This window comes from Diceros bicornis, chromosome 7, assembly GCF_020826845.1.
Source record: "Diceros bicornis minor isolate mBicDic1 chromosome 7, mDicBic1.mat.cur, whole genome shotgun sequence".
NCBI lineage: Eukaryota > Metazoa > Chordata > Mammalia > Perissodactyla > Rhinocerotidae > Diceros > Diceros bicornis.
The window spans coordinates 40,359,780-40,503,958 of NC_080746.1; the positions used below are offsets into that span (position 1 = coordinate 40,359,780).

A 144,179-nucleotide genomic window follows, 5' to 3' on the forward strand; every position below is an offset into this window, starting at 1 on the left:
ATAGTATTTGCTTAGAATTAGAGGTATCGGTATAAAATTGTGAGTTTTAAAAATTTAAAAAATAATATATGTGAACGTATATATATTTCCTACCTCTGTCTGCTGAAAGTGCCTTGAAGTAATGCTACCCCAGTAGCAATGAACACATCTAGCACCTAGACCTTGGTGTCTAAATATCATTCCCCACTTTAAAATAATAGCTAATTCTAAAGTACAAGACAAGAACATTTGTTGTTCCAGAAAATAAGGAAATGCTTTTTTTTAAAAAAACAAAAAGAGGGAGCATGTCAAAAAGACAGAGGAAGAAGCTTGAAGGGACTTCTACTGGCCAAATCACTGATAATTTGAGCAAAATAATAAGAAGAAAGAATAATGACAGTAACAGATTATGAAACATTTGGGGGAAAACACCAAGAATCCATGAGTTCTTAATGATATTAAAAAGAAGAAAAAGAAGCAAAGAAACAACTCATAAGGATGAAGGGAAATCTTTTCTTTAAACAGAATATCAATTAATAAATGCAGGAGAAATCGCAGAGTTAGAAAAATAACCATTTTTATACTATCATCATAATATTTGGTTTAGATAAGAATCGTCAAGGAATGCTAAAACCATTAGGTGAAAGTTTGTTGGGGATGAGCATGTTTACACAGTCTGAAAATTTCTCCTCACAGATTATTAACTACAAGAAGAAAAAGTACTTTTACAGCAGACAACACTGCAGCTAAGTGATCATCGATAAGGGGACAAATTGATATCACGTTTTCTGATAAGACACACTGAGAAGGATACATCATCACTTATGTAACATTCCCACCAAAAATGTATAACCTGAATTTAATCACAAGAAAACTATCAGCCAAACCCAAATTCAAGGACAAGCCACAAAGCAACTGGTCTGTGCTTTTCAAAAATATCAGTGTCAGAAGAGACAAAGAGAGGCTGGAGAATCGTTCCAGATTAAAGGCAGAAAGAGCTATGACAACTAAATGCAAGCCATGATTCTCTATTGGATGAATAATTAGGAAAAAAAAAAAACACGTTGCTATAAAGGACATTATTGGGGCAAGTGGTAAAATTTGTATATGAACTGCATGTTACATAATAGTGTTTTGTCATCGCTAAATTTTCTAGATAGTCATCACTCCATGTAAAAGAATGTCTCTGTTCTTAAAAGATAGATGCTGAAGTATTTAGGAGTGGGTAATCCTGATGGCTGCAACTTGCTCTCAAATGATTTATCCATAACAGTAACAGTATATGGAGAGAGATAAAGCAAATGTGGCAAAGTATTAGCAATTGGTGAATCTCAGTGAAGGATATATGTGGATTCATTGTTCTAATTTTGCAACTTTTCTATAAGTTTGAAACTTCTGCAAATTAAAAAGGTGAAACAAATTTTTGAAGTGTTTAGCTGAAGTTCTCTCCCCAACTAGATGACATAAAAATTTATTTACCCTTTAAACCCAAGGGTCTTCCACTAATTTTGTTATATTACATTTTTCTGTTGATAACTTTTACTTCCCTGGTTTGAGAAGCTGGTGGAGAGAAGGTGGTGGGTACAATTTTGGTTCAGTGCATTTAGAGTGGATTAGGGGAAAGCAAATGAGACAGGAACTCAGGGGAGAGGTCTAGGCTGAGACATGAAATTAAGGGTCAAGTGGTTTTACTCCCTTGAGAGTCCTCCTGGGGGGAGCTTGAAGAATAAGATTATCACCCATAAAGGAGACTAAGAAGTGGCACCCATGAAGGGAAGACCCGGGGGAGGCATGTCTCAGGAGCTGTGGAAGGAGAGAATTTCAGGATGGAGGCCATGGTCAACGGTGTGAAATGCCCCAAGGAGTAAAGCAGACATCTGAAAGTCTGCTGGATTTGGCAAGTAGGCAGTCCTTGGTGATCCGGGCAACAGCAATTTCCAGGGGGAGAAGAGTGGAATTGGTGTAGAAACCATGCTGTGGTGCATTAAAGGGTCATTATGGGAGGTGAAATGTGCTGAGTCTGCTCTTCCAATAATCCTATTTTGAAGAGTAGGGGAGCGATACCGCAGAATCCAGAGCTACAAGTGGGTGAAGGCAAATTTTTGTTTTTGATTTTTAAAGGTGGACGATATTTGTTTGCGGAGAGAGGGAAGTTGGAGAAGTGGAAAAGGGGGATTCTTAGATTAGCAAGAGCCCAGAGGAGTCACTGGGCAGGGATTCTGGTCATAGTGGTGGGGCCCGCCCTGAGCAGGAGGAAGAATATCTTTTTCAACCTGGTGGCCCCTGGGCCACAAGGCCTTGCCTTCTGTCCTGGGTGCCCTTTCCTCTCCTATAAGGTTCTCCTCTCCTCCCTCAAAAACAAACTGGAATGTTCTCTTCTTTCCTCCCTTGATGAGCTACCTGCAGGATCCTGCACAGCAGAGTACTGATGTGGGTAGAGCTCAGAATTTGGAGTCAGAAAACAGTTTTGATTTTTTTCTTGACTTCCTGACTGTGTTATCCTTCCTGAGCAGCAATGTCCTCATCTTCAAAATGGGAAAATGTACTCTATTTCATAGGTTTTCTGAGAATAAATTAAGATAATATAAAAACACTTTAAAAACTCTAAAGGGAAATGTGATTAAGTAGCTTCATTTTTCATTTTTTGTTGTGTGTGGGTTTGTTTGTTCTGGTCTGTTTGCAATAATTGTGGCAAAGATTTATCCAACAGTTATTCATCGAATGTGCCATACCCTCTGCTCTTATGATCTGGCAATGTTCCAGTGATCAAAAGACCTGGCAGTTGCCAAGAATGTTCTCTCCAGCCACTGGTTTCTGACTAGGCAGCTCACACAGGATCATGTGCTCTGCTGTTTTGGGAAAAAAAAAAAAAAAAAAAGAGGCACATCAAGACAGACGTAGACTCTGTCTGTGGTTTGGAATTGTGATGAAGTGTATAATGGAAGTCAATGGAAGCCAGTTGGAAATTATCACAATGAGGTTGTTACTGAAAACAGCCTATAATAATCTAATTTTCCACTAGGTGACAGTAGAGCCCATAGTATTATCTTAATCTTTATTCCTCTTGAACAAATAGTGTTTGAGAATCGTCGGAAAGAAGATCCTGCCATTCCAGAAAGAGTAATTACAGTACTGATAAAATATGAAATATGCCCTTGAGATGTCATTGTTGCTCTCCTGAGATAGCTAAACTCCAGATTTTTAAAATGGACTTTAGGTTTTGACATTCTATGTCACTTGACTGTATAGAAACAACTACAGCAATAATAAAAAGAGCTAACATTTATTAAGTATTTGCTAAGTTCCAGGCACTGTTATAGCGTGCAGGGCCCCTGAGACTACCCTACTTCTGGGAGGTCTCACAGGAACCGAAAGTCCTCCTCCTTTAATGAAGAGCTAACCTTTCCCCAGGCCGGCTCCTGTAACCATAACACTAATGACATAAATACATGCTCACGGCTTAACTACCCTGCCTAGGAGAGGAGGAGTTTGGTTAAGCATAGTAATAGTTTAGTCAAGAGCCTTTTACAGGGTTTTATAAACAATTTCCAGTTATAATTGGTGTTTCTCAGAGCATTTATCTTCTTCTTTTTAGAACTATTTTCCTCAGACTCATGTCAACCCTTTGTTGGGTCCCCTGTTGGTGGTTCACTCATCTTGGGAATATCTGGTGAGTTTCTGGGTGACCCAGTGGGGTGTTTTTCAGTGGCTGAGCCTGAGAAGCCAGGCAGAATGAGTTTGGCTCCTCCTGGTACAAAGCCTTAACCATCAGGAGGAGGTGGGAATCAGAGTGAGTGGCTGGCATTGGACTCTGTCCCCAGGCCCCTGAATGCTTTCCTTGGTGCTGAGCAGAGTAAGGACTGAGAAGTAAAAAGTTCTGTTCTGGAACATGCTGATGCCCAAGCATCAGCATGTTTTTGTTTTTCCTGCTTTTGTTTTTCCTATCAGAATAAAACACAGAAATCAGAGAGCCATCCTAGCTGGCTCCTACACAGCGACCTACACAGCATTTTAAATTTTTTGATTATTTCTATCTCTGAAAGAATGCTATGAGTACACAGACAAAATTTCAAAAGACACAACAGGGCATACAGTTAAAAAACAAGTTTTCCCTCCCACACCTATTCCCCATGGGGACCCACTGTAACCACAGTTACCAGTTTCCAATGCAGCCCAGGTTTGGCACCCTGAGAGAACCGCTGTGCTTGACAGGGGTGCAGTAGAGATGCTGGCTCCTGACGTAGCAGCCAGGGGTAGCTCAGATAACGGAGTCTGTTAAGCACACATGACACCTCCTGATATTCTCAGGGGCTAGAGGATCACAGCATGTGGGAAAATGAGCCAGGGAAACTTGGGAATTAATGACAAGGTGGTCTTATTTGTACCCATAGACCAGTGTGGCCCGGGGAAAGTCAGTGTACTATTAGTATAGTAATGGCATATGCTCTCACATGAAAGGTTAAAAATACAGGTAAGTATATCTCCTTATGTAAGTGCATATATGTACATACATAAGTGCACATACATATTATATGTGCACTTACATATCTATATATATATGAATATGTGCACTTACATATCTATATATGAATATATATATGATGCGGTTCTGTTCTGTAATATGAAGCCCAAGCTCCAGTCTCCAAGTCTCATAGCAAGCCAAGAATTAGCAAACAATGTCTCCATGAGAGAGAAGCTGAGCCTCCTAAGGTCACCAGGAGTCTTCTTTCACAATGTCAGCTGGAACCACGAGAAGGAGCAGCCCATACAAAGTGGCAGCCAGCCTAGGCAAGCATACCCCAGCCCCTGGCACTGGCCCCATGTACATTCACAAGAGCAAGCACATGTACTGGTTGACCCAGGACAGTCTTAGTCGACACCTGGCTTCATTATTAAAAAAGTTCTATTCCAGCCTCAAAATATGTCCCAAGTTTCTCAATAAACTATATGATCACTCTAAATACAGTTCCTCTGTGCTTCTTCTCCCCCAGGGCAGCTCCTTCAGGGTGCTGGAAGAATTATGGACCTCTGAGCTAGGGTGGTTCAGGCGTCTAGCATCCTACTGACCCAAAGCTGCAACCACTTTATCTCCCGGGTGCCTCTTCCGGATCTAGCAGTCCCCCGTGTCCGGGGCCCTTGAACACAAAAGGGCCAATTCCACCCCAATCGAGACAACAGGACTCCCTGGCCTCTCTTCTCAGACTGGCTGCCCTATATCCCTATATTCCTTCTCTTCAAACAAGACCTGCACTCAGTAGCACGAACGTAAATTACCGCTGAGAAGGGTAATTCTTTTGGCCCGTCTCTAATCCCTAGCATGTCATCTGCACCACAACAAGAAGAAAACAAAACTCCCCCATAACCCAGACTAGAAATTCCCAGTGGTTAATGTGGTTAAAGCATATTCTTCTGGATATACATGTAAAGTCTTTTATTAGAGTTAGCAGTTTTTCATCTAATTTTCATAGCTTTTCCAGGTAGACAATCCAGGTTTTCAACTAATAATTATGTTGATACCTTTCCAATATTTATTTATTTAATATTTTAAATATTCTTCTTTTAGAGTCTAAAACTTCTAGGATGAAATTGAATAATCACAGTGATAGCAGTCTTGTCTTCTCCCCGACTTGACTAGAATGCCTCTAAGAATCTACCACAAAAAGGGATGTGTGCTATTGAGTTAGGATAGAAATTTGTGTGAAGGGAGCATCCTGCTATTCTAAGTTTAGCAAAATAATTGCTTTGGTTGTAATTTACAGAATAAATTATCAGTTTCTTGATTTTCACTTTCATCCAGATAAATGGCACTGGAACTAGACCTTTACTTTACTCAGACATTCAACCTTTTCATCTCTTTCTCTTCTTACCTAACATAAAATATTAACTGCATAAATCATCAAAAGCAGGGGCTTTGGAGTCAAACATACCAGAGTTTAAGCCTCGCTGTGGGACCTTGTTAACTGTTCTGAATTTCACTTTCTTTACCTGAAAATGGGAATAAGAATACTTATTTCACAGCATTGCTGCACTAACTTATCACATTGCCTAGAATGTAGCAATCATTCAATAAATGCATTATTCTAGCTGTTGTTAATGTTATCTTATCCTTCAATAAGATCAGAGAGTAGAAAATCTCCTTAGAAAAGACTTTTGAATGAATGAAAGTGTTAATTCTATAGCTATCTAATGATCATTCTAAGGTCACTGTGCTCTTTTCTTTAGAGGTGGTAGGGTGACCTATTGTCCCAGCTTGCCCAGGATTGAGGCGTTTCCAGGGATGAGGGATTTTCAGTGCTAAAAGCAGGAAAGTCTTGAGCAAATCAGGACAAGTTTGTCATCCTAGATTATGGTGCTATTTGTTTTCTTTTCTGTTTTCATCTGATCAGTCAGGCTTCTCCAGAAGACAAAAATAAGATTCAAAGAAAATCATTAACGACCTGCTAATTGAACAGACATCATCATCATCATCTTAATAATAATAACAATAATAATAAAAAAACATATTTAGAAGGGAAATAAATCTCTCTTTCTAAAGAACTTTCTAGCAAATAAAAAAAAAACACTACTGGGATGATTTTAACAGCAGAATTAGAGCACTAAGAATTAGCACTAGGAAGCTGGCTATTCCAATGGGGAAGGAGGTAGAAAGGAGAAGCTGAGATACTTCCATACTTCAGGTAGTGCAAATCTGGTGCTCCTGATCCCCAGAGGAGAGTGTGCAGGTGGTCAGCCCCACATGAGGTGTGGGAGCAACAGGAAGAGGTGCAAAAGTGAGGTATCTGATCGCCCTCTAGAGGGGTTGGGGCAAGCCTGGAGGGAATGTAGGTTTCATGGGCTGCAGGCAGGACAGTGGCTGCCCATCTGTGTCCCACCCTGGACCCAGATAAGTCAATGTCTGCCCTGATGGGTGGGAGTGACCACGGCTGAGGAGAATGAGAAAAATCAGGGTAAGATAAGACCTGGATCCGTGGGCTGTGGCACTGCAGGGGACAGAGGCTGAGGTGCCAAGATCTGCAGCATGGTGGGAAACAGAGGTCATAGCTGGGTAAACTCAAAGTGTTCAAGACATCGGCTGCGGATGTGGCCACGGTACCAGGAGCTTATTCCTACTGGGTGCTGGGCAGGTTGTGGCGGGATTCAGTGAGATAATAAAAGTTAATGTACAGCATTGTTCATGGCACATGGTTAAAACTTACTATCTGGTAGCTATTTTTAGTTTTTGCACCTCAAAAATTATCAACTAATTTCCCCTGGTATATAAGCAAGAGACTAAAAGTCGAGAAATGGATTTCTTTACCGTGATTAAGAGTTGTGGAAGTTGTATTTGTTCTACCAACATTTTTCATTGATCCAAACAGGCAGAAAAAAATATAAGCATTTGTGTTGACAGTGGCTGTTGTGGAGAACAAGCGTGATGACAAGGGCACATCTGCCAGGAGGCCATTAGCGATCTCTCACAGGCCTCCTGAGGTGGCCTCATGACCTCAATTTACCCATGCAGACCAGAAGCCTAATTCTGTCTGTTCATGGAGAGAAAACTTATCTCTAAGGATTAGTTCCATACATTAATCAAACTTACAAGAGTGATCTACAAACCAGTGTATCTTTTATTTGTTGTTTTAAATTTTTATTGTTTTTAGTTTTATTTGTCAATGGTGTGATAAAAATGAATAAATAAAAGAGAACCATGCATGGACCAATGGTGACAGTGTGTCTAAACTAAACAAGGATATTGGATAGGCAATTAGCAGTGTCTGCCCCAAAGAGGTGTCAAATGATTAATTTTCAATGAGAAATTACTATCAGAATACTGGAGTCCTTATGATCAGTGTCAAACTCCATGAGCTAGACCCCAGATGGGATGACGGCCTGGCTTTGTTCCCTTGGCCATAGCTGATTGTTCCAGGGAAAGAGATACGGACACAAGCTGGGCCAGTCAAATTCCCCTGTCCTGGGGTTTGGAGATTGGATTGAGAGGCACAGAATTCACTGGAGCAGAGCTGCATTAATAGCTGCACCACCTAGAGTGAGGGTTTGCGAGTTCCCAGAAGGCCCCCAGAGCTCCCTCGTTCCTATTCTCCTTGAGCCTTCCTTGCTCCGCTCTCCCAATGACTCTCTGTGAGCTGTTCCAGAATCCTTCTTCAGTCACTGGGCTTCACTTCTTTTTTCTGTTTAAGCTAGCCAGAATCCGATTCTGTTCTTTACATCCAAACACGGTTAGCCAGGTCACACTCTTACCTTCTTTACCCATTTAGAAGCATGGGACGCTGAAGAAACCCTTCCCTGCTGAAAATCTTTTTCTATGTGTCTGCTGCCTTTGCATTCTTGTGGCTTCTTCTCCTGCAGCATCTTCTTGGTCTCCACCATTACTCCTCTTCTTTCTCCTACCCCTTAACAGGCAGCTTCCTAAAATTTTACTCTTGGGAATCATTTTTACATTCTAATTTATTAAAAAAAAATGTGAATGAGCCAGAAACCCCATCACCTCAATTCAAATCACTCCAAATAGACATAGTCAAGCACTAACAAAACCTCCAAGTTCTAGACGTATATTTCTGATTGTCTGGTGCTCATCTCACCTGAGGTCACCTACTGTCATCTCAAATTCAGTAAATTTAAAACCAGAATCATCATTCTAACCTTCATATATGATCCTTCTTCTATCTTTCCTATCTTTACCAAGAACAGTGCCATCCTTCTAGCATGGGCTTAAATATCAGAGTCATCTCTAATTCCCTCCTCCCATCTGGCCAGTGCACAGACCCTGCTGATTCTAATTCTGTGGCATGTTCATCTCCGTAGAACATGCCCCGTGTCACCTCCCATCAGGCCTCCTTCCATTTCACTTGCTGTTGCAGGGGTTTGCTAACTCAGCACCCTTAAATCAGGCTGTGCCCCACCCAATTATCCTCTACATTGCTGCTTAAGTCTTCCTAAAACTCAGATCTAATCACAACAGTTCCCAGGAGAGAAACCTTTATATTAGTAGTTTCTCAACTGGGATGTCCACCAAAATTGCCCAGGAGTTTTGAAAAAGTGCAGATTCCTGGACTGCAAATAAGACTCACTAAATCAGTCTCTTGGAGTTGGGCATGGGCATGTGTATTTTGAGAAAGCTCCTCAACAGATTCTGATGTCACCCCATGGTTAAGAGTCTTTGCTGTAATGGAACCTCAATGCCTAGTGAATAAATCTCAGACTTCTCTTTAAGGCACCAACTGTTGCTTTGAGCCTTATCTCTCTCCATTCCTTACATATCCCAAAGTCTGGCCAAAATGGACCATGAAAGTTACTGTTTTCTGATTGTCTCCTGATGTAACACCTTTCATTAGGCTGTTCTTGCTACCAGGAATACCCTTTCTTCTCCATGTCTATTTCTCTCAATTATATCTTTTCTTTAAGAGCAAGCTTAAATGAGACTCATTTAGCTAAAAATACATTTAGAGCACTTAGAATAGCTCTTGAGTCATAATAAGCCTTCCATCAATACTAGTTTATGTTGTTAGGATGATGATGATAAATTAAAAAATCCTACCTCCGTGAATCCTCACCATCCCCTAAGTCAGAACTCCTCTATCTTTCCTCTGTGTTTCCATTGTACTTTGTTTCTATGCCTTTCAGGGGACTTGTCAGATTGCGCTTCACTTTACAGTTGTTTTTGCACCTGCCTTACCTCTCCTGCTGAAGTGCACTCTTGTTGGCGAACTCTGTGTTGGTCAAGGACTTCATCATATTCAAACTCTACATTCCCCACTTAGGCCTGCACACAGTTTATGCTCAACAAATTTTTACTCTTTTAAATTGGGTTCTAAATGATTTATGGTAACGGCCACCCCAGCGAGAACCAGATGTTCAGGGGCATTTCCAGCCTTCTTGCCCGGTATGTTTTGTCAGAGCTGAGCAGGAGAGAAGCCTGACTCAGAGCTCTTTATATTAAAAGTGTATTTGCATGGCAAGAGAATTTCCAGTTCGAGCTGGGGGAAGAAGCCGTTAACATTTGCTGAGTACATGCTGTCTGCCAAGATGCTATGGTCTGTTTGCCCTTGGAACAGCTGTGTAGCACGGGGCTGCTTCTGACCTATCCTGTATTCTTCCCTCCCATTGTTTGCTTAATGTAACATTTATGACTGATATTTGCTTAGCACACCTCTCCAGTTGTTTCTGAGCATTGTAAAGAGAAAACAGTTCACTGGGTCTCAACACCAGTCATTCAACTTTTCCTCTGAGCATTCAGGACCAGAGCTATAGAGCAGGGCAGAATTTGTGGCTGATGTGTTAGCAGTGCTCTTTGAAAGTATAACTTACTGTTAAAAGTCAAAATATTTGAATAACTTGCCATTATCATCAGCCAGGTGGCTGTTTAGATGGTTTTAGAAGGAGGATGAGTTTCAAAGAGCAGCGGCCTTACTCAAATCCATGCTCCTGGAGAGGTGAGGGTATTGGTCCATGGCATTATATCCCTGTGAACAGTACCAGAAATGGAGGTCTGCCTTGCTGGGATAAGGGACCAAAGTGGCTTTCTGTGCACATCTCCCATGTTGGAAGGAAACTAGTGCTATTCGTAGGGTGGCCGTATAACTTACTGTTCAAATTGGGACATTTGAAATAACAGAGTAAATTGCGACTATGCCAGGCAAACTGGGACCTTAGCTATCAGAGCATGCATCACCTCATTAGGAATGGAGTCAGCGACAGCCCTTTCTTTCAATTCAGATAAGTGGCAGAGAGAAGGTGTGAATCCTGAGAGCAAGTATAAAGATACTCTGGATGTGCCAGATTAATCCTAAAGTGACTGAACAAAGCTAAGGGACTGATTCAATAAATCCCCATCCTGTGACCTAACATAAGAGCAGGGTTCTCAGTAAAAAGGGCACACACGCTTAGGCGGCTAAGAAAAGTCAGGCCTCTCCTGTGAATACCACCCTGTGACAATGGGTAGGCATGGACTCTGCCTGAAGGCTGAAGCCGATACCTGAATTTGGGAGTCACACTGACTGCATCCAACGTTTTCTGAACTCTCCAACCAAGTGGTCAGCCCAGGGCCTCTCCAAATCCTGATGTTATCTTCAAGGCTCATTAAGAGGTGAATTCCTCTGTGAAGTATTCTCACTGTCCTCCAAATCCCTGTGCTTTCTCCTTCCTCAGAACCGCCATAGCCTTCTCCATTACAGATTTTGAGATTTAAGGGGAAATTCATTGCCAGCCCAACTAGAAGGTATCTACTTATTTTTAACCCTTGTGGCATTGAGAAGTTGTTGAACCCTGTCGGCCCTTGGCATACACAGCTGTGCCTTGGTAACTGTTCTTTTACATGGACTGTTTTGTCTTCCCAAATTGATTGGGCATAGAAACCATATATTATTGTATTTCCTCCATCCACATGACACAATTATCAATGAATACTTATTGATTTTGAAAAGATTATTTTGTTTGTAGAACCATCTTGGTTTTGTTCTGAATGGAAGAGCTATTTACTTTAGCAAAACTTACCTGGGCTTTCCCCTCATTTCTGAACATATTACCAAAAAAAACTCTAACCTAATCTGGAATTCACATCAGACTTCTTAGAGGTATAGGAGCATGGGGTCAATATTTCAGCCCACAGGGTAACACTAGAAGCCTAAATTTTGCAGTGGAAAGGTAGAATGAGTAGAAGCTTTGAAATCCATAAAATCAGATTGGGGTCCTGGGCCTGGTTCTTATTGACTATGGGGCTTTAGGATTCACTTCCTCTCTGAGCATCAGTTTGTTTATTTCTAAAATATTGATAACAACATCTATTTCACAGGGCTGGTATGAGCATTAAATGAGATAACATACAAGAAAGCACTTAGCATGATGCCTAGAACAGAGTACGTACTCAGTAAATGTTAGATAATTCTCAAGCTGAATAAGCCACTGATGTTGTTTCAGGGAACGCCTAATGCTGTAATCCTAGGACAGAAGCATGGGAGTGGTTGTGAGAAAAAGAGGAATAAAGAACCCCAGTGATTATACCTGAAGTCAGATGCCTGGAAAGGAGTATGGTAAAGAATAATAATCCTGAAGTTTGAATTGGCTTCTCTAGAACCTTTCATGTTAAATGCAACCAGTTATAAACTGTATACTCAGCCTGAAAATATTTCGGTGAATTTGGGAAACTACGGAAGAGCATTTCCCAAAGTTTGGTCCATGGAACACCAGTCCTAAGAGTTGATTCATGAAAAATAGTTCTGAAGTCAAGTGAGTTTATTAAATACTGCATTCTATATCACTCTCTTGGAGATAGCCATGTATATTAACATATTAAAAACTATGAAAAAACTCTGCATTAAATAAAACTGTTTAGTTTTGTTTAACCCAGTGTTTCTCAAACTTATTTGATCATGGAACCCTTTTCATATAACATCTGTTTACAGAGACTTTACTATTTCAAAAAGTAAATTTCAGGAAATACTGCTTTAAAACAGTGGCTCTCAAACTTTAGCACACATCAGAATCACCCTGGAGGGCTTGTTAAAATACAAATTGCTTGTACACATCCTCAGAGTTTCTGAGTCAGTAGGTCTCAGGTGGGGACCAAGAATTTGTATTTCTGACAAGTTTTCAGGTGATGCTGATGCTGCTGGTCTGGGGACCACACTTTGAGAACTACTGTTATAGAATATAGAAATTTCATCAAGCTCTTTCACGGTATCTTCTAGAACGATAACTTTCAAACTTGAATGTGCACGCCAAATATCTGGCATTCTTTTAAAAACAGGGACTCTGATTCATTAGATCTGGGGTAGGGCGTGAGATTCCACATTTTAAAGAGATGCAGATGCTGTTGGTCTGTGGACCCAACTTTGAGAAGTAAGTCAATAGAACATGATAGTGCCCAAGCTCTTTTGCTCTCCAAGTAATGAGGCATCCTTCCAGAAAAACTTCTGGTAAGGATATCTGTAAATTCTGAGTTAACTAGAAAAGTAAACTGATTTCCTTTGTCTATCTGGATAAGTACATACAAAATTTCACACAGGATTTGTGTGGAGGAAGTTTTCACTGACATTATCTATTAGGCTAACACAGAATTGAGTAAGAGTCTGTAATCCTTTCTTCACAGGATTTACCCTACCTCGTAGTCATCTGAATGAAAGCTTGTGTATGACAGAAACTCAAAATAACAATGACTTAAATAAGATTTCTCTTTCACATAAAAGTCCATGATGATATGACCAGCTCTACTCTAGGAAATCATCAAGGGCCCAGGCTCCTTCTCTTGTGTTGACTCACCGTCCCTAGAGTGTTACCTTTATTTGCATGGTGCAAGGGCAAGACTCATATGTTGCACATATTCTCTCTGCTCATATCTCATTGGTCAGTCTAGTCATATACCAGAGATGGCTAGGCTGCCACGTGAACAGTTAAAAATTGTATTTCAGTAAAAGAAGGGAAGGGACAATGAATAGTCTCTGTTATAACAACAATGCTAATAACAAATTGTGGAAGGAGTGGGAAAATGGGGGCATGGGAATAACAGTTTGCTTGAGGAATAATCACTTAAGGCATTAAGATATGTTTGTGTGTTACTGTAGACTTGGTGGAAAATTCTGTTGTAGAGCACACCATTTAAATGTTTCCTGGTTTATATTTTTTTCGCAACAGTAAAAGAAGATAGCTATAAAGATGGTAGATATTGCAGCAGCAAATCTTTATAAACACAGTTAAATGCATTTCAAAAGAGTCCTGCAAGGAACCAATCCCTGCGACTAGCAGCAGTTAACACTATGCGCTTCTGTTGATTTGGACTGCAGTGTACAGGAGAGCAGCCTGTTTTTTGGAATTCTTTGACCATTCAGTTGTGACAACCTGGAATTCAGCCCAATCTGGGCTAGAGGCTTCATTTATTCCAGGACACACCTAGAGAAATCAAGCTGTGGAACACGTATAGCAATTGAGGGGCACGATTTAGTACAGCGTGAGGCTGTAATTTATGGTCAACTTCAGGAGGCACTCTGTTAGGCATGGAAAATCTATACCCCCACGAATGGAAAGCCTACTCTGTTCCCATTCCTACCATACTAGTCCAAGTCCAGAAGGTATGAGGCCAGGCAAATTTTACCCATGGAGCTCTATATTTGAGAAACAAGTTTTGGTAATTGACATGAAAACAAAGATAAAATTAAGAGCTTTATTTTTAAAAACCTAAATGTCGTGGTATAAATAACTTTGGTTTTGATTTCCTTAAAGAGTCATATTTGAATGATCACCAATGAAGATAAGGTCAAACTTGTTAGATGGTAAAGAGTCTCTTGACACAACTAACGGAAGTACAAAGAGCTGACTAGAGGATGAATTAGGAAACTTCTGTATTACACAAAATGAACGATATTCCTTGGTCAACTTCTCACTTTTCTGACTTAATACAATGGCCTATCTTTAAGAAATCAATCACTGATCTAATTTATTATAAAATGGATACAGTCTATTGAGAAAATCAGGTTAAAGTGCTTAGCTGTTTTCATGAGGAAAAAAATCAGACAATGAATAATTATGTTTTTGTCACTGAAAAACAAAATTGACAGGAAGGGTATTATACAAATGGAGCCTAATGTGATTGGCTACCAGCCTGGTCTTAAAGGAAACAGGTTGGTGACATTTTCTTTTTAAAATAGTAGCTTTTTTTTACGGACTCCTTGTCTTAAAAACTTCTGAGGACATGAGCTGGAATGCAATCCTCTAACTAGAATGTCTCCTTCCTTCTGAATGGAAGCTTTATAACTTACATGCCACTACCTTTCATTACCAACAAGTGGGTTATGTGTTTGTGTCTATTTCTTGTAATGAGGTCTACTGGGGATCGGCATCTCTTAGGCAGATTTCCCTAGTGATGTATGGTTCTGTTCCTTCCCAATGTGGCTGGTATCACTCAACAATGTTACAAAGTTGTGAGCAAGCTCCTCGAAGTGCCATGGAAAGTGTTCCAGGTAGCAGGATTCCAGTATTCCTTACGCATGACATGAGTCTGGGGTGACCTACTTACCATAAGCAAGTCTTTCACACACTCCCTTTGAACTATGATGAAAAGTAGGCTACACAAAAGCTGACAGGTACAGCCTTTGAAATCAAATCCCAAGCCAAACTTTGATGCTAAAATCCTGAAACAGTAAGGACTTAGCAAATTAAATTTATATGTGAGGATCTTGAATTCTTAGTGCCCAGAGAAAACATAGACTTTTGTATTTGTCACCATAATAGTTTCATCAGAAGACAACACAAGTTAAATGATTTCCTTGTAGGTTATTGTTTAACCAATACATAATGCTTAAAATGGAAAGAAGCAAATTTTTGAAAGTACTCTTCCTTTTGAGCCTTTTGAAGTATACTTGGGATTTATTTAAGTACAAACTTTAAAGCCTTTTTACCATTTATGTTAAATACCAAGAGGAATAAATAACACGTAGGAAAATAAGTGTGTGCTTCCTACTACTTGCCATAGGTTGCTTTTTGTATTGCCCTTCAAAGAGTTGTATTTTCAGAGGACAATGTTGGATATGTTAATACTGACACGGCAGAGTTAAGCCCCAGCATTGAAGTCCAATTATTCGAGTTCATGATGATTTTCCTAATCTTTCATTAGCTATATGAGAATGGATAGACAGACGTGTATGATGCTCTAATGACTAAATCACCCCACTAACCAGTGATCAGCAGTGTGGAATGGCATCCCCAACCCACCAGCTCGGAGCTCAGGTTCTCATGTAGCTAGAGCACATGTCCTAGAGGTGCAATCAAACTTGGTTTCCAGCTGTGGGACTTTGGGCAAGTTGCTTAGTATGTCTAAGCCTCAGTTTTTTCAATTAAAAAATGGGGTAATACAACACATACCTCATAGAGTTTGTTGTGCAGGATAAACGAGGTAATGCTGAAATGCACTTAGCACAGGGCCTGGCTCAATGAAAGTTAGATTTCCTTGTTATTATATTTATTACTATTACTACTTTTAACAAAATTAACTAGACCATCATGATGTGAGAACTCATTTTCTTTTCGATATGACTAAGAGAAGAAAAGGTAAAGAGCAAGAATCTAGTTAAGGGGACTAAAGTAACCTTGCTCTTACCATTTTACCCCCTGTTTTTAACCCCCATCCCTAACCCCACTGCAGACAAACTGAGCCTCCATGGACCATTTTTCCAGGATAATTTACAATCTGATGGCCCAGCCCTAGGACAGTCTATCCTCAGTAGGACCCTCCTGGGACTGGACAGGAGGAAGGGAAGATGAGAGGAGGGGTTTGCAGAAACTTCTGTTCCCAATTTAACAGCCCTGAAGAAAGGGGAAGAGGCTGGAGATGACAGATGGATAGGCAGAGTGAGTGACATATGACAGGGGCCCTCACTTGGTACCCATGTACCACTCTATCCAGTATGCTTTATTTTTTTGGTCAGAGGCCTGGGTGTTTAGCCAAAATCACGGTAACAGCTGCTTCAGTAACTGCTGTCCTCTGACTTGACAATTATTGGCCTGTATCAATAACCATGCTCAACAGAGTTATTGAAGCGCTAATGAAAGCCCCTAGGATTCCAGATTTTTGAGAACTTTCTGGGATGTGATTTTCCATTGCCCGAATAAATGTTTCTAGAGACAGAACAGTTGAATTTTGGCTCTACTACTGGATTTTGAGCAAATTGCTTACCTTCTCCTAATCTCAGTTTCTTCATTTGTAAAATGGAGATAATACTTGAAGTTTTCTGGAGAAATAAATGAGATTATGCATGTGCATTCATAAGGGCCTCACTAGGAAAAAGATGGCACACACACTCACACAAACCGCTAGTTGAAGGTGGGCAGGTAGAGGAACTACTTACAATGGTATGGGCAGGTTTTTAGGAAAATCAACAGCGGAAGATGTAGTACTCTAGGGCAGGCAGTGGGCAGGAGGAACAGTCCCACTGCTAGGCCTGGACAGGCAACGGGAAGGGGAAGGAGTGTTTACAGGAATCCTGGAGAGGGCTGCCTGACAGAAGCTGTGGCTTTCATAGAGGAATGCAACCAGTCTGTAGTGACTCAGTAAGGAGGGCACCAGGGGAATGAATTCCTGACCTATTTCACCTCTGTCCCTTGATCACCTCCTTCCACCTCCAATTGTCAAACCTAACTGGAAGCCAGAGCTCAAGGGAGCTCACTGAAGCATTCTATATGGGCTAGCCTCTGGGAGTCCAGAGCAAGATGGAAAAGGAGGGAAAGCGGATCTGGAAGGAAAAATAGAAGACAACCGGAGAATGTTATCAGGTACATAGTATTTTGCCTGGCACATAAATAGCAGTTATAATTATTACAATAAAGAAAAGAATCCACAGACTAGTTTTCAAGTTCTCGCTCCACCTTTGGGGGGTCAGTGGCAGATAAATCAAGAATTGTTCCCTTCTCCACACTGTCATCCACATGGTTCCATTAGTACCTACCACAATATATGACTTTGTTCATCCTTCGCTTTGCCCAGTCTGGAGTGGAAACCCGATCCAAGGTGATTCAATCACGATTCTTCCCTGGGAAATTTTTAAACTGGAACTGAGAAAAAGACACCAGTATCTTTCTGGACACCTGAACTATAAAATATAGAAACTGAGAGTTTTGGGGAACCACGTTTCCTGCCAGGTGAAGCTGAGAAGCAGAGGAGTTCTGCAGTGAACAGCTGCACAGACGCATAAGCAGCGGCACACAGAAAAGCAAGGGCTGGCGGAGATCGAGTCTCAGAGGCATCAAAATCAGCTGTGCCCAACCCTGAGCACAAATTCTCCTTTTGGCATAAGCTAGTTTAAGTTGGCCTCTCTCTCTATTGCAATAAAAAATTCCTAACTAGTATGCTCAGTTTAATCGATGCTTTCTATGAACTAGGCAATGTACTAATGCTTTATATACTTTATCTCATTAAATCTTCACAACAACCTGTGAGGTTGGTAATATTGTTTTACACATGAAGAAACTTTAGAGATCTAACTACTGTATAATAGAGATCGCTATCTAGATGTTCCACATGTTAAATCAACATGTCTAATACACAACCATTTTTCCATCCATGAAATGGAGAAGGCTGTTCTCACTGCCTGAACTGCTCTTCTCCCTACATACACCTAGCCAATGCCTTCTGACCTTGAGGTGTCAGCTTAAATGTCCTCGGAGAAAACTGTCCTGCCTACCCAATCTAAAGTAGGTTCTCCGGTAGCTATTCTCCTATTATTTTCTTCACCAAAAACTGTAATTACATAGTTAGTATTTGGTTTAGTTCTTTTCTTTTGTATGCTCCTGTACTTGACTGTGAACTCCATGATGGCAGGGACTATACCAGTGTTGTTTGCTTACAGCCCTTGCATCTAGCACAGTCCCTGATACAGGGAAGGTGCTCTATAAATGTGTTCGGATAAATTAAAGATTTCTAAATATTTCCTTTAATGTATCCACAAGGCTATATTTAACAACTTTTAAGCCCTATTTATTGAGCAAATAGTACAGGCAGGGCACTCTGCTAGGCCCTGTTGAGACACAGACACAAAGATACAGCTTCTCTCCTGCAGGGGCTCACAGCATAGCATAAGACTCAGACAGGGAAATAATTATAAGACAAGGGGAGAAGTGTTATAACAGAGCTATGAACAAAGTGCCATGGTTACAAAGAAGGAAGTAATTGAGATATGATTCAGGAAGTTAAAGTGAGGAAAGGAATTGCCAGGGTTCAAACCGTCAGATTCCTTACAATGTCTCAATTCTGATACAGCTTTTCCCTATAGCCTCTTCCAATTTACATGACCTGCAGCAGAAGTTACAGTAAATGTCTTCTCAAGCAGTGATAGACGAAAACCATAATTTTCTTGAATCTTATGATTATCTCTATCATAGAGATTGGCTTATCTCTATCACTCTGCAAAGACACTGGGCCTGGCTGCCTACCTCAGGCCATGCTTCTCCAAAAAGAAGGTCAGGCCTTTTTTCCTTCCACACTACCAGATCTGCTTTTCCTGATGCTGACATTAGAGGACAAGGGCTTTTAACACTTAAAGGATAATGTTCCTCTTTCAAAACACTGTCCCAAGTGTTCTCATTACAATGGGTGGTTTTATGAACAATCACCTGTCTGATGCCTGTCTCCTCTCCCACTGATCTCTAACCAGGTGCCTCACCCCAACACGGGTTAGGGACCATTCCTCTACTTATGATCCAGCATAGAGTTCTTTTTTGTGTCTCCCCTGCATCTTTGTTACACGTCAGGAACATTTTAAATAAAACCTTCTTTGGGGTTTGCATGTGTATGTGTGTGAGTGATTGGGGTTGATCTAAGGGAAAACAAAGGGTTTTGGCAAACCATTATTATCATTAATGAAACCAACAAATGATGCAACAGGAGGAAAGATATAGATATTATGTAACTGTGTACCTTTTTAATCTTGGAATTTTAAATATTTAACACCATTATCATGTAGTCGTATCAGTGATCCTGGAAATTAGACATACCCCCCTCAAAAAAAAAGCAACTTTCCTAAGAAGACCCCACTGAAATGGAACGGACAAAAAGAAAAAGTGTTGTCTGGTGTCCCAACTTTAAAGAACTATGAAATGAAAAAAATGAAAGTAATTTCAAAATTAAAATATTTTCCTTTCTATCCAAAAGCTTGCTTCATCCATTAAGTCACCAAATATTTATTGGTTACCCACCTGAGAAGCCAGCTTTGCCTATTGTTGAGAGTCCCAGGTCTGGCTGCAGATGGAATTCCATCTTTGCATTTACTAGTTTACTGTCCTTGGACAAGTTACTTAGCATTGTGTGCTCTAGTTCCCTCATCTGTAAAATGGATATAAACATTAGAATTATCTCACAGGTTTGTCATCAGAATTAAATAAGACAATGCACGTATAGTGCTTAAGAATTTGACAACGCATCAGTATAATTACTCTCAACCTTAATTTTCTTTCAGCACTGCGGTTAACGTCAAATAACTTTGAAGGGCATCGATCCGTAAAGTGAAACTATTTAACTAAACTAAGTTCTACTTCAGTGCATCCTGAATATCTAAACAGGGGCAGTGGGAGACCCATAACCAAGGAGTAGCCAGAACTCCAACATGGGTGAGGCAAATCCCCTCCTACTTTGCATTCTCTAAGATGCCTTATGGATGTAGTAGATGGGCTCCTCAAATTTAAGTTCGTGGTTATCTTTGTAGATACCCCTCCATCCCCCTTCCTCCCCCGGGGAGCTATAGGCCTGGGTCTCTGCTAGCTCTAAGCGCCCATCTCTGGTGATCTCCAAAACGCCGCTGCTCTCCCATCATCCTGCCCTTCTCCAGCCTGGCCTCCCCTCACTCAGGTCCTCCACCTCTAGCGCCCCTCACCGCCAGCGCCCCGCCTCCACGCCCCGAGCCCCAGGCGGGCCCCCGGCGCCCCAGTGCCTCGGCGGGGCCCGGCACCCTCACTGCGCACGCGCCTCGCCGCGCGGGTGGGGCGCGCCGGCCCAGGAGGCGGGGGCCAGGAGGCGGGCGCCCGGCGCGGGTCCCGCTTGGCTGGGGAGGCCTGGGCTTAACGCCGGACACGCCGCCGCGGGAGAGCGCGCACCCGGGCGGCGCCGTCCTGGAGACCCCGGAGAGATGGAAACGGCGGCGCCGGCGGCCGAGGCGGCGGGGCGCGAGGAGCTAGGTGGGTGCTGCGTGCGGGCAGGGGCGCGGGCCGACGTGGCGCGGGGCTGCGCGGCCGCGGGATGCGCCGAGGCCCCGGGCCCGCGCTCGGCCCCGGCCCGGGAGGCCGGCTGCGGGCTCCGCGAACGCCGCGGACCCTGCCCCTCGCGCGTGGCCCGGCCGAATCGGGGTTCAGGTTGCTTGTCCATGGACAGGGAGAGACGTGGGATGGTTTTCTTGTTATTGGGTTGTTTTGGGGGGGCAGGGTCCAGGCTGTTGGGGTTGTGGGTCTGGCACGGGTTTGAATTTAAAACCCAGCCAAGCAAACCTCCCCGGGACTCTCGAGATGAGCTGAGGTTTGGGAGGTAACTGGCCTCGGGACCAGCCCCGGCACAGGAACCGGTTGTCTGACCAGAGAGCTGCGTCAGGCGAAAAGCCAGGGCCGATAAAGGGCGTCAAAATGGGCGTGGGTGTGTGTGTTTGGGTGGGTGTTTGTTTGGGTGTGTGTGTTGGGGGGTGGGGTGCGCAGTGTCCACAGGTCAGAGGCAAGCGAGAGCCTGCGCTGTGCCTCCCACGGTTTTTTCCACTGTTGCTTTAAGGAAGTTGTCATTGTTGGGCTTTTCAAACGCGGCAGCCCCACTCGGAGTTCCAGGTGAATCCTTCATTTACCCTCTGATGCCCCAGGAGTGGCCAGCAGGCCGTGCTGACCAGACTGGATACCTGTAGCTGCTCGCTTGGCAAAGTTTGTTTTCCTCTTTCCTCTGGCCTCTTCTCTTGTTCGCGACAGGGAATGTAAAACATTGTGATTTCCAGCTGTCAAAAGGAAAACTAGAGGAAGGATATGCATTATATTTAGGAATATTTTTAATTTGATGCTGAATGATTAAATGATGAGAAAAGAGATTGAGCTTTAAAGAAATACTTTATTATAGTAACTAATAGGTTGTCATTCCTGTAATAATGTGTAGGGCACTTTGCAATTGATTTCTTCCAAGTCATAATAACGGTAGAAATCAACTTAACATTTTATTGAATGTTTACTGTGTCAGGCAGTGTGCCAAGTACTTTATGTATGCATTGTCTCCTTTAATCCTCACAACAGTTGGGTGAGGTAGGTGCTTTTATCCCCATTTTATAGATACAGTAATTTTAAGCTCATTAAGGCCAGAACCCAAATTTATCTGATTGTTTTAAATTCATTAATAACCCGTCTTCGGATGTGGGGAAATGTGCATTCTCATGCATTGCTGGTAAGAGTAATATAATACATTTATCTTTAAAAATGCACATATCCTTTGACCCAGCAATTCTACTTCTAGAAATATTTCTCCCATTTCCCAAGGGAATGAGTAATGTAACAGAAACTTATGTGAAGAGATATCATTTATTTATAGTAGAGAAAAGCTGATAACTATCTAAATGTTCATAAAGGAAATTGTTTAGGTAAATTGTGATATAGCCATATAGTCATATATTGAATGGCCATTAAGAGTAATATGAGATGTTCACCATGTACATTTTTAACTGAAAAAAGATTCCAGATTATTTTAATTTTTTAAGAAAGTTATGTCTGTTCATTAATTCAACACATATTCATTGAGCTTCTCCTATGTGCCAGGACCTGTTTTAGGCACTTGAGATACATGCGTGAACAAAACAGACCAAAATTCCTGCTCTCATGGAGCTTATGTTTTAGTAAGAGGAAGCAGACGATAAACAGTAAAGACGATCAGTTAATTATATAGTGCGTTAGGTGAAAAGTGCTGTGGAGAAAAAGAGCACAGTAAGGGAAATCAGGAGCGAGGGTGGGGCTGGGCAGTTTATAGTGTTTTATAAAGTGGTCAGGATGGATCTTATTGAAAAGTGAGATTTGAGCAAAGACTTGGAAGAGGTGAGGGAATTAGTCTAGTGGATATCTGGGGAAAGACCATTCCAGGCAGAAGGAATGGTTAGAGTTAAGTCGGGAATAGCAAGGAGGCCAGGGTGGCTGAAGCAGAATGATAAAGGTGGTGATGAGACCAAATTCTGTAGGGTCTTGGGGGTCATATAAAGACTTTGGCTTTTATTCTGAGAGAATGGAGAGCCAATGTAAGGTTTCAGCAGAGGAGTGACATGATCTGACTTAAATCCTAAAAGGATTACCCTGGCTGCTGTGTGAAGAATAGACTGGATGGGGCAAATTTAGAAGCAGAAGAGTATTTCAGCAATTCAGCAAAGAGATGTGCATGTCTTTCACAGCAGTATGGTAGTAGCAGTGCGAGTGGAGAGAAGTGGTTAGACTCTGAATGTATTTTGAATGGAGAACCAGAATCATTTCCTAGCAGACTGGATGAGGGGCGAGAGTGAAACAGAGGCGACAAGGATGACTCCAGGGACCTGAGTATCTAGAAGAATGAAATTGCCATTATCTGAGATGTTATGGTGGTTTTATAATATGTCTACAAGTTCTTTGATGTTTCTCTCTTCAAGAGGAGGAACTTAATTTCCTTCCCTTTTGAGTGTGGACTGGATTTAGTAACTTGCTTCTAAAGAATAGATTATGGTGGAAGTGATGTGTGACTTCAAAGCTACGTGCTAAAAGGTATTGTGCCTTGCTCTCTTTTGTGGATCACTCACTTGTGGGAAAGCCAGCTGCCATGTTGTAACGATACACAAGCCTTAAAGAAGGGGCCACGCTGCATGGAACTGAGGCCTCCTGACAGCAGCTGTAGATTGTTATACAGCGATGATAAGCAGTACACATGGATAAAACCGCAGGAGGAGCAGGCTTGGTGGTGAAGATCAGGAGTTCAGTTGGAGATGTCTATTAGACATGAAAGTGCAGATGTCAAGTAGGCAATTGGATGTGAGAGGTCTGGTCTGGAAATATAAATTTGGAAGTCATCCCCGTATAGATAGTATTTAAAGCCATGGGACTGAATGAGAACGTATGGGAGTGAGTGTGTGTTTGTGTATACTCTGAAATGTTACCAGTGGTAATTTCTGGGTGGTAAGGTCATTTTAATTTAAAAAATGTTGCTTATCTATATATTTTCTGATTTTCTACAATAACCAAATATTATTTAATTTAAAAAGGAATTTTAAAAATTGGATGTCTATGTGAAAATCACTGGTAAAGACATTAAAATACAGGTTTTCTCTAAATAGCTCCAAGTCTGCCCTTTATTTCATAGGCAGTGGAGACCTCTGGAAGGTTTCTTGCCATGCATATTGTCTCCACCTCAGAAATGAATAAAATAGTCACTATTCTCATCTTATATCACAGTATTTTATAGATTTAGGTGGCAACATTATGTTATTTTAGAAACGATTTCTACTTTCTTTTAGTTTGTCCATTGATAGAATATGAGTGATTTCCTTTATTTTGCTGTTATTAAAGTAATGTAAGTTTATTACTTCCTTCTTATTTTTTACATTTTCCAGAGAATGACAGAAAAAGGTGCTCATGATCCCATCCCATTGTCCACCTATATTCTTGTTAACTTATTCACATTTTGATATATTTATTTCCTTTCTTTCATTTTTACCTAACTTTTAAAAACATCGTTGCATTCGTAGTATGATTATCCAACTTTTTCCCACTCAGCATATGATACATTTTTCCCTGTTTTACTTAAACTTCAAATCCATAATTAAATGTAATACTTTATGAAGTGGATGTGCTGTAGTTCATTTAGCAATTTCCTGATTGTTGATTTTAGGTTAGGAAATTGAGGTTGAGGCAACTGTCTGGGCAGTATAAGAGAGCATACAAGCACTGCCTAATTTAGGAATGTTCCAGTTGTATGCACCATCAGTGATTACATATGGTGTATAATGTGTAGTGTATAATATTGAATGAAGCTAGTGTTTCTTATTCATCTATAATTTTTCCATTTGTAAATAGAAGTAATTATGTCTATCTAGGTTGTTTGATATCCATTGCTTAAGAGTGTTTTATTTTATAAGGCATTGTTAATTTTTCCCTATAGTAATCACATAGCATTTTTCAGAGCTGCCCAATTCAGTACTTGGCCAAAAGTTACAGCAAGACATTGGCAAATAATAGACTTTATGTGTAATGTAAATTGGATTTTGTAATTTTTAATTACTTTGCATGAGTGTGCCAATTTTATTTCATATGTTCTTAACTGTTAAAGCTTTTGCTATGTTAGGTTTTTAAGTATTTGTCTACCTCCGCTAGTCTCTATTTTCTTCTGGCTGGCAGAGCATATTTTGCCTATCTTTCATACTCAGTGTTATAGCACAGTTTATAGCTCATAAATGCTCAGAATTACTAATTATTAGTAGTAAATTAATTTCTTATCAAAGATTTAACTTTAAAAATCCTATACAGCATAATTTGCTTCTAATCATTATGTAGGATGAGGAACAAAACTAGTATTTATTGATTACTTATTATGTGTCAAGGACTAGGCTCTATGCTTCATATACATTATCTCATTTCATTATTACAAAACTCTTGTGAGGTAGAAGTTATTACTCTCATTTTACACATGAAAAGATAGGCCCAGTGGAATCCTGGTTAAAACATGAATCATATTGTGTCGCTCCTCTGCACAAAACTCTACTGCTCTGTTGTCCAGTACAGTAACCTTTAGCCTTATGTGCATTTGAAATATTTGTCTGAATTAAAAGTGTAAAATACACACTGGATTTCCAAGACTTAGTGTGAAAAACAGAATGTAAAATATCGTGTTAATCATTTTTATATTGATTAAATGTTGAAATGATAATATTTTGGATATATTGAGTGAAATAAAATATGTTATTGAAATTAATTTCACTTGTTGCTTTTTTTTGTTAAATGTGGTTACTAGAAAATTTTAAATTATGTTTGTGGCTCACATTATATTTCTTCTTCTTCTTCTTCTTTTTTTTTTTTTGCTGAGGAAGATTTGCCCTGAGCTAACATCTGTGCGGGTCTTCCTCTATTTTAGATGTGGGTCGCTGCCACAGCATGGCTGACGAGTGGTACAGGTTCGTGCCTGGGATCCAAACCCGTGAACCTGGGTTGCCAAACCGGGTGCACTGAACTTAACCACTACGCCATGAGGCCAGCCCCTCACATTATATTTCTATTGTACAGAACTGCTTTAGTGGCTTTCATGTCACTCAGCATGGTCTACAAGGCCATATACCTCTGTCATCTGTTACCTCTCTCGTCTCCTCTCCTCTCCTGCCACTCTCCCCCTTGCTCACTCCTCTCTAGCTACTCTGGCCTCCCTTCTTTGTAAACACACCAGGCTCTCTACAACCTCAGGGCCTTTGCTTTTGTTGTTCCTGCGGCCTGATTGCTCTTCTCCCTGATGTCCGGATATCCGTATTATTCACTCTCATTCTTCCTTCATGTCTTTAAAATCCCACTTTCTCAGTGAGGCCTACTTTGGCTATCCATTTACGATAAAAACTCGCAACAAAGTGGCTATTGAGGGAATGTACCTCAACATAATAAAGGCCATGTATGACAAGCCCACAGCTAACATCATACTCAACGGTGACAAGCTGAAAGCTTTTCCTGAAAGATCAGGAACAAGACAAGGATACCCACTCTCCCCACTTTTATTCAACATAGTATTAGAAGTCCTAGCCAGAACAGTTAGGCAAGGAAAAGAAATAAAAGACATCCAAAATGGAAAGGAAGAAGTAAAACTGTCACTATTTGCAAACAACATGATTTTTATATATAGAAAACCCTAAAGGCTCCACCAAAAAACTTTTAGAACTAGTAGACAAATTCAGTAAAGTGCAGGATACAAAATCAATATACAAAAATCTATTGCATTTCTATACACTAATAATGAACTACCAGAAAGAGAAATTAAGAAAACAGTCCCACTCACAATTGCATCAAAAAGAATAAAAACCTAGGAATAAATTTAACCAAGAAGGTGAAAGCCCTGTACACTGAAAACTTTAAGACATTGATGAAAGAAATTGAAAAAGACACAAATAGATGGAAAGATATTCTGTACTCATGAATTGGAAAAATTAACACTGTTAAAATGTCCATGTTACCCAAAGCAATCTACAGATTCCATGCAATTGTTATGAAAATTCCAATGGCATTTTTCACAGAAATAGAACAATCTTAAAATTTGTATGGAACTACAAAAGATCCCAAATAGCCAAAGCAATCTTGAGAAGGAAGAACAAAGCTGGAGGCATCACACTCCCTGATTTCAAACTATATTACAAAGCTATGGTAATTAAAACAGTACGGTATTGTCATAGAACAGATGCGTAAATCAATAGAAGAGAATAGAGAGCCCGGAAATAAACCCACGCATATATGGTCAAGTAATTTACAACAAAGGAGCCAAGCATATACAATGGGGAAAGGACAGTCTCTTCAATAAATGGTGTTGGGAAAATTGAACAGCCACATGCAAAAGAATGAAATTAGACTACTATCTTATACCATACACAAAAATTAACTCAAAGTGGATTAAAGACTTGAATGTAAGACCTGAAACCATAAAATTCCTATCCTCTTTAAAATTACGGGCTCTCCCTCCTAATTCTGTTTTTCTCCTTAGCACTTAACACTAGCATACTCTCTATTTTGCTTATTTATTGTCTTTCCTCCACTAGAATTTGAGATCCATGAAGGCAAGAATTTTTGTTAGTTTCAGTAATTGCTTTTTTCCCAGTATCTGATAGTACCTGACACATACTAGGGCTCCATTAATGTTTGTGAAACTGAATTGAAAAAGATTGCAAACTCTCTTATTGCATCCATTCAATCAGGAGGTGTAGACCTTTTGTGATGAGGGGATATTGTCCATAGATACTGGTGACAGGTGATGACAGTCCATTAATAGAGGCTCTTAAGAAGGACCAGAAACCAGTAAAATTTGTGAGAGGACTTGTGCCTCTGTACCAGCTCCTGTATTGTGCTCTACCTGCAATGCTGATGTGCATAAGAGCCATCTTAGTCCTTGCCACCCTCCTCACTAGCAAATCAAAAGATAAGCCATCGGAATCTGTTGTGCTTATGCACCTTGGGCTGCTGTAACGAAATGCCATGAGTTAGGTGGCTTAAACAATAAACATTTATTTCTCACAGTTCTAAAGGTAGGGAAGTCTGAGATCAAATGCCAGCTGATTTAGTTCCTGGTGAGAGCCCTCTTCCTGGTTTGTAGATGGCCATCTTCTTGCTGTGTCCTCACATGGAGGAGAGAGAGAGCTCTATAGTCTTCCTCTTATAAGGACAATAATCCCATCATGGGGCTCCACCCTCATGACTTTATATAAACCTAATTACCTCCCAAAGGCCCCACCTCCCAATTCTATCACATTGGGGAGTAGGGTGACAGCCTACGAATTTGGGGGGGACACAAACATTCAGTCCATAACATCTGGCTAACCACTTCCATATATGTGTCTTTCTGCGAATCCCGCAGGAGGTTCCAGGAGAGAGAATGGACACTAATTCTTTACCCCATACTTCTCTGACAGGGAGTGAGTACTCAGAGGAGTGAGCAAGGGGAAGAGTAGTAGGAGATGAGACCAGAGAGGCAACAGTGACGTGACAGTGTGAAATAACCAAGGGGAGGATATGGTAGTGGTGATGGGTGCTGCCTTCCTGGAACCTGAGCTATAAACTGCTCACAGGAAAGGGATTGTGTTTCCTGACAAGACTGATTTGAAAACTTTAATCTTTTGCTTACAATTTTAGATGCCTGTTGCACCAAACTAATGGAGGCTTTGATCATTCCTTTTCAGTTACCTCTGCCAACTTTTTCCTTGAATTTAAAATGTTAGTGGATCCCTAGGATTCTGGCTTCGGCTCTGTTCTTCTCCATACAATCTCTGAGTGCCCTCCTCCTGCCTTTTGGCTCCAGTTACTTATTTCCTTCATTCTGATGTAGTTCTCAAATCTTTATCTTTAGCCCAGAATTCTCTCGTCTCCAGACTCCATTCCTACCTGCTCATTCACTACAATCTCAAGGTAAATGATTTAAAAATTGAACTCATACTTCCTCCTTAACATGCTGCTTTTTCTTTCATGAATTTATTTATTCATTTCTTGAGCATCTACTATGTTCCAAATGCTGAGGATACACTACTAGACAAGTCAGACGTCATTCCTGTCACTCAGTAGAGAATGCAGACAAGTAAAATGGGCCGTTACAGTGCAGTGTGTTAAGCACTATTATAGGGGGATTGTAGGGTGCTGTAGGAATACTTAGGGGAGAGACTTAAGCCAGACTGGGTTTAAAGAAGATACTGGGAAGAGGTGGTGTCTAAACTGAGCCTTGAAGAATGAGTAAGAAATATAATAGTTAGATAAAGTTGGAAGAAAAGAAGAGGGAATGGGAGAACAGAGTATGATTCAGAAGGCCAGAAGCAAGAGAAAACAAGGCCACCAAGGGAAGAGAAATAATTTCCCATGGCTGAACTGAAGTCATGAGACTAGGTTAGATTCCCAGAGCTACTCCAGGTAGATTGGCGTTCAACCTAGGCGTTTAAATTTGTGATCATGGGCTCTTGACCACACGACAGTGCCCCCCTGTGTTTCCTTTCTCAATGATATCACCACCATTCCTTTTTCTCCATGACAGTAACCTAGGAAGCATCCTCAACTCCTTTACCTTCCACGTGTAGTTAGTCAACGAGTCTTGTTGTTTCTATCCTCTAAGTAACCATTCTTTTCTCTTCAACTGAACTTAGTTCAAGCCCTCGCCATCTCTTGCCTGGACTGTTTTCTAATTGGTCTCTGACTCTGGTGCTGCACCTTTTCTAACTGATCCTTTACACTGCTGCTGGGATGGTACTGCTCAAATGCAGATCTGATCATTTAAACCTTAAGTCCTTCTCTGACTTCTCACAGCCTATAAGATTAAGTTCAAATTCCTTAGCACAGTTTGTAAAATCTTTTCAAGCTTTCCAGCTTAATCTTCTACTCTATAAATGCACCTTCTGTTTCAGCCACGTTAAACCACCCTAAAGTGTATCAACCAAGCATGTATTCTCAAGCCTAGAATGCCCCACTTGGTCTCGTGGCTGATGCCATTGCTGATACCTCTCCTAAAAATTAAAGAGTTAAATATAAGAAAACAATATTGTTGCGTTTCCCTATACTGTGTGCCTAACTTTGGAACAAAAATACAAGTTTGCATTTTGTATTTAGTATTACCTGGAGCTTCTAAAAGTTATAAATGACTAATTGACGCTATTTATTAATAAATCTGATCCTCAGAGATCTAGGCTTAAATGGGTTATTACCATTTAAAGATGCAACTCCTTGGGTATATAAGTATATCACTTTCCCAGATATTTGTAGTTAGGTATCTTTTAATTTATCCTTTAGACTCAGGAACTATTTTGTATCATTCAGACTAATATAATCAGCCCTAAAACCTGATTGTTTCACCTACTCTTGGTTTACTTAGTGTAACAAATACGTATTTCTTAGTATGTAATGTTACCTAAATAGTGTAGACTAAAACTGCAGAGGAAGTCTTAGTTCTTTCTTTTTGTTCTTTTTTGCTGGGTAAGATTTGCCCTGAGCTAACATCTGTTGCCAATCTTCCTCTATTTTTTTTCTTCCTCTCCAAAGCCCCAGTACATAGTTGTATTTTCTAATTGTAGGTCCTTCTAGTTCTCCTATGTGAGCCGCCACCACAGCATGGCTGCTGACAGATGAGTGGTGTGGTTCCACGCCCAGGAACCGAACTTGGGCTGCTGAAACAGAGTGCGCTGAACTTGAACCACTAGGCCATCAGCATTGGCTCAGTTCTTTCTTTTTTAATGTAGTTTTTAAAAATATATTTAGGGATATAGTTAGAATTTGGCTAATAATGTGTCACATTGCTTTAATGGTAGAATTGAAACAATATATAAAAATGTACTTTTTAAATTCCTAACATTGTTAAGAAGTATTTTTCTCTGAAATCGTTTCAAATTTTAAAAATTAACTCTTTTTAATCTCATTTCGAGAAGGTTAGTTAGAGAAACTTCTGGGAATAATTAACTTTTTGTTAAGGTTTTAAATGTGAGGGATGAGACAAATGTATTTAAAGCAAAGAAATATATGTGAAAAGCTATTTTTTCACAGTAAGTCATGTTTAATGTTTCCTAGACCACATAAAATTGAGAAATAATGAATTCAAGAATTAGGGAAGGGGCTGGCCCCATGGCTTAGTGGTTAAGTGAGCGCGCTCCGCCGCTGGCGGCCCGGGTTCGGATCCCGGGCGCACACCGACGCACTGCTTCTCCGGCCATGCTGAAGCCGCGTCCCACGTACAGCAACTAGAAGAATGTGCAGCTATGACATACAACTATCTACTGGGGCTTTGGGGGAAAAATAAATAAATAAATAAAATTAAAAAAAAAAAGAATTAGGGAAAAGTGTAAACCATAAGGCATTATGTTGTTGACCAAAATTAAATAAGACAGTTGCTGCACAATATAAATTTGTTAAGAGTATTGAGAGCCCCGTTAACTTTTACTTGGAATTTGAGTGCACATTGTAATACTATTTTAAAAACTTCATTCTGTGAATTATAGAGCTAGTATTTATAGATCATTTTAATAATTCCAGATATTCAGGTTTACCTAAAAAGATATTAAAAATAAATTCTCTTATGATGCCATTAAAAGTATACTTATCATTTAGAGCTCATATTTTTTAAAGTTATGAGAAAATTTACCTTTTTCCTGACTTTCCATTTCTGCTGTGATCTCTTGGGCAGTGTGCTTTATTTATTTATTTTTATTAATTTTTAAAATTTTATTGTGGCCACATTGGTTTATAACATTGTATAAATTTCAGGTGTACATCATTATACTTCTATTTTTGCATAGGTCATATCATGTTCACCATGCAAATACTAATTATAGTCCATCACCACACACATGTGCCTAATCATCCCTTTTGCCCTCCTCCCTCCCCCCTTTCCCTCGGGCAGTATGCTTTAAATAACAGATTGTTCAGTTTTTGAAATACTGGTAGTGATAGTTATCTTTATTGAGAACTTAATTAGTATACTTAGTACTACATGCTGTATAAAACATACTGTACAGCCCCTTGGCAGAAAGAAGAGAGTTCAAATAATTGACAATTTGGATAGCTGATAAATAAAAAATGCAAATAAACTCAAGAGTCAGCAAGAGCAGTGGAATAAATTTAGAAATGAAAATACTAACATGTTTCTTTCTGAAGCTGATGCAACTATTAATGATGGTTGGTATGGGTTAAATTCATGTGTTGAAGTAATAACACTCAATACCAAAGAATGTGACTTTATTTGGAAATGGGATCATTGTAGATGTAGTTAGTTAAGATGTGGCCATACTGGTGTAGGGTGGGCCACTAATCCAATATGGCTTGTGTCCTTATAAAAAGGGGAAATTTGGACACAGACAGGCATGCATAGAGAATGCCCTGTGAACTTGGAGGCAGCCATCTACAAGCCAAGGAGAGAAGCCTGGAACAGATCCTTTTCTCCTAGCCCTCAGAGGAACCAACCCTGCCAACACCTTGATTTCAGACTTCTAGCCTCCAGAACCGTGAGACAATAAATTTCTGTTGTTCAAGCCACCCATTTTGTAGTATTTTATTATGGCAGCCCTAGCAAACTAATACAATGATTTTACAAGGTGAAGTATCCATTTACTTTGTATGGAAAAGGATATAGGATCTGTTCAAGCAAAAGATGAACATAATTTATAATATTAATAGATATCTAGGGTAAATGTGAGGTAGTAGATATCCCAGTAGACCTAATACTGGGAAACACTTAATTTACTTAATTTTCACTGGGCACAGGTCTGGGTTGAGCCATTTTTGGTACTGGAGAAAGAGAAACAAGAAATTCCAACAAAATAATCTATAGAGAACGTCTCAAAGATTAAAGGGTTAGAAAAACCACCCAAAGACAAAAGTTGGGGACTTCGAATTATAGAAAATCCTCATTTATTTAAACTCCAGGAATTTGGAACTTTTGATAATTCAGTGGATTTTTCTTTACACATATCAGTAACATTATTAGAGGAATAATATTTAAATAACTTAAGAATAGACTAATTTCAAACATCTTCCAATATCTTGCTTTTTAAATTGTAGTATGAACACTTAACATGAGGTCTACTCTCTTAACAGACTTTCAAGTGTACAATACAATGTTTTTATCTATAGGCACAATGTTGTACATCAGATCTCTAGAACATATTTATCTTGTATAACTGAAATTTTATACATGTAAACTAACAACTCCCCATTTCCTCCTCCCACCAAGCCCTGGCAACCACCACTTTCTTCTTTGCTTCTATGAGTAGGACTGTTTTAGATACCTCTTATGGATAGAATTATGCCAGATTTGAATTTATGTGACTGGCTTATTTCATTTAGCATAGTGTCTTCAAGGTTCATCCATGTTGTTGCATATTGCAAAATTTCCTTTTATTTTAAGGCTAAATAATATTCAGCTGTATATATATATACCCTATTTTCTTTATCCATTTGTTTGTCTATGGACATTTATAGGTTGTTTCCACATCTTGGCTATTGTGAATAGCATTGCAGTGAACATGGGAGTGCTAATATTTCCTGAAGCTCCTGATTTCAGTTCTTTTGGATAAATATCCAGAAGTGGGATTGCTGGGTCGTATAGTAGTTCTGTTTTTCATTTTTTGAGGAATCTCCATACTGTTTTCCATAGCAGCTGCAACATTTTGCATTCCCATCAACTGTGTACAAGGATTCCAGTTTCTCCACATCCTTGCCAACCCTTGTTAACTGTTTGTTGTTTTGATAATGGCCGCCCTAACAGGTATGAAGTGATATCTCATTGTGGTTTTGATTTGCATTTCCTTAATGATTGGTGACATTGAGTATCTTTTCTTATACCTGTTGGCCATTTGTGTGTCTTCTTTGGAGAAATGTCTATTCAAATCTTTAGCCAATTTATTAATTGGATTATTAGTTTTTTTGCTCTTGAGTTGTAGGAGTGCCTTGTATATTTTGGAAATTACGCCTTATTAGATATACGGTTTGCAGATATATTCTCTCATTCTGTAGGCTGGCTTTTCACTCTGTTAATTATTTCCTTTGCTATACAGAAGCTTTTTAGTTTGATGTAGTCCCACTTGTCAATTTTTGCTTTTTTCGCCTCTGCTTTTGGTGTCATATCCATGAAATCATTGCCAAAACCAGTGTCTGGAGCTTTCTCCCTATGTTTTCTTGTAGGAGTTTTACAAGTTTCGATTTTACATTTAAGTGTTTAATCCATTTTGAGTTGATTTTTTGTGTATAGTATAAGATAAGGATTCAGTTTCATTCTTTTGCATGTAGCTATCCAGTTACCAGCACCGTTTGTTGAAGAGACTGTCTTTTCCCCATTGTGTGTTCTTGGCACCCTTGTCGAAAATCTGTTGACCATATATGCATAGATTTATTTCTGGGCTCTCTATTCTGTTCCATTGGTTTACATGTCTGTCTTTATGCCAATATCATACTGTTTTAGTTTTAAAAGACTCCAGGTAGCCAAGACAATCTTGAAAAAGAAGAACAAAGCTGATCACAATTCCTGATTTCAAAATATATTACAAAAAATATATGACAAAGCTAAAGCATCTTCCAATACCTTAAAGCATAACTTATGAAAAACTGTTGTGCTGAGTTCCAGTTAGCACTGGGATAATGTTGTTGTTAGTGCCGAAATTTGAATCCAACTCCTAGGGACGCTGTATGCAGCAGAGTGCAACCCTATCTGATCTTTTTGCACCATCGTCTCACCTTCCAGCGCTGTATCAGACAATGCTCCACTGCTATTCATAGGGTTTTCATAGCCAGTCTTTCAGAAGTGGAAGGCCAAATCCTTCTTCCTAGTTTGTCTTAGTCTGGAAGCTCTGCTAAAACCTATCCGCCATGGGCGACTCTGCTGGTATTTGAAATACCGGTGGCATAGCTTTCAGCATCCCAGCAACATGCAGCTGCCACAGTATGACAACCGACAGATGGGTGGTGTGGTTCCCTGACTGAGAAACGAACCCAGGCCGTGGTGGTGAGAGTGCTGAATCTTAACCACTAGACCACCAGGACTGGCTTTCTGGCATAATGATGGCTGCCTAAATCCTAATCTCTCCATATATTCTCCCCCAAAACCTGTTAATTCAACAAGGAGCACAACTGAACCTATTCGTGAAATTATTCTTTTAGCATTACTAGGAGACCAAGAATACCACAAACTTCAAATTATCTATAAATAGAAAAGTAAACAACATAGAGAGTGAGAGAGGGGTCTTAGAATCTCTTTTGAACAGAAGAGAGGGGAGCAGGAAGCTTGGAAGAAGCACAGTGAAAATCTCCCTCACAAAGAGAAATTATAAACTAAAATGTTAAAAGTCTAAACAGAGGTCCGGTCTGGGAGTTGGTGATTCACAGCACTGAGTACAGGAAAAGAATTTGAACATCAGCGGGAATAGAGGGGGCAACCTTGGCAAAACATTACTTCTAGAGGAGGAGGAGATAAAAAGAGCAGTGGAAATTCCCATCAGATACCTGGGAGTGAAGAGGAAGAAGGAAGTAGTGGGGAAAATTGAAGATCATGCAGAAATGAAAGAGAACCAGAAGACGAGCCAGTTTCTCCCTATCACCCCTAATGACTCACATCATCAAAATAAACCAAACTTCACTATGTTGACAGAAGGGAATACTCTCAAACTAGGATCCCTGTCCATGAAATGCCTAGCAATAGGGAAAATCATAAAGAATAAATTACAAGATGTCCAAGGGAGAATATATTGAAATGACAATTTAATGGACTCATTGAATTTCAAAGAAGAATTTAAATGAGGTAAAGAAGGACATCAATAGGGTCAAAGAGAAAGTGGTTGAAATGGGATACAGTCAAGGAAGATCCGACGTGTAATTGGGGTCTCTAAAGAAGAAAAACAAAATATTTGAACTAAAATATTTAAAGCTATAATCCAAGAAAATTTTTCAGAATAAGAGAAAACCTAAATCCACATATCAGCCGTGTCCCTGGGAAAATTGACTCAGAATGCTCAACGCCAAGACATATCACAGTAAAAGCATTAGACTTTAAAGACAAAGAAAAAGTCCTCAGGACCTCAAGCAAAAAGAATAGATTACATAATGGCTGAGAAAATTAGTCTGGCATCAGACTTCTCAAGAGTAGCATACAAAGCCAGGCGATTATGGAGCAGCATTTTCAAGAAACGCAAGCACAGAAAGTGTGAGCCAAGGATGTTATATCTAGCTGTCCTTCATATCAAGGCTATAGAAAAACAGTTTAAAACATGCAAAAACTCAGGGAATACTGTGCCCATGAGCCCTTCCTGAGGATTCTGCTAGAGCAGTGGTTCTCAAAGTGTGGTCCCCAGATCAGCAACATCAGAATCACCTGGGAACTTGTTAAAAATGCATATTCTCAGGCCCGTCCCAGACCTGCTGAATCAAAAGCATTGGGGTAAAGTACATCAATTTGTGTTTCAGCAAGCCCTACAGGTCATTCTAATGTACCTTCTACAACAGAGTGAACCTCCAGTCAAGGGATGATTGAGGAAACTTTGGCAGAGGACTGATGTCAAGCATTTAATATATTGATTAGAGATATAAGTCTAAGACATGGGTGGGGATATGATTGGAATAACAGTATATAAAGCATCATAAATATTGCCAAAGTAGAAAGAATACTACTAAAAAATGAGAGAATAAGAGAGAGAAAGGCAAAAGTAGAATAAGACCATTAATTGTTGTATAGGTAATCAGTGGAATTCAGAGGATACCATTGAAAACTAATAAACAAGATAGTAAAAGATTAAGAAAAAAAGGGGATTAAGGGCATCATAAAAGATATAATGGCAAAGGTAACCAGCAGAATAACTCAAGTAAAGGCAATACCTGATCCTGCACTGAAAAAAAGTTGCTAAGAGAACTTTATTGGTACAGTTGATGAAGTTGGAATATGGAATGTAGGTTAAATAAAAGTGTTGTATCGATATTAAACTACCTGAATTTGATAACTGTAATGTGAATATTCAAGAAAATATTCTTGTTCTTAGGGAATACGTGCTAATGGTAAGGAAAAGTGGCATGATATACGTAACCTACTCTCATATAGTTCATAAAAAGTGATACACATTTGAGAGAGAAAAAGCAAACGTGGCCAAGTGTTAAAAATTGGTGATTCTGTAAAGGATAACATAAGAGTTTTTTTGGTACTATTCTTGCAAATTTAATGTAAGTTTGAAATTATTCCAAAATAAAAAATTTTTAAAAGTTACATGTCAGTTAGTCATTCCCAACTAAAGCATTTAGGTTACTCTAGTTCCCTGTTACGTAGGTTTGTTTTATGTATTTGAATGGAACAAACTTTCATTTCTTTAAAATATCTTGTACTTCAGCCCTTACTGATGCTTGTCAGTCATCTAATAAATTTGAGTTAAGTGAATTTTGCTAGAACAAGACAGACAGTGATGTCTAGTGTTGTCTTTTTCCCTGAAAGGAGCAAAATCATGCCAGAAATTGTCAGATATAAGAGCAAATTTTGATGCTAAAATTGTAAAATTGGCATCGCTTTATAATTTTCATAAAGTATTTAAAAATATGATTGCTATTTATGTGTGCTGTATGATTTGAGCTAACATGAGATGAACATTCGATTATTTCTTCACATTTTTTCTCCCATAATTCTGTGATCATTTACTATAAGCCTCATGTAGACAAAGCAGAAAAATTTTGCATTGAACACTTATGCTTTCACTTTGCACTGCTTAGACCAAACAAAATATCCAGCAAGTAAGTCTAGTTGTTTCTTTCTTTTTTTGGTATGTAAGACTGGCCCTGAGCTAACATCTGTTGCCAATCTCCCTCTATCTGTTTGAGGAAGATTGCCACTGAGCTAACATTTGTGCCAATCTTTCCTCTATTTTTTTTCTGTGGGACACATCCACAGGATGGCTTGATGAGCGGTCTGTAGGTCTGCGCCCGGAATCCAAACCTGTGAACCCTGGGCTGCTGAAGTGGAGTGCGTGAACTTAACCACTACGCCACCAAGCTGGCCCCTAGTTGTTTCTTTTTAAATATAATAAAATTCAGGGTATTAATATGTATTAGCTTAGGGTGAAAATAGTAAAGGTGAGTACACGTGGTATGTCCTACTTTTAAAAAATTCATTTATACCAGCTTTAACCCAATTTTTTAAATGATAGTGAAACAATGACACTTTATTTTTCTTTTTAAAGATATGGATGTAATGAGGCCCTTAATAAATGAGCAGAATTTTGATGGGACATCAGATGAAGAACATGAGCAAGAGCTCCTGCCTGTTCAAAAGCATTACCAGCTTGACGATCAAGAGGGTATTTCGTAAGTGTTACGGTTTATATGACTCCTTTTCTTTTCATTCAGTACGTATTTTGTAATTGTCTTCTGTAGGCAAGGCACTTTACTAGATACTACAGAAGACAAGAAGATGAATAAGATGTAGTCCCCACCCCAAGGTGTTTATAGTCTATTTAGGAAAGAAGAAATATATCTAAATTACAGAGCAGCGTATAGGGGTTACTACAGTGATGATACATATCAGATGCTATGGATCTTGAAAGAAGAGAGATCTGATTGAGAGGAACAGAAATTTTACAAGAAGAGGCTTCTGAAATGGTTAGGAGTTAGACAGTGTGAGGTAGTAAACACTTCTTTATGTGGAGTGAATGGTATGAAACAAGTCATGGTGGTAGAAAAGCAGTGGAACCCTTTTTAAACCTTTTTTGTTTTTTTGTCATCGTTAATGATTTGAGTAAGTTCTTATTCTAATAGTAATTTAATGATTAAGCAAGGTAACATTTTAATTGATTAAAAGAATAGTGTAAACTAAAAAACGTTTTTAAGCAAGCATTTTTGTTTCATATGTTTAAAATTTGTGCTATTCTTCCTAGTTTAATTTATTTTTTCTTGGTTGAGAGACTTCCTTCAGGTGTCTCTTGGTAACTTTTCTTAGGTGCAATCCTTTAGGGAGTTCATGATCTCTAAAAGTTAATTAGTATTTATCTTACCTGATGATACATGTAGTTTTAAAACGTGTATGTTTTTTCTTTTAATTAACTTCCTGTAAGGTTTATAATTATAGATCAAATATCTTTAGTATCATGATTACATAGACAGTGTCAATAAATTGCTCTGTCTTACATAGCCTAGCCATATACATTCTTCACCATTGTTGTAAATATCATAGCAGCAAAGAATCTTATGAGAAAGTCACCTTTTCTATATTACTTTAATATGTACAAAAATACTTTCACGTAAATATCTCATTTAATCTCCATAATAACCCTCGATGTTTTACTTTTAAGTGGCAAGGATAGGACTTGAACCAAATAGGACTTCTGGCCCATTCAACTTCTGGTTGAATGAAATGTTATTTGGTTCCTTGCCTAGATTAATTTTCAGTTCCCTTCTAATGCTAAAACCATAATCATGTGATAGTAATACCTTTGTTCTAAAATGTTTGTCTTACAACTTTTACTTTTCAGATTTGTACAAACTCTTATGCATCTTCTTAAAGGAAATATTGGAACTGGCCTTTTAGGACTTCCCTTGGCAATAAAAAATGCAGGCATAGTGGTAAGACTTATCTTTGTAATCTCTAGTTAAGGTACAGTTATCAGTCTTTTTAAATTTATTTTTATTTTTTATTTTATTAAGGTCATATTGGTTTATAAAATTGTGATTTCTGGTGTACATTATTATATATCAGTTTCTGTATTGACTACATCGTGCTCACCTCAAATAGTCTAGTTTTTATCCATCACCATACTTATGTGCCCCTTTACCCCTTTCTCCCATCCTCCCCCACCCCCTTCCCCTCTGGTAACCACTAATCTGTTCTCTTTATCCATGCGTTTGTTTATCTTTCACATATGAGTGAAAAATATGGTGTTTGTCTCTCTCTGTCTAGTTTATTTCACTTAACATAATACCCTCAAGGTCTATCCATGTTGTGGTGAAGGGGACGATTTTGTCTTTTTTATGGCTGAGTAGTATTCTACTATACATGTATACCATGTCTTCTTTATCCATTCATCAGTTGATGGGCACTTCGGTTGTTTCCATGTCTTGGCTATTGTGAATAATGCTACAGTGAACATAGGAGTGCATAGATCTCTTTGTATTATTGATTTCATGTTCTTTAGATAAATACTCAGTAGTGGGATAACTGGATTGTATGGTTTTTCTATTTTTAATTTTTTGAGAAATCCCCACGCTGTTTTCCATAGTGGCTGCACCAATTTGCGTTCCCACAAGCAGTGTATGAGGGTTCCCTTTTCTCCACATCCTCTCCAACACTTGTTATTTCTTGCTTTGTTAATTATAGCCATTCCAATGGGTGTGAGGTGATATCTCATTGTAGTTTTAATTTGCATTTCCCTAATAATTAGTGATGTTGAACATCTTTTCATGTGCCTGTTGGCCATCTTTATATTTCTTTGGAAAAATGTCAGTTCATATCCTCTGCCGATTTTTTGATCAGGTTGTTTGTCTTTTTGTTGTTGAGTTGTATGAGTTCTTTATGCATTTTAGAAGTTAACCCCTTGTCAGATATACAATTTGCTAATATTTTCTCCCAGTTAGTGGGTTGTCTTTTGTTGATGGTTTCCTTTGCTGTGCAGAAGGTTTTAGTCTGATGTAGTCCCATTTGTTTGTTTTTTTCTTTTGTTTCCCTTGCCCGAGTGACATGGAATTCGAAAAGATGCTGCTAAGACCGATGTCAAAGAATGTACTGCCTATATTTTCTTCTAGGAGTTTTATGGTTTCAAGTCTTATATTCAAGTCTTTAATCCATTTTGAGTTAATTTTTGTGTATGGTATAAGAGTATGGTCTAGTTTCATTCTTTTGCATGTGGCTGTCCAGTTTTCCCAGCACCATTTATTGAAGAGACTTTCTTTCTCCATTGTATATTCTTGGTTCCTTTGTTGAATATTAACTGTCCATAGATGAGTTGTTTTGTTCCTGGGCTTTCACTACTGTTCCATTGATCTGTGTGTCATTTTTGTGCCAGTACTATGCTGTTTTGATTACTATAGCTTTGTAGTATATTTTGAAGTCAGGGATTGTGATGCCTCCAGCTGTGTTCTTTTTTTTCAGGATTGCTTTGGCTATTCTGCGTCTTTTGTTGTTCCATATAAATTTTAGGATTCTTTGTTCTATTTCCATGAAGAATGTCATTGGGATTCTGATTGGGATTGCACTGAATCTGTAGATTCTGTTAGGTTATATGGACATTTTGGCTATGTTTATTCTTCCAGTCCATGAGCATGGAATATCTTTACGTTTCTTTATGTCTTCTTCGATTTCTTTTGGTAATTTCTTAAGAATATGATCCCATTTGTAATCGCAACAAAAAGAATAAAGTGTTTAGGAATAAATTTAACCAAGGAGGTGAAAGACCTATACACTGAAAACTATCAGTCTTAATTTACAGCAGAAATTACCACAAGTTAACACCTGGCCTAGTCAAATATAACCTGGTCAGATGTCAATTAGATAATCATTTAGCCATTGTATTGATAAAGTTATGTGAACTATGATAATATCTAACAAAAAACAAGAATTAATTACTATTTTCATTTCTACTTAATTACTTATAATATCCTAAAACAGTATTTGGTTTTTCCAGGTATGGTTAAATCTTATTATTCTTTTGGATTTTCAGGGATTTAAGCAATGTACTCATATCAACAAATATATTTATAGAGAAGGTTATTTGTATTGGTGAAATTTTATAGTTTTTTAGATTTAGAACAAAATATGTATTTTTCAGATTTAAAGAATAATAGTTAAGAAAAGGCTTAACAATATCTTTTGAAGACACGTATTCAAGGTATGGTTAGAACCAGTTATTGCAATTACAGAGAATCTTGATGGGGAGAAAATTCACTTATGAAGTAATGAAATTATATTTACCTTTTTTTTTTTTTTTTGATGAGGAAGATCTGCCCTGAGCTAACATCTGATGCCAGTGCTCCCCTTTGCTGAGGAAGATCGTCCCTGGGCTAACATCCATGCCCATCTTCCTCCACTTTATATGGGACGCCACCACAGCATGGCTTGACAAGCGGTGCATTGGTACACGCCCGAGATCCAAACCTGCGAACCCTGGGCCGCCGCAGCAGAATGCGCGCACTTAACTGTTGCACCACCAGGCCGGCCCTTAACCTTTTTTTTTAACTGACCAGTTTTCTAGAAAACAGTTTTAATATCACCTTTCTCTGCATTTGACTTTGTCCATGCAGAGAAACTAATTTGGAGAAACTTAAAAATTTCTGATTATAAAAATGAACTTTGACAATATTTTGTCTGTGTCTCAGTAATCCAGGCATCAGTTTAATTTTAGAGTAAATACTTGAAATTTTTTATGTGCCACCTTTTCAAACAATTATTTTCCAGGCACAGTTCCTCACACATAGTAAGTGCTCAACAAGCAATCTGTAGAAGTGGATTGCCCACAATCCCAGATTGATATAGTGCTTTTTAGTCATTTAGGTAATGATTCATAGTTGCAAATAGTTATAATGGTGGAACACTGATAGTCTTAAACTTGCCATCTGATGTTAAATATGGTGTTGTATTCTATCGTACTTTGTTGCTAATCTATACTCTATATTTATAGATTTGGATAGCCAAGTTCATAAGATGGAATTATATGTGGTTGTCTTAAGTATTACTGAAAATCTTTCTGTGTCAAGTTTATTCCTTTTCCCTCATGCAAATGACTGTTTAATCATTTTGTCTAACAAATATTTATTCACTGCAAGTGAGTGTCCATTGTCTCATGGCTTATAAGACAACTTAATTTTTGTTAAACTCAAATATTTAAATTTTATAAAATTTTTTCCCCTACAGCTTGGACCAATCAGCCTTGTGTTTATAGGAATTATTTCTGTTCACTGTATGCACATTTTGGTACGTTGCAGTCACTTTCTATGTCAGAGGTAAATGTGGATTCGTTAAGTCTATTTAATTTATTTTAAAGCTATATATTTATTGAAAGCATCAGATGTCCTATATTTCTGCTGTGCTTTGCAACCAGCAGTTGTATTTCCTGTAATCTATTATATAGCCAAGTCTAAGATAGTGAATATGGAAAAAGGTAGCGTTTCATATGGTCGAAATCTGGTCAGAATGTACTTATTTCTCTTAAAATATAGCCTTATTAGTAAAACAGAATGGTTTCTTTTATTCAGTGTAAGTGAAAAAAATAGAGAAGGATATATGGGGGAAATGGAGGCAGCAGTGCTACGTGTAGTTATAACGTAATGGTCTTCAATTTGTTAGTAATTCAGTTTTGGATATAATGCCTTTGATGCTCTTTGCTGATATGCGGGTTGGTAGTCAATAAAGTAATATTCTTTTTTCTTTATTTTTGTATCATGAAATGATTCTACCGGACAATGGATCAACTTTTTGAAAATAAATATTTCATTTTCTAGTAAACTAATCTTCTAATCTTAACTCTTTTTTTTTGTTGTTAAATGTTCTTAAAACTTTGGGCAAGTCATTTTATGATCTTTAAATAACAATGTTTACTTGAAAAAAAAAAGTGGGAGAGAGAACATGGAGAAATACTACTTACCTCATGGGGCTATTTTGAGGCTTAAATAAGATAGTTTATGTGAAAATGTATCGAATATATCATAAAGCCCTATACAGATATATTAAATAATGCTATTCTAAGAATGGAATAATTTAGACATGAACAATGTAGTTGATGTTTTTAGGTAATTGAAATGTTTAAATCAGTGAAGCACAAGTATTACGTTATATGAATTCTACAATTATATAAACTTTAATAGTAGATAAAAACTTATATATTGGTAAAAAGGACAAATTTAAAATTTTAAAATTTCATGAGACGTGCTATAGGAGTATGTGGATCTTGAAATTTCGAAAACTGTCAGTTCATAGCCCTGCATTCATTAATTCCTATTTATTTGATGTTCTTTTCAAGGGATAGATTTATGGACCAACTTAAAATTTTTCCTTTTTGTATGCATGTATGTCATTAAATTACAGGTTTAAAAAGTCAACATTGGGTTATAGTGACACTGTGAGTTTTGCTATGGAAGTAAGTCCTTGGAATTGTCTTCAGAAGCAAGCAGCATGGGGACGGTAAGTACTTGCTATGTTATTAATATCTGGTTATCTAAATTACATTAATTTTAAGTATTTGACAAGATACATGAATAGAAGTATGATAAAGTTGAGGGAATAAACATAATCTTTAGAGTTAGACAAACTTGGGTTCAAATCTCAACTATACCATTTTTCAATTTTATCACCTGGGTCAAATTATTTATCATTTTGTTTTGGTTTTTTCACTTTCCAATGAGTTTTTAATACTTCACAGGATTATTATAGTAGTTTAAATAAAATGATATTTATAAAGCACCTGGCTAACCTATGACATAATCACATTCAATAATTTTTTAAGTAAAAGAAACAAGTTATGATCTCATTATTTCACATAAAATTGTGGTGTTTAGCTCCATGCTCATAAGACATCTGAACTATGTATTTTACCACCATCTGATTTTATTATCTTATTGTTTATGTAACTGTATCATTGATAGATATGGCTAATCAAAGTCGGATGAATACAGGACTAGAAAAATAGCCATAGGCAGTCAACAAAATGCTGACTATGGTACAAATGATATGTGTGGTGGAAATTAGAAGAAAAAGAACAGTGTTAGTAGAGTAGTTTATGGTTAAATAGGGCTTTTCTGGGGATTTTCGGGAAGTTAGGTTTGTTTATGAACTGCTGAGAGTCCGTGAGTTGCTGAGCAGGAAAAGGAAGAAAACAGGGCCTAATATCCTAGGATTTGCCCCCAGAACCTTATCTTCTTCCTTCTTCTGTCCCAGTCTAGAGGCAGCTCTGTCTGTTTTTTTCTGTCAAGAAGAATGGCTTTGAGATACAAGTGGCTGGAAAGGTTGTTGGCAGGATACTAAAATCAAAGGTGGATGAAGAGATCTTAAAGGAATAATTAAATGTAATTCATCAGAGAGAAGAAACTTAGATTCATTTTAGGGTACCAAGAATACTTACAAATGAGATCCCTGGGGTACCATGGAGAACTGTAGGGTTATGGCAAGAATGAAGATAGGCAAGGGCCCTTCCAGTTTCAAATGGGAGAAGGAGGGTCTATAGATTTGTAGACTAGATTTTTCGACAGTTTGACATTGATGGTCAAACAAGAGACTATAATGAATTAGTAAGTGCGTCCTATTGTAGTCACTCAGTGTTCCCAGAACAAAATGGAGAAGTATGGGCTGTTTATTAATAACATGTGGCAAATTTGTAACTTGATTAACCGCCATACCCAAATAATGCTAATTTGACTGGTAATATCCCTTCCCCACTCCCATACACTATTTTATACAGCTAGAATTTTCTAGAGTATTTCATTAAAAAATAAGAACAGAGCTAAGCTACTGGAGAAGTCTCTAGTGGTATGATTTATAGCCAAGCCACCAGTCCCTTCCCATTCTGTAGTCTTATTAATGATTTGGATAGTAGAGAGCATGCTCATCATATTTGTAAATGACATGAAACTGGGAGGGCTGGGAAATATGCTAGGTTAATCTGAAAAAGATCTTGAGCAGTAGGAGAGATGGGCTTAATCTGAAAGAGATCTTGAGCAGTAGGAGAGATGGGCTTAATCTAAAAGACGAAATTTTTAATGAAATCATTTTATAAGCAGATACTCTTAAACTAGTGAATTTCAGAAATAAACAGGAAAATTTTAGCCTTTTAACTTAATGGAACATCCTTTTGCTCAGTAATAATTCTAGTGACATACTGATTATAAATGTGTGATCTTTGTAGAAAATAAATAATTTAAGTCTGTTTCTTATTTTAAGGAAGCAAAAAGAATATACACTATTATAAAATGTTTTAAAATAGTTAGAAAGAGAAAATATGTATTGACATTTCAGCCACTCTTATTGATACTTATTTGTGGGTATCTCTTTTCAGGAGTGTGGTTGACTTTTTTCTGGTGATAACGCAGCTGGGATTCTGTAGTGTCTATATTGTCTTCTTAGCTGAAAATGTAAAACAAGTAAGTATTTTTCTCCAGTAATTGAAATAATTTTCTTCCAATGCCATAGTTATGGCATCATATTTCCTCTGAGTAAACCATGGTTGAATTGAAAATGTGTTCCTTTCATAACTCAAGTTCCTTTGTAGATTTTCCTTTAGTCTTCTTTTTTGCAAGTTGGATTTCTGCTATTATTGTTGATTTTACTTTTCTTGCCATTGTATCAATAATGCTTATTCTTTTTTCAGAATAGGACATAATTTGCTGATTCTTAGCTATTTGAAATTTAGATCTCAAAAGCAGATACGCAGATGTTTTGGGCATATTCTTCACATTGACGTTTTATAAAGGGATATATAAGGCTTTAGCCAGCAGTCTAAAAAGTGAAGTAAAAAAATGGGCGTTACTAAAATCCAATAATTATTGCCGTTGTCAAAAAAGATATTATGTCCAGAAATGTACAATGTTTATAGTTCTCTCCATGTTATAAACGTTTGCTTTAAGAGGGAGTGGTTTGCTGTACTGGTCACGAGTGACTGTCAGTTTGAACAAACATGCAAAGCACTGAAATAAAAAAGCTCCGCCATCAAAACCACCACAGCGTGCCTCTTGGTGTGCTTTGACGAGTACTCTGCCTTGTTATTCCTGCTTTACCCCCTTTTCTTCTTTATTATTTTAATCAGTAACATTTATCAATTACCCACATGTGCAGGGTGCAGTAGTCAGTATTATGCATAGTAATATGTAGTACTTGTCTTGTAGATATTTTAATGCAAAATGATGATGTGACTATGTTTTCTGAAGAACCTATATGTATATATATAAATATATATTTGACTCACTTTTCTGAGTGTAAATTATGCTTCATTTTATATTTAGACTAAAAATTGGCAAACTTTTTCTGTAAAGGGCCAGATGATAAGTATTTTCAGTTTTGCAGGCCTTGTGGTCTTTGGCTCAACTCAGCCATTGACAACAAGACATAAACAAATAGATATGGCTGTATTCCAATAACATTTTATTTGCAAAAATAAGTAGTAGGCCGGATTTGGTCTGTGGGCCATAGTTTGCTAAAGCCGCTAGCTTAGATTTTTAATGTTGGAAAGGCTCATTGAATCAAACCTCTTTTATAGATAAGAGAGTTGATGCTTTCGTTAGCATTACTCATTATAGATGATGTGCTTTTGATTTTACAAGTGTTTAATTCCACAAGTTGCATATTCCTAGGACTACTAACTCAGTTAAGAGGCTGTTTATTGTCAAGAACTGATAAGACGTATCATCTTACCAGTCATTTACATAGAAGACAATGGAAATGATGCTTTTCTAGGATTGTGCAGCATGGTGGTACTGTATCTTTTCTATTATCTCCTAAGAGAGCTACCAACAAGCTCGATTTTATGAATAATGCTAATAATGCCTTATAATCTTATATTTATAAGCTATGACATATCATTTAATCTTTACAGCTACTCTGTAATGTAAGTACTATGCTCGTTTTATGAATGAGGAAACTGAGTCTCACAAAGCATGAGCAGTGTGTGCTAAGTCATGTGAGTTAGGCTGAAACCTAGGTCTCTGACACAGCCGCCACCCAGTATGTTAATTGTTCAGCACTGAACAGGACATTGTCTGATTTTAGTTGTGTGTGTATCTGACATAAAGAGCATGTAAAGTGTTTGTGACGTGAAGAATATATGAAATGCATAAAATGAATGTCTGTAAGCTTAGGATTGGTTACTTTCTCCTGTGAAATATTATCAGTTGCTTCCAAAGTTGAATGGAAGAATTTAACTCATTTGCACATATCCTAAGAAGACACGGTAGAAAAAGTGACTCTCTGGAAGGTAAGGAGAATGCCTGCTGTAGACATAAAGATAAAAGTCCTTTTGAGGCATAAAGAGCGGCGTGGAAGAAAGAGGACATTCAGTCAGACTTGAGAGAAGTGGAAAGCAATGATAAACCCATCATCTCGGCAGAGCAGACAGGTGGGCACTGAAACAGCATCATCAGGGATTTTCACCCTTTCTACAGAGGTGCTCTCTCACATTCGATAGCACTCTCCAATAGCAGACACACCCGTTGATTAAACTTCACCAATTACCACTACTGTTACAGTTAGAAACTAAGATTATTACTGCCTTCATCTACATAAAACTGAAGGTGCAGTATTTCATCAAATCAAAGAGTTAGGGATTAGTTACCATACAGATGTGTGAATCTCCTGCTCTGTAGCTACTGCATGTCTGTTCTTGGTCCCATGAGGCCACTATAGAAAATTGACAGAGGAAAAAGAAGCGTAGTGCTTCCGATGACTCTAGTTCATCGTGGTTTTATAGTAGCTCCTCTCTGTTCTCACTCTAAGATACTGTAGAAAATTTCAGATAGATAAATTCTGCATGAAGGGAAGGAATATTAAGTAAGAGAAAGAAAATGGAGTAATGCCAAAGACTATAGTCTTGAGAGATCTAAATGGACAGAAGATCTGAATTCAAATCCCTGCTCTCTGCTTTAAGTCACACATTGGGCAAGACCCCCTTATCCCTGCTCAGACCTCAGTTTCCTTATTTGTATAATGGGAATAGTAACAAAATCTCTCCTCGTTACTCATAAACTTATTGTGAGGCTCAGGTGACAAAAGGTTTGTGAAAGCCTTTGTGAAATGTCAAGCATATACAAATGTAGGGTATTATGGCTTTAATTCTACATTTTAGCTTTGCTGAAGTACATAATCTGCCTTGGGAATTTTAACCATTAAATTACTGAAACATTGAAAAGTGAATAAGTAGTGGGTTTTCGTAAATTTGAGCTCTAACTGGAAACAACTGAAATTAGTAATTTTATTTTATAATATTTATTTCAGTGTTTTGCATTTTGGTAAACATGTGAGATCATAGGAAGTCCTATTAGATAGCCAATCTCTGTCTCTAGAGGGCACCAAGGGACTCAAATGTTTACCTGAATCTTGCTCTGGGTATGTATCTACATTTTCATTTTATTTTATTTTTTAATCCTGAGAATTTATATAACCATCTTTCTGCCAAAGAATACTAAATTATTATGAGAGATTTGTGATAGAATTAATTTAAAATTTTCAAACCCCTAACAATTCAAACAGCCGTTTTTTAGATTGGTTATTTACCTGCTTTTCTCTTGCCAGGTATCCTAGTTAGAGCTTGACTTTGATCATTACCTAATCTGATTATTGGAGGTACTTCCTTGATACAGAAGTATTTGACTCTAAATAATTTGGTTACTGAGAAAATTGAGCCAACAAATAAAATATGTCTTTAAAAGCCAAGTAATCTGAATTACCAGTTTTGCTTCTGTTTCAAGTTATAGAAAATAAAATGTAAAGTTTTGATGACCAAGTACAAGACAAATGCGATCTGTGCATTTCTTAAATGGTGCATGGTGTAACCTGAGAGTTTGTTAGTCCAGTACAAGTTATAAATTGCCTATATAACCTAAAACTAGCAGATATATTCCATGCAGTTTAACATGATGTGTATATTTGTAGTGACACTAAACATTGCTTATCGTGGATTATAAGTGTAAAATTAAAGGAAATATTTGAATTGTGAATCATATCAGAATTTTGTTCTAAACTCTGACTTGTTGGCCTCTTAGTACTTACTCTATTCAGAGAGAGATGTCCACCTGGAGGCTGGATGGCTACTTGGGCAGGGCCCTTTCAGAGTTGTGGTATTTGGTCAGGTTAACATGTAGCCGTCACAAGCTAGATTCTGGAGTCTCAGGCCTGGGTTTGAATCCTGGGACCACCACCTACTGATTTGATTTTATGTAATTTTTGTTTACCCTCCCTAAACCTCAGTTTCCTCAACTATAAATTGAAATTAATACTACCAGCCACCTCAGAGAGTTGTTTTGAGGATTCAGTGAGATCTGTATAACGTATTTAGTTCAGTACCTGACACACAGAAAGTACTCAAAAAATGCTTGCTATTATTACTATAGGGCCTAGTTCTTAAGAATTTGTGTATCCAGAGACTTGATAACATCATTGTGTTCAAAGGAGGGTACAGTGTTTGGGGCAAATAGATTCTCACTGGTATTTAAATTATGATATGCTCTACCTCTGCTGTGAGGTTTGTTATTTTTTTTGTGTGTGTGTGAGGAAGATCAGCCCTGAGCTAACATCCATGCCAGTCCTCCTCTTTTTGCTGAGGAAGACTGGCCCTGGGCTAACATCCGTGCCCATCTTCCTCCACTTTATGTGGGACGCGGCTACAGCATGGCCTGACAAGCGGTGCGTCGGTGCGCGCCCGGGATCTGAACCCCGGGCCGCCAGCAGCGGAGCAAATGCGCTTAACTGCTACACCGTGGGGTTGGCCCCCTGCTGTGAGTTTTAAAGATTTTTTTTAAAGTCCTCTATAATTTCATTTCTATTTTAGTAAATTGAGTTATGTGATTAATTGATCAGAGACAATTTTTAATATATAGAGCTATAAATCATTGTATCTCTTTTGAAAACTGAATATTGGTTTATAGAAGTGGCTGAATAAATTTTAAGGTAAAGTTGATTTATCCTGTAGAAATTTTTTGCTCTAGCAAAACTTTACTGTCTAGCATATGGCCATGCATGAGTGTAGTGGATTCATAATAAATATTTATTGATAGTGATGATAATTTAGAAAAAATTGCTTTACAAAACAGTTTGAAAATTAGGCTATGATTTCTAAATTTTATTTTGACTGCTGTACGCTTCTGAGAGGTACTTAGAGGTTGTTTCCTACCCTAAGAATGTAAGTTGGAGTAGAGTACCCAATGGCTGTTCTAGACAAGTGTGCTTCCACTTTTGATTATCTCAAAAGCAGATTGAGCCTTGGCAGGGATCATGAGCATTGTAGTTAGTCACAAAGCTTCAAAATAAATTAGGAAATCCATCCTCATAATTTTTTAGTGAACTTTCTTTTCACAATATGATAGACGTTATCTTGCAAAGATGATTATCCTATTTTAATTATCCTTAAATTTGACATATATATTTCTAGGAAGCTAGAGTATCTTGAAAAAATCTAAATTTTTTTTTATTGTAAAGGAATTTATCATAGAGTGTATAGACCATAATTTTTTTATATTTCTATTTTATAATTATAAATTAATGGAAGTTTTTTCCCCTTCTTTCTTATTCTCCTGCTAATCCTATATAGGTTCATGAAGGATTTCTGGAGAGCAAAGCGTTTGTTTTGAATAGTACCAATTCATCACATGCATGTGAGAGAAGAAGTATTGACCTAAGGATATATATGCTTTGCTTTCTTCCATTTATAATTCTTTTGGTCTTCATTCGTGAGCTAAAGAATCTATTTGTGCTTTCATTCCTTGCCAACGTTTCCATGGCTGTCAGTCTTGTGATAATTTATCAATATGTTGTTCGGGTAAGTATAACATGTTTTTAACTGAATGTCATGTTTCTTAATAAGTAAATTCTTTGTTGACTTTGGAGGTATAAGTAATGATATGTAAAGACCCCTACTTCGTAGGTGTCACACAGGAGACAATCAGTAAACTTTGGTTTCTTTTTGGGGGTTCTGCTTAGTGGGAACAGTATATGACATAGAGATCGAAAGCACTCTGATTGTTGTCAGATCTGGTTTTGATTCTTGAGGAATATGCTTCTAGGCTTTGTGACATTGCTTGTGAAGACGGTAATACCTACCTATTAGAATTGTGAGATTTAGGATCGCGCCTTAGTACACTGCCTGACACGAAACAAAAAACTCATTTGTGTTTTGTTTCTTACTTTATGATTTGAACCAATCGCAAGATATGGGAATATAGATGTAATTTTATAATTTTCTTTCACTTCTGAACCTTTATTTGCTGTCACCACTTCAGTCCCCTGTCACTATACTAGTCTCGAACCTCTTTGTCTGAGGTGTGCAATAACCTCAGCTGATTTGATTGCCCATAGTCTGGGGATTCTTAACCCAGTTTCCTTAAAGAATTTATTGGTGGGATTCAGGGGATCTGCAAATCCCTTAAAATTATTTGCAAGATTTAGTGTTTCTATGTGTATATATGCGTTTTTGTACTGAGCAGCTGTATAGCGTGCATCTCTCAAAGGGCCAATGACTCAAAAAAGGTCGAGAATCTCTGTTTTATTCTTTTCTGATCCAGTCCATCTTACATATTGCTGCCAAAGTAATTGTTCTAAACTCTCCATTAGCAATCCATTACAAACTCTCTTATGATGGGTCTGTGTTTCATTTCCCCCGCTGCCTGAATTCCGAAACCCGTAGACTCTTATAGCACATAAGAGTGGAAGGGGACAGGCAGGAAGATTTCATGAGGCTTTCTGGAGTTCATGACCCCTTAGCTGAACATGTAAGAGTTAGTGGAGCAGAAAAGGAGGTCCCTTAGGTAGAGGGAGCAGTGTGAGCCTTGAATAACAATTTAGTGTTATCGAATAATCCAAATACTTTAATACCCTTTTCATTCTGACCCTAGTTTATGTTTTTAGTCATGTGTCACCATTATATCACACAGTTCTACCTATGCTTCAGACATTCTAGACCTCTCTTGTCCCCAAATTATCTGTGTGCTTCACACTTCAGGTTCTTTGTTCATCCTCTTTCCTTAGCCTTGAATTCCACTTCTAATCAGGTAGGGCAGAGACCACAGGATGGTGAGGAGAGTAGGGACCAGACTTGGGTGGCTGGAAGAAGTGGCTATTGTGGAGCCAGAGATCTTGAAAAAGATATGCAGTTTGTGAGTTTCCAGAAAGTGAGAATTGGAACAAGGATATGAGTTAGGACGAAGTAGTCAAAGCCAGAGTCAGGGCGTGTGCACAATTAATAAGGGTCATGGCAACTGTCAGGTCAAAGAGTAAAGCACTGAAACCAGGAGGAGACCGTAGCAGGGAGCAGCACAGAGTTATGTGTTAGAAACCCAAAGTCAGGAACCAGGTATCTTAGAGAGTGAAAGAGCAGTGGAAGTAGAGTGGAGAACGAATTTCATTAGACACCATCAGCAGTGATTAATAACTGATTATATGGCTCTCAGCTCAGACGCTGAGTATGCTTATGTCTTCCTGTTGTGGCAGGAGCCATACCCAGTGTGAACAGCCTGGGACTTGCAGGTGGAAACAGGTAATCAGGAGCAATTAGCTCAGATGGAATGTGTGGGCATGAGGGAAACAATTGCTTTTGGCAGTGAAATCCTAACAGCTTGGCTACATTTAACGTAGGATGCTTAAAGTGTTTATTGGAAGAATTATTCACTTTTATAACACATATTTGCTGTTGTGAAGCTCAGAAGTGTATGATTTTGCTCTTTCATTTTAAATTCTTTAAAATAAGTAAAGATGTAACTTGTCTTATTTTTTTTTTCTTTCTCCAGAATATGCCAGATCCCCACAACCTTCCAATAGTGGCTGGTTGGAAAAAATACCCGCTCTTTTTTGGTACTGCTGTATTTGCTTTTGAAGGCATAGGAGTGGTAAGGATTTAGTTTTTCTTCTTCTTCTTATTTTTTTTAATTTTTTTTGGTGAAGAAGATTTTCACTGAGCTAACATCTGTGCCAATCTTCTTCTATTTTGTATGTGGGACGCCACCACAGCATGGCTTGATAAGCAGTGTGTAGGTCTGTGCCCATGATCCGAACCCGCGAACCCCAGGCTGCCAAAGTGGAGCGCATGAATTTAACCACTACGTCACTGGGCTGGCCCCTATTATTATTTTTTAAAATCTTAAGTCAACACAAAGATTTATGTAGTCAAGCTACATTAAAAAACGCATGTTTTTCTTTTTTGTTTCTATTTTCTTTATGCCTAGGACATGATTTGCAGTTTGGTATGATAGACTTGAATTATAGTTTAGTTGTTCCACTAACCAAGAGTTTAATCTTAGACATATTGCTTAAATTCTCTAATTCTCTTTTTCTTAATCTGTAAAATGGGGATGTTAGAATAAATGATTTTTAACATTTTATTATGGAAAATTTCAAACCTGTACAAAATTTAGAGAATAGTATGATGAACTCCTGTGTAAGCATCACCCAGCTTCAAAAACCATTAACTCATGGCCTATTTTGTTTTATCTATATTCCATCTACTCTACCAAGCCCAAGTTATATTCAGACAAATCCCAAACATCATATTTTATAGTCTCGATGATTTGACGTGAATTGAAATTGTTACAAAGTTAATATTATGTAAGAAGAGTCAAATATAAATTCTCCCTTTGGATTTGTGCATATCGTATTTATTTTGAGAAATGACGTTATCATAAAGCTAATACCAAGAGATACAAGCATCCTGAGAATTCTAAGATCTTAAATATTTCCATTCAAGATGCTTCCAGTTTGTTTAAAGCCTAGAATGTGTAGGTTTGGGAAAATAGAATATTTCTGTGTGTTCCATAGCTTATGTTTCATAGTCTGATGCTTTGGTATGAGAGCAAAACTGCTTCTAAACATCTGTTTGTATGAACCACAAAGTATGAAAATAGATGTAAAAGACAATTTTATACCATTTTACTTGAATTTCTACTCTCTTTGAATTCTGCTTTAGAAAATTCTCACAAGTTCTTACAGCTCTGCTTATCACTGTTACATATCTGCAGATTTTCATTTCTGTCTTGAACTAGTAAGCTCTAGCTAACTGTTGGACATTTCCAGTTAAGTGTTGTTTCTCTGACATCTCGAATTCAACAACTCGAAAGTCTGACACTCTCTTAGCCAAAACCAGCTTCGCTTTCTCGTTTCCCTATTTCTTTTAGTTTTACTTTCAGTCACTCAAGCTTGAGACACTGGAGTAGTTCTTTTCATTCTGTCCCTGGTTTCCCTATTCCAGTCAGTAATTAAGGCATGTTTAGTCTTCTTTCACGTTTCCCCAAATCTATTTCGTAAATGAGATTATATGTAAAACACCTACACTACTGCTTGACACAGGAGAAGCCTCCATCAATGTTCATTTCCTTCCCTTTCTCCTTTTCTAGCTGCACTGGCCCCATTCGCGACCATATCCCCTTATTTCAGGTCTGGATTATCTCCAGAGCATCCTAATTATTCTCTCTTCTCTCTTCTATTAAGCATTAATATTTCCATACGGACCTGACTTACCTGAAAAGTGGAGATAATATTAGAATTATTATCTCATAGGGTTATTGTGAGGACTAGATGAGATGCTGCATGCAAAGCTTTTAGAAAAATACCTGGCACATTGTAAGCGCTTAGTAAATAGTTGCTGTTATTATTACTTAATGTCTGATATGGTCAAATCGTATGGCCAAAACCTCTAAATTTTGCCTAAAAAACTTAAAGTTTTCAGTTAGTCTTTATTTCTTTTCATTAAAGGTTTTTTTTTTTAAATAATGAAAATAAATTATTCATCTCACTAAATTGACAGACAATAGATAAAGAGGGATAGACATGGAAACAATTATAAACATGTATATACATGGGTGGTGTACATACATATATTTCCTAGCACTGTCTGCTGAGAGGCCCTATAAGCAGTGATACCCCAGTAGCAGCAAGCACACCCAGCACCTGGATCTTGATTTCTAAATGCCATTCTCCAACAAAGGAACCAAAGTTCTTTGGAGAAATGGCTGATTTTAGGGCTGAAACAAGGAAATCCAAGATGAGCCTGGAGCATCTTGTAGTGCCAGAACGTACGGAAGTGCTCAAAAAACAGCAGACTGGAAGCATGTCAGAGGGACACAGAAACCAACCTGATAGAATTCACAGTGACCAAAGCTGGAACAGTGTGAGCAACAAAATAAATAACAGTGTTTAGGATTCACACGCAAAGTACAAAACAAAGACAAATGAATCCAAAATAATATAAATAAATGATTAACAATTAAGTACATAGGAGGGATTGCCAAATAATTTATGTAGATACTCCTCCTCCAGGAGGTGTAGCTTAATGCCCCCAGTCCCTGGAGTATGGGCTGCATTTGGTGACTTGTTTCCAATGAATAGAGTATGATGGGGGGGGGAAGAAAAGAACTTTACAAGCAGAGAAACCTGGCAAACACTGCCTTAACCAAGTGATCAAAATGAACTTCCCCAGTGTGGTATCCTAATGAGAAGGCACTTCCCCTCTGTGGTATCCTTGTCTAAAACCTGTAATCTCAGTCTAGTCATGAGGAAAATATCAGACAAACCCAAACAGAGGGACATTATACCAACTACCTGATTAGTACTCCTCAAAACTGTCAAGATAATGAACAATAAGGCAAGATTGAGAAACTCTCACAGACCAGGGGATACTAAGGAGACATGGCGACAAATGCCATGTGGTATTCTGGATGAGACCCTGGAACAGAGAAAGGACATTAGTGGGAAAACTAGTGAAGTCCAAATAAAGTTTTGAGTATAATAGTAATGTACCAATGAATGTTCTTAGTTGTAGCAAATGTACCTTGGTTGTGTAAAATGTTGACAATAGGGGAAACTGGTCAAGGGTACATGGGAGTTTTCTGTTTATCTTTGCAACTTGTCTGTAAATCTAAAATTATTCCAAAGGAAAAAGTTTATTTTATAAAAAACTGACAGGGTTGCCTGCTAAGAGCTGATTTCAAATCCTTTTACTTTAAGAAGTTAAAAATCTATAGTGTAAAAAAATATATAACATCTAGAAAAGTACTTCAACAATTAAAAGTGTTGTTTTAAAGGAAAAAAGATTTGCATGTAAATGATAGAAAGATTAATTTGTGTAGATTAATTTGTGTATATATAAGACAGTATACTAAATTGTTTTAAATTACTTGTATTACTTGCATTCTCTTCTTAGGTCCTTCCACTGGAAAATCAAATGAAAGAATCAAAGCGCTTCCCCCAGGCATTGAATATTGGCATGGGGATTGTTACAGCTTTGTATGTGACGTTAGCCACCTTAGGATATATGTGTTTCCACGATGAAATCAAAGGCAGCATAACTTTAAATCTTCCCCAAGATGTATGGTAGGTATATATGAGTCTGTTAATCTTCATTTATGTATTTTATAGATATAGTTGACCAATATTTGATGATAAAAGTGTATTCTTGGATTTATGGTTTAAATATTTAAAATTTTTACTGTGATTTCTTTATTTGTGTAATCTAGAATTTTTTTATAATCTTCAGAGGAGACCATCTATGATTTTACAGATCCTTGTGGGTTTTTTTTTTAAAAGATTAAAAATTATAGGATGTTCCAAATTGGAATAAAGTATAAGAGTAAAGCATGGGTTGTTTTAATATGGACTCACTTTGATAAAAAATTTAATACTTATCCTTGCTGCCAAAGAGTCCAGCACTCTGGGTTCCTGATAAAATAATATAACCCATCACTTAGGGCCATGGCCATTTTTTGTTGTTACTAGTGCTGTCCAGTCGATTCCTACTCCTAGCGACACTGTGCACAGGAGAGTAGAACCCTGCCCGATCTTTTGCACAATCCTCTTACCTTCTGGCGCTGTATCGAACAGTGATCCCTGCATTCACAGGGTTTTCATGGCCAATTTTTTCAGAAGTGGGTGGCCAGGTCCTTCTTCCTAGTCTCAGTCTGGAGCTCCACTGAAACCTGTCCAACATGGGTGACCCTGCTGGTAGTTGAAATACTGGTGACATAGCTTTCAGTATCACAGCAACATGCAGCTGCCACAGTATGACAGTTGACAAACGGGTAGTTTGATTCCCTGACTGGGAAACTAACCCAGGCCATAGCGGTAAGAACGCTGAATCTTATGGTGAATGGTAAGACCATTCACTATTTTACTGGTCATCTTTAATATTTTATGTACCCAAGTCCTTTCAGAACTCAGGGTACATTATAAATAAATTAAATAATATGGTGCATCTTAATATGCTCTTTAATGTTTGAACCATGTTCTGCTAAATGAAGCAATATATAGGATTTTTCCTTTTTTCAGAGATTGGTCTTTGGAGATTTAAAATTGTCAGTGATTACTGTACAGACTTGCTCCCTTATTTATAAAATGGAAAGTGACTCCTTAGTTTTGATGAATAAACTAAATGGCTGATTTAATTAACATCACACTGCTCCTTTAGCTGCTTGGATAGAAGTCTGTGAAACCTTGAATGTTAAATATTATATCTTCACACTGGCTTCCTGTTGAGAATCTGTCTACCATTCAGTAATCATTTTAATCCTGGGGCTTTGTTGGAGTCAAAAATGTTGTTAGAACAAATGTATGTAGGAAGCCATTTATGATAGAGGGAATGCACCTAGAATAGTTTGTATATTTTATAAATGTATTTCAAGATGGAAACATTTTGAATGTTATACATTTGTTTCAAGTGGAGATGTGACTGCAGACAAGATATACAGTTGTTTAGCATATATTTCGTTATCCTGTGTTATAGTTGATTATATAATTTTGTTTCCTTCAAATATGCTTTTTTTTCTTTTTTGTAATAGTTTAATATGGACTAAAAGCTTAAACAGCTTAATATAAGAGAATCAAGGCTCAAAATTATGGTAGTATAGTTCCTCTTTTCAAATACTATACAATGTCTAGAAAATAGAAGGGTATTTTTCCCCACTTAGAATAATATTTAGACTAAATCTTAAAAGTAATGTTATAAATAAGTTTGACAAGTACTTTTAATGTCAAATATAAAATGTAGATGGAAACAATCTCAGAATTCTTGCCTACTCTTAATTCACAAAAATAGTTAAAGAAGATCTTACTGGAGGAAGAACTGAAGTGGGAGTAGGCATGCATGTCAGGTTAAGATGTTCCCATCCCCAGCGAGTTAAGAACATGTGAAAGAATAGTGGGCAAGGATAAGTAGGGAATGCTTTTGGTGTTCACAATGAAATCTGGAGGAGGGGATACTGTCCCTGCAGTAGCCCTGGTTAATCCTTCCCTTTTTCTATATCCCCTTCCCAGCTCTCTTGCCTTATCCCTAATTGCCATGGCTCTCCAGTTAAAATGGAACTAGTTGCAAGTCTTTGTCGAAAAGGAACTATCAGATCATAGTTTCTATTCAAGAAAGCCTAGCTAGACACCTGCTTTTCATTTCGAGGAAAGCCTAGTACAAGTATCCTAAGAAACAAAAATCTGGAAAAAACAGGAAAGCAAGTTAAGATAAATATTCTCCTTTAGAGAACTTCTGTTGGGTAATTCTTTTTCATGGTGGAGATATGCCTCTTGTGGCCTATAGTCTATTCCTTTATGGTCTCTGCAGCTGGGACAGTTAAAATAACAGCCACGACTGATGGATACTGGAGAGGAGATGCTTGTCTTTCTACAGTGATTGTTTTCTGTAAAATGAGAAGTTTGAACTAGAATAATCATGGGATTATAGCTAAGATTCCTTTATGGATATACTATGTATGAGTCTCTTCTTCCCTTTTCTTCTGTGCTTCAGGCAATAGGCCTAGGAAGTCATAGAACGTGCAGCATACCCTGGACTGGCTAAGTATGAAAGCTGACGACTGTCACAGGATCCTAGGGAACTAATAGCTACCAGCTAGGAGAAGCTGTAAAGGTCTTTTGATGCCACATTGACTTAAAGTCTCAGAGTTCATAAGGATTATTTCTACAAGAAAAGATTGAATTAGAAAGCAGCCCCAGGATAAAGCAAGAATGGATTAGAGAGGCTCCAAGTTATTATTAGTTGTTTATTACCCTCAGTCTTATTGAGGCATCATCTTTTAAAACTAGTTGTGAGTAATATTGTTCAATGTATTACGTTTAGCTTTTGAAGTAAAGAGTCTATTTTAAAGATGATAATGAAGTAAATTCACAGTTCTGAGCTAGAACATTAACATCTTGAGGGCAGGAACCCTGCATCTTCTAGGTTTATGATGCATCTCCATAATCTGGCACTTTGCTCAGCACTTCAGAGGCCGTAAATGTTTGTTCAATAGTGTTCTAGGTTTAAAAGCATTTCCCTTGTTACCTGATAATGTAACCAAGGCACCACTGCTAGTCCCAGCTGAGTGATGTTTTAGCAGTGTTTTTCCGAGATTTCCCCCAAAGTAACCCAAATAGCAAAGGAAAGAAAAAAAACATTCCCTAGGCTTCTTGGGGCAATACCTCAAATAGCCTACCTCAAGTACAGCATCAGTTCATGCTCTATTAAAAAAAGTACACATTTTGCATTCTAGTTCATAATCTCTATGTTGCTTTTTATCTAAAAATAATTCCCCCTCAAAAAAACCTTTGAGTAAAATTGATGCTTCAGCATGATCCACCATGTTTATTTTAGCCTATAGCTTTGAGAACCCCTAGCAACTGCCACACCCAAGGAAGGAGTATGCGCTCTGAATGAAAAGTACAGGCACAGCGCAGTCGCAAGCAAAAGAACCAAGAGGAAATAATGAACCGCTTGAATACTGGATTTCAAAAATCTATACAAGTAAAGTCATGACAGTAACAACACAGACCATAAAATGATGTTCCTTTTCATCTGGGTTGATTTGAAGAATTTTTCATATCACTCTATGTAGATTCTGTTCTTTCACACAAATGGTCTCAGGTTCTGATGTAAGTTTCTATGTATTACTTTAACTTAGAGAGTCTCCTTACCAACAAGGAGGTCCTAAATAGGAAAAGTTTGCAGGAGATCTGTCTGAAGAAAAAATGGATGTGGAGTTAGGCAAGCTCACAGCAGAGGCTTTAAGAGTAGAGTATTGTCTTTTGATTTGTGTTTGAGAGTGAATGTCACATCATTATAAAATATTCTAGGTGACTGTGTTTAGATTACATCTCTCTCCGACTCTTCTAATAGTAATTTATGGAATTTAAACTAGAAGATGAAGATTTATAGCTTCACATATTGTCAGGGAAGGTTGAAGATGTGGAGACTTGACTGTAATCATTGAGTATCAATGATGACATAAGTTCTTAAGAGAATTTAAAATAGCAAATAATATTTATTTGGGTTCTGTCCTCTTGAGTATATACATCATAGGAACAAACATCTTTCTTTTTGTTGTTAGTTTCATGTGCTCGGTTTTTTTTTTTTTTTTTGGTGAAGAAGATCAGTCCTGAGCTAACATCCCTTGCCGATCTTCCTCTTTTTGCTGAGGAAGATTAGCCCTGAGCTAACATCCGTGCCCATCTTCCTCTATTTTGTATGTGGGATGCCGCCACAGCATGGCTTGATGAGCAGCGCGTAGGTCCGCGCCCAGGATTCAAACCTGCGAACCCCAGGCCGCCAAAGTGGAGCACACGAACTTAACCACTATGCCACCAGACCTGCCCCTCATTTGCTCAGTTTTGTTTTGTTGCTTACTTTTCACCCATGTGAAATGCAAGGTCTGTTCCACATCCTTTCACCTTTTTCCCATCACAGTTACTGTACCTGCTTATTTGGTTTCAGTTAGTGGCTTTTTAACTTTTTTAACTGCAACCCACAGTAAGAAAGGGAAATGTGTTTTATAGAAAAACTCTTACAGAAATAAGTGTGTATGTATCTGTATGTATCTGCATTTTTGTGGTACACACCACCCACACACATATACATAACTGAAATAAGTAAAAGATTAAATAAAAACCCTTAGTTTTTCTACATACAGTGTTTCTTAATATTCTCTACTCCAGTCTATACATTAGGAAAAAAACTTCTCACAGTCCACTCAATTGCTATCATAACCCACTAATGGGTCATGACTAGAGTTTGAAAAATACTGGCCTAGACTTTCACAAGTTACTCATTAAATAGCTCACCTGCACTTCTATTAAGAAATATCAAGGGCATTAGGTTTTCACACAAACAAACATTGAGAAGCAGTAAGGTGACTTCTGCTGTCTCACATGTGGCGTTCTTTGTGAATGAAGCGTGTAATGGATGGGAAAAATTCAATCAAAAAATAGCAAAGAAGTATGTAAGAACAGGGATGAGGTAGGCATTTTAATTTATTAAGATAATTGAACTGGGATTTCATTTCCCCCAAAAAACAGAACAGCCCCCAAGTCTAAGGCCGTGTTTGTAGCAAATTCAGGAGCTAGGAGCCTGAAGAATCCGAGAAGTAAAGCTGACGAGTAGTGGCAGGTAATCGAGCTATGTCTTCATTGATCCCACAGGCAATCAAGGGGTTGACCTCTGAGGAGGTTGTTGCCTAAGATGAAAATGTTGAGGCAAGAATTGATTCACCAGGAGGCACAATAAATAAATAGAGAAATAAATTTAAGGAAACTAGAAAAAAGAAGATTCATATATACTGGACTGTTTTCTCTGTCCTCTCGCACAAATTCTTAGTAATCTTCTTCCAATACTAAAGTTGCCTGTAACTAGGAATCCTGGCCTAAACTGCCTCTACCTTTCCTCATCAGAATGAGGGTTATTAATTAAATTGATTCCAAAATGAAGGGCATCTGCCAAATTCATTTATTCGTTTAACAGATATTTATTGTGTGCCTTTTATGTACTAGGTACTGTTCCGGGCACGAGAGATACCGTGCTGAACAAATGAAAATGTCTTCCCCATAATGCTGACATTCTAGTGAACATGCTGCAAACATATAGTGGTTCAAAGCAGTCAGTCTCGTGATGAATGCCAGATAACCCTGGTTGTCTTATTTTTTAGTAGAACGAAGTGAGGTTCTTGGTAAGGATTGTAGCTGGTCCTCAAAAAGACTTCCTTTCTTCTTAACAGAGCTTCAACCCTCAAGATTCTTAACCCGAGTATCATGAAGGGTCCATGAGGGAAAGTGAGTTATCAGATTCTGTCCAGAGTAGCTTCTGTATTCAACCTGAGAGAGAGAGAATCAGTCAGCAACTTATTTCCCAGGTTGGCTTTTAAAAAATTTTAAGATATTCGTATCTGTAAATTTATGTTAAGTATTGATTTGTTAGCCAATGTGGAGAAAAGAATAGAAGAATTAAAAATTTTGAAATCCTATATTTTCAAAACTAACGTTTTCACTGGAATATTAGATGTTTTTTCCCCATAATCTGATTCCATATATTATTTAAAACATACATTTCTACTCTTTACTAAGATATTAAATTTCTTTGCTACCAGTATAACAGATTTTATTTTCAAGCAACAATCATTTTATTCTTTGAAGTATTTTTATTTGTGATATTGAATGGATGTAGTTTCTAAGAATTACCTATCTATACCCATTTTGATCATTAATATTAATTTAATTAATATTTAATAAGTATCACCTACTAAGTGCATTGGGGGTATACAGAGAAGAATAGAACATAATCTCTAACTTTTGAGAACCGTGGCAGTGATTTTAAAATGCCTTTAATGTGCACTAAATGTTATTTAAAAGTTATTTTATGTTCTTATATATCCTCAAAACAAATTCCTGTGACTTTAAGAAAGTTTTTTATTTTTTGGAGAAAGAGTTTACTGGGTAGATTCTTCTGTCAGCTCTTCATTTCTAAAACTTAGACATAAAGCAGCCTACCATAGAGGCTTGCTTAAACCAAAATGAGATCAAAGGTTGATATTATCTGTAGAAAAGTTGAGTAGAGAAAAATGGTTTAGAGTGATTGGAAATTTAGATGTCAAACATAGAAATTAGTAGGTTCTTGAAAAGAAAAGAAGTAAAAGTGGAACAGTTTATTTTATAAGACTGTAGGCTCTTCTTATTTTATTTTTTTTATTTTTATTTATTTATTTTTTTGTTTGTGAGGAAGATCGTCCCTGAGCTAACATATGCCAATCCTCCTCTTTTTGCTGAGGAAGACTGGCCCTGGGCTAACATCCGTGCCCGTCTTCCTCCACTTTATGTGGGACGCCGCCACAGCATGGCTTGCCAAGTGGTGCGTAGGTGCGTGGCCGGAATCTGAACCGGCGAACCCCGGGCCACCGCAGCGGAGCGCGTGCACTTAACCGCTTACGCCACTGGGCTGGCCTCTGCAGGCTCTTCTTAAACACTCTTATTTCTATACTATTGTTCTTTTGTTGATGATTAGCAAGTATACCAGCTTCTCAAAGACCCAAACCATTTATTTCTGATTTTTACTCTGTGTAACAACAAATGATAGTAATTGCTATAATTAATGTTATTGAATGGCACTAATAACCAGATTCTTAGTCTATATAACTTGTTTTATATCAGTAGAAAAGTAATTATACTTATATGCATAATGATATATTTTTAGATATATTGTTAACCATATTTTAAAAACATGTAAGTTAAAATATAATTAGAAAAAAAGGAATGTTCTAATAATAAACTAATAAGAATATTCATTTAATTCTCCACAGTTACATATCAGAGTATATAAAGCAGGAGTCTTTTAGTTATTTTGTACATTTTAGTAACTTGACCGTTTATGTTTAAACTTGGAGCCTCAAGCTGAGAAATATATCCTGAGATCATTTTAAAATTAAGGTTTTATTGTTGCTAGCCATAAAGAGTTTCTTCTTTCCTTAATTATGATGTTCATAGTATTTTCAAATCTATTTCTACTCAGCTTTTTAATTTCCTCTTACTCACTCCTGTGATGAATACATTATAGGAGGAGACTTAATGAATTCCTTCTTGCTTGGCCACAGTTTAGAGAACTGATTATAATCTTAACTACTTTAAGTCTTCGGATATCAGAAACAAGCTTAAAGCTTAATTAATGTTGAGGGCTTTCTTTACCAAAAGTGGAATATAAAATATGCCTTTAAAATGATTGCAATTTCTTCCTAAGAAAGACATACTTTTCCTGCACACAGGCCTCTAGGTGGGAAAGTAGAACTCTTAAGTGGAAAGACTGGCTGTCAGTGACGTTTCTGCTGAAAGAGGAGGTCGTGTTAATCACTACCCCTAATGCTGCGGCACATTCCATTCGTAGTCCCCCCTTTAGTTTTTTCCTTTTTTTGTTTTTTTTGTTTTTTTGTGGGAAAGACCAGCCCTGAGCTAACATCCCATGCCAATTCTCCTCTTTTTTGCTGAGGAAGACTGGCCCTGGGCTAACATCTATGTCCATCTTCCTGTACTTTATATGGGACACCGCCACAGCATGGCTTAACAAGCGGTGCGTCAGTGCGCGCCCGGGATCCGAACTGGCAAACCCCGGGTCGCCGCAGCAGAGCGTGCGCACTTAACCGCTTGCGCCGCCGGGCAGGCCCCCTCGTTTGCTTCTTAAAGAGTGTAAGAGTGATTGAGATTTTCTGCTGATTGTTGTAAAATATTCAAAATTTCAAAAAATACAACACATAATTTTATTATCTGTAACCCAAGGGAGTAGGTTCTGTAATGTTCCTCTGAGTCCTACAATTCTACATTTTCTCTGTCATTATTTTAAAAGTCTTCTTTTGCCAGACAAAGGATGTTTATCAAAGTCTTCATCAAGACATGCATGTGGAGTTTTGACAGGAGGCTGTCTACAGTGTAGAAATCTAAAGATATTTATAAAACCTAAAATTGCTGTGCTGTCTTGAAGCACTGGGCATCAAAAGGATAAGTTTACTTGGACAAAACAACCACCCAACCCAACAACTATATTTCCCTTATTAATGTAACTTGAACATAGGTGGAATTCGTATATAATCTAGAGAACTTTGCAAGTTGAAATCGTTTAGATGCCTTCCTTTTAGATTTAAGAATGATGACATTTCTGCAACTAATGACATACCTACCAAGATTTTCAAGCAAGGAGAACTGCAACTCAGAGTTCAATATGAAGTTTTTCTTCTATATACAGATCACTGAGATATCAAAGACATACAGTAGGCTCAATTTTTTTTAAAGAAAGGTGAGAAAACATTAGCTCTTCGCGGGGCTCAGCTTACCCTTCAGAACATTGGCTTAGCTTAAAATGAAATCTTTCCAACAACATTTCCCAAACCTTTGCACACCATGTTCAAGCTTTCTAGGCTTGTCAAAGTGAATTGTCCATCTGTCATCTAGAAATTTCGTAGAGATGAGCTGGCTTTTTTATAAGCAAGCATTTAATTGTTAGATATTGGCCTAAGTTTGTGTTGGATTTCTTGTTAACATTAAAAATAAAGGAAGAAAGCTAGATTCATCTTAAAACAACAACATGGATGAACCTGGAAGGCGTTACGCTGAGTGAAGCAAGCCAGACAAAGACAAATACTGCATAGTATCACTTCTGTGTGGAATCTAAGGGAAAAAAAAAGTCAAACGCATATAAACAGAGAGTAGATTGGTGGTTGCCAGGGGCTGGTGGATGGGGGCAAAAAAGGAGAGTTTGATAAAAAGGTACAAACTTTCACTTATAAGAAGAATAAGGTGTGAGGATCTAATGTATAACATGGTAACTATAGTTGATAACACTGTATTGTATAATTGAAATTTGCTGAGTAGATCCAAAGTGTTCTCATGAAAAAAAAAATAAAAAAGCAAATATGTGAGGTAATAAATGTGTTAATTAACTTAATTGTGGGATTCCTTTCGCAATGTGTATGTATATCAAATCATCACATTGTACACCTTAAATATATTACAGTTTTATTGGTCAGTTATACTCCAATAAAACTGGGAAAAAAAAGAATGACTAAATTTTGAAATTTTTTTTAACAGGTTATATCAATCAGTGAAAATTCTGTATTCCTTTGGCATCTTTGTGACATATTCAATTCAGTTCTATGTTCCAGCAGAGATCATTATCCCTGTGATCACATCCAAATTTCATGCTAAATGGAAGCAAATCTGTGAATTTGCAATAAGGTCCTTCTTGGTTAGTATTACTTGTGAGTATCGCTATATATTTATATCATAATAATTTTTATTATTGAATTTTTTATAATGAAGCTACTGAAAGTGTATTTTTTAATATTTTTAAAACAATTTTATTCACCTAGCTAGGATACTTTTTGGTTTAAAATTTTGTTATTCTACTACTATATAAGAAAATCACAAAGCAGATCTTATCACCCTTAAAAGAACAAATCAAATTATTATTTTGAAAATGGCATCAGTGGTGATTAAAATATAAATGTATATAAATCAGATGCATAAGGGACCCTTTATATTGTTGATACACACTTTACTTTGGTTCTAGTTTTCCTCAGGTTTTTTATATCTGCTAACTTTTGTATATTTAACACTCCATAGCTACCTACAGGAATGGGTTTTGTTTTGTTTTGGTCTTTAATAATTTCAGTGGCTAATTTTACTTATTATTTGGCGGAGTGTATATAATCTCTTATTAAGGTTTTACACTATGAAATGCCTCCACAAGGTAGCATTATAATGGAGACTTGTGGACAGGGAGCTTGCGTTTGGTATAGTGGAAAGAGCGTGAGTTTTGGAGTCACACTGATCTGACCGTTCAAACTCAAACGGTTCAAACTGACTACTTACTTACTGGTGTCTTGAGGCAAATTACATACCATCTTTGAGCCCCTCTTTCCTCAATTATGAAATGAAGCTAAGACTTCCTCATGGCATTTTTATAGGGTTTAAAAATATTAACAAAGTGGCTCGAAGTTATTATTGTCACCATTATTATTATAACCACAAATATAAGGATGACGGCAACAACTGAACATGGGATCACCTAGAATGATAGCAGGGACTGGATTGCTGGTGTTGTGGGGAACAAGCAGCTTCGGAAATTCTGTGGAAGATGCTAATAAACATCTTGGCCCGTTGCAGGTTGGAGAATGGTGGAGCTGGCAATTCTGGGCAGCTCTGTAAATTGCACTCAGCAGCTTGGGGTGGAGCTTCTGCCTAGATTTAAAGAACTTGGTGTATTACATTTTCTTTGAAGAAGCAACAAAGCTGGGAAAAGTAGATAAAACTTATTCTTCAAAGTAATCATTTACATGAATTATATCAACTAATAAGGGAAATCATATTGAGGAATGAAGTCAACAAGCCCGTTCTCTGATGACCAATGAAACATTCAATAGGAAAAAGTTACTTTAAAACGTTGTGAAATATTTTTTTATACATTGCTTTTATTGAAATTTTGACTAGACTGAATAAAAAGACTGATTTCAGTAGAAGTCCTTTTATCAACAGATGTAAAACAGTTCTATTCTGAAAGTCTATCTCTTTTTGAAATTAATTACTGAAATTCACTTAAGTGAGCTTGAGGAAAATGTTCAGGAGGTCAGGAATTTTAATAATTTGATCCGTTTCTACACATCGGCTGCCGTTGTGATGTTGCAGCTACCTGTCAGCTGAGGCACAGAGAGTTGCAGCTTTTTCTCTGCTGCTTCTTTCTTCTAGTTGAGAGTAGTTGAAGCTGCTCAGCCATGTATGAGGGCTATATGTGGAGCATGCTTTGGACAGAGAACACAAACCATGCAGTATTCCCTTCTACTCCACTGGGACACTTCACTGGACACTGAACTTCATTTGAGTCTTTGGCACATCCTTCCAAATTAAAGTAAAACCAACTGATATTCATGACAAACTGTTTTTTATCTGTTCTCCAAAGCACTTGAAAAGATGTGGGGGCAGGCTCTTTACTAGTGCCTGTGTGGAGAGCTGACAGGACCTTGTAATGTCCATAGAGCAGACTGTGCAGCACCAGCAATGAGAATGGAGGCTCAGCTGGGTTTGCATTGAAAGTTGAGTATCTTTCAGTGTTCCATAATCCTTTCCAAGCACTGAATCCAAGTTTGTGGTGTTGGTCTTCAGAGTGGTGGGCTTATCAGCTTGGATTATATTGGTTATGTCCAAGTCTCCACTTAGCATTTGAATCATTATTTCAGAATATCTTCTTAGTAGAGCTCCAAAGCTTGAAAAGATGGGTCAGAGTCTTCCTACATGTTCCCTGTAGGCACTTACCCGGCATATAGGCATCTCAGAGGTGAAGAAGAAGAGTGGATAGAAACTGGCCAAAGGCCCCCATGGACTACGATAAATAGCTTTTACAGTCATGCATCACCTAATGATGGGGATATGTCTGAGAAATGCATCATTAGGCAATTTGTCATTGTGAGAACATCATAGAGGGTACTTACACAAACCCAGATGGCATAGCTTACTGCACACCCTAGGCTGTATGGTACTAACCCTATGGAGCCACCTTTGTATATGCAGTCCGTTATTGACTGACACATTGTAATGCGGGTGCATGACTATTTTAAAAGCAAACCTATAGAAAGCGCTGTTAAATTTTGAGTTATAGTGAACATTGAAACCGGTATTTTGATTCCATGTTTGAGTTGAATCTGAAAAATATGTTAAGTACTGTTTATTTCTGTTATTGTCCAATTCACTGATTCTTCTATTTCTAATTTGAAGACTCCTTGGCTTTGAGAGTATGCTTTCTGCTTTTAGTAGACTATGACTACAGAAGTACCAAAAAGCATAAATCTTTAGTAGTTTGTAGAATACTAAAGACACTAAAATCCTTTGTTTAAGTTAGTTGCCACTGCAGATGAGCAAAAGTACCATTCTGTATCATAATATTCTGTCTTAGTCATTAGGTGTATGGAGAGCAAAATTAACTATTTGTATAATTAAAATTTATGTGCTAGAGTGTTTCCCATAGTTTTGTTGTTGATGTTGTAAGGTCAAGTATTTTATTTTTCTCTCTGATAAAGCCTCTTTCACCCTTCATATGCAAAGAATAGACTTAAAGTAGGCTTTTTTCCCATATCAGAGGAAACTTTGTGCCTTAAGGGTACATTCTTTTTCTCTATAATACAGTTTTGGGAAATACTGAATAAGCTTAATTAGTACTTAATAGATCTACTCATAATAACTGTCTCTAAATGACATAGAGCAACCTATTTATAGTAATCTTATAGTGAATATTTGTAATGAATGAACTATTCTTATCCCAGACTATCCTTTGACTTACTGTGTTTGTGATTTTTGAGGTTTTATATGTTGTTTTTGCCTAAAATATATACACTTCTCTTCCTTGTCTACTAATAATATTACCAACTAACATTTCAAGCCATTTTTACTGGCAAATATCTATTGGTTATGTAACATTTAAAGGATGGCTTTAGTTGATAAATTTCATGATTTAAAAATGTTTGATAAATGGAATTGTAGCCTGAATGAATAAATTCTAAAATCCTGTAGTGTTCCTTCATGTAGTTTTACAACAATATTTCACCTGATTTACTAGTGACAGCCTGGATTATTGAAAAAAATTGAGTAAAATGGATTCCAAAATGAGAGGCTCTTCAGATGGCAAGGTTCTAGTCATGTTTGTCTGGCTTTCCTTTTATACTGCCACCTGCTATAAGTAGGTGAAACATGTCTCCACAAAATGGATATATTCAATGAATTTTCAAAGGTCCTAATTGTGTTTGAGAGTTATGCTTTATATTATAGTTCCCTTGAGAGAAATGTTAAAAAGATGTAGCAAGCATCCATTAAACAGAGAATCCATTATGTAAAATATTTCTAGTTTCGAGTTCCAACTTCTTTAGAGTCAGGTATTTTATTTAGGAAGGTTTATTATACTTCAGTCCTGTAGGTATGAGCCTAGGTTTATACTTTCAAAATAATTTTTAGGGTTTTAGCTTTCATAATTTAAATAGAAAATGGTAAATAATAACTTGTAGTTCCGAGAAACATGGTGGTTCCAAATTAATCCCACATCCTCCTAAAAAGCATTGAGAGCCACAAAGAGAATAGAGGAAGGAAAAAAAGCATAAACTAAAAATTAAGAAGTAGAGAAACCAGTAGACTGCAAATTGAAGACTTAATTACAAAGAGCGCAAGTTAAATTATATATTTATATAAGTTCAGTAAGAGACAAAAAGGCTAGATATGAGAAAGGCAAAAGGGAGTAAACCTAGGAATAAAAGAGAGGGATAACAAAGATTAGAGAGAAAGATGATGGCTTTAGAAGACAAGTAAAGGAGAGCCAGCCCATGCATAACGAGTCGTCACAGCCAGAGCGGTGGTGGTGTAATCGTCGTGGCTGGCGCTGGCGATATAGTTGTCACAGCTTGCTTGTGAGCACGCTCAGTTGCTGTTTCTGGTGGCAACTCCAAACCCTCAATAAATCATTCACTAAACCGTTTAAGGACAATTTGAAGAAAGAATATGAGTCTTGGTTTTTGCAAACCTTCTGTTGATACCTTTTGGTAATATAAAGATAAGATCAAGAAAGTGCCATATCACAACTTGGAGAAAACTTGTCAATAGTTTGGAAGAAATTCTTATTGACCACAGTGATGCATTATTTTTACTTTAACTTTTTACTTTGAAATAATTTAGAAAATTTGTGCAAGAAAGTAGTTACCATAAACCCTTTACTCAGCTTCCTGTAATGTTAACAGCTTACATACCACAATACAATTATTAAAACCAGGGAATTAACATTGATACAATGCTACTAACTAATCTATAGACGTTATTCTGATTTCACCAGTTTTCCCACTAATGTCCTTTTTCTGATCCAGGAACCAATCCAAGATCCCACTTGAATTTAGTTGTCATGTCTCCTTAGTCTCCTCCGGTCTTGACAGTTCTTGGTGTGTCTTCACCTTGACATTTTTGAAGTGTCAGTAATTTGGTAGAATTTCCTTCAATTTGGATTTGTGTGATGCTTTCTTATGATTAGATTGAAGTTAAACATTTTTAACAAGAATTCCACAGGTGATGCTTTGCACTTATCAGTGCATCACGTCCTGGTATCAGTCTGTCTTATCACTGGTGATGTTAACTTTGATCATTCGGCCAAGATGGTCTGACAGAATTCTCCACTGTAAAGGTACTCTTTTTCCCTTTATAATTAGCAAGTATCTTGTAGGGAGATATTTTGAGACTACATAAATATCCTGTTCTCATACTTTTGCCCACTAATTTTAGCATCCTTCAGTGCCTTTTCGTGAAACAGTTATGACTGTGGTGTTTGCTTAATAATGATTTTCTGTTTCCATCCTTCCTTCTATTTTGGTTAATTGGAATTCGAGTGTAAGGAATAGCTATCTCTTCTCTGTCATTTATTTAAGGATTTATTTATATCATAACACCCCATGTTTTGGGCATTTTAGAATGAGCTATATGGCAGAGTAATGAAAATGCTTGGAAATAAACTATGCAAACTTCTTTGCCCAGAATTTCACAGCAAAAAATTAAGTTGTTTATATAAGAAACTCTGTTGACAAGTCAGAGTCCAAGAAATTTCACTCACTGTTTTGGTTTCTTTGCTCAGAACAAAATATGACATATTCTTTCACAAGCAATAGTTTAGTAGTGCCTACTTGCATTAATTACTTTTAATGTATTGAAAATATCTACATTTAGTATTCACATAAGTATTAGATATTTTAAGTAAGAAAAATGTGTATTTTCATTTTGCAGGTGCTGGAGCAGTTCTGATTCCTCGTTTAGACATTGTGATTTCCTTCGTTGGAGCTGTGAGCAGCAGCACGTTGGCCCTGATCCTACCACCTTTGGTTGAAATTCTTACATTTTCTAAGGAACACTACAATATATGGATGATCCTGAAAAATATTTCCATAGCATTCACTGGAGTTGTTGGTTTCTTGTTAGGTACATATGTAACTGTTGAAGAAATTATTTATCCTACGCCCAGAGTTATAGCTGGTACTCCGCAGAGTCCTTCTCTCAATTTGAATTCAACATGCGTTACATCTGGTTTTAAATAGTACAAGCAGAATTATGAGTCTTCTGCCTTTGTCTCAATTCTGAAAATGCTTAAAATAAGAACTAGTAGAATACATTGCCATATACTTAAAAATAGAACCAAACTCTGTTTTCTTTTGGCACAGTATTGATATTTTGTCAGTAAATTATAATTCTTTACCAGTAGTGGTAAACTATGACAGATTCTTGGTTTTAAGTATTAGCAATAATTTCAAAAAATTTAGTTTTGAAAATTAAAAAAATTAAAATGTTAAAAAAATTAAAGAAGAAAAAGACTTCTATTATTCTTCTTCAATCAGAAACACTTTAACCAAGATTCTCTCTTTTACCCTCATGCTGTGCTTTTGCCACCCAGTTGAGGAGAGAACAGGATTTCGAGAAGAAGAGAATTAGAGAAGGACACAGGTGACAAAAATCTCCCGACCATCCCAGTGAATGTCGAAGTACACTTTTTGTACAATGTAAAAAATCTCGATTATGTTTTTGTTAGAGAGCCAAATACTTATGATTAGCCCCTGGGAGTATAGAAAACTCCATTAGCCATAATGTAAGCATCAGAAAATCCCAAAAACCAGAATTATTTTTGAACTATTCTATAATGGTGGTTGATTTTCATAATGAAAACCAACAGGCACTGTGCCAAATTCTTAGTGTTTCAACCAAATTCGAAAGAGACTTTTTAAAGATTATCCAATATAGTTCCCTTATTTTTTACCTGAGGAAATGGATGCCCAGAGAGGTTAAGTAACTTGGTCAAGACCGCTCAGCCTTGAGATCAAGAGAAGATGATCTTTTGATTCCAAGTTCAGGATTTTTTATTTTTCACATCACATCTAAGAAAAAGAATAAATTATGTTCAGTTTAACTTTAGTGTTAGTCTATTTAATTGTATTTTACTACTTTGAAAGCAGTGATGTTTGAATAGTGTATGTGACCTGAGCAGAAAATCAGGGACTCTAAAAAGCCTGTACTACAGTCATTTAAACCTCAACAAGGGAAAGGAGCAATGTGTTTTTTAAACAGAATAGGAACCACTTGCTGGTTTAACCGCTGGCTGGTTGAAGGGGCCCAGCTGTCCTGTGTGTGGCTTGAGCTCTCCTTCCTCTTTCCTCCCTTTCCAGGTGTTGTAGGCACTGTCTTTCTTAATGGCAGAAAACAGATATCTGACAAAGTACAGGATATGTGCACTCTTTCCAGCCTGTGGCTTCCTTATATAGCCTCTTAGTGATCTGAATGGGTAGAATAAAAGAACCATAAAGAGATTCATGCTTAGGAAAAATCGAGACAATAATAAACTGTTTGCTAAATATTGAGACACTCCAGCCTTCTTCCAGAGAAATACCTTCTGTTACTCCATATTCTTGAAGCCCAGTTATTCACCGAAACAAGGAATCTCACCTGGTGTGGAAGATTTAAAACATTAAGAATCCTGATTTTTTTTTTTAATTCATAACTTTAAAACATGTTGACCTTTTTAATCAGACTGGTGGTACTCTAATCTGTAATACTGCAAGATATCATCAGGATCGCTGTAATGTATATATTCTATATTTTTATATGTAAATGTTAACTTACTTCAAGTATTTTATGCTGAAATCATTAACAAGTCATCAAGTACAATCCTAAAGATATATAAGAAGCTTTATTTTGGTACAAAATCATAAGAATCAAAACTTTTTTTAAACGATTGCATTAGATATCACCAATAATTTAGTACTTTTATGTCAAATCTGTTATGTTGAGCCTTTAGTCATATTGAGAGGATGCAGAAGTTATAGGAAAAGTAATCGTCATTGAAACTAATGTTATGAATCTATGAATAAATTAGATATTTTTTAAAAAAATGTATAACAGTATAAAATGACTTGAAAACCATTATTTAATAGAAAGCACTATTAGGTTTTTGTCAACTGCCTGCAGATAACATTTCTAGTCTAGATGTGAAATTTTATTTTTGTACTTTTTACCTGTTGTTTATTTTCCTTATGGAATTCATCAAATTCAATGAAATTTTGAATAGTTGATCATAGCAAAAAGTACATTTTAAATTCAGCATGAACCAATGCTGAGCACATTGTCAATCAGGCTTCCTTATGCAGTGAGCGCTGAATCGACCTCCAGTACTTACTTCACTGCATTATCAGTGCTTTAAATGCAGGAAAAAAGTTGAAATGCAGAAAGGAAGAGGGGCTAAAAAGGGAGAGGGTAGTTTTAATTCTGAACAAGAAACACTATTTAGATGTAAAGTACAAATGCACTCTTATTTAAGGATTTTTTATAATGTATTTTATTTGCAAAAAAAATCAGTGGAAATATTTTTCCTCTGAAAGTTTCGTTTTAATGAGTCATAACATTTTCTAAAGATTTTTGGAGAAGATATTTTGATTAGACCAACTGTTGCATTTATTTTGGGGCCTGGAAAAATGAGAGTGATTGCACCTGTCAAATTTTGTATCCGATATCTTTGGTCCATTACGTTATGGCTAAAATGACTTTAGCATTCCGCCACAGTGTAGTACCCTCTTCTCTGAAAACTAATCAAGTGCCTGAGAGCCTTTTCTACTACTGGGGCAAGGAGAGAAAGGAAAGCGTTATTTACCTCTGATGACCTCTGATCTAAGTCAGTGATCACTATTCCCTTACATCCGAAAGGATTTCATTAGTTTCAGAGTCGACTTGTCAAAACACTGGGTCTCAGACAGTTTTTTGTCAAACGATCTTCTTTTCCTCACATGGCCAGATTTCTCCACAATTAAATAAGAACTACTTTTTTCTTGGTTGAAGACCAATTTGTGTGGTGTTACCAAATGAAAAAACTACTGTATTAGCAAATGCCACATTATGTTTTAATTCTGTCCTCACTGGATTCTCCTTTATTAAAACCATTTCTGCCTCTTGCTTAGGCAATGCATTTAACATTTTTATAAGAGTTTTGTGCAGTGTGTGTGTTGTAAATGTCCTAACAGGGCCTAATTTCATTCAGTATTTTCATAATAGTTATAGAAAAGCTCTCTAACTGCAAAGTACTGTGAAAATATTAATTAAAGTTCTACATTAGTGCCATTTTTAGCTGTGGCAAAGCGCAGGTCTTACTGTAGCTTCCCTGTGGCGTCTCTTCACCGTAGATGTTAATACAGCGTCTGCATAGTGCATTTGTTAACTAGGAGTGTATATACCACATTAGGTCTTGATCTCAGTTCTCCTTTCTTCATTTGAAAGGGAAAAGATGCAGAATAGAGCTAATGGAAATAATAAATAAAATTATTTAAGACCAGTGGCTCAGTGAATATTTTCTGTTGAGGAATAAAATAGTTTGGTAAAAATATTGACCATTGATGATGTAAAATGAGTTTTAAAAAAATTAGTCTATTTTAACTTTTTGGCTCAACTAGCTTCCCCTTCATAAGAAAATTTTCATAAGAAAATTGAGAAACTTTGATCTAAATAAAAGGTGTAAGAAGATGCTTCCTGACATGAAATGGCTGACTATAATAGTTAGTGCTTTGGCAGTGTTACGGTTAATCTTGTTTATGCCGCTAGTGCTCACTAGGTTGACCACTTTTCTGAAAGTGGTTGGTTTTGACCTAGGAGATTAAAAAACACACTTTAGAAATGCTATTTATTGCCCTATGACAAATGACAAATTACTCTCATCCTTAATATTTCATATTAAAATTAGCTAGTTCTTATGTACACACACACACCCCAGTAATCTACATGAATTAGATGCTGATACTAATTTACGGTTTAAATTGTGTCCAGAAAGATGATGTGTTGAAAGATCACTCTGAAAATTATTCCATTAGAATTTTCTAGATAACAAATAGGAAAATACGTGTTTATACCATGAATAAATTAAACTGTCCATTTTTATGTTTTTCAAGTGATTTTGTTAGTTTGAATGAAAACTGAGTATCATTGCACTTGTCAGTTCTTTTTCTTGTAACTTATTTTTCTTTATCGTATGAAAACATCTGTTTTAAAGTACTGTAACTTCTGAATTTTCAATAAAATATAATTATTTTGCTTGCAAATGCCTTTTCAAATAAATTTATCTTTTATAAGTTTAAATGACATTAACAAATGTCATAAGCTGAAAATAGCACCAGTATAATAGTCTCATAATAACATTTTAATGTCTTGTGGTTAATTCTTTGTCATGTGGTCTTCACCCTTGGTAGTTGATATTATGTACCTCTAAGACTTAAGAGCAGAAGTTGATTAAACATGAAAGGACATACTCAAAGCCATGACCTGAGCTTCCTACGGAGTGAATGCGGGATGAGCAGCCTGCAGATGCTGCATCCGTGATTTAATTTACCACTCTCTTGAGGTCAGGAACGTGTATCAGTCAGACTTCAATACATTTTGCTTGCATTATGCCAACCCCATATCAAAGACCATAAAGATATTTATACCTTTACGTCAGTAATCCTGCTCTTGCAAGCTGCTCTTGCAAACTTAGTGTAAGGACATACCATAGTTCATCAGAAGAGAAAAACTCTACACCTAAAGACTATGCATTGGCAACATTATGTTTTAATAGTGAAAAATTTGAAACAATTGTTCAACAATTAGGAAATCGTAAATTGTATTTTAACCTAGAATGCAATGAAGATTTCGAGTTAACTATGCTAATGTTATACTGAAGATTAGTAATTTAGGAAAGAATAAATACATAATATTAATTTTTAACTGCAGCTCAGTAAAAGTATGCTTTTGGACCAAGACAAGGAGATATGCAAAAATTGGAACCATAGTGTTAGGAAAAAGAGATGGGTTTCACTATATTTAAACGAGTAGTCAGGGGAGGGCTGTGAGAGAGATAAAGGGAAATAGCTTTGGGGAAGGGAACAGGAAGTTGAAAGCCTTAGCAGTGGTACGTGCTTTTGGCAAGCAACAGAAGGATCATAAGGACCGAAAGGGATAAGACTACGTACACAGAGATGTGAATGCAATGATGAAAAGCCCTACAGAGCACCTGCTGGAGGACAAAAATTCAATACGGCCTCTCAATATTTCAGGTTTTTTGTTTTTCAATGTAAAAGATTTAGTGGTTATTCTTAACAGATATACAGATGCTCTCAAAATTTTGCATATAGAGTGATGAGGTTCACGTTTCAAGGGGTGCACAGACCCCAGGGGACGGGTGCGTCAGTTTTCGAAGGACAGGTTGGTTCAAAGTCTCCCGATAAAGGTAGATTTGTTTGAAGGCTTAAAGTGGAGCGAGGGAATCAGGTCTTGCGGTCTTCACGGTTTTCTGGTGCCGTGAAGCACAGGACTGCCTGGTACAAGATGATAGATGGCTTCTTAAGTGAAAACTGTATGTTCATCCTGCTGAGGAATTAGGGAGTAATTTTGTTATCCTCCATCCTAGATCTTGATGTGGGCTAAAATAAAGGAGGAGGATTGGACACTGACCACCCAATCTGCACTGAGTGGAGAGGAGAGGTGCTCTGGGTGTAGATCAAGGTGGAGCAGGTCCAAAGTAGAACAAGAAAAGGGCCAAAAAAACTGGGCAATGCAGAAGCAGCACCTTCAGATCACTATCATGTCATGTATCTTAGTAGCTCCAGCACCTAACACGACAAGGGCATGGAATAGGTGCTAGCAAATCTGATCTTGTCACTCTCCCTTCATAACCCTTCTCTCCTTCCCCAATCTCAGCTGTACAAAGACCGAGCTCCTTAATGTGATTCCCTGGCAGGCCTCACTCCCCGCCTCCCCCTAGAAGTTACAGCAACACCAAAGTGCTGGTTGCACCACAAGCAAGCCGTACACATTCTGTTTTTCATCTCCGTGACTCCATCACCAACTCGTACTGAAACTATTTCCTTCTACTTCCCCAATTTTTTTCTTGGCCAATCCTTAGTTCTTGTTAAGGTTCAATTTAGGTGTTTCTCCTGCCAGGACGCCTTCTCATCCAGCCTCTGCCCTACCGAGAGTGAGTTGTGTATTCCTTCCTTCACACTAGCAAATGACCTTAGGTTTATTATCCCATTTTCCACACTGGTAGTTCAGTTTCTGTGTCCGTCTCTCCATCAAGTTGGGAGCTCTACAAGCATGCTATTTATATTCATTTTTTGGTTTCTTCTCTGTCTGTCCTCCCCTAGAGAATATAAGTTCCACAAAGGAGGCGATTTTGTCAGTTGTGTTCACTATTTAAAATCCAGTGCCTAAAAGAGTGTCAGGCACATAGGATATGCTCAAAAATATTTGTTGAGTGAATGAATGAATTGACAAAAATAAGGAAAAGCCCATATTGGAGTTCTGGTCCTCAATAAAATCTTCAAGCACAGGGGCAAAGTTGTGCTTTTTGTACTATCGCCTCCAGCCCTGTGCCTGTTCGTTGAGTCACTGCAGCCGACAACCCTCTTTTCCTCTCTCTGTGCTAGCTCAGCAGGCTACAGTACTGTAATGCAAAGTCTGAGTGTCTTATAGAAAATCCTATGAATTAGACAAACCTTAAAAAAACATATTCAGGAGCTTCTGGTAATGTGTGTGAAGTCTACAAGAGGAAAAGACTGAAAACCGTTCCTCACAAGCCTTTATGTCTTCACATTTTATATGAGCAGCTTAAGTTTTGTAGGAAAAAAGCAGAGGTTATACTTCTATTCTTTACCCATTGTTTAAAAAATTACGTATGACCTAGAATACAAATGGTCCATTTCTGTCTAAAAAGAAGTATCTGTCTAAAGTATAGCATCTAGCCCTGATATCTGAGACTATTTTCCTGAACTTTTGATGCCTAAGGGTTCCCTGCTTGTGAGAGTCATTCATTCAGTAGTTTTTGGGATCCTCTCACAAAGGAGGTTATTCTCTGGCTGCACCTATTGTCAAAGTGCATCACAGTGTATGCTGCAAATGGACCCCAGAGCAAATCAAGAATGGGAATCTCTACACGTTGGGAAAAGTGACTGCCAAAATGGCAGTGAGGATTTTATAGAAATAGCTAAAAATGAAAAGTGAAAATAAGAACAGCAATGAATATCTAGAAATTGGAATTAATTTAACTGAAAATCCACTTGCTCCAGGGCGTTGCCTTTCATGAGACTTTGCCCAAGTGTGTTATTTGCACATAAAAAGGAGTGTGTTCTGTGGCAGAAACAAGGACCACAGTCATACTTTTCAGTATAAAATAGATGAATTTTGCCACTGGAAAAAGACAAGGAATCAAGTTACACTCCGCTAGGAAAAAACAGATCTGGGTCACCTTCTTTATGGTATGCTTGGAACCCTGGCCACCCAATGTTAATGACTGGTCCATATCTATATAAAAAGACACTGCACAACATCAAAGGTGTACAAGGTGGAAGATGCTCATCAAACACGCATGTGCGCAATGTTTCACTTTTCAGCCAGTGCAGTATAATATGTATATGAAGGAAGTGCTTGATGACTTGGTTATTGTATACAGAAAACCCACACCACAGAGAAGAGATTTTTTTTAATTAAAAGTGATTTTGGAGCCATTATATAGACTGTCAATTCTGACAGAGGCTCAGATTCTTACAGGATTAGAAGAGCAGCCCCTAAATGCAAATCCACATGCAGCTTGGTTTTCAGAGATGAATTAGCAGTCTACCAGGGGGCCTGCTGATGGCAATTTCACGTTTGAGGAAATGGTGAAAATTATAACTGCAATCAACTTGCAGCTATTGAGTGTATTCCTTCCAGCACATTCTGCCAGGAAATGGACAGTGAATAAAAGACACTACCTTTTCCCACTGAAGAATGCTGGTTGGCAGAGGGAAATGTGCTCTGAGGAGCTGTGAAATAAGGGGTGGGGAAATTCCTTCATGACATTAATGATGCCATGAAGACCATTTCTACCGTTTCAAATGCATAGTGTATCTCAGCAGTATCCTGAATTATGTTGACAAACCTGAACCTATCACTGCAGAGATGAACTATGGTCAATATTCAACGGAGAGGATAAGGTGTCAGGATTAAAACAAAACAAAACAAGCTGTGGTACAAATGCCTCAGTCACTGGGAATTTGACTTGTTCCCAATATTTGATGATTTTCTTTCTCAGAGAAAACAAAGCAATGAAATGTTGGGTATGTTTAAAAGCCACATCAAGATGCTGCAAATGAAACATAAAGAATTGCCTGACAAGGTGCAATGTATCAAAGATTAGGAATTATTTGTCACTACCCCCAAGGAAACCCAATCAAACTACCAGGTTTCGATTTGATAGTGGACTTAGAGTTTTCAAGGCACTACTCATTAAATCTCTCCATTAATTCTGGGTCCATATTTGACCTGAATATCCAGAATTATCAGATGGAGCCATCAAACACTTGCCGGCATTCCCAATTTTGTATAATTGTACTTTTAATCCTCTAATTTAGTAGCAATCAAGAGGCAGGAAAGAAACATGCAGCATGTAGAACCTAATGCTTGAATTATTGAGCCAAAAGCTTAGTGAAAGGTTAGCAATGAGATCATCCCTCTTCCACTGAGGTGAAACAACTATTCTTACCATTAACATTACGTTCCATTTTTATAATTTAAATGCTCACCATGTCTCTTTCTATTAACTTAAAATCACTGGTCCAAGAGTACCCTGAGTAAACCATTTAGTGGCTTGGGGATAACAAAAATTTGAGAAACGCTAGCGAGAGACCGTTGGTGGAATGAATGGCTAAGGGAATTGTCCAGGATACACACAGCTTGAAAGTAGTGAAAGAGCGCCCCCAAGTGATTATCCTAGTTGTGGCCATGAAAAATTGGGAACAAGTGTGGAGAACTGGGGCAACGGAGGGAGTGTTACAAGTCCTGCATTGTGCATTTGATGAAGACAATGAATATAGGGATGATTGAATCTTTTGAGATTCTTAAAATATAAGTGATGGAGATTATCATGTTAGTGTAAAGTAAATTGCATCATCAGTCATCATTTTTCAATAAAAATTGAGACACTAACAATAACAGTGGATCAGAAACCCATTAAATCTGCCAAATGATGCAAATAATTTTTCCTCTTGACAAGAAGGTCCACTTGCCAAGATTTCAACCCAAACTAGCCCCAAAATATCGCATTTTTGCACAGTATTCTGGGCATTTTACCTCAATGATTACCCTGATAGAGCTCATTGAACTGTAGGAAAAAAGAAATAAAGAAAAACAGAAATTTTTGCTGTCCGCATATTTTTGTCAGTCTGAGGTCTAGAAATATAGCAGCAAGAAAGAGAGAAATTGCCTAGATACTAAATCTCATAACATTATCATCCTTCAATTCAGCCCCATTTTCAAAGTTGATTAATTCAATGAAACTGCATCTTCATGAGTACAGCTGGTAGGAAAAAATTGTTCTACTGGTGTTTTAGTTAGGACAAGTAATATTGCTGCTGTAACAAACCACCCCTCAAGTCTTAGTGGCTTAACATAATAAAAGTTTATTTCTTGCTCATATCACAATGTGCTGTACATTGGGCCCCTCTCTTCTATGTGGGGCTAGAGAGATCCTGGCTCTTTGCATCTTGCTTCACTGCCAAATTAAACATGTGGCCTCTAAGGTTACTATGAAGGAGTTAGAGAAAGTGTGGGCACCTTGCGTGGAGGTTTGTGGCCAGACCTGAAAGAGGGGTACATCACTTCCACCCCCATCCCATTGCCTAGAACCCAATCACATGGCCCTGTGTTACTAGTTCCAACAGAGGCTAGGAAATAGTCTTTCTGTGTGCCCAGAAAGAGGAAATGTGATTGATAAACAGCTAGCAAGTCTCAACTGGAGATCGTAATAGAAAATACTATTTTATACCAAAAACCAATTATGCTATTAATATCCAAAAAGCATGTGGAATTTTAAAATGAAGTACAATACTTCAAAGAAATTTTAAGGATTTCAATTTGGGTTAAACTGTAGACATCTGAGAAAACACATGCACACTCTGCTGTCCTAACAGTTACCTTGGTAAAGAAGTTTGAGAAGTTAGTAACAAGGGATTTAGACTGAGTTATCCACACATTTTCATTTTCAGCTTGGTGATCAACATCAGGGAGCCAGAATCAGGTACACAACCTGCGCACTTAGCACAAAATTTCTTCTCGCACATTCCCTCCCATCATTCCCTTAATAGAGAAAATTGACTCACATAAGAGATGGAAATAGCCGAGGTGCTGATCTTACTAGCACTGTGATCTGAACCAAGAGGCCTCAACATGGGAACCTAACCTAAGAGGAGGCAACGGTTGAGGATTGGGATCCAGTCTATGCAGCTTTTAACATTCAAAAAAGGAGAGGAGAAACACCGGCAACGGAGAGCAACATGGAGTGATGTTTCATGTGTGTTTCACTTCTGAAATTTGCATGTGCATTTTCTCTTCAAACCTTAATGCTCAGAACTAAATAAGCATTAGACAGGGAATGCAGCCACTGAACTAGATTTAAAAGTCCCTTCTGAACACGACAAAGTGTCAAGAAACATTTGATGTATAGAGGAATAGAGGTAAAGAATGGTATTGCAGGAGCCAGCCTGTGGCATAGTGGTTAAGTTCGCACACTCCGCTTTGGTGGCCTGGGGTTTGCATGTTCAGATCCACAGACCTACGCACCACTTATCAAACTACGCTGTGGTGCGTCCCACATGTAAAGTAGAGGAAGATGAGCATGGATGTTAACTCAGGTCCAATCTTCCCCAGCAAAAAGAGGAGGATTGGCAACAGATGTTAGCTCAGGGCTAATCTTTCTCACCAATAAAAAAATAATGGTATTGCAGTACTGACAACTCTTGAATATAGCACCCTATCATTTTTCATTGAAAAGACAAAGTCAATAATTAAACTTGCTGTTTTGAGTCTCCATACTTCCTTAAGGAGAATGAATTTCCTAGAATTGCAATAGCGTTAAGTATGTAATCATGATATGACTGTAAGTAAATAGTTACTATAAGTTTCATATTTTTAAGTAAAAAGCATAGTTTAACACAATATTATAATAATTACCTCTGGAGATAATAGATAAAAACAAAAGCAACCAAACTTTTAGAATAGGGTGCAGACCCCGCCGAATGACAGATTAACTCTATGTGGTTTGCAAATATTTTCTCCCAGACTGTAGGTTGCCTTTTCAACCTTTTAACAGAGTATTTTGCAGAGCAAAGTTTTTTATTTTGATGAAGCTCAATTTATAAATTTTTCATTTTATAGATCATGTTGCTAGTAAATGTTCTGTAACCAAGCTTACCTTATAGTTGGTTTTGGTTTGGGTTTGGGTTTTTAGAAAGTCTTGTACTTGTTCAACTATTCACCAAAATCCCAGTTCTATAGGTTTAGCCAACAACCATGTGAATTAGTATCAAATGAATTAGAAATTTGAGTGAAAAGAATTTGTCTCTACTTGGATTGGATTTTAGGCCAGCATCTTGTGGCTTTCGAGTTCTAAATATTTTGTGCTTATTTTGCTGTGCTGACCAAAATGGCAAAAGACCACATTTCTATTTCACACCTTACCAATTTCTGAATTAACAATTCAGTACAATTACTAATTAACTGAAAATCTGTGAAAATTAAATGTGACATCAAAGTGTAGTTTTCAAAAATTGATAGGAGTCGTGACTTTCAGATATAAAGGGAACATGTTGAAGATTTTATTATTTTATTTAACTTATATGCACAAATTTTAATGTGGTAAAGAAACATTGAAATGAATTTGCAAAACCTGTTCTATGCATAGAGCAATAGTCAACTTTATTTCAACAGAGCACATCTAATTTACATTCCTATAGACAAGAATTGTTTGCATTGCTGTCAGTTTGCTACAAGCTAACTTCTACTCTACAGAGTTGTAAAATAGCACAAAGTCACCTCTATATGGAATTAAATAATTCCTAAGGCCTTCAGCCTTTCATTGAAAAGCTATACAGTAATCTCTTGCCCATCTCAAAGTCTTAAATTTTTCTCTACAGTGATAAAAGCTATAATTCTGCCTTAGTACAGTTATGGAAGGCAAAATGAACATATCTGCTGATATCACACAGAAAGAAATCACAACACATCAAGTTTTTTTTTAACCCATAAACACAATAAAACGAACATAAATATTAATAATCAGAAGGAGGATATTGTAAATATGACTTCACTTTGGTTATCTAAGATAACAAATAGAGATGCAGTAACTATTAACTAAATGCAAAATGGAAACTTGTGGTAAATACGTGTTTTGCTTATGCACAAAAGGCCTACACTCTATCAAATGAAAATAGAGATTTTTTTTTAAAGATGTGAAATTATTCCAATTGATTGTTTCCCTCTTTAATGAAAAAACATGCACTCCCATTTCATGAGTCAAGCCACAGAAGTCCAGGAAGATGGATTGAGAAGACAGACTGTTCTGGTTTAATGTAAACAGCCTAAACATGACATTCAAAGGAGTCTGAGAAGCAATCTTTTAAACTATTGACATACAGTTGACTTATTTTGCTTTAGATTAATGTATTCTTTCATGTGCAATGCAAGTCCAATGCATTTTAATTTTCAAATAATAGTTTGTTCAGCAAGCATTTATGTCAAATCCTTACTATGCACTCAGAACCATGCTAACTAGCATTATCTTCTATCTTTTGATACCACAGAAAATGTTATTACTAAATCAAATTGTAATCAGAGCAGCCTTAGACTTCAAACATGAGTGGACAGGCTGCAAGAGCTACTATTAAGGCATAATTTTTGAGCTCAGCTGGTGGGAAAGCGAAGTGGGTAAGGCAGGGTCAGGAAATGCTTACTTCTCAGACTCAGATTTCCACAAGGCGTCAAGATCTGAGCAGCTATGCCTCTCCTGCTACCCTCACATACAAGTTCACAGTCACATCAAGCTCTTTGTATAGTTCAAGCAAATATGATGTTTATTCACTTTTCCATGATTATACCAAAACAGAATTCTGAACCTTATTACATTGATTTTCACTGCCTGAATCCTACTATTACTTCCTCTTACATCCTTCCCTACTAGACTGAGTTTTTTGAGGGCAAGGGTTGTGTCTTGCACCTACGCATGCACCTGTGTATGTTCTTAGCACCTAGAGTGCCTTAACATACCGCAGATACTCAAAATCTTTGTCGACTGAATGGTGAAAAGAAAGAATAACAAGTTGAAAAAACAAAAAAAGATTTTTCTGGGTTATCAAATATCCTCTATAAAAATTCAAACTTCTTGGACAGGATTAGAGGATCATCAATGACTGACGTCTAACTGATTCTTTTCTAACACCCAGGTGAAATGAAAAGGGCAATGGAAGTTTTGATGAAAGATCCTGGGGAAGGTTGGAAATACCATTTCCGAGCTTGCGGCAAGAAGGAAAGGTTGGTGCCAGAAGCTGAGAAAGATAGAAATGGGAAACTTTGGAAAAACAATCTCCTTTCCTTCCTAGTTCTGCTACTTATCTACATACCAGGGAGCTGATGGGGAACCATTTCTCCTTTTGGAAACCTATGCCCAGCAGTAAGGCAAGAAAGCTCCGCTGTCACCCATCAACCCGTCATCCAACTCTGGAGGGCCAAGGAGGCCAGTGCAAAGACCAGGGTTCTTGAAGCCTCTGTGAGGAACTGATTCTCTGGACCCTTCCTCTTCTCATGGTTTCTGTCACCTGGGTGGGGGAATGTCACCCACTAGGAAGAGCAGGGATCAGATATGCTGGGTAAGGGACCCCTTTTTCTGTGAGTAGAACTGAACTGGATTGTCAACTTGTGTCTCACAGGCAGCCTTGCCTCCAACTTCATTGACAACAAGAGACACTACAAGGGAACTCCCTCAGGTTCCCTCTCCTCCCTTCTTAACACCCCTCATGGCAGCACCCACGTGCATTTCTCTCTCTCCTGGATGGGCAGGTACAGTTATAGGCATGAAAAATGCTGAATCTTGCTACCAACATGTCTTTCGGTAGATGAATAGATCAACAAACTGTGGTACATCCAGAAATGTAATATTATTGAGTGATAAAAAGAAATGAGCTATCAAGCCATGCAAAGACACGGAGGAACTTTAAATGCATCTAAGAAAGAAGCCAATCTGTAAAGGCTACATGCTGTATGATTCCAACTATATAACATTCTGGAAAAGGCAAAACTATGGACACAGTAAAAATATCAGTGGTTGCCGGGGGTTGGGAGTGTGAGGGAGGGATGAATAGGTGGCACACAGAGGATTTTTAAGGCAGTGAAACTATTCTATTTGATACTACAATGGTGGATACATGTCATTATACATTTCTCAAAACCCATAGAATGTACAACACCAAGAGTGAACACTAAGGTAAACTTGGACTTTGGGTGATGATGATGTGTCAATGTGGGTTCATCGATTGCAAGGAATGTACCATTCTGGTGGAGGATGTTGATAGTAGGGTAGGCTGTGTGTGTGCAGAGGCCAGGGGTATATGGGAAATCTCTGTACTTGCCATTCAATTTTGCTATGAATTTGAAAGTGCTGTAAAATGTAAAGTGTGTTTAAAAAAATACTGAATCTCCCAAAACACCACTAAAATAATCTGTTGAAAAGCAAAATTGAGTTTATTTCTTACCGTGATAAGGGCAATCATAGTTTGACAGATTCTTAGTAGTGTCTCAAAGTGCGGAGGGCAAAGCTAGGATGTTTATGATATTTTGGGGTCTGGTTTGAGACCAGCGCTTTGATGTAGGGGGCTTGATTAGGTTTGGCAATCTTGTGACATATTTGGGATAGGTAGACGCAGTGTGGCAAAGGTTTTGAAAGGAGTCTTGGAGCATAAACAACTCTTTGAAGCTATATATTATAGTAGATATAGACTATTTGAGTAGTCTAATGTTCATTTAAACAAATTTAAGAATATTCCTGAAACGAATAATAAAGTTATTTGCAACTTAATTTTCCTGGGCAAGAATGTCCTGAAATAATAAAATCACGTTGATGAGGAGAGTGGAATAATAAAGTCATGTTAATGTAGACAATAAGCTGTGGGGGTGTAGATAATTTTTGTTCTCAAAGAGTAACAGTAACAGCTATCACTCATTGAGTAGCTACTGCGCTGTGTACTGGGCTGGCACTTTTAAACTGAGATGGGCCTGTGTTTTCTTTTCCCTCTTTTCCAACCCTAATTTAAGCAAATGTCAGCTCTGTATCAATTGGCTTTAGATCCTTGCATTTCAAACTGTGGTCTTGGCATCAGTGGCATCAGCAGCATCACCTGAGAGCTTATTAGAAATGCAGAATCTAAGGCCCCACATTATACCTACTGAATTCGAATCTTCATTTTCACAAGATTTCTAAGCGAAGGGTACGCACATTAAAGTTGGTTAAAGTTTTCAGCCAGCTTTGGCAAAATGCGATTTAAAATAAAAATTAATTTCAGTTTTAGAAACATTAAGGACATCATGTTCCTTGGCACCTAAGCTTTTGGACTGATATTTGTTACTATTTCATAGATTTTATCTGAGTTAGTCCTTGTAACAACCTATGCAGTAGGCTTTTATTGGATGAGAAAATGAAGACTCAGAGAGGCAAAGCACCTAGCTCGATGTCGCACTGTTAGTACAAAAGTCATAGAGCCAGGGTTTGAATTCCGGTGTGTCTGGCGGGGGATAAGGATTTGGGAGTTATCGCTGTTGGTGGTACATAGGCAGGGAGGGGGCAATGTAACAACTCTGAAGAAAGAAAGGTCTACAAGGGAGGGCTGGTTAGCACTGAAAGCATAAGAAAGTCACACAGTCACAGACACCAATATTGGCCGTGATGCCTCAGGTACTATGCAGGGAAAAGATGACCAGATATATGGACACAACTGCCCAGTCTTTCTGGCAGATGCCAGCTACATGGATGACTCTTCTAACCAGATGCTATTATACATTCATACACCAGAACTAACCCCAGTTCTTCCAAATTCATGCTCAGAAAGCAACTGTGAGGTAATTTATAGTAAGAAATATATGTTTGGTCTTATCCAAGGTTCCTGGCTCACAGCTCCCAAAACCCTTTCCCGAGTAATGAGAGCAGTGGGAACATCTTTTGTTATATTTGGTCTCTTGTCCTCAGTTCTTGAAATGGCTTCCAAGTCATAAAAGTGAAATGGGTGTCTTGTTATTCACAACAAATGTCTTTCCACCACAGCTGGGTTTATGTTAATGAGGTGACTTTTCAAAAGCACCTAAGGATGGGGGCTGGTTACCAGGAGAACCAACCATGTGATTAAAGGGTTGGAACTTTCAGTCACCCCCTGACCGCTGGGGAGGAGAGTGGGGCTGAAGGTTGAATCAATTGCCAGTGGCCAGTCATTTAATCAATCATACCTATGTAATGGAGCCTCCATAAAAACCCAAAAGAACAGGATTGGGAGAGCTTCTGGGCTGGTGAATACGTGGAGATTTGGGGAGAATAGTGCGCCTAGAGAGGGCATGGAAGCTCTGGGCCCCTTCCCCATACCTTGCCTTATGCATCTCTCCCATCTGGCTGTTCCTGAGTTATATCCTTTTATAATAAACCATTGATTTAATAAATAAAATGTTTCTCTGACTTCTGTGAGCTGCTCTAACAAATTAATCAAACCCAATGCAGGGGTTGTTGGAATCTCCAGTATCCAGCCAGTCAGTGAGAAGCACAGGTAACAACTAGGTTTGCAATTGTTGTCTGAAGTAGGGATGGGGGACACAGTCTTGTAGCACTGAGCCCTTCACCTGTGGAATCTGATGCTATCTCTGGATAGATAGTGTCAAAATTGAGTTGAATTGTAGGATACCGTGCTGCTGTCCAAGAATTATTGGATGTATGGGAACCCCCCCACCCCAACACACACACACACATAGGAATTGGGTATTAGAATCATATTAGCAACCTTCTGATTTTTATTTGGCTCCTTATGCAGTCTCCCCACAGGGAGAAAAGGCCTAATCAGGCCCACAAAAAAACCCAGTCTTCCTGGATGATCTTCTTTGCATAAATTGATATACCAGATCCTGCATTTACACACCAGTCTTTATAACATAGCTTGCTGGTATATGTCAATATCTCAAGTTTAATCAACTCTAGAACCCCATCCAGAGGGAGGATCTGAATGCCAGACCCTTCATGAAAGTGGATGCCCAGGGAGACTCCTGGCACACCTGCTGGTTGGCCTCTCCTGGAAACAGCCCAAACTCTTTATTTCTTTCCTCTACTGTCTGTGTATAGGAGGAAGTTGCAGTCATGAAAGCAAATGAGATCATGCAGGGAGCAGTAGAGAGAGGTAAAGTGGGCCAAGGACAGAGCCTTGGGCACATCAAAGGGGCAATCAGAAGAAAAGGAGCTCAAACAGACAGAGGTAAAAGCCGCGCCTGGACAGGGGAGAAGAATTTCTAGAAGAAAGTAGCCAACAGTCTAACATTACAGCAAGTCCAGCAGGATGAGGGCTGAAACAGAGGCCACTGGCTTTAGCACCTGGTTGCTCCTCGGAAAGAATATGTTGCCTTTGAGGACAGTGAGGATGAAAGTGAGTGAAAAGTAAAGAAGTGTCACAGCATCTGGGACATCTTTCAAGGAAGTTAGCTGGGAAGGGAAGGAGAAGGAGAAGGCGGAGGCAGAGGAGGTGTAGCAGTTTGCCTGGGCCCCGCAGGTCTCTCCTTATTGTTGCCAGAGCAGAAGAGTGTGTTTGGACTGCAGCTTTCAGGAGCCTCCAGGTCTTCTTCTCTCTGGGGGAACTGTCTCTTCCCCACTCACGCAGCAACTGAAGGGAGTGCACAGCCCCAATGTTGGTCCCAGAGTAGCTGTTCTTGGTCGTCCATATGTTCACCTATGACAGGAACACATTTTAATATAGTTGACCTTTGAACCAGTTGAAACCACTTATCATTTAAGGAAAAAGGCCACCTGACATCAGCCTCTTGTATCAGGAAACCATGTCCAGGTCTGTCTGGCTAGGTCAGAGACATAGGCTGGCGTTCCGCAGCCCTGTCTTCACTCAGTCTTTGGTCCCTATCTCCCTACACTTGAGGCTGGTAACAGACACCGTCTCTGTTGGTGGGGGACAGTGTCAACCAGGGGCTAACTTTGGGTCAGGCGGCCCTGGGTTTGGACTCCTCCCTTGGTTAGGCAACAGGACAGTGCCCTGGTCCACACTTTGGTTAGTGTTAGCGGCAAAGAGGGCTGTGGGCACCACAGCTTACTCTTCTTTTCTGGACACCATTAAGGTTCAATTTCAAATGTCTGTCTTTAACACTATCTCAGAGGCCTGTGAGAAATGCCAACAGGCACGTGTCCACACAAAACCTTGCACATGGGTGCTCACAGCAGAATTCTTCATAAGAGCCCCAAAGTGGGAACAACCCATATGTCCATCAACTGATAAATGGATAAATAAAATGTGGCATAGCCCTACAATGGAATATTATTTGGCAATAAAAAGGAATGAAGCACTAATGCATGATAATTACAAGAATGAACCTTGAAAATAGTACACTAAGTGAAAGAAGCCAGTCACCAAAAGTCACGTGTTGTATGATTCCATTTATATGAAGTGTCCAGAACAGGCAAATTCACAGAAAAAGAAAGTAAATTAGCAGTTGCCTAGAGCTGTGGGGATGGGAGGGTTGGGAGATGATGACTTAAATTTGACGGGTTTCTTTTCGGCGTGATGCAAATATTCTAAAATTGACTGTGGTAATGGTTGCACAACTCTGTGAATACACTAAAAGCCTTTGAATCTTATACTTGGGTGAATTAGATGGAATGTGAATTAGATCTCAATAAAGCTGTTGGTAAAAATACCCATGGGGAGGCCTACCTAGTACTTTAATTTTGGCCTGCAATGGCTGAGGAGTCCCAGGCCGTGAGCCCTTCCAGAGAAGCCTGTCCGGGCAACTCATGCCTGATCTCGATAGTTGTAAGACCTTGGATAAGTTACTTCAATTCTCTGAGTGTGTTTCTTCCTCTGTGATATGGAGATGAGAGTATCACCTTCCTCGTAATGACATAACACATGTTCTTTGCACAGTGCCTGGTAGATGGAAATATTTGGATAAATGTGGGCTAGTGTTATTATAGGTGAAATGAAAATAATACCTACCTCACAAGGTTGCTATGATGACAAAAATGAGTTAATGTAAGAAAATTACTTAACAGCGTGCCTGGCACAAAAATACTGATCAATAAATGGCAGGTAAGAGGAATAGCTATCCTTGGGATTGTTGAGATCATTATTTTAGTGTGATTCTGGAACAGGGAGGCGGAGGGAGGGTAAAGAAGCTTCAGAATCTCAGTCCTCATACACACACATACACAAAATTTGTTTCAACAATCCCAACAAAGAACCAGCGTTGTCTTCAGCTTTAAATTAGGGCCCCGGCATCATCCAGCCCCCAGAGTCGTGGCCTATGATGACTCCTCCTGGCTGCTCCAAGGAGGGGGAGGGAGCCACAGGGCTGAGGGTGCCTCCTTCTTCTAGTAGTTGTTGGCTGGGAGCAGGGAGGTGGAAACCAGACAGGGACCCTCTCTGGCCTGCCTTTGGTTCCCATTGCCCCAGCCTAGCGAGTAGAACTGGCCCTGCAGACCAAGGAGGAGTCAGGGTGCCCACAGATGGCTCTGCTCAGAGTGGCTTTGACCTTGACCAAGTAGTTCTCCAAGGTGAGGCAGCCTCTCTCCTGGCCTTGCCTCCCTTCCCCTCCTAAAGTTGTTTAGTTGTGTTGATTTGGGGGGTTTGTTTTGGTTTTTACCTCTTCCTTCACTTTCTCTGCTTATACTGCTTAAAAGCCCTGTTACCTAGTGAATTACTTACTGGAAAAACAGCAAGAGGTTCTTTTTTCAGTCTCTTGCTCCCAAATCTGCATTTTCTCCTCTGTTTCTACTCCAGTGCCCCTGGAATGAGCAATCAAAGGCAAGGTCCTCTCCCAGAGGGAGCAGCAAGAGAGGGAGCAGGGTCATGTTGCTCCGAGGGCCCCCGGAGGCGATGTACTGATGCTTCTGTGGAGATGGGGCCCGGGGAAGCCTGGGATTCTTTTGTAGCTCCTGACATGCATGTTCTCTGGGCTTTCCTTGAAGATCTTCACCAAGGCCTCTTAGAATCATGAGTCACAGGTGCTTCAGAGTTAGAAGGGTCTGGAGAAATCAACCTTGTGTGCCTCCTAAACAGTCCTGCCCCCAATCACTCCTCTCTAAATCTTGCCCCATCTCCTTTTTTTCTTTTTTGCTCTCACCCTATATCCAATGCATATGCAATTCCTATTAGCTCCACTTTCAAAACAGCCACATCTGATCCCTCCTCACTCACTGCTATCATGCTACCTGGATTTTTAAAATAACTTTATCATGCATCTCCCAGCATCAGTCTTGCATTCTTATAATCAGTTATGCACAGTAACCAGAATATTTAAAAAAATGTTTTTATTATGAAATCTATCATATCTACGAGAGTATATATGATTTAAAGAATAATAATAAAATGAACACCCCATAGCCAGCACCCAGCTTAAGAAATAGTATTTACCAGGACTCTAGATGTCTCCCTCCCAAATTCATTCCCTTGCCTCCCCTCAGAGGTAACCTACATCCTGAATTTTGTATTAATTATTTCTTTGCTTTTTATTTTATTTTTTATAAATTTCTACCCCTAAGTAATAGATCAACTAGTGTTGTTCATTTTGGACTGATTAATTCTTCTCCGACTTGCTTCTTTTTCAATATTATGTTTTCGAGATTCATCCACATTGATTCATCTTAAAGCATAAATCAGATCATGTCATTTACCTGCTCAAAAGCCTTCAATGGCCACCCACAACACTTGGGAGTTAAATCCAATCTCTTTTCTTGCCCAAGAAGGTCCTACGTGATTGGCCCTTGCTTGTTTCTCTTGCCTCATCTGCTACACTCTCCTCATTTGCTGTGCTTTAGCTACACAGACTTTCTTGTTGTTTCTCAAACATGCCAGCATTGTTCCTGCTTCAGAATCTTTGCATTGGCTGTTCCTTTTGCCTGGAATTCCCTTCCCTTTCTTCATATGACTTACTCCCTTTCTTCATATGACTTACTCCCTTGCTTTATTCAGATCTCTACCAAATGTCACTTCTCGGAGGGGTCCTATTTAATTTGCTCTATTTCCGTGCTTTCTGCCACTCTCTGCACTATCTCCTTACCTTGATTTATTTTTATTGACAACACATCACCTTTTGTCCTTATATATTAATTTGCTTATGATGAACTTACCCCATTAAAAAGTATGAGGGCAATGACTTCCTCTTGTTCACTTGTCTACCAGGGGCTGGCATATATCAGGCACTCAATAATATTTTTGTATTAATAAATAATTGAGTGAATGAATGGGTGAAAGAATGAATGAATGGGAGGCATAATCTTCATCATTCTGCCCCTGCAAACCACCCATAATATACAATCTAAATGTAAATTTTGTGTTTGCTTTGTAAAAGTAGCTTTAAGATAGATACCTGCCCTACCTTAGGGCCTACCTAGTATAGTTGTTCAGGTTGCACATTGCTCAGTGTTAGGGGGCCTCATGCATAAGCACTAGCAATTTTGGAACGACCACTGTCTCATTACTCACTAGAATATTCACTAGCTATTTCACATTTATGTGTCTTTATTTGCACATAAAAAAATGCAATCTGAGTTGGGATGAACGAGAAAGGAGATTTGTTGGTCAATGCGTCTGGAAGTCCTGCAGACAAGCAGGCATCAGCGTGGCTGACCCAGCAGCTCAACAACGTTATTTTCAGGGTTGCACTTTTTTGCACTTCTCTCTGCTCTGCCACCCAGACTGTTAGCTGCATTACGAGTGGATCTCAGCAAATTGGAAGCTGTCTGACTTCGTATTCAAGACTTGAGGGAGAAAAGGCACAGTTGCCCCAGCATTCCAGCAGGAATCCTGGTTGGACTCGATTAGATCATGTGCAAAGTTTCACGTGCTGCTCAGCCCTCGTTATCCAGGCTCCCTGTGGGTTGGAGGATGAGGCTAGTCTTCCCAAGCACAGAGTCTGCAAGGGGCAGGGGTGGAAACCTGGGTACTGTAAGCAAGAGGGAAGGTGCTGGGTAGACCCTCATAAATTTCCACTTAGTCACCTTTGGACACTGTATGGGAACTGTGAGTTTAAATGAGATCATGGATCTAGAGTGATGGAATGAAACCCGGAGCACAATTAGAATAACGTTGGCTGTGAATTTTCTGAGCATTTCTTCCCAGAGCTAAGGGTAGTGACTATTTGCGAGGGCCTGTTTGTTTTCAGCTGACAGTGCAATCTTTCTTTTTAGGGGTCAGATCAGAAATGGCGGCCTGGCCGTGTCTGAGCTCTTTACCTGGCTGGGTAGATTGCTCCTGTGCTTTAAGCGACTTGGCTGGGAGTGAGGAGGAAAAGAACTCTGTGCCCCCTGGGGGCCCGCCATGCCTTTGAGGCTGTCTGTGTTGGCTGATTTGCATTCCCAGGACAGAGAAAAACATAACAACCTGGGACTGCTTCTTTGTAGCAAAGATAAGGCAATCTCAGCGCTCAGAAAAGTGCTTAAGCCAAGCGTGTTGCAATATTCTGACCTGGGAAAGGAAGCTCTGATCTTGGGGAAAGTGTCCCTTCGAGAAACTTGGCCTCTACTGCCTGGTGCTCGCCTCTCTGCATTGGCCACTTTGTGCCCTGAGAAGGATGTTACATATCATGACTCCTGGGTTTCCTCATTGCCCTTCACTAACATTTGAGGAGGAGCTGGGGAGTAGGGATGATAATAAACTTGATGGAAAGGAGAGGAAAGAATGGCTGGAGCGTGTGTGGGCATGTGCGCATGTCTGTGTACACACATGCAAGTGTGTACATATGTGCATGTGTGTGTGATATGTGATTGGACCAGTAGAGGTGGATTTGTCACTAATTGCCCCGAGGAACCCAATGGTGGGTTGGGAAACATTCAAATGTTTAAGAGATGCAACCACCAACAACCCTGAACCAGACCAAGTCTCACCACAAGAGAGAAGCCTATGACCTTTGCCTCATTTTTAATGCTAAGATCTCCTCTCCGGGAGGAGCTTAGGCCTTATTACCATAACCTGCAGTGTGTGTGGAAGCATGTTTTCCAACCGAACCTGCACCTGCGTGAGCAAATGCTCACCTCTCCCTTTTGAATATTCATTCCCCATCTGAAATAAAAGGTCCCTGCTTCCCTCTGTTTGGGCGACTTTAGAAATGATTCTGTGTGGCCTTCTATTTGCTGCAAATATACCCTACTTTGTGTAACAACTACTTCTGGTGGAGAGTCTGATTTAACTCTCTAGGAGGCGAACCCACTTTGGTTTTGGTAACAGATTGATAAATGACTCCTTGGAGGCTACCCCTAATCATTTCCAGAAAGTTCTCTGACTCTGTGTGTCCCTTACTTCTGTCCTGAAGAATGTGCTCTGTAGGTCTGAGTTGCCTGGACATTAAGTTCCTAGAAGGGTGAGCAGGAAGGGAGCAGTTGGAGCACGCCACCTGGTGCCCACATATGCACAGTGCCTACTGCACACCCTCACATAGCCAGGGGAGGGGGCCTGCTTTTCAGATCCAGCCAAAATGTTGACCCATGCTACCAGCCATGAACTCCTGACAATGCAAGGATGAGGTTTAGTCAGGACTCAGGTTACAAAGAACAGGAACTCTCTCAAGTTAGTGTAGATAGAGGGGAATCTTCTGGACCCGTGTGGCATGCACAGCTGTGCCTTATGGGGTCTGGGAAGTTGCTAGGCAGCTGCTCTCTCTACCTTATTCTCCATGACCACACAATCTCTTATGTTGGGTTCTTTCTGCGTTTCTTCTCCAGTCTCCTCTCTGCAAACAGCTTTCTCTACTCTCCCATAAATTCGGCCTGCACATGGCTTCGCGTACCATGGTGCTGACTGATCCCAGCTTGACAAGACGTTACAACTCAAATGCTCAAGACCCTCTGACCACACTTCCTGTGCCAGTTAGTTAGAGAGAGAGCAAGTAGCTGTGTGGCCATGGTGGAGTCCCCTGGCATAAATTTGGCACTTTGCCCAGCTCTTCAGTATGGGCTATAGAGATAAGGTTGTCATGCAATATTGGGTTATATTTATACTAAAAACTAATTTTTTATTCACCTGAAACTCAAATCTAACTGGGTGACTTATATTTTTATTTGCTGAGTCTGGCAGCCCTATGGGGGGCACTCTGAAAGAGTCTACCATGAGGGCCAAGGAAGCCATAATCATGAAAAAACCTTTTTTGTCTTTCGGTCTAGGGCGCAAAAATCAGCTTTGCCACTTATGAGTTTGAATTATGCAATCTTCTGAATGTAAGTTTCTAGAGGGGAATAACTATCTTATTAAATAAAAATAATTAGATGATTATTTACATCCTGCTTTGTTCTAAAATAAAATATGAATGGAGTGAAAAGTAAATCGAATGTGATGGGCCGCAAATTTGACCCTATGTATTCCGGGGGCCAGATTGAAGATCCCATCAGGTAAAGTCAGGGAGGCTCCTGACAAACAGTGGAGACTCATGTTAACTGAAAAAAGCAGCATTAAGAGGCAAAGATAAGTTTTAAAGAAAAACAAGGTTTTATTAAAAGGTTTGCAAACCGGGGAAGTACACTTCAACCCGCAAGTTCATAGGTGAGCACCTCCTCGATCTTTGGGTGGCTGGTTTTAAAAGGCAAAAAGTGCAAGGTTTGCAAGGTTAAGGCTGAGTCCATTTCTGATTGGTCGCCCTTCCCAGCTATCGCCCTTCCCAGCTATGGTGTATCTTGTGCCCGGGGCTTTCTAAATGTCCTAACTGCAGAAAAAGACTATTGCATTGTCTCTGGCCATCTGGTGACAGTCAAGGTTAAAATGTAATTTTTTATTTCTGCCCATAGTTCAGCCTTGAGGTGGTCTTGGTAACTGTCATGTCCACTCTGGCATGGTTCTTATCTTTTTCTTTTATCACTTGGTAATTTTTAGTTCCATTTTAGCCTTTACTTTTCCCTTGTGTTGACAGAGGAAAGCTTTGTATACCCTTTCCATCCCTACCCCCTAGCTCCTCCTCAAATATTATTTAAGGGCCATGAGGAAACCCAGGAATCATGATATGTTGAATCCTTCTCAGGGTACAAAGTAGCCCAAAGTAGAGAGGTGAGCACCAGTTAGTAGAGGCCCAAGCTTCTCCAACATTTTTTTTAACTATCTGTAATCTTTGCCTTCCAGTGAAAACTAGGAAGCAGGCAATTATAAACTGTCTATCTTATATTAGCGTTCTGTAGTAGATTAACAAACCCAGGAACACATTTTGTAATTATAGATGCATATTTCTCTTTTATAGCAAACTTTTCAATGTGGCACAAAACATGTCTGTTGATAACCCAAATATGGTTTATCTCTCTGAAAAAAAATTAGAAAGCCAAAACTAGACAATCAGTGTTTAGCAATCAGTGTCTCAGTATACCATCTTATCTGGAGATGATTTAGATAGTCGATGAGTACCTATTATTTAGTTTAACCTAGTATAAACTTTAATTTTACTTAAATTTATTTGAACACTTGTTTTTAACAATTATGTTTGGATTAGACATTAGATAGTCAACCATCAGCCCAAGTCATTCTCCATGCCGACAAATTCCACAGCAGAAATAACGGGAGCCTACTGATAGTAAATCCAGGTAGAAAAACTGTATATTTGCACTACATTCAATATTGGTAACTCTGAAGACATGTCTGTTTTTATTAAGCCAACAAACTTAAACTATCTTTCATCAAAGATTGTCTCAGATCACACGAATTTGAAAAACTTTTGGGTTAGTTTCTATATTTCTGAGAGTTTCAAGAATACTGAATTTATATAAATATAAATTTTGGCAATATCATCCAGAGGTAGAAAAATATCATATATAGAGAGAGACATACATACATACATAGACATACAGATAGACACATTCAGAGATCTTTAAAAATTTTAGTCATGTCTCAGGTACAAAACTCAAAAGAATAGTTGGGTCCAAATTGTGTTTCTGGCAGATGGACTAAGTTAAGGTTACCTGCTTAGATGGCCAAAGATTTTTACTAAAGATTTTTTTTTTTGTCTGCCATAAAGATCCTTGTTTTCGAAGTCATTTTATCTTTTAGAAGCTTCTGCATATCAATCAAAGGATGAATTCCATTGTCTCTGAAAGATTTGGGACCCTCTGTTTTAAGGGTGACCCCTAAGGTGGATTTATCTGAAACAAAGTTTTCCCAGAATGATTGTTACAATTCCAAATTATCTCAAAAGTTCTCCCATTTCCACTTGCTTAGTTTTAGATCTCTTATTTTCTAGCCATGCATGCAAATACAGTAATTTAGGGAGAGAATGTGGCCTCTTCAATAAAATGAAAAACTACTAGTGCTAAACGACATTCATCAAGAAATGTCCTTAAACCCAAATCCTCCACCTAGTTAAGACAAGCATAGAATCCTCCTCGCCAAAGGAGTGAGGATAGAAAAGAAATCCTTGAACCTGAATCATCGACTTAGTTAAGGCAAGGACAGAATCCTTTCCTTCTAAGGAGTGAGGATAGAACTGGTTAGTCTGCCCAAATAAGATCTGGTCTGAACCTCAGCTGAAAATAGGAGATTTGGATCCAGGAGAATTTACCACCAGAACTTTGAGGCTTGCTGGTAGAAACGCTAGAGAACAGGGTCTCTTGGAGGTAACTTCTGCATGTCCATGGCAATGCGGGGGGTCTGGTGTCAGTTGCTCTGGATCCTTCCGGCTACGCCAAGAAATTGTTGACCAAGGAAAAATCACTACAATTTAAACAGCAGATATTTATTTGGGCAATTAGAATTGCAATTTGAGAGACAGAGAGTCAGGCAGAAACCCAAAGACGTGCTCTGAGGAAGACAAAGGAGGCAAGGATTTCTAAAGGCAACAAGAGATTAATTACATAGGTTGTTTTGTAAAGTTTGTAATTGGTGCTGGCAACAACTGTGACTTCTTGGCTGTACATGATTGGTTACTAAGGTCATCTCTAAGGCAAAAGTTCTTATCTATGGGAGTAAGGATATTTCTTGAAAGAAGGTCAAGATGACAACAGTGAAGCACAGTCCAAAGGTACATTTCATCTGGATGGAGATGTGCGATGTGCATAAGCCTCATTTCCTTAATGGCCTCTCAGATCCATTTTAGAAGCCTTGACATATGTTCCTCCATTTTGTTATCACTGTCTGTGCCTCCTTTAATCTACCCTTATAGAACGAACAGTTCTCATGTCTGTCCCATCAGGACCCATCTTTTTTTTTCTGGGGGCCTCTAATCATAACTTGAGAAATACTAATTAATTGCAAAGTGTATTTAATGATATGTCTATGGAATGATGTTTTTAAAAAGATGGATAAGAATTACAAAGAAAATGCAAGAACTGTTAATATAATGGGATTGTGAGGGGTCTCTTTTCTTTATAATTTCATTTATGGCTGGTACAATGTTTTGTGTGCAATAAATATGAATTAGAAAAAACCTTCTGGGGGTGTTGTATGAAACTATACTGTTTAAATGTTGAAAAAAAAAAAGTCTTGTGTGCTCTGGGTGTTTAAAGATATACTTGGGGGGCCGGCCCAGTAGTGCAAGCAGTTAAGTGCGCGTGCTCTGCCACTGCGGCCCGGGGTTCGCCGGTTTGGATCCCGGGCGCTCACTGATGCACCGCTTGGCAAGCCATGCTGTGGCGGCGTCCCATATAAAGTAGAGGAAGATGGGCATGGATGTTAGCCCAGGGCCAGTCTTCCTCAGCAAAAAAAAAAGAGAGGAGGATTGGCAGATGTTAGCTCAGGGCCGATCTTCCTCACACACACACAAAAAAGATATACTTGGGAAAAGGTTTGCAGCAGTTTCTGCCGGTCAGTAGCAGCTTGTTTGATGGCTAGAAATGAAGAAATTGGCAAGCAATGCCATTAGTTGCAAAAAAGGCAGACCTGGCAGCCGTAAGACCCAGAGCTGGAACAAGGGCCAGGAAGAGGTCACTCTTGAGGCAGCTTGTAAAATCTGAGCAAAGACAAGGTTGTAAGGTGAGGCACCTTGCCCTTCAATCTCTCCAACTGTTACAAGAAGGGCAGTGGTTTGGCTGGGCATTTGGAACATCTGGAACCAGGGACTCGGACAACAGCAGGACTTGCTCCCTTTGTCTCAAGGTTGTGGCAAGAATAAATGAGTTGATGTAGGTATTGCTTAAAACAGACAGGCATGTAGTAAGCACCATATAAGTATTAGCTATCATTATGATTCCTCTCTCTGTTTCTGACTTCAAGTCAACCTCATTTTCTGGTGAGAATTGTTTTTTCCCATGTGGCAGGAAATACAGCTACTGATAGTTTTTAGGTTTTCTATCTTATTATTTCTTCATTGGAAAGGATTTGTCTCAATTTCTAAATTTTGTTCAAAAATTTCTGCAGGTGTAAAGATGAATAAGAAGTAAGCCAACCCTTGCAAGGATTGAACACCAAGTCCAAATCAATTGGGTGACCAAAGATATCTTAATCCATGGAGCTGTATCAAGACAATCCTGATTACTAATGTCACTTGGCACCTGGCAGAAGCAAACAAAAATTCTCTCTGGAAGAAGACAAAATAATTCCAGACTTTAAAATATTACTCAAAGAATTTTTTCAAACATTATGTCTGGCATGTAATCAATGGTAACCAGGCTTTTGAGGACATGAGAGGATAAGAACAAACATCAGCAGAAACAGTAGACAATAGAGACAGACAGGCAGTGACGCCAGATACGAGAATTATTTGACACACACTTTAAAATAAACTATGCTTGGGGCTGTCCCCGTGGCTTAGCGGTTAAGTGCACGCGCTCCGCTACTGGCGGCCTGGGTTCGGATCCCAGGCGCGCACCGACGCACTGCTTCTCCGGCCATGCTGAGGCCGCGTCCCACATATAGCAACTATAAGGATGTGCAACTATGACACACAACTATCTACTGGGGCTTTGGGGAAAAAAAAAAGAAGGAGGAAGATTGGCAATAGATGTTAGCTCAGAGCTGGTCTTCCTCAGCAAAAAAAAAAAGAGGAGGATTAGCATGGATGTTAGCTCAGGGCTGATCTTCCTCACAAAATAAATAAATAAATAAAATAAATAAATAAACTATGCTTGTTATGTTCACGAAGATAAAAGATGAGTTTGAAAATTTCAGCCAAGAGCTGGAAACTATAAAAAGTGACATAACCATGTTGAAAGGACTTCTGCTTTTGGGTGGGATGAGATAAGTAGCAACAGACCAGCAGTACCATCTAGAACAACTAGAAAACATGTATACAATTCAAAAGTCACGTCTTTATGGCAGTGGAGAGCTGCTGGAGGAATGAGAATTAGTGGACCTAAGACTCCAGAGAGAAAGAAGGTTGGAGAGGCGAGCTGACTTCTGCAGCCACTTTCATCCCAAAGGCATGTGCCAATTCCGAGTGTGGTAAGGAAGCTGTGAACACCTGTTACAAAGTTTGGGAGGAATGCTGAAGAAGAACAAATAAGCCAGCAAACTTGTGGCAGAGATATAGGGGGCACCTCAAGCACCCAGCTGTTTTTTCTCCCTGGACATTTCCTGAATATTTGGAATGCATGGGGCAGAAGGCTAAAATGTATAGCGGGGAAAACTTTTGAAAAGCTGAGTGGAGTTTGTCAGAAATCTTGTGAGACAAAGTGCGAGTCTGGACACCACTGGGGAAAGAGGCCCTGTAACTACACGAGGCTCTTAGTTGAAAACCTGGGAGAGCTAAAGGCAGCTGTTCCTAATTAGATTACAGTGATCAACAACCACTCTATCTGCCCAGTGGAGAGGTAGACCCTTTCTGGAGGAAAGTTACGTAGTCGGGAGCTTCAACACAGTTTTACACACAATGTCTGGCAACAAATAAAAATTATTAGGCACGCCAAAGACAAGACCCTATGACTAAAACCAAAAGAAAAAACAGTTATAGAAATAAACCTATAGATGATCCAAATATTGGAGTTAGCTGACAAGGATTTAAAAAGAAATATGATTAGTATATTTTTTCAAATAGAGGGAGGAATAGAGAAAATAGATGAAAAGATGTAAATTTTTATTAGTGATTTGGAATATAAAAATAATTACATTGTCTAGACCTGAAAAATATTGTAAAAGAACTAAAGGAATTTTTTTCGTGCCTCTGCAGATTTATTACTCTTTGCCTCCGTGACTTTATACAAGTCACTCCTGCCCTGAAGGCCTGATTCTCCTATCTGTAAAATGAAGGGCAGTAGACTCCATCATCTCAGCAATTCCTTCTGGTTAAGAATCTGTTTCTGTGATGATGTTGGGGATCACATAGACCCAGTTTCCTTTGTTGATAAATGCAAAGGCAGCCCCAGTGGCCTAGTGGTTAAGTTCAGGGCACTCTGCTTCAGTGGCCTGGGTTCAATTCCCAGGCGCAGACCTGCACTGCTCCATTAGTGGCCATGCTGTGCTGGCAGCCCACATACTAAAAAATAGAGGAAGATTGACATGGATGTTAGCTCAGGGTGAATTTTCCTCAGCAAAAAAAAAAAGAAATTGCACAGGGAGAACTCCCTGCCTCAAGGCCCCAGGACAGAACAGCAACACAGGGGCCCAGTGCAATGAGCACCAAGCAGACAGAGAAGGTGGCTTCAGTAGGGAGGTAGCAGGAAAGGATTTCTGGCCACTGTTGGGAAGGTGGTTTACCAGGACAGAACAACAGGGCCTCCAGGAACAGGCAAATGGCTGCTGTATTTCTAAGAAAAACACTTTATTATATTGCTAAGGGCCAGAGATCCCTTTGGATGTACTTTTTCTGACCACTGGGATGTCTGAGGAGAAAAAAGGTGGAATCAGGGCTTGGTGGGGGTGAGACGTGGGAGGTGAGAAGTGGAAGCCAGAGGGGAGAGCCAGAAGGGAAGTTTAGGGTCAAGCCCAGACCCTAGACGGTGGTGTGTGGCCCTGAAGAGTAACTGTGGAGAGCCACCCGGAGGCTCCGAAGGCCCACGCTTGACTCTGGGCTGGACAGGATTTGCCAGCACAGCAACCATCTCAGGCGTCTGCCCAGCTGCAGGAAGGAGTTGAATCAGCACAGATCCTGGGCCGAAGCACCCAGGACATTCACAGGAGGACCCCAGGGCTCCATAGACCCCTCTCAGGGGAGGGGCACACGGGCTCCAGAACCTTGGTATCTCTTGGCTGAAAGGGTGGAGGAGAGGAGCACCCTTTTTTTGCAGGCTTTAAAACTAAGAGAGTCGTTGGAGAGGTGAAGGAAAGTGTTGTGGGAAGGGGTAGGGGGACGCATTCTGGAAGGGTGCCCAAAAACAAGGGAGTGGGGGGGTCAACAGGGGCCTCTGCTCTTGACTTGGGACCCTGTCTGCCCTGCAACCTCACCCCTGCAGACAGTTTCAGATGCTCTCTACAGAGGACGGTGTGCCTGATGAGGGCCTGAGATGGCAGATAGCAGCACAGAGTTTCCACTGGCCTGCCCAGCTCTCCAACGCCCACCCCATCCTGTATGCAGTTCCCCCAAGGACACCTCTCCAGCTAGCCCAGCACCCCTGAGAGGCTCAGACCAGAATCCCACTTTGAGCAGACACCAGAAATAGTTGCTGCTCACACCCACGCCCATTGTCACTGGTGCATCTGGGACCACCCTGCAGAGAGATAGTTCTTGCCCAGAAGCTCCAGGGAGCCAGGCACCTCTTCCTGGGGCCAGCACCCATCCAGCAGGAAGGTATGAAGCCACTCTCTCTTTGGAGCACCTGCCAGCTTCTCTGGGCCACCTGCCAGGCCCCCAGCTACCCGCTCCGGCCCCTCATCCTGCACTGCCCCAGAGGTCCCCTAAGCCAGGTCTGATGGGGAAAGGAGTTCTGTCCCTGGCAGGGCCCCCTGGCTGTCCCACTGCTTTCCGCTGCCCAGCTGAAAGGGAAGGCCCAGGTAGGAGCTGAGGGCCTTGCCTTCTGTACCACCTACTGGGCCAGCCCCTCCCAGCTTCCTCCCACTCTGATCTCCAGGTGGCTTCTGTCTGAGGCCCGCTTCCGAAAGATGAAGCACACTTGCAGCCCTACTGTTCCCTCTGAGCCCCCCAAAGACTGCAGACCAGTGCTGGCCACAGCCCTGCCTCAGTTCTCTGTTCATCCTGCTATGTCCCCCCTCCCAGTTGCTTCCTCTTCCCCCACCTCCTGACCTCTGGGGAGGGGAGTGGGGCTAGGGATTGAGTTCAATCATCAGTGATCAGTGATTTAATCAATTGTGCCTATGTAATGAAGCCCTCATAAAAACCCAAAAGGACAGGATTCAGTGAGCTTCCAGGTTGGTGAACACGTGGAGATTTGGGGAGAGTGGTGCACCTGGAGATGGCATGGAAGCTCCGCACACTTTCCCCATATTTTGCCCAGTGCATGTCTTCCATTTGGCTTTTTCTGAGTTACATTTTTGATAACAAGCCCATAATCTAATAAGCAAAATGTTTCTCTGAGTTCTGTGAGCTGCTCTAGCAAATTCATCAAACCCAAGGGGGAGGTTGTGGGAACCTCTGATTTATAGCTGGTTGCTCAGAAGTACACGTAACAACCTGGGCTTGCGCCTGGCATCTGAAGTGGAGCAAGGACAGTCCTGTAGGACTGAACCATTAACCCGTGTAACCTGTTGCTCTCTCTGGGTGGACAGTGTCAGCATCGAGTTGAATTGTGGGACACCCAGCTGGTGTCCAGAGAATTTCTTGGTGGTGTGGGGGAAAACCTCCCTTCCCCCCGCCACATGCACATCAGAATTGGTCTCAGAACTAAAAGACATACACCGTCTTTTCTGACCATAATGCAATTAAGCTAGAAATCAATAAAAAAAAATCTAAAAAATCCTTCCATGTTCTGAAATGAATAAATATATTTCTAAACATTTAAGATGTCAAATGGTAAATTAGAAATATTTTGAACTGCATAGTAAAAATAGTACATATTAAAACACTGGACTACAACTAAAGCAATGCTTAAAGAAAAATGTTTGTCCTTAAATGCATATATTTGAAAAGAAGAAAAGCTGAAAACTAATGAGCTCAAGATTCACCTAAAAAAGTTGGAAAAAGAACTGCAAATAAACTCTAAAGAAGTAGAAGAAAAGAAATAATGATGAAAACAGAACTTAATGAAACAGAAAAAAAATTACACTAGATCAACAAATCCAACACGGTTTATGACAGCCCAGGGGAAAGCGACTGAAATTTGCTGCATGCCCGTTATGTGCTTTATAGTCTGTAGGGCCTTTAAAAATGCTATTTAATTTAATTATTTTTTACTGGCTTTATTGAGATATAATTCACATACATAAAGTTTATTTATCTATTTAAAGCATACAATTCAGTGGTTTCAGTATATTCACAAAATTGTGCAACCATAATATCAATATAATTTTAGAACATTTTGGTTCCCACATAAAGAAAGCACATCATTTTAAGCAGTCACTCCCCATTCTGTTCCCCTCTCCCTTCCTCCAACAAGCCCCTGGCAACCACTAATCTACTTTGTTTCTATAAATTTGCCCTTTCTTGACGTTTCCTATAAATGAAATCTTACAATACATTTTCTTTTGTGACTGGCTTCTTTCACTTAGCATAAAGTTTTCAAGATTCGCTTATCTTGTAGCGTGTATCAGCACTTCCTTCCTTTTTACGGCTGAATAATATTCCATTATACGGATATGCCACATTTGGTTTATCCATTCTTCAGTTGGATGACATTTCGCTTGTTTCCACTTTTTGGCTCATAAATAATGCTGCTGTGAACATTTGTGTACAAGTTTCTTGTGAATGTATGTTTTCATTTCTCGAGTTGTAAGGGTTCTTTATATATCCTGGATACAAATCCCTTGTTAGATACATAATTTGCAAACATTTTTTCCCATTCTGTGGATTGTCTTTTTGCTTTCTTGGTGGTGTTTGCAAAACAGAAGTTTTTAATTTTGATGTAATCTTTAGAGTTTTGTAGTTTTAGCTGTTATATTTATGTCTTTGATCCATTTTTGAGTTTATTTTTTGTGTATAATTTAGTATTTACAACATCTCTGTAAGATGGGTACTGTTACAGTCATTTCATATAAAAAATAACCGTGACCCATAGCCTAAATGTGTTCCCCAAGATCAAACCATTACGCATTGAAACTGGGATTCAGACCCAAATCTCAGACCAAGTGCAGACACAAAGTTCACTATACCACAAAGCCTGCCTAGCAGTTCTGCCATGTGAAATCTCAGTTATTTTTGAAGTTGGCATTTTATTCAAGGATATCCTCATTTAATGAAATGCTGTTTCATTAGATTGGAAAAAATAAAACAGTTTGGCAAACATCTTCTGGGACTGGAGTTCATTAAAAAGACACATACTACGAGAAGAACATACATATCAGAAGACCAGCTAGGCTCTCTAGAGCACGTTTAGTGAGTCTCATAAACCACATCCCATTACACTTTATTTCTTAATTAAATGTTACATAAACTATTAAAATACAGCATTTCTACTGTATAGCTAGCTAGCAATATTGCTAATATCAAATGACGGTAAATAGATGTCTTAAACCAGCTGCTTCATGGCGAGTAGCTGTTTTCTCTGGGTGAAGAAAACTCAAATGGAGCATAAGTGAAAAATTCTTAAAAGTTGCAAGAAAAAAAATAAGCAGGGGAGAAGGGAGCCATCACTTATTTTTGAAGGCAAATGATCTAAACAAGGTTTGTTTGTGAAACTGTCAGTCTGAAATGAAAGTCGAATGAGCTGGCCATTTGGGAATACCTTTTGCTGGAAAGTTTCAAAGCCCAGTACAAAGAACAGAGAAAGAAAGAGAGAGAGAGAGAAGCACACTGGTGATGACTCTCTCCTTTGGCATAGAAAATCCGACTACTAACTCCTTGTTCCCTGATTAGGAAGTGGCCTAGAACTCAGCCTTCCTATGGCTCTCCCGAAAGAGAAACTGATTACCTGAAGCTGCTCCACTGGAAGAGGAAATCGGCGACAGTGGAACAAACGAGCCAAGCACGGTGTGCTGACGTTACCAATGTGCTAGCAAGGACGCCAAAGAAGAATTTTGCTTTGGGCCTTACTGTCTTAGTCAGCTCAGGCTGCTCTAACAAAATATCACAGACTAAGCGGCTTGATCAACAAGCATTTTATTTCTCACTGTTTTGAAGGCTAGAAGGTCCAAGATCAAGGTACCAGCAGATTCGGTTCCTGGTCGGAGCTCTCTTTCTGGTTTGCAGAATATGTGTCTTCCTGCTGTATCTTCACATGGTGGAGAGAGATCATCTCTCTCATGTCTCTTCTTTTTTTCTTTTTTTTTTTTTGGTGAGGAAGATTGGCCCTGGGCTAACATCTGTGCCAATCTTCCTCTTTTTTTTTTTTTGTGAGGAAGATCAGCCCTGAGCTAACATCCATTGCCAATCCTCCTCTTTTTGCTGAGGAAGATTGGCCCTGGGCTAACATGCATGCCCATCTTCCTCTACTTTATATGGGACGCCACCACAGCAGGGCTTGACAAGTGGCGCTTCACTACGTGCTCGGGATCTGAACTGGTGAACCCCAGGCCGCCAAAGCGGAGTACACGAGCCCAACCGCTATGCCATTAGGCCGGCCCCAGTCTTCCTCTATTTTTTATGTGTGGGATGCTGCCACAGCATGGCTTGATGAGTGATGTATAGGTTCACACCCAGGATCTGAACCTGCAAACCCTGAAGCAGAAGTGCAAAGCAGAGCATGCCAACCTAACCACTATGCCACCAGGCCAGTCCTTCATGTCTCTTCTTATAAGGGCACTGATTCCATACATGAGGAATCCGCCTTCATGACCTAATCATATTCCAAAGGCCCTACCTCTAAAGCCCATCATATTTGGGTTAGGGCTTTAACATATGAATTTTGGGAGGACACAAACATTCAGTCCATAGCACTTACTAATACACAAACAGCAGAATATAAGGAGAAACGCAAGTCAGATTACTCGAGAAGAATTTAGTGAGCTTCATACAAGTACCCTAGAGCAATGACAGTCAAGAGATGTTTTGTTGTAGATATTTTAGTAGCAAACATCCTGATTTTCAAGTAAATTCTTTCAATCTTTCTCAGAACTCCCAGTATGTTAAATAAATAAATACAGATGGGAAGGTGGGGAGGGAGGAGGGTAAAAGGGATAATTAGGCACATGTGTGTGGTGATGGATTGTAATTAGTATTTGAGTGGTGAACATGAGAACATGATGTAATCCATGCAGAAATAGAAGTATAATGATGTACACCTGAAATTTATACAATGTTATAAACCAATGTTACCACAATAAACCAAAAATAAATAAATAAATAAATAAATAAATACAGAGCCTGTCTGATCTTAGCGGAGAAAATGGCCCAGAATCCCAAACGGTTCTGTCTCCTCCAATTCTGTCAAAGATGCCTTTTTTAGAACACATTGTGAAAACAGCAGCTGCTCCAGAGCAATAAAATTTCTTTTTTTAATCACTAAAAAAATTTTAAGTGAAATGGTGGAATTAATAGATGGTAGGTGTTTTATTTTTAAGACTTGGCTTGGCAATAAACAAAACAAAAAAATTGGCAACTTCTCAAATTATCATCTTCTCAAATTAAAAACAAAAAAGCTATCAAACTATTCTGGGTTGGGGGCCGGCCCGGTGGCGCAAGAAGTTAGGTGCGCGCATTCTGCTGTGGCGGCCCGGGGTTCACCAGTTCGGATCTTAGGAACTGTTTGTCAAGCCATGCTGTGGCAGCGTCCCATATAAAGTGGAGGAAGATGGGCATGGATGTTAGCCCAGGGCCAGTCTCCTTCAGTAAAAGGAGGACGATTGGCAGATGTTAGCTCAGGGCCGATCTTCCTCACAAAAAAAAAAAAAAACTTGGGGCCAGCCCAGTGGCGCAAGTGGTTAAGTGCGCGCGCTCCGCTGCTCTGGCGGCCTGGGGTTCACCGGTTCAGATCCCAGGCGCGCACCTGTGCACTGCTTGGCAAGCCATGCTGTGGCGGTGTCCCATATAAAGTGGAGGAAGATGGGCATGGATGTTAGCCCAGGGCCAGTCTTCCTCAGCAAAAAGAAGGAGGATTGGCAGATGTTAGCTCAGGGCCGATCCTCCTCACAAAAAACAAAACAAAACAAAAAAAAAACAACTGTTCTGGGTTAATTTGTATCCCCCGAAAAAGGTGTTGGAAGTCCTAACTTCCAGTACCTCAGGATGTGACCTTATTTGGAAACAGACCCTTTACAGAGTTAATAAAATTAAAATGAGATTATTAGAGTGGGCACTAATCCAACATGACTGCGTCCTTATAAAAAGGGGGAAATTTGGACACAGAGGCAGACACGTGTAGAGGGAAGATGATGTGAAGACCATCATCTACAAGCCAAAGAATGCCGGAGGCTGCCAGAAGCTAGGAGAGCAGCACAGACCAGATCCTTCCCTCACAGTCCTCATGAGGAACCAACTTGCCGACACCTTGATTTCACACTTCTAGCCTCCAGAACTCTGAGACAGTAAACGTCTGTGGTTTAAGTCACTAAGTGGCACTAGGCTATGGCAGCTTTGGGAATTTAATACACACACAAAGAATAAATATCGTTGATGCCTGAAATCTCGAAGTCTGGGGAACACTGGATAAGCAGATTCAAAAGAAAAATAAAACTGTCTTTTCCCAGAGAAGGAAGATAATCAACCTCAGTGGAGTCCCTCCCAGGTACCAGGCACTGGTTATCTCATCTAATTCTCATAGTGGCGCTAGACATTGGTTATTAATTCGATTCTTATGGGTGAGGAAAATGAAGCTCAGAGAGAATCATTTGACCTCGTCCAAGGCATATTATAAGTGGTGAGTCTGATTCCAAAAAATAGTGATAGCTAGTATTATTGAGCATTTCCTATGTCCAGGAGCTATTATAAGGTCTTTACATATATTAACTCATTTAATTTTCACAAAACCTGTGAGGTAGCGCCCATGAACGTGAGCTATTTCTCATTTTAGTTAGTCATTTTTAAGATTTTTTAAAAGTAGAATTATCTTCAAGGAATTTTCCCCATAGATATCTTGTTGTTCTTTCTTAGATTAATTCCCCTAAACTACAGTTTTGCTGCTGTTATAACATTTTCCAGTTGGTTGTTGCTGGTAGAAATGAAGGTTATTAATTGTTATAAGTTCTGGAACACTGTGTCTCTGCTCTAGATCCACACCATGTGCAGTTGACCCCTTGCTCTGTGACCTCAGGCAAGGTATTTAATCTCAGCTTTGTGCCTTAGTTACTTTATCTGTATAATGGGGATAATAATAACACCTGTCTCATAGGGTTATTGTGAGAATTGAATTAATATATTTAAATCATTAAAACAGGTCTAGCTTCTAACAAGCTAGAGTTAACAAGCTTCAGCATTATTATTTATTGTTCTTATCCCATTTTACAGCTGATAAATTCTATAAAATGTAGTTTTTGCCTTTGGCCAGAAACATAGGTTTTCAAGTCAGGCCAACCTGGGTTTGAATTACAGTTCTGTCACCTACTAGATGTGTAACTTTCTCAAAGTGCTTCTCTAGGTCTCAGTTCCCTCCATTGGGGAATTTTAACTCTGTTTAAGAGTAAACAAAGTTTTATGCTGTTTTATTTTTTTAAAGATTGTAAAAATCTTTTTAAAGATTTTTTTTAAAGATTGCCAGAGTGTATCTATATTGAACTAGTAGACTGAAGATAATAAAATGGCTGTTATCTAAAATACTAGAATTGGGTTTCTTATGGTGCTAAGGAACAATGAATTTAGCTTTAGGCGGGAAATAAAACAGAAAAAGAAAGAGAAAGAGAAACAGAGACGGAGACAGAGAAAAGAAAGCCCAATAAATTTAAGTTCAGTTACATCTAAAGTGATTGATAGTATAAACGACCTATTAATGACTTCCTACAATTACTAAAACATGTTTTACAAACTTTGACATCTAGTCAAATGTACATAGGGGAAGATTTTTAAATAAAACAATTTAACTCATGAAAGCTGTCCTAGTTTTGCCTTGACCAGGAGGAGAGCATCAGAGCAAAGTGTCAGTTTGATGAGGAGATGGCATAACCAATTTAGTCCTATTTGGGATCAGCAAATGTGTTCTGGATCTCTAGCTTTGACTCAGCTACTTTGTCAGCACTGAGTAAGGCCTTTAGAGCATAGTATTTGTATAAACTAAGTATTTTCAGGAATATTTTCCTTTAATTAAAGCTGATTCCCTTCTTAAAGGAACATTCCTATTTTAGATTGCATATTTTCCTTCCTCAAAAAGAGGCTTTGGGGCCGGTCTTGTGGCTTAGCGGTTAAGTACACGCGCTCCGCTACTGGCGGCCTGGGTTCAGATCCCAGGCGCGCACCAACGCACTGCTTGTCTGGCCATGCTGAGGTGGCGTCCCACATACAGCAACCAGAAGGATGTGCAACTATGACATACAACTATCTACTGGGGCTTTAGGGAGAAAAAGGAGGAGGATTGGCAATAGATGTTAGCTCAGGGCCAGTCTTCCTCAGCAAAAAGAGGAGGATTGGCGTGGATGTTAGCTCAGGGTTGGTCACAAAAAAAAAAAAAAAAAAGAGGCCTTATTTGGGGCCAGCCCAGTGGCGTAGTGGTTAAGTTCTCGTGCTCTGCTTTGGTGGCCTGGGGTTTGCCGCTTCAGATGCCAGGTGTGGACCTACGCACAGCTTATCAAGCCATGCTGTGGCAGCATCCCACATATAAAGTAGAGGAAGATGGGCACAGATGTTAGCCCAGGGCCAATCTTCCTCAGCAAAAAGATGAAGATTGGCAATAGATGTTAGCTCAGGACTGATCTTCCTCACGGGAAAAAACAAAAACAGGCCTTATTTTACTCTCATGGGCTTGTTATAGGGATTAAATGATATAAGCGTTTGCAAAGTTCTTAGCACAATGGCTGGTATGGTAACGAAAAAACGATAAATCTTATAATCATTACACTTCCCTGGAAACCAAATATTAACTTTCTATCAGAAGGAATGTAGAGACGATTCAATATTAGCAGCCAGTACCTTTTAGTTTCTTGAGCAAATGTGTCCTTCCACTTCTCTACCTTTCTAACTATAAGCTTTAAAGCTTCTTTTTTTCTTTAAAGTCATTTGGCTATGTTAAGGCCCTTAGATATTTTCAAAGCTTGAATTTTCAAAGACAAAAACAGCAAATAAAAAAATAAAACATAGAAGAAGACCAAAAGATATTTGAAACAGTATTTGACAGTTTGGTCATCAAAAACAGCGATGTATTTGGTTTATTCTTGACTTGGGAAAATAAATCCCATCTACTGACGTTGCTGTATATTTGTTCTCTAGAAAAATCATATAAAAACCTTGGAGCTCAACTCTATAGGGATCCATCCAATCATCTCACTTCATCACTTCTGGAGAAGTTTGCAACATGGCAAGCATGAAAGAATAGATGGCATAAAAAGGAAGTTCCACAGGGTAATAAGAATAATTCCTTATTTTTGAATTATGCTTTCAGAAGGGACTGCAGCCATCTCAAATTATTCTGTAATCTTCACTAAACTATGTATGTATGAAAATATGTAATTATACTTTACCTATTTCTTCAAAGGATTTTAAAGTAGCTCATAATAAGGGACTTTCAAAAAGAATGATACAATAGAATAGGAAAAAAACTATTACCAATTCTCAGTAAATAGAGTGGTTAATATATAATTAGCACAAAATTTTATTCTAAACGTCCTGGAAGCTCAGGCAAAAAGGGAACCTCATTATCAGAAATAAAGACACCTTGCAAGGCTGTTAGAATTGAAGAATGGAAGAAACCTGGAGCCACTGATGATTGCATGGTACTCTTGGCTGGACCTTCTTATCCACCGATGGATTCCCTGGGCTCTGATTCACAACCAACCCCACAGGGCGAGGCCAAAGACTGAAATAAAAAAGTATGTGTAGCTGCTCGATGACATGCTCACACAACAAATTTATTTTGTCCACGTAGTTGACTGTTTTGTTTTGTTTTTGTTTTTGTTTTGGCTGAAGTGAGTTGACCAATTGATTTGATATGATCAGAACCAACCTGTATCATCTTGGCTGATACATCTGTTTGCATGCAACAGGAACACAACTTTTCCAAATAGTCATATCCCTTCTCCCTCAAATAAAATGTTTATTATTTTTTTCACATGAAAAGGAACCTGGAGCTGGGCAGAGGATGGGTTGGGCAGCTTCAGGCTCTTTCTCGCTTTTGTTCCACCATTCTTAGTGTGTGGCTTGTTTCCCCATCTTTGAAAGATGGATACTTCATCTCTAGGTATGCCTCTGCTCTCCAGGCAAGAAGAAGTGGGCGCAAAGAATTAAGGATAAAAGGCAAAAGGTATATGAACTTTTTAACAAGCTTTCCAAGAGCCTTACATTCACACGTGTCTCAATAGCCAGAACTTGGTCACATGGCCACTCCTAGAGGCAAGGGAGCCTGGAGAAGTGAATATTTTTAACTGGGCATCTTGACATCCCAAACAAAATTGGGTGTTTGTTGGTAAAGAAGGAAGGAAGAATAGATATCGGGTGCATAACTAACAATATTTGCCATACAACTTTGACTTCCTTACTGTAAAAAAGTAAAGTAAGGCATATCAATTTTCTTATTCTCACACCTTCCCTGAATTTCAGGAAGGAAGGATTTTTGTGTGTGTGTGTAGGTGATTTCTGAATCTTTCATAGTTTTTAAAATAGATGATTTTTTTTGATTTATAGAAAAATTGAGAAGATAGTACAGAGAGTTCCTATATACTCTCTTACTCAGTTTCCCCTAACATCTTATAGTATGACACATTTGTGACAACTAATGAAATAATATTGATATCTTATTATTAATTAAAGTGAATAGTTGATTCGTATTTTCTTAGTTTTACTTGATGTCTTTTCTGCTCTGTGATCCTATCCAAGACACCACATTACATTTAGTGTCATGTCTCCTCAGATTCCTCTTGACTGTGACAGTTTCTCAGACTTTGCTTGTTTTCGATGACCTTGACAGTCTGGGGAGTACTACTCAAGTATTTTCTAGAACGTTCCTCTATGGGAATTTGTCTGATGTTTTTCTTATGATTAGACTGGGGTTATTCACTCTTGGGAGGAAGATGACAGAGGTAAAGTGCCATTTTGATTATATAATGTCAAGGGTACATACTGATTTATACATGTTATACAAACGTGATTTATCACTGTTGATACTGCCTTGGTCACCTGACTGAGGTAGTGTTTGTCAGGTCTTCCACTATGAAGTTACTCTTTTTTTTCCCCTCCCTTTTCAGACTGTGCTCTTTGGAAGGAAGTACTTTGCACAACCCACACTTGAGAAGTAGGAAGTTATGCTCTCCCTCTTGAGGGTGGAATATCTGCATACATTATTTGGAATTTTTACACAAGGGAGACTTGTCACTTCTCCCTTATTTATTCAATCATTTATTTATATCAGTATGGACTCACGGATATTTATTTTATACTTTGGGTTTATAATCCAATACTACTTCATTTATTTTCTTGCTCACCTTGTTCCGGCTTAGACCAGTAGGCATTCTTTCAGTTGGTTCTTGTGTCCCTTTGACAAATCCCCATCAAAGTCAGTTGTTTGTTTGTTTGTTTTTGAGTACTTTCTTATTTTCTGGCACTACAAAATGCTACTGGCTCATCTTATTTCCTGCCCCAGTTCTAGAATCAACCATTTCTCCAATGAAGAGGGCAAGATTTTAAAGATATTATTTTCTCACTTTACAACTGAGATAATTAAGGCAGATTAGGCAATGCGTTTAAGTTTCCAGAGCTAACCGTTAATAGAATTAGTATAAGAATCCTAGGTTCTTTCCACTAGACCATAATTTTTATCTGCTTATTTGATAAATGTCAGTAGGATCTATGCAGAATTTTCAAGTAAGCATGGGCTAAAAAAGTCCTTTGTAGAGAACCCCAGACATATCCCTGAGAATTGTGAAGTTGTAAACATTGAAACCTAGTGAATGTCACACTCTTGTGGAAAAGAAGAAATGTTATAGGAGTATTGAGAAGACTTGCAGGGGAAACCTTGGCTAATCCACCAAGAAGCTGTCATTTTTCGGAGAGTCAGGGGCTCTGTGGGAGTCTGAGTAGTTGTTGGAGCAGTAAAGGATCCCTGATGGGAATGCAATCTCTGCCAGGGCTGCAGGGGTCCTAGGACTCAAGTCGGCTGGGCTGGGTTACCCCTCAGGAAGGTGGATCTGTGTGGATGCCTCAGGTTCTTCTGCACATGATTCCTAGTCCTACAGGTAGCCTACGGAAACCCTCGGGAGCAGTAACAGAAATGGCTCAAAATAGTTTAGAATGTTTGGGGCATAAGGTTAGCTTTTTGAATCATTTTTTAAAATTTGTTGCAAAAACTGTGATTGAAGCCCTCAGACATTTTGGAGGCACAGCACAGTACCTGGAAAAGGTATTAAAACTGCCATGCTAGGGATATAAGCATGAAATGTGCTTTTTCCATGATTAAAACTCATTAATGTTCACATCTTATCACTTGGGGGAAAAAGCATTTGTTAATCAAAATGGACCAGGGGGATTTATCATCCTAGACTGTGTTCCCCATAGATTCCTTCTCTTGAAGAAATTCCCTAGTGTGCAGATCCTAGGTCCCCCAAGGAATGTCCATTCTCCTATTTCAACTTAATTTCCTACCAACGGTTTATTTCTGTATTAAATGTACCTCTTTTTAAAGTTCATTTCAAACAGATTCTGTTGCCCTCTCCAGTGTATTGGGTTTGCCTGTTGCCTGCGTGCTCAGAGGCCCCACGTGAAAACTAGGATAAAATCGAATGATAAATCCTCTCCATCATTGCTTGTACCATAGTCTCTATTTTATTTCCCTCCATGATTTCATCGTAAACAAAATATTAGATATGTTAACTTTCTTGATAAATATCCCAATTCCCAGGAGGCACATTCAAATCTCTGAATATATGTGATAATTGCCTGAGTTACATTAAATAAATATGTTCAGTTCTGCCTTTTGCCTCTGGAGGTATTTAGCAATGAACCTGGATAAGTACCAGAGAGCATCTGGGTTGGTCAGGGTCCAGCCAAGACAGAAACCACACCAGTTGTTTTATAATAGAGAGAATTTAATATACAGGATTGTTAGCTAGCTATCAAGAATTGTTAACTAGGTAACTAAAGAATCAGAATGAGAATAATGAGATATCACAGAGGTAGCAAATGCAGAAAGCAGCTACCAACTGGGCTGGGGGAACAGAGGGAAGAGGTTGGGATTAATAAAACTTAGAAGCTGTAACTTCCTGCCAAGCTGTAACTTAGATCTCTGAGGAGGGGGCATTGCTCAGCTGGTTCTGGCATTTCTGTGCTTAGCAGAGGGGCCCCAAGGACCTGAGAGCCACACCTCTGAGGACGGAGCACCAGCTGACTGACGCTGGAGCCTCTGAGGTGGTACAGTAAGTCTGGCTCTGTGAGTGCTGGAAAAGTTGCTGCTTCTGGAAAGAACTGCCAATGCCAGGGAAAAGAAGACATGCGGCTGGGGGACGCTGGCAGGAAGGGAGACCAGGCTGTGATGAATGGTGGCTACAAGTACCTGCTCTGGGGTCGGAAGAACTGCTTTTGCCTCCCAGATCCACTGCTTTCTAGCTCTGTGATCTTGGGCAAGTTAGCTGCAGTTTTCCCATAGATAAAATGGGGCTAGTAGACTTTATCTGATATTCCTTATCCGAGGATCAAGAGTGACAGTCTATATAAAGTGCTTGGCAAAGTACTTAGTACACATACTCCCAATGCACTATTGCTGTTTTTGCTGTTAATAAATGCACGAGGGTTTAAATCAGTGCTTCTCAATCCAGGGTGATTTTGCTCCCTGAGAGACATTCAGCAATGCCTGAAAATATTTTTGATTGTCGTGACTTGGGGGCAGTGCTGTGGCATCTAGAAGATAAAGGCCAAGGATGCTGCTAAACATCCTATAATGCACAGGACAACAAAGAATTATTTGGCTGAAAATGTCAACAGTGCTAAAGTCAAGAAACTCTGGTTTAAATAAAAACAAAAACTATGTTCTAAGAACTGTGAAGGCACAGTAATTCACGGGGAGGAGAGCTCAGTGAAGACCAGAATAGTCTGGGCACACTGTGGGGAAGGAGGGCTCAGAAGGATGAATGGATTTGGCTCAATGAGCAGAGCAGGGAGGGCATTGCAGGCAGGAGAGTGATAGAAGTAAAGGCTTGAAGGTGGGACCTTGTCTTCCTCTCTACCTTTGTTACTAAGTTGCACATCCAAACCCTCACAGAGATGATATAAATCACTGACTCACAAAGGGAATGCTAAATGTGAATCTCCATTCAGGTTGCTTCTCCAACAGAAATTTCACACAGCCACCTGTCATCACTATGAGGAAGAAGATGTTCCTGCAGGATATATCCCTGACTTCTCTCTCCTGTCAATCAGCATGTCATACAACCAACACCACAGTCAGGAAAACCTCAGATGACGAGGGGAGGCGCAGCTAGTGTAGCTACCTTTTCAGAGTCCTGCCTTCTAAAATCATGTCTTCTCTAGAAACTGTGACCTTCCAGAGCAGTGGCCCTCACAGGAAGCCAATCATTCTGGCTAACCCATAGCTTGGTCAATCAGCTGGGCTTTGGACCTCATACTCGACCTCGTGCAAATAACCTTACACAGTTACTATTAAAAAGACACTGATTTAGTCTCACTTGTTTATTTTTGCTTTTGTTGACTTTGCTTTTGGTATGAAATCCAAAAAATCATTGCTAAGATCGATATTGAGAAGCTTACTTCCTATGTTTTCTTCTAGGAGTTTTACTGCTTCAGGTCTTACGTTCAAGTCTTAATCCATTTTGAGTTGATTTTATCTGCACCCCCGTTGCAGCATTACTCACAATAGCCAAGATATGGAAACAATCTAAGTGTTCATCAATGGGTGAGTGGATAAAGAAGATGTTATACAGACACACACACACACACACACACACACACACACACAATGGAATATTATTTGGCCGTGATAAAGAAGGTAATCCTGCCATTTGTGACTACATGGATAGAACTTAAGGACATTATACTAAGTGAAATAAGTCAGAGAAAGACGAATACTGTATGATATCACTTATATGTGGAATCCCAAAAAGCCAAACTCGTAGAAACAGAGACCAGAATGGTGGTTACCAGAGGCTGGGGGGATGGGAGAAATGGGGAGAATGTTGGTGAAAGAATACAAACTTTCAGCTATAAGATTAATAAATTCTGGGGATCTAATGTACAGCACGGTGATTATAGTTTATAATCCTGCATTGTACTTGAAAGTTGAAATGCTGTACTTGAAACTTCCTAAGAAAGTAGATCTTTTTTTTTGTGGAGGAAGATTTGCCCTGAGCTAACATCTATTGCCAATCTTCCTCTTTTTGCTTGAGGAAGATTGACCCTGAGCTAACATCTGTGCCAATCTTCCTCTATTTTTTGTATGTGGGACACCGCCACAGCATGGCTGCCTACGAGTGGTGTACATCCGTGCCTGGGAACCAAACCTGGGCCGCTGAAGCAGAGTGCACTGAACTTAAATGCTAGGCCATGGGGCCAGCTCCAGAAAGTAGATCTTAAATGTTCTTACCACAAAAAATAAATGGTAATAATGTGACACGATAGAGGTGTTAGCTGATGCTACAGTGGTAATCATTTTGCAATATATAAGTGTATAAAATCAGCACACTGTACACCTTAAACACACACAATGTTATATGTCGATTATATCTCAATAAATCTGGGGGAAAAAAAGACCCTGATCACAGTCAGGTCTACACCATAAATGAGTTTCCTGAGAGTTGTCAAGTTTTAGAAGAATGGAGACAACACTCAACCAGGAGTCAGGGAATGGGGTTGAGGATCCAGCTCTGCTACCAATAAACCATGTGATTTTCCTAGAATAAGTCCATGCCTTAGGTTTCCTCACACTGAAAATAATTGCAAAAAAGCTTAGGTTAATTCAGGGTATAAATTTCTAATTTGTTCTTTCTTTTCAGAATCTAAAATTCACAGGTCTCCTTCACCAATGTTAGGAAACAGTATGTAGTTGTTTGTTTGCCTTTTAACCTACTTTCCCCTGCTAGAGGGGATCCTCCGTGAAGACAGGAATTAACTTTGTTTATGCTGCATTCTCAGCACCTAGAGTAGTTCTTGGCTTATAGTAGGCGCTTAATAAATATTTGCTGAATGTTGAATGATCTCAAGTCTCCCATGGTCTAGGGGTAGAGGCAAAACAAATGAGGAGAGAAAGAGAGAAGAATAGGTGTTTGGCAATTCCAACTAGAGAACGGGTAGTATAATGAAAAACTTAAAGAGATGTTGCTTGAGCTGACTCTTGTAGCATGAGGAGGAATTTGCATGAGAAAAAGTGAGGGAAAAGGTTTTCCGAACAGAGGATTAGATATGCAAAGGCTAGGGTAGCATGAAAGAGCAAATTTCTTTTCAAAAACTGAAGTTTGCCATAGCTTAGCACTGGTTGGGCATAAGACACAGCAAGGCAGACATCAGGAAATAATCCGGGAGAGCGCCCTGTGTGCCTGCTGGCTCTCATCTTCAAGGAAGGCGGATCAACCAAAGAGTTGTGATGTGACCAGACTGAGATGTGACAAAGCTTTTACTGACAGCAATGGGGACAATGATTGGGACAGAACAAGGGTCAAAGAGTGTGATTAGGCACAATGTCTGCCTGTGGCCAAGAGAGCAGATTAAGATCTCTCTAATTCGTCAAATCTTTTTAATTAGGCTAGGTAGGTTAAACGAAACATTCACCAGGGGTTTCTCTGCTTTTCAAGACAATGTATAAAGTTCTCAGAACCTTCAAGACTCAAAGCACCTTGTAGTAGATTAATTATTGGGTATATTCTGCTGAACTCAAGTGAGATATTAACTGATATTTCCATCACTAAGAGTTCCCTATTTGTAATGTGTGGCCTGGTTTTGAATGAGTCTTACAACAGGTGGGTTTCTATATTTACATCATATTATATACATTTCCTTGGCAATTTCAATAAGACATCCTTTTCATCCTCATTATCAAATTGTCTGGCAGGCTTTTATATTTGTGTGTATGCGAAGACTTGTTTTGAACTTCAAACTGATGATGTAGTTTTCTTGTCTAGACTCCTCATTTCTGGAAAAATAATTTTTGCAAATAATCATTTCTTACTTGGCAATATCAATATTACCAAATGAGCTCAATTAAAAACAATGAGGAAGTTTCTTAGCTTCTCATTATTTTGAGATTGAACATATTGAAAGGATACATGTTGTTTATTAAAGTTTTATGTTTTCCTTTTGCAAATACACTCATACCATTTTTAAGGTCTACTTGTTTCCTCTTTATCATATAAGTTGTTTTTATCTTTCCATATATACCTGTCTTCATATCAAGAAGGGAAGATGGGCCATTAGGGTCCAGATACCACTCACACTGTTGAATTTATCATTCACTTTACGTAACGGGAGAGGCAGCAAGTTTATCTTCTTCTTCCAAGATTTTCTTTCTATGTGCATAATTGTGATGTTTTTACATAAAAATGGCAAGACCCCTTTTTATTTAGCAGAACACATGCTGTTCCCCCAAGAACAGATGAGCCACAAAGAGCAGCACTGAATGGACAATGATGAGTATCATCATCATTAGTTCTCAGCTACCGCATTACTCTGCTTTAATGAGCCCTCGAATTACTTTTAGCTGCTACTAATGAGTTTCACCTGTGGAGAGAAACACGCCCTTAAGTAAGTGTATTGAAAACCACCTTTTCTGACCTTTTCAGGTCAGTGAAGAGGGTCTATTAACAGATTTATGGGCAGTTAAAATCATGGTGACTTTTTTTCTTGTGAATAATCGTGTTGAACTTTCATCAATCTGATCATCCTCACTCCACATTTTGGCTCTAGTTTTTCCATGAGTTTTCTCTATTCAAGGATGAGGAACCCTCAGTCTATAGCCTAAACGCAGTCTCAGTTTAATTTCTTTCTGCCCACAAAAATCTGGAGAAGTTTTAGCGGAAAGAATAGTTGTTTTCTCTGGCGAGCTCTTCGGCTCACACATTTGGAGTGATTCTGTAGGTTCTTTACAGACTTGGTAGAGCAGATGAAGAAGTGTTTGCTCTGCTGAAAGTACTCCTTTTTGTTTCACTCTGCAGGTACTAACTAGCATTTACTGCATGCTTTGTCATATCACACGGCTGCTGAAAATTTCTCAGTGGTGCTCCACTGCTTATAAAATAAAATTCAAACTCCTTAGCCTAGTATTCTAGGCCCTGCTAGGGTGATTCCATTCCCCATCTCCCTCTAATTCCTACCAACACACCCACACACACACACACACACACACACACACACATACACACACACTCCGAACGTGAGTCCCCTAAGATGAGTACTGTTCCCTCTTTTGGACCTTTGCTTATGTTCTGGCTCCCGCCTAGATTCTTCCTCCTATCCGTATGTGTATGGATTCTCACCATCCTTCAAGGACACCTATTAAAAAGAAACTATAGTGTGCTGGTAAATATTTCACAACTAGCTCTCCAGAAAAAAAAAAAGAAAAACAAAAACCAAGCAAACTGATTTGTAGCATTTACTGATTTCCGTAGAGTAAATACTCTCACTATGATCAATTTCAATCACACTACCAATGTGGTGTCACTGAATGAAAAGTTGGGAAGAGATGAGCAGTAGCACACTATTATAAAGCATTTCTATCATCAGACACACAAAAAGTTAAACAATCTCGGGGCCGGCCCAGTGGCGTAAGCGGTTAAGTGCGCGCGCTCCGCTTCGGCAGCCCAGGGTTCGTGGGTTCGGATCCCGGGCGCGCACCGACGCACTGCTTGGTAAGCCATGCTGTGACAGCGTCCCATATAAAAAAAGTAGAGGAAGATGGGCACGGATGTTAGCTCAGGGCCACTCTTCCTTAAGAAGAAAGGGAGGATTGGCATCGGATGTTAGCTCAGGGCTAGTCCTCCTCACACACAAAAAAAAAAAAGTTAAACAATCTCAAGAGCATAGATAATAGTAAAAGAAAATGAAATAATTAAGAAATGAGTCAAGTATTTATTACCTTTATTTTTTAATATAGTCTAATTGTAACTTTAACTTAATTTTTAATAATGGCTGTATTTAACAACCAAAAATTTGACAGTTGTCTCTTGCGAGCTTGTTTAAGCCAGCTCCAGCACACCTCTGCATGGACCCTACCATTATTTTCCCAGCCCACAGAAATCTCCCTCTGTATGCATGTATCATCTATATAACTATCTTGACAATTCATTCAAGCAAATATATATTCAGTACCTACTATGTACAGGCATTCTAGTTCAGGGATTCAGGCAAAAAGCACATAAGAAAATAAAAACACATTTTCAGATGTAATCAGTTCCACCAACAGGATAGTGATTGGGAGCAAGTGGTACCACTTGTAGGGATGAGAGAGACTAATGGATGAGCAGAAATGAGGAGATGAGGCAGAGGACTGGGGCTTGGTTTTAGATGTTAGGTTTCAGGTGCTTGTTAGACATCCAAGGAGGAGATGCAATTAGACAATTTCTACACAGATTCTAGGGCTCGGAGTGGAGCAAGGCTGAGAGTACAGCTATGGGAGTCATCAACATAAATGGTATATAAAGTCACAGGAAGGGATGGGATCATACACAGAAAGAGTAAAGACGGAGAAGAAAAAGGGCAGAACCCTGAGATACTCCAACATTTAGAAACCAGGTGTGATAGGATGAATTGTGTACCCCCCAGAATTCTTATTTTAAGATCCTAACCCCCAGTACCTCAGAATGCAACTAGATTAGGAGACAGGGTCTTTAAAGAGGTAATTAAGTTAAAATGCAGTTGTATTGGTGGGTCCTAATCCAATGGGCATGTGTCCTTATGAAAAGAGGAGGTTAGGGGGCAGGCCTGGTGGCATAGCAGTTAAGCGTGCGCGTTCCGCTTCTGCGGTCCGGGGATCGTAGGTTCGGATCCCGGCCGCGCACAGATGTACCACTTGGCAAGCCATGCTGTGGCTGCATCCCATATAAAACAGAGGAAGATGGGCACGGATGTTAGCCCAGGGCCAATCTTCCTCAACAAAAAGAAGAAGATTGGCATCGGATGTTATCTCAGGGATGATCCTCCTCACACACACACACACACACACACACACACACACACACACAAAAAAAAGAAGAGGAGGTTAGGACACAGACAGGTACAGAGGGAAACCGTGTGAAGACACAGGGAGAGGAAGGCCACCTACAAGCCAAGGAGAGAGGCCTCAGAAGTAACCAACCTTGCCGACACCTTTATCTTGGACTTCTACCCTCCAGAATTGTGAGAAAGCAAATTTCTGTTGTTTAAATGACCTTATTTGTGGTACTTTGTTATGGGAGCCCTAGGAAACTAATACACCAGGCAAAGACATTAACTATAGTCTGCCTTCCATAAACTTTTCACACATGTATATCTTCTCTCCTCAGCTAAACTATAAGCTCCCTGCAGACAGGAACCATGTATCCCCCCAGTGTCTGTAACACAGTAGTGGCTTACCTTGCAGGAGTTTAACTGGGCCCAATGGCAGCAGAAGAGTAGCTAGGGCCCTTTATATAAGGCAGAAAAGGAGCCGAGAACACCAGTATCTTTGTTCCAGACAAAGCAGCTACCAGGTATTCAAGTCACCCCCTTGGCAGTGTGCTTGTGCTATGGGAAAACGGAATGTCTCACATTTGCATGGCATTTCACACTTATTGCCCTTTCCCCAATCAACACTTGGCAAGCTAGGCCAGTAAGTATTATCACTACCATTCTACAGCAGGGAAAGCAAGCCCAGAGAGGGGCGGAGACCAGCTCAAGGGCAGGTCTGGGGCAAGGCCAGAGATTGAACTCAGGTTTCCTATCTCCCCGCCTGTTCAGGGTCCTGGGGAGTTCTTGGTACAAAGGCTGATTCCTCAAGGGCTGATTCCTCAGGATCCAAGAAAGTATCAAATTTGAAGTATCTTCAGGAGTGTAGGGCAAAGACTTCCCCAGAGAACAAATAGCACTTAAACCTAGGAAGAAAAAAACAGTCTTAGTACCAGAGTCAGAAGTACACAAGTTTGTGTTATGCATTATTCATAAAAGACATTTCTTATCATGACCCAGAGTGTCATTTCACTTTACTAGGCTGGGAATTTATCACTTTAATAATAGACCCTGGGGTTCCAGAGGCAAAAGCACTTCCTGAATTTGTAAACACAACCAAACTTTCTTTCTTTAAAAAATGACTGAAATGCAGGCTTTGAGTACCAACAAGGAAATTCGTATAATTTTCTCATACAGTCTTTTTCTCCAAGGACATACCTGGAACACATATTCTGACATTCTCTCTAGCCCAGAATCTCTCCAGACACTTCAGACTGAGGGCAGACTGATCTGTAGTGTGGTGTTCTAGCATAAGTTGCTTTTTCATCTTTGTCTTTGCACAGAATGTAATTGCTACATAACTACTGAACCTGCAAGGGCCTCTTTGTGCTTTGAATCAAGCCCTCCAAGTCTCAGGATCCCATTTCACAGGAAAGAGTACCTAGTTACCTGGAAGCCACAAGTGGAAATTTTCTGCACGTTAAACTGGTTTGACCATTTTAAGAAAGAACCCACTGGTGCATTTACTTTTTTTTGTTTAGTTTTGTTTTTATTTATTTTTTTTAGAGCCACATTAAGTTCGGTTTTATTTACTTATAGCCAGAATCATCCTAAGAACAAACATAATTTAGAAACATTATCTCTCTTCCAGTCTATTATTTACTTCTGTAATATGCTATTTTTCCCCAATTTTTTTTATTGTGGTAAAATACACATGACATAAAATTTACTATCTTGACCATTTTTAAGTGTACAGTTTAGTGGTATTAAGTACATTCATGTTGTTGTGCAACAATCACCCTCCATCTATATATGTGTGTGTATTTATATATTTTTTATATATTTACATATTTTTTTAAATCAGCAAATCAGTCTCTCAATCAACAAGTCACATCTGCAATCCACATAATAGTCCATATACTCACAAGCATGAGAAGGAGAGATGGGGAAGGCTATGCTGTCAGGGGAGCTGTCAGATGGGGAGAAAGTAGACTGGTTAAGGGATTAGAGGCCTGGAACTGTTCTGAGGGAGGAAGAGAACAAGAGGGTGGGAAGGTCAGAAGATGTGTTCATTTAGGAAGAGAGTGCAATTTGAGATAACAGAGAGGGAAAATTTCAGGAGAAAGTGGAGGTGTGGCCCGAGAGGAAGTAGCTGAAATAGAACAGAGGTGAAAGTTATGGAATTGAGGAAGTCATGTAGCAACTTGAAAAGATAGAAAGATGCTGTCCTGTCTGTTTTGTGTGACTCATGGAGCTGGCCTTCTACCTATGGAGAAGAGCCCCTTCTAGGGTCCAGACTCAAGGCTCTGTCAAAGTGTCAGTTCCACCCATCGGCTTGTGATGATCAAAGTGCCAATCCATTCATTGGTTTATGGCCTTAAATCAGCAAAAAGCACTCACGTTGCCAATCTCACCAAGTGGTGCCTCAGCTGTCATTTTGGCAGAGCTCAGGTGTGATGCACAGGTCTGGGGAACCTGAATAAAATGGCTCAAAGCTATAAAGAATTCATGTTCACATGTAACCAAAACACATGGTCCATCATATAGTGATTCCTGTAATAATATCAAGTGCACTAGAGCTGATTGTCCTAGTGTCTGTGAGGGCTCTGACAAAACTTATTTCAGCCCTTGAGTAATAATTGGAACAATTTTGGGGTGAGGAAGCAGGTCAAATATGAAAAGGGTATAACTTTGCTGGACACTTCATGGTTCACCCAGAAGGACACGATCCTTTATATGTACAACTACAGCTCGAATAAGGCCCATATGTTTTGAAATGCAATCTCCTGTCTCAAAATTTGGACATGATAAGGGGTATGAATGACTGTGCAGGGTGTGAGGAAAGAGGATAAGAGGGAGCCTGACCCTGAGGAGTCAGGGATCTTTCTCTGAGGAAGTGATGCTTGGGCTCATATCTGAAGGATGAGTAGGTGCTGGGTAGTAAAAGGGGTGAGAGAGGGGGAGAATATTCCAGGGAACGGTCAGAGCACATGCAAAGGTCCTGAGGTGAGAGAGAAAAATAATAAGATGGAGGAATTTTAAGTGGCTAGATTGGCTGGAATCTAATGATGAAGATTTAGAGTGACTAATCTAGAGAGGCAGGTAGGTATCTCAGTATCAACCAGGGTGTCTGGCTGCAAGTAACAAAAGACCCTCAGCCACATTAGCAGAAGTCCAGAGGTAGAAAAAGAGGCACGACACAAACTTTAATGTTATAAAAGGCCCAGAGGCCTTTCATCCCTCATCATCAACATCAGCTTTGCTTTGGGACTGGTTCTCATCCAAGTTGCTGTTGTCAGCTCTAAGCTGCACTCACTCCCAGAAACAGCATCCAGAGGCAGAAATACACTTCTCTTCTATCTCCTTCTCAGGAATGACAGATCTTTCCCAGAAGCACCTCTCCAACACACACACACACACACACACACACACACACACACACACACACACACTTTCTCTCTTTTCCCTGTGATTGGACAGAATTATGTCACATGCTCACCCCTACTCCAAGAGAATGGGAATTGCCATAATTCACTGAATCAGATTTACCTTGGAGATAAGGACGGGTTCCCAGAAATCAGGTGGAGAACTGGTGGACACTAAACAAAATTTAGGCTCTGCTAGCAAGAAATAAAGGAAAAAATGGATGCCTAAAATGCTACTGGCAGTGTTTGCGATAGTTTGTCAGCAATAACAAAAACATGATCTTCAAGACACAGGCTGTTTGTGTAAGCTATCGCTCTCTCTTCAGGAAAGACCTCAATTAGGTGGCTTAAGTTTGTTTTAAAAGCAGATGAGTTTGTTCTGACTTGAAGGAATTGTGTTTCTGGACAATTATGGAAAAATAAAGACAATCCTTAAAATGTTTTTACATTTGCAAAATTTCCTTTAGTAGGCACCAACCCACTATGTAAATTTTTATTGTTTTTTAAAAAATATTTTGTATAAATGAGGTGTAAATAATACAGAAAATGCACTAATCTTAAGTGTACAGCTTATTAAATTATTCCACTCACATAACTACCATCTAGATCAAGATATAAAACATTTTCAACACCCTGTAAAATTCATTTATTCTTTTCCCAGTTGATCTCTTTCCACCCCTGCAAGAGGTACCATTTTTCTGACTTCTATAATCAATGTTTATTTTGGAATTTTTTCTATAAACAATCATTTCATCTGTGAGTAATGAAAGTTTCACTTCTTTCTTTCTAATCTTTACACCTTGTATTTATTTTCCTTGCCTTGTTGCACTGGCTAGGATCACTATGTCAATGCTGAATAAACAAACTTTGTCTTATTCTCATTGTGAAGATACACCCCTGTCTCCTGAGAGATGGGAATATTTAAGAAAAACAAATGGTTTTCTAAAAAGAGGGCAGGAATTGGAAACTGTAGCAGGGTTAAAGAGACCTCGTGTGGGTTTGAGGTTAATAAAACCTCCTGGACCTTCAGTGATTATTGGGGCAAGGATGGAGATGAAGCTTCTGAGGTGTATTTTGAAAGATTGTATCTCTTTTGAAAGAAATGTTGATATTTTTAGGCCTCACCTGAGGATAGTTACAAAGTATGACTATGGATGTGTTGAAGAATGTTAAAAGACTGTGGTCAGTAAAAAAATTAATCATAAAGGGGATGGGACTTCTACAGAATGTAAGAGGAAACTTAGAAGAGAACTTTATAAATAAAGTAAAAAACTCAGACAAACAATGCATCAAAAGAAAAGGTGACAAAAGAGAAAAGTGACTGTAAACATTAGAGGATTCCCATGGAGGGTCACACCATCACTCCATAGATTTTTCTGAGAATGCTTTACAGACACACATACAACACATACCCCACAAATAGTGATAATGGCTTTTAAATACATTACAGCTCCAAGAATGAACCAAGTAAGAGTTGGACCTTTCCGAGATAACACACAGGTACATGCATTGATAAAAGCATCTGTGATGAAGTACAGCCTCTAGGTGTATCTGATCCTCCCTTCTTGAACTATATATACCTAGTAATGATGAAGGTTTATCGGCAATGAGTATCTGTTATTCCTTTCTTGTAATATTAGGCAAGAAGATCCTAATAGAGGAGCTTCTGTGGGCCTAGTCAATAACCCCATCTCTTAATTAAATGTGACCCTGAACTATCAGTCAAAGCAACATTCGCCACCCTTAAGGGACCTTTATTGAGCTGTCACTTAATTATAGTGATCATATACGTCCAGGTCTGTTGAAACACTGCTGGACACAGTGACACAAATGCCAATTTCTTCTATTTTTAATTTAAGACTCTTGAAGTATTGAAATTTGATACAACTGTTAAAACTTGAAGACTACTCTTCTAAAAAGTAAAATGAAACAGGTGAAATTAATTTTAATAATATGTTTCGTTTAACCCAGTATATCCAAAATATTATCATTTTAACATGTAATCAATATGAGATATTTTACACTCTTTTATCTCATATGAAGTCTTCAAAATCTAATATTTTACATTTACTGCACATCTCGATTCAGACCAGCCCCATTTCAATTGCTCAATAGCCACATGTGGCCAGTATTGGACCGTGTAGTTCTAGGCTTGATTGGATTCAGGATACACATTTTTTGGCAAGAATACTTCATAGACAATGTTGTATACTTTATATTGCATCATATCAGGAGGCCCCGAATGTCATGATCTTCCACAATTAGTAATGTAAGTTTTATCATTTGATTAAGGGTGTGATTGTTAGATTCCTTCATAACAAAGGTATATTTTCACTTTAATGTTAGTGAGAAATCTGTGGGCTGATACTTTGTCACCATGTAAATATCCTGTTCCCCAACGAATTTCACCTGCTGATTTTAGCCACCATTGAAGATGCTTGCCTGAATCAATTATTATAATGGAGGCTGGAAACTGCTGACTCTCTGACTCCATTATTCCTTTTACATTCATTAACTGACATTCTTCTATAAAGAAGAGCTTTATCTTACCCTTTCCCCTTTTTTGAGGATTACTGTGGCTTATGGATTTTTATTTACTTGGTGTGTTATGATTAATCAGTTTTTTTTTATATTAACATGAGCAGGGATTATCTTTTAGCCAGAATGTAAAAATATATTCCATCTTCCTTTGTCTAAATAACAAGATGGTTATTTATTTTATAAATAAAACAACTGGTGTCAGGGCAGTAATAGACTGCTACTGCCAATCTTTCACTCTCTGCAGACATGTATCTCCTGACAGGAGTTCCATCAACTGCTGAAATATAGAAGATTATAATCTATCAGTCATAAACTGACTCATGCTATTTTTTATTTCCTTATGGGTGATTTTTCACTCTTTCCTCAAACTCATACTTTCTCCTACACTAAAACTAAGAAGTTTATTTCATTTTGTTTTAAGAGAAGAAAAGCAAGATGCATAAAGACTCTTTCCTTTTATACAATAAGCCAGGCTTTTCCCTTATTAGCAGCTGTACTAGTACCCTTATTACTCATCAACATCAAGATCATCTTTAATTCCCCAGATTCACCAGATGGGCATGTGTAGGAAGCTCCACATCCTTCCATGCCTCCACGTTGCCTAAGGATAAACAATGGAATTTGTCATATGATTAAGCTGTGATGGTAATGTCCCTCCCTTGGGCTTGCCTGTGCCAAGTTGCATGGCAAAGCCGTCCAGGTCAGTAATAACACACAAGACACACTCCTATAACCTGCCCCTGACCTCACGGCCACTTGCTTACGTTGCTGCATCTTACTCAGCAGGAGCTCTGGATTTTCTCTGTAGCATCAATTCACATTGTCCAGGATTTCAGCATTTGTAGTCCAAGTGTGGTGCTTCCAGCATGCAAGGACCAGCAGGCGGTACACTGACCCTCAAGATAGACAAGGCTAAGCGTCTCCTCTTTTTGACCACACTGTTAGACCAGAGCTGGTGTTAGAGCACAATTGCAGACTTTATCTTCCCCACTCTATTTAAATCAGAGCTGGATGAAATTTCTTCATTCGTGCTGTCCAGTAAAAATATCATATGAGCTACAAATGCAAGCAATATATGTAATCTAAAATTCGCTAATAGCCATATTTTAAAAGCAAAAAGAAACAGGTGTAATTAAGTGTAATGATATAGTTCACTTAATAAATATACCAAAAATATCAATTGAACAGGTAATCAATATAAAAAATCATTAACAGGATATTTAATACTTTTTAAAATACTATATCTTCGAAATCTGGTGTGTGTTCTACACTTACAGCACATCTCATTTTGGACCAGCCACACTTCAAGTGCTCAGTGGCCCCGTGTCGGGGGTGGCTACTGCACTCAACAGCACATGTCTAGGTGGAGAGTAAAAGCAATAATCATGTTTTCCTCTGAAGAAGAAGTAAGGGTGATTCTTTATTTGTCCTTCTGATGACAGTTCATCAGATACAGCTTCTTGTTATATTCCAGTAACAAGTGGTCAGAATTCTCAGAACCAGAGGGACAACAAAACATGTTAACGTTTGAGGAATCTTACTGTCTCACCACATTTTTAATCAGCACCCACCCTTGCTTGAAATTTGGTTTGGGTTGATAGAGGGATTTTTACCCTTGAGTGTATCGAAGGCAATCTCTGAGATGATAGGAACTAGATTATTTGCAGTTTTGCTTTGCTTGGGGGACGCCCACATAAGTAATTCCAATAGGTTCAGATTCTTCAGCACGCCGTCAGACATTGCTGCGTCTGCAGGGTGCAAAAGTCTGTGGCCACAGATGGTTGGAGGATTACCCTCCTTTCAGCTTCCCAGAATGAGCATTTCCTTGAGACACTCAGAGGCAGACAACTGGGTGCAAAGACACCTGCTTTCAGTGGGAGTTTGTCAAGGAGTCAACATGTGGAGGAGACTTACGTGCATTTCATTTACCCAGAGGTCCCTGTAGGGACAAGTAGATGGCACCGTGGAAGGCTTCCAGAAGGAAACACACATGGATGGAGTATATCTGGCCTATGTATTATCTGTAATTTGTCTTAGGCGTTAAAAAGAACTGTGTATTTTGTGATGATATTGACAGTGTGGTTTCCCTTGCCCCGGTCAGAATATATCTTGAATAAGGTTAAGGATCATGATGGTAGCATGATGTACTTACTTGGTGAGACCTTTTTGGATTTTCACTATTTTTCATACCAACTTGCTCATAGAACCACTGCCCTGCATCGCTCAATATTGCAGGAAGACCTCCACACGTCAGATGTGTGGGCAACAGTGCTGCTACTCACTGTATAAAGACTGCCAGCACCAGACAATTTTCTTGAAAACCTCTATTACATCTTATCTCCATTTCTTACTAGTTTTGTCACACACACACATGCACAGAGTTTTTCCCAGAATAAACGGCCTGGCTAGTGTGTCACTGCCTATCAAAGGACTCAGCAACTATAAAGGCATGCTTTAAAGTCCTTAATAATCATACACATAGGGCCACCTTGCAGTTTCTTTTTCACCTTTTGCTTTATCCCTCATGGTCGTCATCACAAATGATGGCCTACAGCTGCACAGCAACACTTGTGGGTTTATCTTCCCTGTTTTTGTAATAATCAAACCTGGGATCTTTAAATTTGTTGAAATTAATGAGCTCTTCCCAGGGTTCAGTGTGATACCATGATTTTGAGCACTTCTAGTGGCAATTCACTAGAATGTTCACTTAGGTCATTACCTAGAGATGAGTCCCAGTCCTTCTCTATGATGCTGAAAATCTCAGGGCTAAAGACGCCTGCTCTGTAATGCATGCTGCAGTAAAGCAGCTTCTGATGATGTCTGAACCCACTCTAGTCCACGTGGATTCTTTGGCATTCTTCCAACACACCAAAGCCACGTCATCACCTCTGAATTTTCAAGAGGACATATCCTAAGAAGGTGAAAACTGCGAGTTACAAGCTCCCATAGTAGTGTGGAAAGATGGGCCCATAGTTCAGATTTACCCCTCCAGCAGCTATCTTATTAATATCTTGGGGATTAAAAGTAAACACTCTTTAAAGCAACAATCCTCAGTATACTGTGTTTACTGTCTGATGATCTCAGCTGGGAAACTGGTGCCTCTTGCTCATGGCGGAAGTGGTGATGGTAATCACTAAAAGCTCCGGGGGATTGTCTTTAAAATGGCACACTTCACAAATTCCAGGAACTGTCACTTCCAGCCTTGCAGCTAATCCTACAGTATCCTACAGGACACCAAGTCCCTGCCATGGTTTTATCTGACTGGAGGGTTGGATTAGCTGATCTTTGCCTGGGTGCAGTAAAGCACAGATATTAGTTCTCCACCCTCCTTGAGAGCAGGGCAGAAAAATATGTCCATTAGAATCATTGCAATTTGGCCTTTTCTAGATCAAGATTATGTGTTTTAGTAGCTGCAAAATGATTATCATGAATCTATGGGTGTATTTCATCTTATTCCTGAAAGTAATATAAACTTGTGCTGTCAAAACGGGGCACCATCTCACCTGTCTTGGAACTGTGGTGTAAGCAGGTAGCATTCATTCAAACTACACTCCCCGCCGGCCCCCAAAGAGGAATCCTTGTGTTCCAGAAGGAGGAGTAAATCATGCTGCCTCAGAAAGCCAATCCTGAAGGGAGACTCTCTAGAGTCTGTATTCTGGAGAATGTAATTGACTGCAGTCCTAGTGTAAAGCATCTTACAGTTGCTCCAATCACAGCACGGTGCTCACTCCGCTGAAGCAGGTGAGGCAGCCATGGAAGAAAATACATGAAATTCACAGGCCACTCTGGCTCCAGTGATCGCTTCTCCCGTCACAGCAGGTGAGGAACATGGAAATGTCGTACTAGTGCACCAGCAACCTCAGTGCTTGCTGACTAGGATGGAATGATGCTCTCGTGCAGAGGTGGCCATTGGGGAGTCACAAAGCCAGTAGGTGTGTATTAACAGTTAAGGCTGTTTGGCCGTACACAGAAGCCAGGTAGAACGGAGAGAGACAACAGCGTGCGTCGCAAGAGGGTCACACTCACTGCACATGTATTTGAAAAGACATGTGCAAGGCATCTGAATAATGTCTTTATAGAATACCAGCTATATTGGGAAGCTGTGCATTCTTGTTACAGCTGTGCCAAAGCTCTCTCTACAGATCAAACAACTCACTCGCGTCATTCCACGGTCAAAGGTTGCCTCTGTCAGCTGGCATCATCCGACTGAGCTCGACTATTTCAGAGCTATCATGGACCCACATATTTCTGATTCTGAAACATTTTCTTAAAATGGGGGATACATTCCATATTCCCCAGGAAGACCGAGGCCTGCGGAAATGCGTTTAGCTTCAGGAACTAAAAGTGCAGAGTCAGGGGAGTGAGGCCATATGCGTGTCGACCTCCTTCCTGGGATATGAGTCTCAGAGCGGTCTCTCAGGGAGTGATCCTCTGCTATAATGCACTCACCCTAAGACTTGAATTGTGGGTGAGAAACAGTCTTGAAAAGCAGCAGTGATAAATTTGTTAACTAGTATTAAAATTGGTCCCCAAGTTCTCGCTCTAACTTATATTGAACATGTGTCCTGCATAATTTAATATGAGATTTGTAACCTGAATTCTTGTATATAAGTATTTTGGGGTCCACAAGTAGATAGATACTTACCCTTCAAAACAGCCCTCCACATATTCCACAGCAAAGCCTCACGTTCATCTTTCTTTGAGGAAACACATCAAAAGCGCTGACCCCTCAGTGTCTTTTCATGAAAGCTCATCTTTGTGGCGTTGTCTTTCCATTACGCCATTCCGAAAGAGCTGGGGGGCCGGAGGGGTGGGAAGCAGTATAGACCACTTCTCATGCTGTGACAGTGGACAGCTGCTGGAAAAATGTTTGCAATCACGTTATTTATTCCTGTAAGTTACATGGCATTGGCTACAGATACGAGTCAACCCAGATTCATCCTCATATTTGTCATTCTATTGTAATGATCAGGTATAAAAACTATTTGGGGACATCGCTGACCCCTCAGAAACAAAGTGTTCCCATTCACCATGGTCACATAATAGCCTCATCTACATGTTCTTCAAATAATTCCTACCTCTCTGCTATATCTTTTTCTGAAAGCAAGACCCCCAGACCTTGTGAAGCACCCCTGTCTGGGGCACCAGCATCTTCTTACCTTTCTCTGGGAGTTACATAAGAGCTGCAGCAAAAACACGTGTGGGCCTTCAAGAGATTAAAATTCACAAGGTGCTGATCATTATAATGAATCACCTGAGTACAAAGAACAGATTTTAAGTTTCTATGTGCCCTTCCCCTCTTATTCTTTGCCATTATCATGCTATTTTCATCAATCTATCACCACTAAGCTCATATTACTCTGCAACAAGGAATCTCACAGCATTCTTGACTTGCATGAGGACGGTGCCTGTTTGCACCCCTCTTGACAATTGGAGCTAGACAAAACCTCTGGGCCTGGCTCTGTCCACGTGTCTCTGCAAACTCCTGATGGATTCTATAAAGGATAGAGTCTGGTTTGGATTCTCAAAACGGAATTTGAGGTCATATTCAACACTATGAAAATTTCACACAGAATTCTCAATTTCTTTTAAAAATATCTTTTAAAGGTCTCCATCATTATTTTTGTCTACTTTGGACTCCCTACCACAGCTCCTGCCTGTTCTCAGAGTCCCCGTGTTTCAGATGCTTTGTCTGGGGAGACTGCACAGAGCATGTCCCCCCTGTAACTCAGGAAGGCTGGCCAACCCCTTGGCAGTCTGGTGCCGCTACAGGCTATGGAGTGGTCTATATGGTTCAGAGACACCCTCTCTGCTCTAGGGACTGAGGGCTCTATGGTAGCAAAAAATGAAATGAAACAGCCAGCAGCTCTGCCTCAACCAAATCCTCAGGGCTATTGGACACATACTCCCTAAACACGGTCCCTTTAACATCATCTGCTGTGTACTTAATAACCTGTGCTTCTAACCACAATTCTGTTATTGTGAGCATTTAAGTACTTCCTTCAAGATGGATGATAGCCCTGCTATGGTAACACCACAGTGGCCTTTTTTTGCTTTCAACCATACTACACCAATATTATTACCTTTGTTAGTGCCGTTGAGTCAATTCTGACTCCTAGTGGCCCTGTGTACAGCAGAGGAGAACCCTGCCCAGTTTTTTTGCACCATCCTCTCACCTTCTGGCGCTATATCAGACAATGCTCCCTGCTATTCACAGAGTTTTCATAGCCAATTTTTTTGGAAGTGGATGGCCAGGTCCTTCTTCCTAGTCTGTCTAGTCTGGAAGCTCAGGTGAAACCTGTCCACCATGAGTGACCCTGCTGGTATTTGAAATTTCACTGGCAAAACTTTCAGCATCACAGCAACATGTAGCTGCCACAGTATGACAACCAGCAGATGAGTGGTGTGGTTGCCTGACTGGGAAACGAACCCAGGCCACAGCTGTGAGAGCGCCGAATCTTCACCACTAGATGGACCACCAGGGCTGGCTATCATAGCCTACATACATATATAAAATATATATGTATATATATTATATATACACATTTGTAATATTAAAATTTCTAATAACACATGTCTGTAGCACAATTTCCAACTCTTAGCAGGCTTATAACTTGCACATTTTTGCCCACGTAAGGGGAAGGTAGAGGTGGTATTGGTAACTGTTTCCCCGTTTTTAGCAGCTCCTCTCATATTCATATAACAATGACGACCATTATATAGAAGACAGAAATATGTGTCAAAAAAAAAAACCCAAACATGTTTTCTTAAAAAAAAAATGTATACGCAACCAATTTTAAACATACTTTCCTAGTGACCCTTAAAAATAAAACGTTTTCGCTTACCTAGTGTGGTAGGTATAATTGGACGTTTGGAGTGAAAAGGTACAACAAACCAACCTCCCACCATTTCCCATCATACATTATTCAAACATGTGAGAACTGCCCCATATTCACTCCCAAAATGTTTGCTTCAGATTTCTAGAAAGAGAGCTTCAGAGATAATGAGGGCGACTTGGTGGGATTATCAGGTGGGCCATGCCTACAGCCTCTAACATGGAGAGAAAAGTAGTGGGCTCAGATTACCCCCAATGAAGGCAAAAATAAAGCATAAACTGAGAGACACATCTCTCCTTCCAGTAATCTGGTTAGTTACCACGTAAACCATCTATATCTTTGTGAGTCTTTTCGAGGTTGTCAGGAAAGGACTCTTTTACCATGGCCTGAGGAATAAGGAAGCAATGGCGCCATTTCAAGCCAACAAAGTGCCCCTCATTCAAATGTCCCCAAATAACATCACTACCTCCACCCCCAGGGATCTGTTTGCTTCAGTTTTCTCTTTGGAGACTTCAATCCTACTGGAGTTACACTGTATGCCCAGAGATATGTCACTCAGAAAGCTTCTTTCTTAAATACTGCAGAGGAGATCCACATTATACCATCTGGCTGTTAGCAAAACTTATGATCCTGATAACAAGTTTATTCCCTTATTAAGTGGTTAATAGGACATACTTTTAGAACTACTCTATCCATGACAGTGCTGGCAAACCTTTATCCACTATTTTTTGAATGAAAGGATGCTATGCTCATATGCTGACAAGGTACCCGTACATATTATTGACAAACAATATGAACAAAAATTACTACTCTTACTCAAAAAAGTTGATAAAAATAGTACTTAGAGTAGCCAAAATGAGTCCCTTGGGAGTTATTTTAACCCTTCTAATGATACTCTTGAGAGCTGGTGGATTGCTATGTTGGGATTGATAGATCCAAGTCCTTTCCTTTCAAGACTGTGTCTAAAATGAGTGATATGTAGGCTGTTGGAAGGTTTTGTTTTGTTTTAGGTATCATTCTCTCTTTTTTGGAAAATTTTAATTTTTTAGTGGTATAGGAACGGGGATGTACATTTTTGTATTGCCAGCAATGGTTGGAAGCAATATAAGTCAGTGGTGAGAATGCTGAGTACGACTTTGTGAGAATTTTATAACTTTTAGAAAATACAGTATATTTTCTTCACGGTAATTTATTTTAAAATACTTTAGTGTTAATAGTATGGTATAAATCCATGTGCAGGTTAATCAGAAAAATTTGTTTGGTAGTGTCACTCATCTCAACAGCCCAACAGCAAGATTTCACTCACCTTGGAGAGAAGAACTTTTTCAGAAATCTGGCTGATTCCTGAACCTGACTCCCTCTCTCGGCCGTGCAGCATAGCTGGTCACTGGTTTACGTATCTTCTGGTGTTTGAAGGCACCTGTTCTCATTAGTACTCACTAGCTGTGAATTGGAGGCAGAGGCCACTGCTACACTTGTTTGCTCAGGCCCGGGTAATGAAAGGGAGGAGTCACTCCACATTTACAAAGGGGATATGTACCTTCCAGTACAGTTCATAGGGCAAGAAAAAGCATTTTTCAGAATAGACAACTCTTTCACAATTAAAGACCCAGGACACCACAACGGGATCTGCACATCAGCTCTGCGCCTAAAGAGAAAAGAAACCTTCAACTGCTTTGTGGGCCTTCCCATTCACCAACAGCTTTAATTACTTTTAGGATAATGACAACTCCAGATCTATTCTCTCCAGCCAGGAACTCTCACCTGAGGTCCAGACGGGTCCATCCAGTTGTCTACTGGCTCCAGTGTTTCACACATACTCGTTATCCTCTCCCCCAAACCTGTCATTTGTTGCTGCTCCTCCTCCTCTGTGTCTGTTTCACCCAGTGCATCCTCATATCATACATTATCCAGAACCCTGTGTGTGTGTTCATACCACTGAAATGTGAACAGCTTAATTCAATAGAATTTTGCTTTTCATTTATGGTAGAGGAGTCTCTGTCTCCTTTCTGTCCCTCAAAGGCCGAGGCTGAGAGATGCCATTTTCACATGTGGCTTCAGGGTCACTCTGGGCATGGACATCCAGGCAGCCGACAAGGGCAGAGAGAGTAGATTTGGCCGGCAGCCTGTAGTTTGCCGACCCTTACTTGAGAATGACAGCTCCATAAGATCAGGAGCCTTATCTGTCTTGTTCAGTCTATGTCTCCTATCTGTTCAAACATACTTGACCTTCTTGGGGAAGAAAGAATCTTCATATTGTGTTTGAACTGAAATCTGCTAGATGTGCTCTTTATTTCAAGCAGGATGAGGACAGAAAATTTTTCACTAGAGTCTGATATTTTCTTACTAATGAAAGAAACCACTCAATATATGTAAAATAGTGGGTTAAATAATAGCAGACCTGGTGAGCGCATTTAAGGCTTGTGAGCAAAATCGATTTCTTTTAATAAATATATTTAACAGTCTAAGTGAACAAATAAAGTTCCCTAAAGTAACTGTTAAACAAGTTTTGTGGTTATAACACATGTATGGTTAGAGTTTACAGTCCTGTGAAAGTAAAGGAAATTTTTCTAGTTCAGTAGCTGAATATCTTGGAGAACCATCAACTTGCTTTTCAACACCTTGAGACTATTGGTGAGAAAGAGATATTTTAACCTAGAGAGAGAAATTTAACCAAGATTCATTGTATATCAGCAAAAAAAGGAATATAATTATGGAAATAGGATTATTTGGGCCAAATTACCTTCTAAAAACAACAAAAATAATGGAAATATTATATTAAAAAATACCTCCTTACAAGCATTGAAGTGTTGATAAGTATGCTAGCCACCAGAGATGTTTACCAATATTTCAAGTTCTCCTCCTTCTGAGCACATGGTAGCATTGTACTTCTTCACCCTCTTGAAGTTGATGTGGCCATGTGACTTGCTATGGACGGTAAGATATGGGCAGAGTTAAATGTTTTGTATTAATTCTTGGCCGACCTTTAAGGTCAATGTGTGATTCACCATGATTCCTTCCTGCTGCCATGGCAACCATCAACATTCCAGATTTTCGCCCTGTCGGCCTGCCTGCATAGATTCATGAGTGAGGAAAATATGAAGCATACCATCAGTAAACTTGACATGGAGATGTATATTATTAAGAATACATCTCCGTTGTTTTAAGTCAATGACATTAGGGGGTTTTGTACCACAACACACATTAGTCTATTCTGATTTATATGTTAAAATTATAAGAAATTACCTGACTTACTTGTAAAGGACAGTGTGAACTCAGAGGGCTTAAGCGGGAATAGAACACATAGAATCTACTTTTACCCTGAAGACACTTGCTGATCTGGGCAAATTTGAGCTTGGTTTTGATGGTCTTGTGGTGCTGGGAATAGAGGTCAAAGTCTGGTGACTGTCAAAGGAGACACCTCTTGTGTTAAGCTGGGATTCTAAAGGGGCTACACATTAGAATAAGTCTGAAAGAGAAGAACACTCACTCCTAGCCCAAGGGAGTTCAAAGAAAGTTATCTTAGCATTGAATAGAGCTAGGAAGGAATTAACAACAAAACAAAAAAACTCACCCTTGTGAAATTGAAACCAAAAACCAGCCCTTTAATGGATCTGCAATCCAAATTCCCGTCACTTCACTTGGTAGTACCAGCCTGGAAATGCCTCCTTAGATGCCCAACTGAAGGAAACAGAAATTCTTCCTAGAGGAAGAATCTTTTATTCTAGACCTAAAAGAACACCACATGTAATATTTCAAGACTGATCAACATATAGTAAAACAAATTTTATTAAGTACACAAGGAACCAAAGCACTATAAGTGAGAGCCAGCAAAAAACAATAGCAGACAGAGAATCATGAGAACTTCAGATATTCGAATGATCAGTTCTTTGTTTGTTATTTTTATTTTATTTCTTTTTACAGGGGAAGATTCTCCCTAAGCTAACATCTGTTGCCAATCTTCCTCGTTTTTTTCTTCTACCCCCCCACCCCCACCCCAAAGCCCCAGTACATAGTTATGTAATATAGTTGTAAGTTTTTCTGGTTCTTCTGTGTGAGCTGCCACCACAGCATGACTATTGATAAATGAGTGGTGTGGTTTAATGCCCAGGAACCGAACCTGAGCCACCAAAGTGGAGAGCGCCAGATTTTAATTGCTAGGCCATCAGGGCTGGCTCTGTTTGTTTGTTTTTTAAAAAGTGGCTTATTTTGTTTAAATAAATAAAGACAAACTTAAAAGTAACTGCAAAAGAAGAAAACTATAAAAAGTGAACTAGAAGATTACAAAAAGAATCAAGTAGAACTTCTAAACACAACAAATTTGGTTCCCAATATTAATGACCTAAGACAGATTTAAAGGCCAATTAAACATAGATGAAGAGCTATAGATGGAAGATAGGCCAGAAAAATAGTGAATGTAGTGCAGATCAATAAAATGATGGAAAACACGGAAGTGAAGTTAAGAGACATGAAGGACGGAGTGAGAAGTTCTACTATATATTGAATCAGGGTGCTAGAAGGAAGAAGTGTGAATGGGGCAGAGGCAATATTTGGTTAGATAATGGTTGAGATTTTTCCAGAACTGATGAAAAATACCAATTCTCAGATTTGGAATTGTCATTCCCAAGTAAGATAAATAAAAAGAAATTCCATTGCAAAACCATAGTGAAACTGCATACAAGGAATAAACCTTAACAGCAGCTAGAGAAAAAAGATTGTTTACCTTCAAAGGAACAATAGATAGCAAGCTGACTGCTCAAGAACATCTGTGGGATCCAGAAGACAGGGAATGTGCTGAGAGAAAATAGATGCCAACTTATATTCTAAAACCTGCAAAAATAACTTTTAAGAATGAGAATGAAATTGACATTTTTTTCTGGCAACCCAACACTGAGAGAGCTCACCAAAATCAGTTCTGATTAGAATGAAATTCTAAAGGATGTACTTTAAGTAGGTAGAAAATGATAGATGGAGATCGGAGGTACAAGATGGAATGAAGAGCTAAGAAGTAGTAGATATGTGGGTAATTTGAAATGGACATGGACTGCATAAAAGAATATTAATGATTTGTAGGGCTTAAAAAATAGAATGAAAAACATACGAATTATTAGAGATGTAAATGAAGTAAAGTGCTCTAATGTCCCTGTGTGATCTGGAAGGAGGGTAAAAGTTCGATTAACTCTAGAGGTTTGTTAAATATGCATGTTTTAATTTCTAGGGTAACTAGTGAAAAACTAGAAACTTCCAAACTAATGAAATTACACTAAATAAATAAATAAATCCAAAATAAGACAAGAAAGAAAAGGAATATGGAATGAGTGGGTTAAAGAGAAATCGCAAAATATATACAGGTAGATTTAAACCCAGTATGTCAGTAATCATATTAAACATAAATGTGTTAAATAGCTCAGTGAAAAATGTAAAAACTGAGAAACTAGGAGATTAATCTCACTTATATGAGAATGGAAAAAGGTTAAAATTAAGACAATAGAAATCTATGCAATGCAAATATTTACTAAAAGGAAGATAATATAGCTATATTAATATCAGTTTGAAAAACTTTAGAGCAAAAATTCTTATTAATGATAAAAAGATCACTTTTTAATGATAAAACATTATCTTACCAGGAAACATATAAAGATTCTAAAATCTTATTCATCCAATAATATGACCTTGAATGTACAAATAAAAAATTTATAATAGAAGGATAGATAAATCCAAAATCATGGCAACAAATTTTAACATAATTCTTTTAGTAGTTGATAAAAGAAGAAGAAAAATGATTTCTAAGTATACAAAAAAATTTAACAACACAAATTAATAATCTTTACCTAATGGATATGTATACAATGCTCTATCTAACAAATGCAGAATAATTATTATTTTCAAGACTGCATGGAATGTTTTTATAAATTGACCAATATAGCGCCGTAATGTATGGCTAATGTATTTCAAAGGATTGCATTCATTCAAAGCATATTCCCTGCCCACAATGCAATAAAGCTAAAATACAACTAGGACATCCCTATATTTTTGGAAATTGACCAACACTTTATATAACTCATGAGTCAAAGAAGAAATCATAACAGAAATTAGAAAATATTTTACACTGAAAATTAACAAAATACAATGTATCAAATGAGATGCAGCTAAAGAAAGACTTAAAGGAAAACTTATCCTAAATTGTGTTTATTAGAAAAGAAGGGAAGTTGAAAAATTAAAGAGCTAAGCATTCAAAAAGCTAAATAAACCCAAAGAAAGGATGAGATCAATTCTACACAAGACTCTGGGAAGGGTTGAATGTGAGCATATAGACTTGCTTTCAGTGCTTTTAATAAAACAGAGTGTGAATATTTTCTTGTAGAACTAAATAGTTGAAAAAGCTTTTTTCCCACTGAGTGCCCAGCGTGAACTTTTTTCCATTTTGATAAGACTTATGTAATGTACTATCTCTAATTTTACTCTAAGCTGCAAGGAAACAGCTTCAGGCTCAACCATATCAATTATGAAAACCTTTACAGTCTGCATAATTGGATTCTATTTTCTGCCCCTCATCAGCCTTCCTATTCTGTTTCAAAACACGTAGGTTCTCCTTAATAGTGCTTATTTGTGCTTTACCATTATATTGTATGTTTTTCCTATAAGACATCTCAAATCCTTAGTAAAAACTAGATAAGGGCAGCAAGGAGAAAAAGGAAGCCAGGGGATATAAACCTGGAAGAGGAAACCGTGACCATAGGTTAAGCATGGTTTCTTCAAGTAAAAAGTCATGGAGGACAAATCTAATTTCCCTCTTTAATAAAGGAGTTAGATTGGGCCAATAGATAAGGAAGGTAGGGGGCATAGATACCTCTGTTTAGACAAAGCCCTACATAAAGTGCCATGATACCTTTCCAGTGAACATGGAGAAGTCTGTACTAAATGCAGAGCACCAGGGAGATTCAGACTGTTTGCCTTTAAGCCAAGAAAGTGACCCAGAGGGAGATTCTGAGTGGCAGGACTTGTGCTTGGGCCCAGGCCCTGGCTTCAGGCTCTGCACCTTGATCAGTGACTTGGGTGAGGAACTTGAGAGCATCCTCATCAAAGTTGCTAACGCAGCATATCATAATCTGGACAAGGCACAGGTTTGGAGTGAAAAACTCCTGGTTTCAAATTCTACCTCTGCCCACATATTAGCATGTCATCTTGGGCAAGCCATTGATGAGCCTCAATTTCATAACATACTGAGGGGATGTTAGAAATACTTACCTTTAGGCTTGTTATGAAATTATAGGCAATCTACAAAGCACTTGGCATGGAGTAGACAATAAGTGTTGAATATTTTATTGCATAATTAGGATCAGAAAGGACTAGTCAGGCTGAAGAGATGACTCGAATCTAATAAAATAACACAGGATGGTTTCATTTTATAATTTTGAATTTTTAAAAAACAAATGAAAAATAAATAAACAGAAATGTATTGCAAAAGTCCAGGGAGGAGAAGTTATGGGAATAGCTCTCTCTACAAACCTGTCTGCTCTGGACTCTGGCAGGTTCACTTTCTGCACATCTTTTAGCCAAAGCAGATCCTGTGAGGAAACTGTGAGCTTTTAGTCAAAAGCAAACTCCTCGTATGTCAGTTGTGTGACCCTTGCACCAAACAACAGTGTGGGCTGGTAGACTTTCCATATATCAGTTGTGTGACCTTACACTGCCCCAACAGCGTGGGCTGGTGGACTTTCCATATGTCAGTTGTGTGACCTTGCACTGCCCCAACAGCGTGGGCTGGTGGACTTTCCATATGTCAGTTGTGTGACCCTGCACCGCCCAAGCAATGTGAGCTGGTGGGCATTCTCCCTTAGCCGTCTCTGCATGGCAGTGACCCAGTAGTGAAATCCATAGATCCTACCCCAGTAATTTATAGCCCCCAGTGCAGCAAATGGAAAGAATTTGCTAAGTTGCATCTCTCTCATTCTATTTTTCCTAAATCCATCTCTTCACTGCTTTGAGCACATCCTAGGAAAGCTCTGGCTCTCCTTAGAATTTAGAGGTAGAACTTATCCTTGGTGAGGATCTAAGATATTTTGGATAATTATCTTATCTGGAAAGATTAACAACAGCTCCCAATTCATAGGGAAAAGAATGAAAATAATCCCTTGAATTTCTTTATTTATGCCTGAA

At 39.0% G+C, this 144,179-nt stretch overlaps 1 protein-coding gene across 3 annotated transcripts; it reads left to right on the forward strand.

Annotated features, from left to right (window-relative positions):
* The first annotated feature begins 20,530 nt into the window (after positions 1 to 20,530).
* Positions 20,531 to 76,154, forward strand: SLC36A4 (solute carrier family 36 member 4). 3 transcript variants are annotated; one of them, XM_058545416.1, is made up of 11 exons: positions 20,531 to 20,628; positions 37,824 to 37,947; positions 39,111 to 39,201; positions 42,482 to 42,570; positions 43,652 to 43,747; positions 45,615 to 45,699; positions 50,853 to 51,080; positions 53,044 to 53,142; positions 56,448 to 56,617; positions 66,116 to 66,285; positions 67,983 to 68,781. In XM_058545416.1, the coding sequence occupies exons 1-11, from the start codon at positions 20,580 to 20,582 to the stop codon at positions 68,015 to 68,017; spliced, it is 1,236 nt and encodes a 411-aa protein (XP_058401399.1). In that variant the 5' UTR covers positions 20,531 to 20,579; the 3' UTR covers positions 68,018 to 68,781. The 3 variants fall into 3 exon arrangements, with proteins under 3 accessions (XP_058401399.1, XP_058401397.1, XP_058401400.1); XM_058545414.1 differs by lacking the exon at positions 67,983 to 68,781 and adding an exon at positions 71,825 to 76,154 and having other exon boundaries at positions 20,532 to 20,628; XM_058545417.1 differs by lacking the exon at positions 67,983 to 68,781 and adding an exon at positions 71,825 to 71,909 and having other exon boundaries at positions 20,532 to 20,628; positions 66,116 to 66,272.
* The last annotated feature ends 68,025 nt before the right edge of the window (positions 76,155 to 144,179 follow it).

Bases quoted from the DNA above. Each gene is read 5' to 3' on its own strand.
- SLC36A4 (XM_058545414.1), top strand. From the start codon at position 20,580: ATGGAAACGGCGGCGCCGGCGGCCGAGGCGGCGGGGCGCGAGGAGCTA. The intron at 45,700-50,852 runs GTAAGTATTTTT...AATCCTATATAG, and splicing joins TAGCTGAAAATGTAAAACAA to GTTCATGAAGGATTTCTGGA. The intron at 53,143-56,447 runs GTAAGGATTTAG...TTCTCTTCTTAG, and splicing joins CTTTTGAAGGCATAGGAGTG to GTCCTTCCACTGGAAAATCA.